A 144179-nucleotide genomic window follows, 5' to 3' on the forward strand; every position below is an offset into this window, starting at 1 on the left:
TCTGACTCAAGCAAGTTAGCTTTTACACCTCAGTTTCTCAGAAAACTGCATGATAATTCTCACTTTTTGTTTTATTCTTTCAACATGCCAGTAGACAGTAAACTGAGCCTCACTAACAACAAGAGAACTTTGCATGAGGTAGAGTGAATATTTTTTGCAGGTGGCAAATTTAGAATGGGTGTACAAAACCTGAGATTAGTGAGGATCTCCAGAAAGACATTTTCATCCTTCCCCAATGAAATGTGTGGTAACATAGCAAAAACAGTCACTTGCATAACTTGCTGTTGCCATCCTTCTTAACACTTTTGAGAATGATCTCTGAATCATATCATAGATTTGTTTTATACTGCTTCTGCTTAAAAGGTTACTTTGTTTTCTAATTAATTAAATTCATAAGTATTTAATCTAGATACCTGCTTTTCTAAGTTAAAAATGACTAGAAGTCAGTACTGTAAAACCCAATTAATTAGAACTTTTACAGAGAATACAACAAACCATTCCCAGCATATGACTTCATTTGTAGATCAAAATGTTCATAAGGATAATTTAAGAAGACATCCCACAATCCAGTTCAAAGGTGAGCATATACCACATGTAGCTAGTTCCACAGAATTAAAAATCAGCAGTCCAAACTCTTTTTGTGCAAAATGCATAAGGATCTTATATTTCCTTATACATATTTAAAGGATTAGATGCCCTTTCAGAGCTGTCTTCCACACAAATGTTATTAGACATTGTAAAATCTAAAACAGTCCTCTCCCCTCCCAAAATAGGGGCTGTTTATGTAAATTTCCATTGATTTAACTTGAATGTGCATTTAAAGTAGAATGAAATGTGCTTTAAGTTGTGGTGGTTATCTTAATTTATTAACAAAAATATGCCTCTCAAATGTCAGGTCTAGGTGGAACACACTAAAGAAAAAAAAGCAAAAGAAAGTTGCTCAAACTGAAGTGCATAGAAGTCAGTATTCATTATCAGAGTCAGGGGTAGTCTGGTGTACAGACCTCAGTAACAGTGTGGCACCAAAAAGCATGGAGATGTTCTTTTTAGGACTTGTATTCAACAGAGTCTGACTTTCACAAGTAAATTTAAGGATTAATTGGAGAAAAAAAATGCCAAAATATATAGGTATTTTAACTGTCGGACTACAAAAGCCATTTACATTTTTTGTACAACTGAAGTTACGTAAACCGTGACAATGATTTAAGAAAAGGGACGTGCAGCAGAAAGCAGTAATTAACATCCAAGTAGAATAGTTAAGTGTTATGTATATACCAGCTTATTGACACTGGTGGGACCTCAGCTACATTATGTTGTACATATACTGCTGCTGTACTTCAAATTCAGAAGAGGAATCGAGGAATTCAGAGCAGTAAACTAGTAAAATGGGAAGAGCAAAGCCTGAAAAGAATGCTTAGAAGCCTGATAACTTTTCCCATGCTGCCAATCCTAAAAAAAAATCACAGAATGGTTGAGGTTGGAAGGAACCATTTGGAAGTCGTATAGTCCACACACCTACCCCCCCCCCCAGCAGGGTCACCTGGAGCCGGTTGCCCAGGACCATCTCCAGATAGCTTTCAAATAGCTTCAAGGAGGGAGACTCCACAACCTCTCTGGGCAACCTGTTCCTGTGCTCAGTCATCCTCACAGTAAAAAAAGGGTTTCTTGATGTTGAGATGGAAACGCCTGCGTTTCACTTTGTGCTCATTGGCTCTTGACTTGTCACTAATGAGAAGAGCCTGGCTCCCTCTTCTTCATTCCCTCCCATCAGGTATTGATGAGAACCCCCACAAGCCTTCTCTTCTCCAGGCTAAACAGTCTCAGCTCTGTCAGTGTGACTGGTACCTCTTGCTCCTGACCCCTGGTAATATGGTTAGCATAAATAATGCCATTTTATAAGGTAAATGGCAATTCTCTGTGACCGAGCTGGTCACGTATCAGTCCCCTTTCCCCTCTTCATCAGGCCTTGAAGATCCTGCACATCAGGCAGACTTCTCCCTTTCCCTCTTGGCCTCCAGGTTTCTGGGCGCCAGGCAGACTTCTTCCCTCCTTACCATCCTTGAAGGTCCCATGCACCTGGCCAAACAGGTTGTGATGACCCTGACACAGAACAGGGAAGCGCAGCAGCACACCGAGCACTGTCTATAAAATCAAGCAGTTACAAGTTGTGGGACTTGGACCAGAACTGCTGCTGGATGGCAAAACCCATGATGCCTCCACCATTGTCTGCTTCTTCTGAGAATTGAGTGACTCGTATTCTTTTGCATATTTCGAGTCTAGATTATGATTGTTATATTGATATGGCAAGTCATATATTAAAGATTTGACCCAAACTGCAGAGGGTCCAGGTGATTAAAAACCATAAGCTAAACTGTGATATAAAATTCTGTGCTACGCTACTTATAAAATTGTGCTACACTGATTCTGCTTACTGAAAAACCTGTGCTACTCTGATCATAGGATCCTATGCTGATCTATTCTGCTAAAAAATAAAGTTTTAATTGTAACTACAACTTAGTGTTGTCATCATTCTGCCAAGGATCCCCAAAAGAACCTGTCTGTCCCCCTGGAGCTGGGTGACACTCAGCCTTTCCTCATAGGAGAGCCTTTAATCATCTTCGTGACCCTTTGCTGGACTCTCTCCTGTATGACCATGTCTCTCTTGTACTGGGGTGCCTAGAACTGGACATGGTACTTCAGATGCAGCCTCATCAGTGTTGAATAAAGGGGAAGGATCACCTCCCTTGACTTTCTGGCAACACTCCTAATGCATCCCAGGATACCATTAACCACCTTTGCTTCAAGGGCACGTAGCTGGCTCATGTTCAGGTTGGTGTCCACCAGGACACCACACACACGGTCCTTTTCTGCAAAGCTGCTTTCCATCTGGTCAGCCTCCATCATGTACTGATGCATAGGGTCATTCCTCCACAGGTGCGGGACTTTGCACTTCTTGTTGAACTTCATGAGGTTCCTGTCAGCCCATTTCTCCAGGCTGTTGAGGTCACTCTGGATGGCAGCACAACCCTCTGGTGTATCAAACACTCCTCCCAGTTTTGCATTGTCTGCAACTAGCTGAGGGTGCACTCCTTCCCACTGTCCAGGGGTGTTGGCAACTTGGTGACAAAAATATATTTTGGGGTATCCATATAAGATTTTCCCCTCTATAATCAGGGAAGAGGGAGGAATAAGGAAAATCTCATCATTTCAATATTCAAAGTCAGGCTTGGTAATTTACCTTTAATGACATAAAATAATTAAGTGTTCATGCATTAGTATAAAGAACTTACGTGTTTTAAGGAAATTCACAGCATTGTGGTATTATTCTCTTCACTGCTCATAACCTCTAGGTTTGGATAAATTCTACTTATCTTTTTTTTTTTAATTTAGTGAATAAAATAAAATTCAAATTTTAGTTAAGCACATTAATTCAAAGCAGACAAATGTATCAGCTAAACACTGACAAACACTTCTACTGTTCCCTGCTGCTGAACTACTGCTAACAGTGTGAGCTATAGTGTGTTCTGGAAATAAGAGGCTCCCTCAGACTTGCATAAACCCCTGAGGAGGAATTTTTCTGCTTTTGGTGAAATACAATTTAAGCATTATGCTTTACCTCAAATTACATCTTATTGACATTCATACTTACTTGGGAAATAAAAAAAGAAAAAAAGACTTGACTTAGCAAGCAAACTTATTTCATAGGGGAAAGTATTATACTAGCATACATGGCTCAACTTTAAAATACTAAGTCCTTTTTAATTAAAATACTGAAGAAATTGCTTCACAATCTGAAGTCACATCAGTACATTTTGCTCATGAGAATAAAATTTACAGTCATGAGTTGCACATAAAGGATTTATTTTAAATGTTTTAAGGATAGAGTTACATCATAATTATAAAAAATACTTACAGAATTAAGTAACAGATTTAAAGTGTTCATACTTCTAAATGCAGAGAAATAAAATAAAAATGAAACTGAGCTCTAAAGATGAAGTCATTACCTAATTTTAAAATGTGAACACGAAGACCTTTGAACTATACACATACCAAGAACCATCCAAATTGCACTAATGATGTAAAATACAAAAAGCACGGCATTTTCAAGGAACCAGAAACTGCTTTTACCATAATTCTTTTTCCCTGAAGCAACTGTAATCTATTCTATCTGAAGATAAAGCCTCCATTTTTAAATAATTCATTTAAAGAAGGCTTATACCTATTGCAATAAATAGGATTTTCCCCAAAGTATTTCAGTCTTTATGTAGTCCAGCTTAGTTTAGGGTTTCGTACTCAAAAGAAAAAAATGTAGTGTTTTACTTATCAATTGTGATTTTATTTATTCTTGAACAGAATACATGGTCCCTTCAAATGCTGTATGACACATACAACTGGAAAATTACCTTCTGTTGGCACTATGTTCGCCTCACCAGTGCATTTAATCCTACTAACAACCATTCAAACAGCACAATAAGCAAATTCACGAAAAACTGAACACAAAATAAAAACAGAACAAAACCCAAACCTAAACATTATAACATGCAACTTTAGTTTGTTACATTGAATGTTCTAACCTTCTAAGCATGCAAAAAAGGATGGTCTGCATTTAAGGGTTTTTTTTTCCTTTTAAAATGTTTTACATGGCAGCCTGACATCATGCACACACACAATATACAACAATACTACAGCAAGTAAATGAGAGAGGCCAATAACTTTTATACAAAGATCCATGGCTTGTGCCATCACAAGACCTATGATAAATTTGGAAAGTAATGTTGAAGCCCTAGAACAAGGGACCAACATGTAGTTACTAGGGTAATTCAAGCACTGCATGCAGATCTGAAACATGAGCCTAAAATAAAGTCCAAAGCGGATGGCAGGGAGTGGAATTAGTCTCAAGTCTCAAAAAGGTGGTTTAAGATATTAAAAAAAACCAACCACAAAACCAAAGCCCCCAAACCCTAAAAAAAAAGATGAAAAGAAAAAACCCATGCAACAGACAACAGGAACATCTAAAAACAACCATAAAATTTGACAGTGTATAGATTATATTCTAATTAGCAAAATATGTGGTGTATTATAGTGACTTGCATAAAACCCACAAATGCAAGCCTAATGCTAAAAATGTTTCAGTAGACCTAAACCTCAAATATTTCAAAACAAACCTTGAATTCCTTAGATGTAAAGCCCAAAATTCATTGTACTAAGTTATTCATGTATTTTGTGTGTAATCAATACACTCATTCTTGTGCCACAAATATCAACTTGGGCTCATGGAGCCAGGCTCAGCTTTGAGATTTACATGCAGGACTCTTAAGAGTCAATAGAAAGCACATGACAGACCTGCAGGATGAAAGCACTGTGTTGCAAATCTGCTCACTATGTTCAAAACACAATGAAAGTTTACTGACTCAGGTACTTAGTGCTAAAAGACTGGATTGAGAAGCTGTGAACTGAAAGACAATAGCCTGCCTTTGGTTGCCCATGACGAAATAGATAACAATGCAATATAGTAGCAAGGGGCAAAGAATTAAGATATCACATTTATACAGTATTACCATTTAACAGCATAATGAGGCACAAGCCTTAAGGCTAAAATATGAAATCAGGACAAAAAAATGGACAGAAAGGGACTTAAACCACTGAGTCTTTGATATCAAGAATACCCACAATAGAGGTCAGACCTAATTAACAGTACCTCTCCTGCATCCTTCCACTAACAGCATAAGGTTGGATATCTATGTATTCCTTCTTTCTATCAATAGTGTTGACTGTATTCACATTTTTCACTTACTGTATTTCTGTGAAACAGTGCTTTGAAGCCTGTAGAGCTCTGCTTTAACATGACAATTTTGTTGCTGTGCTGATGCTTGTTACAATTCTGATGCTTTTAAAAGTTGCTACACTTAAACAACACCAAATACCCTAACCTTGATTTACAACTATCTTGCAAGATTAAAACTGTGAAAGGATTCTGCTGTTGTGGGCTGCTATTTACATCCACAATCTAATGCAGATGACTGAACCACTGAGACTGTCTATAGCTCCCATTAGATAGTACACCACTGGCATGCAGAACTCTAGTGTTCATAGAATGAAATTCATGTTAACAGCATACCTCAAAGCAAGTACACCACAAAAGGCAACAACAGGTTTAAACTGTAGATTTGTTTGGACACTCCTTATGTGGAAAAGCCAGAAAAAGAATACATTGAAAAGATGCCTTCTTGAACCAAAATGGTTAAAAACAATAGCAAAATCCAAAACAAAACAAAACCAAGCAAAGGAATACAGCAGACTGAGCAGAAGGCAACAAATGCTTCGCCTTCTCTAAAGGAGGTCTTCAGTGTAAAAGGACCCCCCAGCCCCATAAGATTGTATTTACCGTATAAAACATTAACTACTATTAGGTTCCTAAGTCCACACACAAACATCCAGGTTGCTAAGTTCTGATATTAAATGAGAGACTACCAATTGCCAATGTGTAGTCTAAAGTCTTTTTAAGTAGCATATATATTGTTAAACTTGTGGCACCAAGCACTTGGGTTCTGCTAAGAAATGTGTATAACAAAACAAAGTACAACATTTAGGATTAAAGGCAGCTTTCTTGTGTGCATTTTACTGGTTCCTACAACTTGTAAACACAGGCCCTTAACCTGCATTTTCTAATTAACTGGTTATACAGATTAAATATATTTTTATAGTTTAAAGCCTTTTCACTGAAAGGTGTGTAAGTCAAACACTTGATATCCTACTGCCCTGTGACTAGTAAAAATGCACAAGTATTTCCATGTACTGCAAGATCTTAAAAAGCTTAATTTTAAATAAAGTGTAGAAACACAGTAGACTTATGTTACTTGGGTTAGGCACTCCTTACTGCTGCACAAACTGTTTAAACTTTTCAGAAGTCACCTCTGTCCCAACTCACAAAACAAGGACTGCCAGTAGCCAAGAAATTAGATTTAATGTTACAAAAGAAGGCATATCGAAAATAGCAAACTACACTTGCATGTGGCAGTTGAACAGGTGAGTGCAAGGTTGAAGAAAAAGTTAAAATCTATGAAAAAATCTAGATTACAATACTAGATTAACTTCACACAGCTTGAATTTGCAGCTGTTCTTTGCTTTTAGCTCCCTCCCACCCACCCAAATATCAACTTCCTTCATGAAAAGGAGTTCTCTTACGCAAAATGTGTCATGTTCACATAAATTTGTATTATTCAGAACAAAACAGTTTTGCTGGCAGAGATTGTGGGTTCGCAGGGACATTTAAGCTTTCATTTAACTGAAAAACAGTCAAGTCTTTGTGTCTACAAATTTTACATTTAATAGTTCCACAAATTTGGCAGAAGTTCATGATGACGTCTAGGATGTCTTCACCAAATCGTAGACATAAATATGGAAATCATCATCAAACTTGATAAAATAGACAGATGGTTTGGCTTCAACTTGATGAATGACCATGCCAGTCCGTTTTGAGCCGTCTTCTTTGGCATATTCCACTTGTTTGCCTACCAGGCTGTCTACAACTTCACCTGGTTCCCGTTCTGCAGGAGGTGAATCATCTGCAATATGAAAATACAATGTTCTTTTGTAGACATTTATAGATTTTTTCCAATATACAAAACTGCAGAGCCTTCTTTAAAAGTTAAGAAACAATCACAAGTTTAAAATGCAGAGTATGTCTAAAACAAGTTGAATTGTTCAGACAAGCACCTATTACCATGCTTCTAGAAAGTACAGTCACAGAATTATTTTTTTTAATGTAATACCATCTTCAATTTTATGAAATAAAAAATAGCACTTCAATTGGTTAGAAAAGTAAATCTTTTGACATGAAGGTTTACACATCAATTACAGAACATGTTTGTAGATAATTGAATTTAAGCCCCCAGCAGTACAAGGCACTGAGTCTCTTTAACAGACAGGCAGGTGTGCTAGAACTCCCTCTCCCCACATGCTTTACCCAAAATGACAATGCAAACATGACATTGCAACAAAACACCATCTTCCAAGCTAAGCATAACCTCCTTAATCAATAATGCTGTTAAAAGGGGATTTTGATTTCACACTAGAAAGGATACTGTTGAGAAGTCTAACTATATCATTTGCTTTTCTAGCAAAATCTACCCAGAAGTATCCTTAAGGACACAATTCACATTGTCTGTAAAAGATCCAGATTCAGGGAAGGTAGCTCATAGTTCGGGGTGTCTTAAAAACAGAGGTAAGTAGTAGACAGTCTCAGGAAAAAAGAGCACATTAAAAACTTAATTCTTAAATATGGAAAGCAGAAGCCTTTTAGCTTATTTTTCTAAAATGGAAGAAAGCAAAGCGGAATTTAAAAAGGAATTGCAAAGTATTTGAAGGTGCCAAATCTGAAAGAGCTTGCTTTATTTGTTTCTTTAGGAATAGGAAGGTCACTTTTTCCATTAACATTTGTGGCTCACTCTCTTCAAGCCACAGATATGTTGCTTTTTGTTAGGCTGGAAAAAATCTAAAAACATAGGATTACTACAGAGGTTATGCAAATAAGTGCTACTTGTTTACTCAGCCTTCAGATTATTTGTTATCAGTGCTAGATCTGAAGGATGACAGTCTCAGAAACTCAATGAATGCATTTTAAATAATATTTATGTAGTGCATTGCATAGCCAAACATTAGTTATCTAATTAATAATTTACTTTAAAGCCAAAATTGCCTCTGTCAGAGAAGTGCTTTTGAGGTGCAGGAGAAATGAGAGTACAATATTCTTGACAAACTTTTTTCTTCTTTTTTTTGTACTAGCTATCCAAATCTCTTGAACAATATTGATTCTGTGAAAATCCTTCTGTATTTATAGGAAAAAAAACCAATAGCTTTCACTTCAAGAAAGGAAGAAAAAATATCCCTCCTAACCTATTGAAAATTTTTTCCTGTTTATGTATTTAAACGTGTGAGAGAAAATGAGTTGTCAAAAGATTAGTGCTTCTTTCTGCCAAGAAACTATTCAAAAGCTTTCCAAACTGAAGATGCCTACCCAAACTAAATTAATCTGACTAATTTAGTTAGCCCCAAAACATTATTCTCGTAAGAACTGCTTCAGAAATACAACTCCTTGAGATGGCTCTTGATTTGTGACACTTCTATAAGAAAATAACAATGGAAGGCTTCTAGTAGGTTGTCAGTTTCTGTTAAAAAAACCTAAGTGTAATCTCTTACACAATAGTATGTATATCTTTATCAGAATTAGGAATTATTACAGAAAAGTATTTTCCAGTATTTATTGCATATTTCATCACTGATTCAAGTAAAATATTTCAGAAGTTGTTTAATACAGATGCATTTTCTGTTGTGCTGTAACCTTTGTTAGTTTTGATACTTAAAAAGATCCTTGTTTGTCAACTCTTTTCCATACATAAACCATAAGCCAAACAATAATACAGAGAGATGACACTTTCCAGAAGAAAAAAGTAACTGGTCTACTTACTGGAATCAGGCATAATGCGAAGGTCACCTTCTTTATAGTCATCTAAGAGTTGGTACATGTACAAGACAGGATCTTTCTCGTAGGTAATATAAAACCACGTATTCATGATAGGAGCTCGAGCCAAGACCATCCCCCTCCATTCATCTTTTGAGCCATCCTCTGTCTCAAACATATGTTCCACAGCTTTGCCAATCATTGTGTCTGCCAGGTGGGCATCACTAATTCGAGATGAAGCTGAAATGGCAGCAGTTCATAAGTACGTCCATTGAAAAGTACAGAAATAAGTCTTTGTAAAAAATAATCTTTATCCAGATTTATGAATAAATTTGTGTGAAAGTTAGTCAATTCACATACAAAACAAATACTGTCCATTCCAGAGAGTCAAAGACCAAAGAACTGCAGAACTTGAAGAATTATTTTAACATGTTAACACTCTTATCAACATTTTTCATCATTGTACACCCCCCCCAATTGATCAAACTATCATAATGCAAAGTAAAGGGAGACCAATATAGGCCATAGCAAAGAACAGTGTCTGTATTTTAAATATTTGTATTGTGGGGGGAGGGGAGGAATAGAAGTTAAATCACAGAACATCTGTATGAAGTTATTAACGAAGGTGTTTGGTTTGGTTCCCCCTAACCGAACCGAATTCTAGAGACTGCTACTGATCTCTCTGCAGTCAGGAAAAACAAGAACTTATTCCATTCAGAAATAAGTAATTACTAGGGTAAACTTTGAACTTTACAGTTTGGAAAAACCTGCAGTTTAACAATTCAGTGCTAATTATGAAAACCAATAAAGCCTTGTTACTAGTCAAGTTATTTCACTTCGAAAATGCTTTTTTTCCTCCATTTGTATTAATACCTAGGGAAAGCACATGAAAAAAACCCCAACCAAACACATAATTACTGTCAAACACACACAAGACAACATAGCCAGGACATTTCTCAGCTGGCTCGGAGTTTAAAATTTAATAGAAATATCAATGTTACATGTACATAAACTTGTTAGGGATAAGACTAAACAAGAAAAAAACCAGAATTTACTGCATGCCATTTAAAGACAAAAGACAGCACTATGCTCTCTGGTATCATCAAATCTTTATGAAATCAAGAAAAATTAAACACAGCATTTTGATTATCTACCATGTGATGAAAAGTAATTTAATAAAATTTAAATGTTCTGTCAACATATGTGCATATAGGAAAAAACCTCTTACCAACTCTGTCTGGAAGGACTTCAAGTGCTGAAACTCTTTCATCTTTGTGCAGTTCTAGTCCATACACACAATCAAATCCATCATACTTTATAAGATAGAGAGAGGGATTTACAGGAACTTGATCAAGAACTGTGCCCTTCCACTGTGTTACAGGTCCACTCCCTTCTTTCCAGCCATGCTGTATTCTGCAGCCTACAATGTTTCTTCGCGGCTGAGAAATAGGTTTGCTTGGTCCAACATTGTTTCTATGCTTTCTGTACACAGATACAAACATAACATTAAACAAGTACATACTCAAAATTCTACTCCGGACAAGAGTTGTATGCTTTAAGAAGGCAATATATTATTATATATTAATAAAGATACATTAAACTCTAACACATACAGCTTAGTGCACCTTATTCAAAATAGGGTATAAAGCATATTACATTGTACTGGAAAAAGAAAAAAAAAACACACTGAAAAGTAGTGGAACACTTTCAACATTTTGTATAAGGTTGCATTCATAATAGTAGTTTCTAAAACTAGTTTGCTTAAGCCAAAAGCTTAAGAACTATTTTAGCTATTGCTACACTGAACATCAAAAATAAAACTTGCTTGTTAAAACCCTAAATCAGGTCTCAAAGAGCAATGTAACCTAACAGTATTATACTTTTGCTACTTTGTTGCTCTCTACAGAACAGTAAACATAATTCCCTTACCCCAGGAGGAAGAAGTCAATGGAAACATTAGTGGTGGCTGATTAAAATTCTTCAAAGCATTTATTTTCCCTAACCTGTGTTGTCACCTGAAGGAAATTTTGCTTCCCTCTGCACTTACAGGTATCTTTGACTTCAAGTGTTTTTAAAGACACATGGTAGCGACAATATTCTTCTAACATTCCTTTTTAGTACAACACAAGAAAAATGATATGCAAAGATCACAGATCACAGTAATAGAAGGGATACTCTTTAAACCAGATAATAAATTAAATATACTTTTTACCCTTCCTCAGTTTTTTAATCCAACTTGCATGTAAAGATTCCTTCTGGTGAATATCAGTTGCTCTGATAAACAGTCATGTAAGCTATTTGACAGTTTCAACCCACTAAACAGTGTTACACAAGTTTTATTCTACTCAATTAAAAAACCAAAACAGTAACTGACAGTTGTAAATACAAGTGAAGAAACATATGAACATTATGACAATACATTGGTGATAAATGTATATTATCTTTAGTGTGTTACGATATGCATATTAATTCCTAAAATTATATTTAGAGGATTGCCTGATTAAAATTCTCACGAATGTTAGCTAATTCCAAAATAAATTTCTGGATTAGTTACCAGTTATAGTACACTTCATTTAAATGGCAATAAAATATACACATCACTAGCATGCTTAAAAGCAACATCTAAAATTAGAAAAATCAGTTGCAGAAAACAACATCCATCCTTAGATTAGTGTCAGTGACCAAAGAGAAATGTCTCCAGGAACAATGAAAGCTCACAGAGCAACCCATTTATGACAGAGATCCAAAGACACAAATAGCAATCATATCAGTAAAGTCTCATAATTAGTCTTAAAGAATAATAAAAACAGTATATACAATTAGTAATGCTGAAGATGCAATCGTAACTCTATTAAAAACAAGATGTACAATTCCTTCATCAGCTTATCCCACATCAAGACTTTTATTGTCCATGAAAATCTTAGCAGTTCCACAGTATCTTTTGTCAAATTTAACTTTGTTGCTGATTTAACCTTATCAAGGAGGTCAGTCTGCATTCATAATCTGTGTTGTCAAAGTTAGGAGTATTATAGAAATGCTAACCTCTTCCAGTTAAGAGGCACTCCCCTGCAAAGTTGGTTCTAATTTTGCACAGAAACTTGAACACATGTTCAAAGACTAGTTCTTGCTCAAGTCTACCTTTTTTTAAAAATTATAGTAGTCTCAGTAATATTTTATTATGAAGAAATGAGATGAAAGATTTGGTTCTTGGGCACAATGAAAATGAGTTTGTTTTGCATTTAGTTTTAATTAATCTTAATTCCATTTTAAGGCATCCTCACAGAATAAAACCAACTGGTAATGAAGCTAAAAAGTTAAAGTTCAAAAAGGTAAAATAATACTGTTCACATTTAAACCCCACAGCCAATTTTACTTTCTGCCTATAAAGCATAATCATAACATTTAAATTTGCACAATTAAGTGAAAAATCTTTGGTTGTTTTAAAAAACATGATGAAAAAAGACTACATAATTAAGTTCAAATTGATAACTACCTTTTAAAATGCCTTGAAGAGAGCAAAAAACATTATAAATGCAGTTACAAATCAAGGAGCAGCTAGCTACACTTGCAGTTCAAGTTTTTCTTTGTCTAAAGGATATACTACTGGACAGACACTCATTCTCATCTGTAGTGCTTCATATAGCAAGAAGTTATTTTCAAACAAATAAACTGACAAAGAAAAACTATTTTTGCTTGCATCTGAACATGTAATAAGAAAGCAAACAGGTTTCTAACTGACTACAAATAATAAAACTGTAGAATGGTCAGCCTTTAAAGATCATCTAGTTCCAACCCTTCTACCATGGGCAGGGACACCTCCCACTAGATCAGGTTGCTCAAAACCCCATCCAACCTGACCTTGAACACTGCCCAATGATGGAGCATCCACAACTTCTCTGGGCAACCTGTTCCAGTGTCTCACCATGCTCACTGTAAAAAATTTCTTCCTTATATGCAATCTAAATCTACATTCTTTCATTTTAAAACCATTGCCCCTTGTCCTGTCACTACAAGCCCTTGGAAAAAGTCTCTCTGTCTTTCATATAAGTCCCCTTTATATATTGAAAAGCTGCAATAAGGTCTCCCTGCAGCCTTCTCTTCTCCAGGCTGAACCCCAACTTTCAGCCTTTCTTCATAGCAGAGGTGTTCCATCCCTCTGATCATCCTTGTGGCCCTCCTCTGGACCTGCTTTACAAGGTCGGTGTCTTTCTTGTACTGGGGGCCCCAGAGCTGGATGCAGTACTGCAGGTGGGGTCTCATCAGAGCAGAGTAGAGGGGAAGAATCACCTCCCTCAACCTGCTGGCCACGGTTCTTTTGATGCAGCCCAGGATACAAAAGGCTTCCTGGGCTGCAAGCACACATTGCCGACTCGTCCAATTTTTCATCCTTCTCTGCAGGGCTGCACTCAACCCTGTCCAGATGCCTCTGTAGAGCGTTCTTACTCTCAAGCAGATCAACACTCCCACCCAATTTGGTGTCGTCTGCAAACTTACTGAGGGTGCACTCAATCCCCTCGTCCAGATCATTGATAAAGATATTAAACAGAACTGGCCCCAATACTGAGCACTGGGGAACACCACTGGTGACTGGCTGACAACTTGATTTACCTCCAGTCACCACAACTCTTTGGGCCCGGCCATATTGCCGTTTTTTTACCCAGTGAAGAGTACACCTGTGCAAGCCATGAGCAGCCAATTTCTCAAGGACAACGCTGTGGGAAATGGTGTCAAAGGCTTTACTAAAATCTGTTGTATACGTGCTGCGTGATGGCACTCAAGATGATCTGCTCCATGACCTTCCCAGGCACTGAGATCAGACTGACAGGCCTGTAGTTCCCCGGATCCTCCTTCCAGCCCCTCTTGTAAATGGGCGTCACATTTGCTAACTTCCAGTGAACTGGGACATCCCTGGTTAGCCAGGACTGCTGATAAATGGTTGAAAGTGGCTTGGTGAGCACTTCCACCACCTCTCTCAGTACCTTTAGGGTGGATCCCATCTGGCCCCATAGACTTGCGTGTGTCTAAGCGGTGTAGCAGGTCGCTAACCATCTCCCCTTGGATTATGGGGGCTTCATTCTGCTCCCCATCCCTGTCTTCCAGTTCAGGGGGATGGGTAAAGGCAGCAGTAAGAACTTCATTAGAGTTGGTATTATAAAATAGTATTTTAATGAACTTGCTTAGTATTATAAGTTTCAGGGGCTCAATGACCACACTCCTAACTTCTGAAGAATATCGTCTCACAAGACTAATTTTCAGAACTCACATACTACATTAGAAAATTGTAATGAACACACCAGTAGAGAGAGCATGAAAGCATAGGATTCTTACCCTCCCCCCAAGTCACAAAGCACTTATTTGTGTTTCAAAAATTTTATTGTAGGTAAAGTACAAAACCCATATTATTTCCTCAGAAATATAGAATAGTTTTTAGCTTAGTCTGTAGCATCCTTATGCTTACATAGATGGTTACTGTGGGAGATACAAGGCATGGAAGTTAAGTGTGTTTTTGTCAGCATTACAGCACCCATCTGTCAACAGACTTGAACAAAAAAGCCAAGGATTTTTCCACCTTCTATGGAAAAAGAAAGCTGGGGAGGGGCTGTTTGCAAGGGCATGTAGCGATAGGACGAGGGGCAATGGGTTTAAACTAGAGCAGGGCAGGTTTAGATTAGACATTAGGAAGAAGTTCTTTACGGTGAGAGTGGTGAGGCACTGGAACAGGCTGCCCAGAGAGGGGGTGGAGGCCCCATCCCTGGAGACATTCAAGGCCAGGCTTGATGAGGCTCTGAGCAACCTGCTCTAGTTGAAGATGTCCCTGCTCACTGCAGGGGGGTTGGACTAGATGACCTTTAAAGGTCCCTTCCAACCCAACACATTCTATGATCCTATGAAAAAAACCCTGCAAACAGGAAACCCAAGCGCAGAGTTATTACATTTGACACTGAGATCCTGGACAACTGCTCTAAATTACGGGAACACCACACTATATCCAATTCAAGGACCAAGAGTTTGGAGATATTTCACTAGCGTCTACACCTTTAAAACCTTTGTATTACTGGGAGAGAGATCAGTTTTGAAGTTAAATTCTAAGCACCCTACAATGAAGGGCAGAATGTTTGTCTCAAACATTTACAGAAGTATACATCACATTCTTAAGATAAATCACAGAATCACAGAATCTTCATGGTTGGAAAGGACCTTTGAGATCATCGAGTCCAACCAAACAACCTACAATCTCTACCCTTCAGAGCATGCCCTGAAGTGCCACATCTAGACGTTTCTTAAATACCTCCAGGGATGGTGACTCAACCACCTCCCTGGGCAGGCTGTTCCAGCGCCTGACCACTCTTTCAGTAAAGTAATTCTTCCTAACATCTAATCTAAACCTCCCCTGCTGCAGCTTCAGACCATTTCCTCTGGTCCTGTCATTATTCACCTAGGAGAAGAGGCCACCACCCACCTCTCTCCACCCTCCTTTCAGGTAGTTGTAGAGGGCAATGAGGTCTCCCCTCAGCCTCCTCTTCTCCAAGCTAAACATGCCCAGCTCCCTCAGCCTCTCCTCATATGACCTGGTCTCCAGACCCCTCACCAGCCTGGTAGCTCTCCTCTGGACGTGCTCCAGCACCTCAATGTCCCTCCTGTACAGAGGGGCCCAGAACTGAACACAGTACTCGAGGTGAGGCCTCACCAGTGCCGAGTACAGAGGCACCATCACTTCCCTGCTCCTGCTGGCCACGCTATTCCTGATACAAGCCAGAATGCTGTTGGCCGCCTTGGCCCCCTGGGCACACTGCTGGCTCATGTTAAGCTGGCCGTCCACCAGCACCCCCAGGTCCTTTTCTCCCGGGCAGCTTTCCAGCCACTCTGCCCCAAGCCTGTAGTGTTGCTTGGGATTGTTGTGACCGAAATGCAGGACCCGGCACTTGGCCTTATTAAACCTCACACAGTTGGCCTTGGCCCATCGATCCAGCGTGTCCAGGTCCCTCTGTAGAGCCTTCCTACCCTCAAGCAGATCGACACTCCCGCCTAGTTTGGTGTCATCTGCAAACTTACTGAGGGTGCACTCAGTCCCCTCATCCAGATCATTGATAAAGATATTAGAGAAAACCGGCCCCAAAACTGAGCCCTGAGGGACACCACTGGTGACCGGCCACCAAGAGGATTTCACCCCATTAATCCCAACTCTCTGGGCACGGCCATCCAGCCAGTTTTTAACCCAGCGAAGAGGACACTTGTCTATGCCATGATTCGCCAGCTTCTCCAGGAGAATGCTGTGGGGGACGGTGTCAAAGGCCTTACCAAAGTCCAGATAGACAACGTCCACAGCCTCCCCCGCATCCAGAAGGCGGGTCACGTGGTCATAGAAAGAGATCAGGTTGGTTAAGCAGGACCTCCCCTTCCTAAACCCATGCTGGCTGGGTTTCTTATCCACCTTAAGATAAATAAAATCCACATATGAAAACAAGCATAAAATCTGAGATTTCAGAAATGTTTTCCAGCTCAAGAACACAAGTGCCACATCACTGAAATTGACTATTAAATTTAGCTGTCAAGAAATTAAGCACTGAAGGAGGTAAATTTTTCCCAGATATCAAGAAGTACTTTTTTTGAAAGTTTAGGTATCTAGAATTGAACCTCTACTTCTTAGGAGCATACCAAGAAAGAAATTTTTCATGCAATTCTAAATCCTACTGCAATCAAAGGACCAGCACTGGGTCCAGTCTTGTTCAACATGTTCATCAATGACCTGGATGAGGGGACAGAGTGTGCCCTCAGCAAGTTTGCTGATGACACAAAGCTGGGAGGAGCGGCTGACACACCAGAAGGCTGTGCCGCTGTACAGCGAGACCTGGACAGGCTGGAGAGTTGGGCAAAGAGGAACCTAATGAAATTCAGCAAGGGCAAGTGTAGGGTGCTGCACCTGGGGAGGAATAACCCCATGCACCAGGACAGGTTGGAGGTTGACCTGCTGGAGAGCAGCTCTGCAGAAAGGGACCTGGGAGTCCTGGTGGACAACAGGATGACCATGAGCCAGCAATGTGCCCTCGTGGCCAAGAAGGCCAATGGCATCCTGGGGTGCATTAAAACGAGCGTGGCTAGCAGGTCAAGGGAGGTCACCCTCCCCCTCTACTCTGCCCTGGTGAGGCCGCATCTGGAGTACCGTGTCCAGTTCTGGGCTCCCCGGTTCAAGAAGGACAGGGAACTACTGGAGAGAGTCCAGCGGAGGGCTACAAAGATGATCAAGGGACTGGAGCACCTCTCTTATGAGGAAAGGCTGAGACACCTGGGTCAGTTTAGCCTGGAGAAGAGAAGACTGAGGGGGGATCTTATCAATGCTTATAAATATCTAAAGGGCAGGTGTCAAGAGGATGGAGTCAAACTCTTCTCAGTGGTGCCTGGTGACAAGACGAGAGGCAACGGACGCAAGTCAGAACACAGGAAATTCCATCTCAACATGAGGAGGAACTTCTTTACTTTGAGGGTGGCAGAGCACTGGAACAGGCCACCCAGAGGGGTCGTGCAGTCTCCTTCTCTGGAGATATTCAAAACCCGCCTGGATGTGTTCCTGTCCAGCCTGCTCTAGGTGAACCTGCTCTGGCAGGGGGGTTGGACTAGATGATCTCCAGAGGTCCCTTCAAACCCCTACAATTCCGTGATTCTGAGTTCCAGCCAGAGCTCCCTGTTCAGCCAGGCCAGTCTTCTTCCCCACTGGATCGTCTTTCGGCACATAGGGATGGCCTGCTCCTGCGCCTTAAAGATTTCCTTCTTGAAGAACGTCCAGCCTTCCTGGACTCCTTTCCCCTTCAGGACTACCTCCCAAGGGACTCTGTCAACCAGGCCTCTAAACAGGCCAAATTCTGACCTCAGGAAGTCCAAGGTAGCAGTTCTGCTAACCACCCTCCTTACTTCTCCAAGAATTGAAAACTACCATTTCATGATCGCTGTGCCCAAGTGTTATAGTTTGAGGAACCCACAGCCATTTATTGTCGTTTAGACAATTATTCTACCACCCAATGACCCCTCCCCACCCGGAAAGGGGAATCGGGGAAAACACAAGGAAACCCAAGGGTTGAAATATAAACAGATTTAATAGGATAAGACTAAATAATTAACATTAATAACACTGAAGAACCAATATTGATCCCGATACCAATATAAAATATACAAAGATTATACTCAGCCAATTATATCAGTAGGAAGCTGTGCACTCCCAGCAGTGGACAGCAAATGCCGGACACTGCGAGCGCTACAGCTTCGGGAGGAAGGGAAGGCCTCGGGGGTCCGGCACTGGGGCAAGTAGTTCTCAGGATTGCAGCCATCGAGGAAGAGAGAGAACTTCTCATCAGACTTTCTAATTTATATCGAATGTGACGTTCATGGTATGAAATAAGCCTGTTGGCCAGCTTGGGTCAAGTGCCCGGGTGGATCTCCATCCCCTACCTCCACTAAGATGGCAAACCGAAGGACCTTGCTAGCACACCGTCCCTCACACATTGGCGTGCTGCCCCCGGGCATATCTCTAGCGAGCCTGGTTTTATCCCTTTCCCCCTTCAAATCTAGTTTAAAGCTCTTTCAATGAGCCCTGCTAACTCCTGCGCAAGGATCCTTTTCCACCTTTGAGGCAGGTGCACCCCATCTGTCACCAGCAGGCCTGGTGTTGAGTAGACCGACCCATGATCAAAAAAACCCAAAATTCTGTCGGTGACACCAGGCTCAGAGCCAGGTATTGATCTGCTGGGCCTGCCTGTTTCTTCCCTCATCATCCCCTGCAACTGGGAGGACAGAGGAGAACACTTGTGCTCCTGATCCCTTAATCAGTTGTCCCAAGGCCCTGAAGACTCTCTTGATTGCCCTTGGACTTCTTATTGCAACTTCATTGCTGCCTACCTGAAAAAGCATGCTAGGGTAGAAAGTTTTCTCATCACATCTTTAACCCGGGCCCCAGGGAGGCAATAGACTTCCCTAAGAAGTGGATCCCATCTGCGTATCGGGCCTTATGTTCCCCTCAGGAGAGAGTCACCTATGACAATAACTCGTCTTATTTTCTTTATGGAAGTGGTTTTGACACAGTAGAGGCCAACTTAACCTTGGCGACACCAACCTAGATGAACCATTGTCCTCGTCATTGTTTGATTCAACTTGCAGAGCCTCATACTTATTATGCAAGGGCACCTGGGAAAGCGGGGTAGTCACGGAGGAGACACGCCTGCTGCACCGGGCAGGAACTTGTTGCCATTGCCCCCTATTCCTTAAGTCACCATGTTCTGCTGGGTAGAGAGAGGATAGGGAATCCTCCGTATCATGTGTCCTGTCTGCATGACAGGTCTGTCCCAGGGAAGGTAGGGTGCGGTTCCAGTAGTCTATCTCTCTCTCGGACTCCTTGTTACTCCCCAACCTACTCACCTCCTCCCCAGAGCTCTGTCACTAAGCAGAGGAGTTCCACTACCTGGGCACATCTCCCACAGGTGCACTCACTACTGACATCTGATACTGACATACGAGTAGGGCACGCCCTGCAGCCTGACACCTGGGTAGCAGTGTGTTCCCATCGGAGCTCTGTCTGGGAAGCTGCATGAGTCATGGAGGGTGCAGAGTTTAGAGAGGACGTAGCCTTCTGCTGAGTGGATACCATTGCTCCCTGGTTGAGCTGGCAGAGCTACAGCACCCTTCATGCATACCCTTCCGCGCAAACTGCCACGCCACGCCACGCCACGCCACGCCACGCCACGCCACGCCACGCCACACCACACCACACCACACCACACCACACCACACCCTTCCTGCTGTGTCACACCTTGTTTGCTTGCCCTGGTCACTAGCGCTCCCTAGAGGCTTCTTTTATACGTGTGGGGGAGCTTGGCTGCCATTGCTCCTGGGCCCGCCCAGGTCTCATCAGCTGCTGTCGTGAGCTGCAGGTTTCTGGTGGGTCTCTCCACTCCCACTGAGGTTTCCCCAGTTTAGAAACCCCCCTGTGCACTGCGCTAGAGCTCTCTGCTGCGGATCGTGCCGGTACCGGAGCTGCTCAACCTTGGTGACTGAGTATTTATCTTGAAGGCATTAAGCTGATAAGTAAAATCTTGTTACATGAAAGTTTTATTAGCAGAATCAGAACATGGAAAGTTCAAAGAAATTTAGAAAATAGTATAAATGAAGCAGAGTCAGTACAATTTCTATATTTCATGGTGCCATGTAGAAAAGTTATTAAACATAGGGCCTAAATTAGAACTTTGATCTTACTACAATCACTAATAGGGGATCATATGATCAGAGAATTGTTTTAAAGTATTTTTCCTCAATATTCAGACAATGCGGCACGTTACTGAAGACAGAAGTTTTAAAGTACTTTCTGTACTCCTTTAAAAGCCATTATAGTGGTGGACACACACACAGGTGATGACACCTGCAGGGGTGGCCTCTATGAGGAGAAGTCAGGGGTTGTCCTGTGCCAGACACAGCTGGTTCCAGCTGGCTCGGCAATGGCCCCACTGAAGGCCAAAGTTGAGCCAATCAGGCACCTTAAACGCATTTGAGAAAGGGTAAAAAAACATTGGACAGGCAGAAAAGGAGGGGAAAAAAAAGTAAAAAAAAAAAAAAAAAAGAAGTGTGAGAAACAGCAGAGGGAACACCAAGTTCAGAACAGGAGGTATTCCATGGTGCTAGAGCAGATATCCACACTGTAGTCTGTGTAGGACCCATGCTGGAGTAGTTAGATATTTCCTGAAGGAACTGTGGCCCATGGAGAACCCACAGAGAACCCATCCCAGAGCAGAGTTTTCCTGACAGGACTGTCTCCCCGGGAAGAGCCCATGCTGGAGCAGATTTTCCTGACAGGAACTGTGGCTTGTAGAGAACCCATGCCTGAGGGAACTGGCGGATGAAGTTGCTAAGCCGCTTTCCATTGTATTTGAAAAGTCCTGGCAGTCTGGTGAAGTTCCCACTGACTGGAAAAGGGGAAACAGAAACCCCATTTTCAAAAAGGGAAAAAAAGGAAGACCCAGGGAACTACAGGCCAGTCAGTCTCACCTCTGTGCCTGGCAAGATCATGGAGCAGATCCTCCTGGAATCTCTGCTAAGGCACGTGGAAAATAAGCAAGTGATTGGTGACAGCCAACATGGCTTCACTAAGGGCAAATCATGCCTGACAAATTTGGTGGCCTTCTATGATGTTGCCACAGCATTGGTAGGCAATGGGAGAGCAACCGACGTCATCTACCTGGACTTATGCAAAGCATTTGACACTGTCCCGCATGACATCCTGGTCTCTAAATTGGAGAAGCATGGATTTGATGGATGGACCACTTGGTAGATAAGGAACTGGCTAGATGGCCGCACTCAAAGAGTTGCAGTCAATGGCTCAATGTCCAAGTGGAAACCAGTGACGAGTGGCATTCCTCAGGGGTCAGTACTGGGACTGGTGCTGTTTAACATCTTTGTTGGAGGCATGGACAGTGGGATTGAGTGCACCCTCAGGAAGTTTGCTGACGACACCAAGCTGTGTGGTACAGTCCACACGCTGGAGGGAAGGGATGCCATCCAGAGGGACCTGGACAGGCTTGAGAGGTGGGCCCGTGCAAACCTCATGAAGTTCAACCAGGCCAAGTGCAAGGTCCTGCCCCTGGGTCATGGCAATCCCAGGCACCAATACAGGTTGGGCAGAGAATGGCTTGAGAGCAACCCTGAGGAGAAGGACTTGGGGGTGCTGGTGGACGAGAAGCTCAGCATGAGCCATCAATGTGCGCTTGCAGCCCAGAAAGCCAACCACATCCTGGGCTGCATCAAAAGAACCGTGGCCAGCAGGTCGAGGGAGGTGATTCTACCCCTCTGCTCTGCTCTGGTGAGATCCCACCTGGGGGGGGGGGGGGGGGGGGGGGGGGCAATGGTTTTAAATGAGCATCCAGCTCTGGAGTCCTCAGCACAAGGACACAGACCTGTTGGAACAGGTCCAGAGGAGGGCCACGAAGATGATCAGAGGGCTGGAGCACCTCTGCTATGAGGACAGGCTGAGAGAGCTGGGGTTGTTCAGCCTGGAGAAGAGAAGGCTCCGAGGAGACCTTATAGCAGCCTTCCAGTACCTAAAGGGAGCCTACAGGAAGGATGGGGAGGGACTCTTTATGAGGGAGTGCAGCAATTGGACAAGGGGTAACGGTTTCAAACTGAAAGAGAGGAGATTTAGATTAGATATTAGGAAGAAATTCTTTACTGTGAGGGTGGTGAGGCACTGGAACAGGTTGCCCGGGGAAGCTCTGGATGCCCCATCCCTGGAAGTGTTCAAGGCCAGGCTGGATGGGGCTTTGAGCAGCCTGGTCTAGTGGGAGGTGTCCCTGCCCATGGCTGGGGGGTTGGAACTAGACGATCTTTAAGGTCCCTTCTAACCTGAACCATTCCATGATTCTATCAAAGGTCTTGTTTTAATGTTTGTCTTCCTGTTTCTTACCACCTGAATCTATTTTATTTGTCAATAAATTAATTTTCCCCAAGTCAAGCCTGTTTTGCCTGTGACAGTAACTGGTAAGCAATCTTCTTGTCTTCATCATGACCCATGAGCTTTCTCATCCTATTTTCTCCCCCTGCCCCACTGAGGAGGGTGAGTGAGCAGGTGGGTGGGAGTTTGGCCCATAGCCAAGTATAACCTACCACAACAAATTAGTTTAAAGTGTCATCAGAAATTCACAAGGGATAAGCACAGTGGTAGTTAAACTGCAGCTACAACCTCCACCTCAAAGTCCTTGAACTGCCAACTATGAGAAACCTGGAGAGCATAAGGAACATTTTATACTTATACTGCTTTGTGCACTCTTTCCTTATGCACCAAGGGTGGAAAGAATGAGAGCCAAGAGACTACTGACTAATCTGAGACAAATAGGGTCATCTTCATATTCACAGAGATCATCATGAGCCATTGACACTGACAGAGCACACAGAAGAACTGCCCTGTTGCAGCTGACCTATAACCATGGGACCCCCTTCCAAAAGGGTCAATGGTTAACTATCATTTTAGTTAAGAAGAGTTCAGAAGACTAATCCACACAGCTCATTTTATCACTTCCTCAGTTACTGGACCACGCCCTGTTCCATCCTGTTGGCTCTTTCCTCTCCCATGAACTTCTGAACCTAGTTTAGAATCTCCCCTATCGCCTTCAAGTGCCAGTAGACTTATTCCTCTTTTTTCTTTAAATGAGGAATGTAAAAGTCATCATAACTAAATCAATGACAAAGTATGCATTACTAATTCATGGTCTGCTGTAACAGCTCATAGTAGTATCAGCATACATTTTTAAATAGTGGTTCATATCCCACTTGTTTACTATAAACATGTCTACAGCACTACTTACTGTTCATTTCAAAAACGTAAGCAATGAATATCAAATAAAACCAACTCTACTAGTCTCTGTCATTCTCAGAGAAGTCAGTGAGCAGTAGACAAAGTCATCTTGGTTTGGTACAAAATAAAACCTTTACCAAACAATTCTTAAACAGTTAATCTAGGCTAAATTAACATAAAACTCAGTTGGGCGCTTAAGTTAAATGCCTCAAAATCATGTGACTTAGGATCATGTCTTAATATGCCCCATAAAAGCCTTTATGCTAAAAAATATACAACCTATTTAGGTATTTAAATAAGTGTATATCAACAGAACAATAAAGACAAATCTAGCCACCCTCAAGTACAAAAGGTGACCCACCTCTGATAGTCTTCCCATCATACACTCCTTTCTCTGAGCGGTTGAAAAAGAACAAGAGAAATTAAATTTTAACTCTACCTGTCTCTAGACAAATAAATGTTTATCTTTGCCTTGTAAGGAGACAGACAAGAATGTATAGTGAAGAGTTGGTGGAAGGAATTAAGAGTAGTTTTACATCAGGTGTTGTGTCTGGGAAACAGTTAATATTAATTCAAATGTTAATCACAGAAGATAGTTCTGCCAGACAAATTGCTTTGGATTGATGCATGTTGTATATCACCACTATAGGACTTCATACTCAAAAAATATAACTAGTGGCATTTTAATAAATTTCACCTTTCCCCAACTTATTTTAGAGTTGACCCACCAGAGATGCAGCCAGATGCAACATCTAGCTGGTAGACACTAAGGTCAATCACATCTAAGCTATTACCTCTATCTTCTCACATTTACTCATAGCAGCATTTAGCTGCTACTATTTCAAATGTAGTACAGAGAATAATACATGCCATGAATATATAGGATAAGCAAGTATCCTTCACACAAATAGCAGCCGCCTTATAGAAGTACTTCAGTATGTTCTTTATTTTTTTAAAAAAGGTGAAAAATCCTTTTCAAAAACTAAAGCTGTAATGAATCCTAGAGTACATGTGCCCAATTTCTGGCTTGCAACCTCTTGTCTCTATAGAGTAAATTACAGAATTGTATTGACAGGATAATTTCTCTCAGAGTAACATTCAAAATGATGTTTAGAACTCTACCAATGGTGCATTCTTTCCCACTGTCCTCCCAAAAGAATTACAGTCTAACTCTACACACATACACTGTCTGAATACTACTCCACATGATTTTCAAGAGCAAAATGACTGGAACAATACAGATACATTTCTAGAACAGTACTTCCAGTTATTGAGAACTATACTTAGGGAAGATATTAGCAACTTACTTGTGAGAAGTTCTTTTCTTCATCATGCTCGCAGAGACTCCTGCATGACCTACAATATAAATGATGGAATTATTGAACAATAAAGTGTATTTCTACACAATGTCAAAAAGGTATCTTAAAGAAAAGTTCACTTTTTCAAGTAAAAAAATTTAAACGCTTCATGCTGTGATTGATCAATGAGCTCCTACAATGGAAGGAGCCTCTGAGGAGACAGGCAAGGACTACATACTCACGAAGCTAAATGAAGAAGTAGGGAGTGACTGATGACAACTGTTACAAAAAGCTGAACTTATCTCAACACAAAGGAGATGAGAAGTAGTCTTTCTTCTAGATAAATGGCTACAACAGTTGAGGGAATCAAATGGCTGTGTAACTGCCCTTGAGTTGATAATAACAACAACAACAATAATAATAATAATCAAATACATATTTTTCTGAGTTAGCAAGGCCAGAATGGGTAAGTGTATACGTGGCTCAGCCAAACTGAGTATAAAAACTCAGTATAGAGCTATAAAAAAACAAAGACTCAGTATAGCATATACAGTATAAAAACTGTACAACTAACAGAAAGAACTTTGAAGAGAGTAACAGAATTGAGCTGGTTTCAACCCACATATTCCTTCCTAACAACTGTGGATGCCCAGCATCATGATGGAGACCAGTAATGAGAATCACATTTGCATTGTGATTCAACTGTATATTGCAACTGCTATACTCTGTACTTGTACTGAAATTAAGTAAACTGCTGTATCATTCTGCTAAATCAAAGTCCCATGTAATGTCAAATAACTTCAAAAAACTAAAGTTGGTATTAAACATTAAACCCTCTATATATGGAATACCTAAAAGAACCCAGTCAGAGTGTGTTGGAAATATGTATGTTATCAATAAAAAACCCCCTCATGTATCTGCAGAAACATGCTCAGAATTTCATCTATGAATGCTTAAATTCACACCTACAGAGAAATACTTAATTGAGGTTTCTCTACAGATCCAAACAAATTCTTTAACTTTAACATTACGTGCATGTTCCAAGCATAGCTTTGGCATATGTATTTTGAAAATTAATTTTCATAATAGCAGTAGTGTCACACAGGAGTTACGTACTTAAAGTGTAATTAACCTTAAAAGTTTTCATAAATATTTTAATCTTTGGATTTTCAAATGGAGAAATAAAGAGGACATATATCAAGTGACAGAAATGGCAGAATTAAAATAAGACTACATACATCTTGTTTCCAACACTCAGCTTGTACTGAATCCATGGAAAGATGCCTCTCCAGTTTTAACAGCTGTAATTTTAAGTTTTCAAAAATGAGGCCCTCCATGTGAATAGCTACAGTAAAGATCCTATTTGCATTTTTTGACTATTAAAAGACCAAGTAAATAGAACTTCTCTTTGAACATGTTTATAAGAGCTATCAGCTAGAAATGAAAATAAAAGATATCACAAAAAGTCTGAATAGAAACCCAAAAGACTTTGGTACTTGACTGCAACCACTAAACAAGCATTCTCATCATATCATTAGTCACCCCTTAGTTATACGAGGAAAAAAGTTTAAAAACATACTTCTTAAAAAAAAAGAAATCCGTTCTCACAAAGTAAAAGAACATGAACACAGATTTCATGTTTTCCATTACTGGTTGATGAGACAAATTAAGATTTAATTAAATCAGCTCAAGTAGTTAAAATGCTACAGAAAAGTAGTTAAAATGCTACATAAAAAACACCTACATATTCAGCAGGATGGTTCAGCACAAAACTTGTTCCCTGTCCTCTGCTCAGAGACTCCAAATCTTATTATACAGTGCAACGCATTTAGCCTTCCAAAACAAAAGGAACTCTACAGGTACACAGAAAGAAGATCAATTACAGAAGCTGCAAAAACCACAAAGGAGAAGCTATGCACGCTACTCAGAATGAGTGTTTGCCCTGTTCAGTAACTTAGGCACCTCTTATTTTTGATAGGACGCAAGCTCTACAACCAGATGACTTTTCTCTCAAATTCACTTATATCCAAAATTTCTCGGCTATCCATACACAATCTCTATGCATGAAATGACATGTACCAGACTAACAAATATTTACAACACTGAACTAAGAGTTTGAGAGGAGACTACCCTTTTTTGCTGTCAGGTGAAAATGAGCTTGACAGTTCCTGACTGATTTCAAGAACTTGCTTGTTCATGTACCTAGCTCTAAAAAGCCAACTAAACAAGCTGAGTACTGCTCATATTCTTGGATTGGTAGCTTAAGGTAGCGCCCAGTTTAATACAAAGTTATGGCACTTAGATCAATAATGTGAATATAGCCTACTTACAAGAAGATATGATAATGAGGTACATGAAGAAGGACATGGACCTGTTGGAGTAGGTCCAGAGGAGGGCCACAAAAATGATCAGAGGGCTGGAACACCTCTCCTATGAGGACAGGCTGAGAGAGTTGGGGTTGTACAGCCTGGAGAAGAGGAGGCTCTGGGGAGACTTTACTGTGGCCTTTCAATATATAAAGGGGGCTTACATGAAAGATGGAGAGAGACTTTTTACCAGGGCCTGTAGTGATAGGACAAGGGGTAACGGTTTTAAATTGAAAGAGGGTAGATTTAGGCTGGATATAAGGAAGAAATTCTTTACAATGAGGGTGGTGAGACACTGGAACACGTTGCCCAGAGAAGTTGTGGATGTCCCATCACTGGAATTGTTCAAGGTCAAGTTGGAAAGGGCTTTGAGCAACCTGATCTATTGAAAGACGTCCCTGCCCATGGTAAGGGGGGTGGAACTAGATGATCTTTAAAAGTCCCTTCCAACCCCAACCATTCTATGATTTTGACAAAATCATCCTAGTACTGACTACAAGCCTATTGGCCATAATACACATTTGCATTTTGTATTGTCTGAATACATTAATGTCTCAAGGAAATGCAAACTCCTTTAAAACACATCTCAGCTTAAACTGTGTATCACTTCACATCCTCTGAAATTGTAACAGGAGTTCACTGAAGAGTGCGTATTTCTCTCCCCTATAGCAGCTATAAATAGGGAGATGTAACAACATGGAATCCTTATGTTTACAGAGCAAGGCCAAACCCAAAATTACCCAATGAATCTGCCTGCCTGAATTTATCTTTATTCAGGCAAATGACCTCAGCAATATAGCTTTTCCAATGTAAATGAAAAAACAAAAGAACTGTACAAAATACTTGTATGGTCCAAGTTCAATAGCATCCAGATGTTTGGAACTGTATCTAAATCTCAAAGGTGGGGGGAGGAGTTTCTAAGATGTCAACTGTATTACTTTATTTCTCACTCTGGAAAGCATTTTCATTACCACTAAAGCAGTACACCAATAAGCCTTGCAAACATTAGTGAGAATTTTGAAATCAAGACAAGTACAATGACAAAGCATCAGAAACAAAGTCTACCTTCTTAAAATACATCATTAGTGCTTACACAGTTCAAGCACATGGAACAAAGCTTGATTTAGCACTTGCATTAGTGGAGCAGGTAAAGATGCAATACACCAAATCTCCCCACCTGATCCCCTTTCAGTCACAGGAAAACTAATAACGCAAGTACGATTTAAGACAGGTCAGACAGAAGCTTTATTAACTATGATCATACTGAGAGAACATTTGGGCAGCATTTCCCCCTCTGCTCCCATGTTCTCTGACAAGCGGAGACTTCGCTTATATACTGTTTCAAAGAAAGGAAAGAGGTGAGGAAAATCATTCTAATATTAACAAAGCCAAGTGTGCATGTTGCATTTAGGGAGACCAATTATTGCCGTGACTATAGGCCTGGCATTGAATGCACAAACAGCCTGTCTGCTGTAGGTCTGGCTGCATTCAAAAGAAGCAGTCAGGTGCACGGTTTATTTTCATGCAACATATACAGATTCTTTAAGATTGCTGGTGATAAATGCACTAAACTGCAGAATAGCTATATAGCTTTAAAGATATGATTGCAATCACAAGCTTGATTTCCCAGGTAAGCACTCGGCATGGCCAAGGTCACAAATCTTACCAAAAGGCAACCCTTTTTTGGGGGGTGGGGCAAGGAAGACAAACCCGTCGATCTGCCCCTGCAATTTCGCATTGAATTCTCATCCCTCAATTAGGTACGAAATCGGGGTAATATTTAAACCCCTATTGTACAAAGTGAGTGGGTGGGACTGCGGTCAAGCCATTGTTCCTTGTGGTTGTACCGTGTTGCACAAAACATTTCCTGTGAGCAGTTGGCAGTTGCACAAAACATTTCCTTTGAAAGGTCGGGACCACGTAGTGTCCACCCCACTTCTCGTTCCTCCCCGGTGCCATGGGCAGCACAAGCCACCGGATCTTCACCCAGTTTCTGTGTCTGTTCTGGGCACCAGGTGTTTATCAGCAATATTGAGCTTTGCTACTGTTTTGTGCTTCCAACAGTAAATTCTTTGGAAGAATGGACTCCAGACAATCATTTATATGTTAATAAGGCCAAGTACCCATGCCTGGGAGGAATGAACTCCTTAAGTAGCTTGTCAACTGCTACACTATGGAGAGATGGCTCTTAGTGGAGCCTCTAGGAGTGGCACATCCAGTATTATCTTAGCTCAGAAGTGGGGGTTGGAAACAATCAGAGACTGCCAACTTTTAGACAAAAGGTATTTTCCTTTAGTTAGGATAAACTTCTTAGCTAGACCTCTCAAATCTTAAATAAACAGTTTTCCACCACACTAAGATTGTCATTGCCACGGAGACCAGCTTCAGGGCAGGTAAGACTGCGCTGGGGAAGGGATCTGTAGCGAAAAAGACCGACGAGAAGCTCTTTTTGGGGTTTTTTTTGAAGCCGGGACAAGGCCTCTGCTTGTCCTGGGGGCTGTCAGCTGGGGGGCAGTGCTGCTGAGCGAGCCTGGGCAGAGCCACCACCACCCCTGGTTTATCCCACCTCCAGGGGATAAAAGGTGTCAGGGAGGGCAGGGAGGGTCAGGAAGGGCAGGGACTAGTCCCTGCCCACAGTGCACAGAGGGAGCAACCAGAGCTGGTGTGTGTACCGGCCGGGCCCAGTGCCTCTACTGGCATACATGGTAAGGTCAGTTGCTCCTGGGGACTCAGCTATGGTTGCTACCAGATTGAAGGCTATGTTTAGGAAAGCTGTGGGCACCCAGACTGAGGCCCCATGCGAACATATGGGCGTGCAGGCCTCTGGGTGCAGAGAGTGCCGGAGCCTGGCGCTGGCAATGGAGGGTAGTGGAGACAACACCTGTATAAGATGTGAACAGGTGAATGATCTGCTTAACCTGGTGGCCCAGCTGAAGGATGAAGTGGAGAGGCTGAGGAGCATCAGGGAGCATCAGGGAGTGTGAAAGAGAGATTGACTGGTGGGCCCACTCCCTGAGAGTAGGGGAACAGGTTGAGGCCCCGTGTAAATCGGAGGACCCTCTCCCCTCTTCTCACCAAGCAATAGGAGAGGATCTCAGAGAAGAGGGGGAATGGAAACAGGTCCCTGCTCGAGGAAGCAGGCGAGTCCCCTCCCAACCTCTCCCAGCTTCCCAGTTACCCCTGCAGAACAGGTATGGAGTCCTGCAGGAGGAACTGGCCGATGGAGAGGAGGATGGCACACCAAGACTAGAGAAGACAGAAAGTACACGTCACAGCGGACCCAACTTCACTACTAGCTCCAAAAGGAAAAGGAGAAAGGTCATAGTTGTGGGTGACTCTCTGCTGAGGGGGGCAGAGGGACCAATATGCCGCCCTGACCCGCTACACAGGGAAGTCTGTTGCCTCCCTGGGGCATGGGTCAGGGATGTGACGAACAAACTCCCAGACCTAGTAAACCTCACTGATTACTACCCCCTATTAGTATTTCAGGTGGGTAGTGATGAAATGGGTAGGAGGAGGCCGAAATCAATTAAAAGAGATTTTAGAGCCTTAGGGCAGCAGCTCAAGGGGTCAGGAACACAAGTTGTCTTCTCTTCTATCCCACCAGTGGCAATTGTGAATAAAGAAATTATAGGAAGAGGCAACAGATCAACTTGTGGCTCTGGGACTGGTGTTACAGGCAGGGCTTTGGGTTTTTCGAACATAGGTGGCTATATGAGACACCTGGCATGCCATTGTCAGGTGGGACACAGCTGTCCCAGAGGGGGAAAAGAATTTTGGGGCAGGAGTTAGCAGGGCTCATTGACTGGTCTTTAAACTAGATATGAGGGGGGAAGGGGAGATAACTGGGCCTGTCAAGATTAAACCTGAGGAAAGCATGCCACGGTTTGAAGGAGACCACATTAGTGAGGACTCCCACTCTGACATTTCATTAGAGAAAGGTGATAGACGTTTAGAAATTACTGCTAGAGAACATTGGGAAAACCCTTTCCTAGAAGGGGAAAAGGGTACTAGGCTAAGAGTTAACAAAGCTCATGGACAGAGCTTTAAGCCGAAAGTTAAGGGGGAAGGGGATGAAACCAGGCCCGCTGGTAATGAACCTGAGTGTCAAGGGCCAAAGATGGGGGTGAAATCAGTAGCCCAGGTCAAGTGCATCTACGCTAATGCATGTAGCATGGGCAACAAACAGGATGAGCTAGAAGCCATTGTGCGGCAGGACAACTACGACATAGTTGCCATCACGGAAACGTGGTGGGATGATGGTCATGACTGGAATGCTGCAATGAGTGGCTATAAGCTCTTCAGAAGGAATAGGCAAGGAAGGAGGGGGGGGGTGTGGCTCTGTACATTAGGGAGCTGTTTGACTCTATAGAGATAGACTCCAGTGATGAAGAAGTTGAGTGTTTATGGGTAAGGGTGAAAGGGAAGGCTAACAGAGGTGATTTTGTGCTGGGAGTCTGCTATAGACCGCCCAACCAGGATGAGCAGGTTGATGAGGTATTCTATAAGCGGCTGGCTGCAGTCTCGCAAACGCCAGCCCTTGTTCTAGTTGGGGACGTCAACTTACCAGACATCTGCTGGAAATATAACACAGCAGAGAGCAGGCAGGCTAGGAGGTTCCTCGAGCGTATGGAGGATAACTTCCTGACACAAATGGTAGGGGAGCCTACCAGGGGAGGTGCCTTGCTAGACCTACTGTTCACAAACAAAGAAGGGCTAGTGGGGGACGTGGAGGTCGGAGGCCGTCTTGGGCTTAGTGACCATGAAATGGTTAAGTTTTCCATCCATAGTGAGGTAAGGAAGGGGGTTAACAAAACCTCCATCTTGGACTTCCGGTGGGCAGACTTTAGCCTGTTCAGAAACCTGGTGGGGAGAGTCCCGTGGGAGGTAGTCCTGAGAGACAAAGGAGCCCAGGAAGGCTGGACGCTCTTCAAGAGGGAAATCCTAAAGGCCCAGGAGCAGGCTGTCCCCATGAGGCGCACAATTAAAGGGCGGGGAAAATGGCCGGCCTGGATGAACAAAGAGCTCTTGATGGGACTTAAGGAAAAAAGGAAGGTTTACCACCTTTGGAAGAGGGGACAGGCAACTCAGGAGGAGTACAGAGATCGTGTTAGGTCATACAGAGAAAAAATCAGGAAGGCAAAAGCCCAGCTGGAACTCAACCTGGCAATTAACATAAGGGACAACAAAAAAAGTTTCTATAAATACATCAACAAAAAGAGAGTGACAGAGAATGTCCATCCCTTACTGGATGCGGGGGGAAACCTTGCAACCAAGGACGAGGAGAAGGCTGAGATACTTAATGCCTTCTTTGCCTCTGTCTTTAATAGTCAGACCAGCTACCCCCAGGGTGTTCAGCTTCTTGGGCTGGAAGATAAGAATGGAGAACAGGACAACTCCCCTGTAATCCAGGGGGAAGTAGTTAATGATTTGCTTATGCACCTGGACACGCATAAGTCTATGGGGCCGGACGGGATTCACCCAAAAGTTCTCAGGGAGCTGGCAGGAGAGCTCACCAAGCCTCTCTCCATTATCTATCAACAATCCTGGTCAACAGGAGAGGTGCCGGATGACTGGAGGGTGGCTAATGTGACGCCCATCTACAAGAAGGGTCGGAAGGAGGATCCCGGAAACTACAGGCCTGTCAGCCTGACCTCGGTACCGGGAAAGATCATGGAGAGGATCATCCTGAGTGAGCTCTCAAGGCAAGTGCAGGGCAGCCAAGGGATCAGGGCCAGCCAGCATGGGTTTAGGAAAGGGAGGTCCTGCCTGACCAACTTGATCTCTTTCTATGACCATGTAACCCACTTTCTCGATGAGGGGAAGGCTGTGGATGTTGTCTACCTGGACTTTGGTAAGGCCTTCGACACCGTCCCCCACGGCATTCTCCTGGAGAAACTGGAGAATCATGGCATAGACAAGTGTACCCTCCGCTGGATAAAAAACTGGCTGGATGGCCGTGCCCAGCGAGTTGTGATTAATGGAGCAAAATCTGGTTGGCGGCCGGTCATCAGTGGTGTCCCTCAGGGCTCAGTTTTGGGGCCAGTCTTGTTCAATATCTTTATTGATGATCTAGACAAGGGGATTCAATGCACCCTCAGTAAGTTTGCGGATGACACCAAACTAGGTGGGAGTGTTGATCTGCTTGAGGGTCGGAAGGCTCTACAGAGGGATCTAGACAGGTTGGATCAATGGGCCAAGGCCAATGGGATGAGGTTTAATAAGGCCAAGTGCCGGGTCCTGCATTTTGGTCACAACAACCCCAAGCAACGCTATAGGCTTGGGGAAGAGTGGCTGGAAAGCTGCCCGGCAGAAAAGGACCTGGGAGTGTTAGTGGACAGCCAGCTTAACATGAGCCAGCAGTGTGCCCAGGGGGCCAAGAAGGCCAATAGCATTCTGGCTTGTATCAGGAATAGCGTGGCCAGCAGGAGCAGGGAAGTGATGGTGCCTCTGTACTCGGCACTGGTGAGGCCTCACCTCGAGTACTGTGTTCAGTTTTGGGCCCCTCACTACGGGAAAGACATTGAAGTGCTGGAGCGTGTCCAGAGGAGAGCCACCAAGCTGGTGAGGGGTCTGGAGACCAGGTCATATGAGGAGAGGCTGAGGGAGCTGGGCATGTTTAGTTTGGAGAAGAGGAGGCTGAGGGGAGACCTCATTGCCCTCTACAACTACCTGAAAGGAAACTGTAGAGAGGCAGGGGTTGGCCTCTTCTCCCAAGGGAATAACGACAGGACCAGAGGAAATGGTATGAAGCTGCGGCAAGGGAGATTTAGATTAGATATTGGGAAGAATTACTTTACTGAAAGAGTGGTCAGGCACTGGAACAGCCTGCCCAGGGAGGTGGTGGAGTCACCATCCCTGGAGGTATTTAAGAAACGTGTAGACATGGCTCTTCAGGGCATGCTCTAGTGCCCAAGATTATTGGTTTGTGGTGGGGTGTTGTGTGTGGGGTTGTGGGTGTGGAGTTTAGTTGGTGGGTGCTTTTTTTTTTTTTATGTGGTTGGACTCGATGATCTCAGAGGTCCCTTCCAACCACTAAGATTCTGTGTGTAAGATGATGTCTGGGTAAAATAGCAGTAGCATACCAGAGCTGTTTCAAACTGCTTTTCCTCACATTCATTATAAAAAGCATCTAAAATAAAGCAATGCTTTTAAATCCTAACCAAGACAATTACAGTTATTAAAAATATCAAGCAAATGCAGGTTTTATACCTCAGCAAACCTTTTCCGCAGGGCTACTCAATATCTTCATCAATGATATAGACAGTGGGATCAAGTGCCCCCTCAGCAAGTTTGCCAATGACACCAAGCTGAGTGGTGTGGTTGACAGGCCAGAGGGACGAGGTATCATCCAGAGGGACCTGGATGAGCTAGAGAGGTGGGCCCGAGCAAACCTCATGAAGTTCAACAAGGACAAGTGCAAGGTCCTGCACTTGGGTCAGTGTAAGAAAGGGAGGTATTGCTTTTGCAGAGGAGAAAAGCCGTTTCCATCAGAGGTGACACAATAAGGGAATGACTAAGACAAAGAGGCTCCAGCAAACGCTCGTAGAACATCTCTTATCACACAGACAGAAGGACAAACTGATTCCTACTGGATTAGTGTCTAGAAGGGGAGTCAAACATTTAACCAGGGCTAATGCCATTGAGCAGTCTTTTACCAAAAAGGAAAGAAATAAACTAGTCAGATAATCCCTTTAGGTGTAGCATAAAGAGAAGTAAACAGAGGCAGGGCATGCGGGAAGAATTTTAGGTGCCTCGGACAGACTGTGAACCCTGGAGTACCTAACCAATGGGAAACAGGGGAGGGAAAAATTCAGCCGGGATTAGGAAATAAAAAGGTGTGTTTCAAGAACTGGAAGTGTGCCTACTTGCTAGGTCACCCGCTCTTGCAAGAACGTAAATAAAAATGTGCTTCACAGAGGATTCTGCCTGAGCCTATTTCATTCGGACCGGAACTTGTTTCTCACAATTTGGGGGCTCGTCCGGGAGTAGAAGTCATCTTCTTGGGAGTCCCTGTCACCGAAGGACGGGAAGACACGTCCCATTGATTTCAACGGTCTCGTGGATCGTCGGCAGGGATTCCGGGAGGAATCGACTAAGGTCTCGAGACCCAGTTGGACGGCAGACTCTGTGAACCACAGGGGGAAAAGGGATAGGTGCAGTAGGCACAGAGAGTACGACCAGGCAACTCCGTGCACGGACCAAGGTAAGAAAAATCGGACTGTTAAAGTATTGCCTTGGTGGTCGGGACATTCTAAGAGACTTGTGTGTGAGTGACTGAGACGTACTGCGGTACGAAGCGAGTGTGGAGTCCGGATCCGTGGTTCTGTAGTCCCGCGAGGGGCGCAGCCAGAGAAGGACAAAGCGAAAGGAAGGGGTGTAAGAAAAGTCTCTGTTCAGAATGGGAAATAAGGATTCTGGGCCTAGGGATGAAAAAGGGGATAATAAGAAAGACCCCGGGAACGTTCCCCAGACAGTCCTCTAGGGGAGAATGTTGAGGTTTTGGAATGATTCTTCTTGTACAAGGGATAAAGATAAAAAGAAAATGATTTGTTTTGTTCGGACCGCATCCCGGCGGGGCTGGGGGGGCCGTGGACATCCTGGGAAGGGTCTCAGGGGTGTCCTAGGGGTCCTGTGTCTGTCTTAGAGGATCCCAGAGGTGTCCCAGGGGGGACATGTTTGCATTTGCATTTGAATTTGTTTGGACCAAAGAACCCATAAGACCTCCTAGTGTATTTTGGCCCAAATTTGGATCTGATGAAGACTGGGTCTGTCAGACTTTAAACATGTATGTGAATAATAAGGAATGATAAGGAAGTAGAAGAAGGTGAATATGTTTTTTGCTGGGTCAAGATGAATAGATTCAGGATTCGGGGACGCCCAAATCCATTTTATATGTTCCCAGCCCAGACTGTCGGTGATGTTTCAATCGACAAAGAAATTGAATCCCCGAAGTGGGACCCCTTAGACTGTTACCTGGGGGCGAGAAAGAGGGGTGAATAACAGGGGATGAGGATTGCCCCAGCCACTCCTACCAGCAGCTCGAGGTTCACTGGTAGGGTGTTATCATTGTGGGATTTACAGAATCCCCTAATTTGTTTGGCAAGAGTTAGAACAAGTGCTTGAACAAGTCAACCCTCCATTGGGAATAGCCCTGCTTCAGTATGTGGATGATTATTGGTATCTGGGGAGGAAGAAGGCAGGGTCAAAGAAGCCACGAATGAGTTACTGAACTTTTTGGGACAGCAAGGTTTGAGGGTCTCAAAAAAAAAAAAAAAAAAATATTGCAATACGTGGGAACAGAAGTGAAGTACTTGGGACATCTAATCAGTAAAGGGAGTCAAAAAATAAATCCTATAAATCCTGAGAGGATCAAAGGAATAGTAGACGTACCTCTGCCAAAGACCAAGAGGGAACTGAGAAAATTTTGGGGGCTGACTGGGGACTGTAGACTGTGGATAGAGGGGTATGCTCAAAAGACTAAAGGACTATATTCCAAACTGTTAGCTGAAGAACCAAATGTATTGGTTTAGACAGAAGAAGAGGAGGATTTAGTGGAAGATTTAAAACAGAGCCTAATCAGAGCTCCAGTTTTAGCCTTATGTTCTTTGGAAAAATCTTTTCAACTATTTGTAACTGTAGACAAAGGGGCTGCATTAGGAACTCAAGAGTGGTGGGGGATAAGTGGCAGCCAGCAGCCTATTTAAACTCTTAGATCTGGTCTCCCGAGGGTGGCCAGGGGAATGATAGAAGTTAGCATCCCTCACCAAGTAAAAACCATTTTAGCCCAAACCATGGGAAAATGGCTAACCAGTTCAAGAATACTGAAGTATGAAGGAATTTTAATTGAAAAGGATGATTTGATTTTAACTACCAGCCCTTGCCTTAACCCAGTGAGCTTTTTGTGGAGGGAAAAAAAAAAAAAAATAGAGGCAAAGGATGAAGAACTTACACACGAATGCTTAGATGTAAATTGAGTACCAGACTAAGATACAACCTGACTTAAGGGAAGAAGCCCTATCTGGGGGTCTTCATTTGTTCATAGACGGTTCTTCAAGAGTGATAGAAGGAAAGAGGTGTAATGGCTATGCGGTGGTGCATGGAGTGAGTCAACTGTGGAATTTGGATAATGAGGTGAAGTCTCTGTGCTCAAAGAGCAATTAAGACTCGCTTTGCTATCTCTTGTGCAGCCCAGGGGAGTGAAGGCCTGTCCGGCTATCACAGGATACATAAATGACAGGGTAGTCCTTTGCCTCGTTACCTGTGAAATGCATATTAAAGTTGACACCCCTGTATATGCTAAGGAAGATTTTAGAGATCATGCTAAACATATATGACTATAGCACTCGTCTCTCCACCCAAATCATACTACACATCACCTAGGGGAGGGAAACCTCGTAATTTTGGGGATAAAAGGATGGAGAAAATGACTGTTAAATTGGGAGAGAAGAAACTTGATACCTGACGGACGAGTCCATGGGCTGTGTTCTCTTCCTCCACCCCAGGCAGGGACGCCTTTCTGGGTAAGCGCTGCGCCTTTCACCCTCTGGGGAATGTTGCCCCGGGTTGTTGTACTATCATTATTTTTGCTAGCAATATTAACCTTAAGTAATTAGTGCTATTGTAGTCAGTGAATTTATCAACGGCAATCTCGAATCTGTTCTGTCGCTCTCAATAAAATAACTAATTTCGATTATTTGTGAATCTGATTCAGTGAAAGTCCTCTGGTGGGACTCTGACAGACAAGTATCAAAACTACAGTCCTTTTAACGTGACACCAACAAGTAAAAGCATCTGAAAAATTACCTAGTGCATGGTCCGCTCAAATATGTGAGATGTATACCTTAAACCAGGCACTTAAATTAACTGGAGAAAGGGGAAGGAACAATATATACAGACTCTCACTATGCCCTTGGGGTAGTGCATACCTTTGGTAAAATTTGGGAAGAACGAGGACTAATAAATAGCAAAGGGAAAGAACTTTTACACTAAGAACGTACAAAGCAGGTGTTAGCTAATATATTAATACCAAGTGAAATAGCAGCTTTACATGTTAAAGGTCACCAGAGAGGCAATTCAATTACCGCAAGGGGAAACAGATTAGTGGACAAGGTGGCAAAAGAGGCAGCCTTGGGGCAGGAGAAGCAATGACAGAAGCAGGGGCAGTGGAGAAATGTGGTAAATGGATTCTGCCTGATGGAAGGGAAATGGTCAACAAACAATGAGAGAAACAGTAACAGTGTTACAACAGGGAAGCCATTGGGGAACACATGCAACATGCAAATAGTTTCGTGGATAGTTTGGGAATTTCATATCCCCTAGCATCCCCCATCATCAGGAAAAGTTGAGGATGAACCAGACCATTAAGAGACCATTGTCGAAACTGATTTTAGAAACCAAATTACCATGGACTAAATGTTTACCAATAGCATTGTTGAGGATCCAGACTTCTAGAAAAGATACAGGTCTCTTGCCCTATGAGATGCTTTTTGAACTACCTTATATGGGTAACAGAGAAGACGCACACTTTTGAAACTAAAGATGTGTTTCTTAAGAACTATATACTGGGGTTGTCGTCTTCTTTCTCTCTCCTCAGAAATAAAGGACTTCTTGCCCAAACTCCACCCATTGGAATTTGCAGTCCATGCCTTCCGACCAGGAGATTGGGTCTTGATCAAATCCTGGAAGGAAACCAAGCTCCAACCAGAATGGGAAGGCCCGTTCCAAGTGTTACTGACCACTGAGACTGCAGTGAGGACGGCCGACAGGGGTTGGACTCAATACACTCAGCTAAAAGGACCCGTTGAACCCCCGCCAACAGATCCGGTAGAACAGTGGACTGTACCTTCTACTGACAGCCCGCTGCAAGTAACCCTAAAGAGACAATAAGCCATGGGTTGGGGCGGGATGATCCAGTCGGGAGATATAAATCTGTGTACGGCATGAATTTTAAGAAGCATTTTGCGATGATACTGGTCATAGGGGTGGTGTTGTACGCCTAGATCACATACGAAGTGCACACCCAGATTACCCGGTTAGGCTTATCATAAATATCACCAAAGGAAATACCCCACAGACCGTACGCTTTGATGCCTGTCAAGTACTGAAGTGTGGGAATCTAGAGGCCCAAAGATGGTTGAGTGGTGAAAACAAGTACCTGTGCCCAGAAATTTGGAGGGTCGCAGAGGGATATCACGAGGCTACACCTTGTGACCGATGGAGTGAAGTGTGGTGGACCACCCAAATTGGAGGGTGGGCCATTGATAAGTGGTTCAAGTCTTATTATTACCCTCTCAAAAAGAAAATACATTTTTACAAAGGATCACCTTCCCCAGAGTGTGGCCTTTTAGAATGTAATCCTCTGTTGATAACTATAACCCAGGGGGATGATACGGCTAACCTAATGTATGGAATAGGAGCAGATGTGTCTGGAAGAGATCCAAGGGGAAGATTTAGAATAGACACACTGGAAAATAGCAGTTAAGCAGAAGGGACAACTATAACTACTAAAACTCCCAGTAATACAACAGTGGGAACCACTGAATGATCCAGCTTTGGTAACAGTTACTGAGATTAAAGATCTTAGACAAACATTTGGGACTGAGAAAGGGTACGGTGAGACAAATGCTTGGGTAGAATGGGTAAAATATACTGTTAGTAGTTTGAACCAAAGCAATTGCTCTGCTTGTGCTTCAGGAAGGCCCCCAGCACAGATCGTCCCTTTTCCCTTAGGGTGGACGAAAGATTCCGTAGGGATGTGGTGTATGATAGCATTATACCAAGAAAGGACCGCCTGGGGAAATGAGACTTGTCATTCACTTTCCTTACTGTTTCCTGCCTTGGAATCTAGAGATGTTAAAGTGCCACCAGTATTTTCCATATGGAACCATGCCCTAGAAATGCAAAAGACAATAAGATTATGAAAAAGGGAAAGGGGGAAGTTGTAAGAAAGGGAGGTATTGCTTTTGCAGAGGAGAAAAGCCATTTCCATCAGAGGTGACATGATAAGGGAATGACTAAGACAAAGAGGCTCCAGCAAAGGCTTGTAGAACATCTCTTATCACACAGACAAAAGGACAAACTGATTCCTACTGGATTAGTGTCTAGAAGGGGAGTCAAACATTTAACCAGGGCTAATGCCATTGAGCAGTCTTTTACCAAAAAGGAAAGAAATAAACTAGTCAGATAATCCCTTTAGGTGTAGCATAAAGAGAAGTAAACAGAGGCAGGGCATGCGGGAAGAATTTTAGGTGCCTCGGACAGACTGTGAACCCTGGAGTACCTAACCAATGGGAAACAGGGGAGGGAAAAATTCGGCCGGGATTAAGGAATAAAAAGGTGTGTTTCAAGAACTGGAAGTGTGCCTACTTGCTAGGTCACCCGCTCTTGCAAGAACGTAAATAAAAACGTGCTTCACAGAGGATTCTGCCTGAGCCTATTTCATTCGGACTGGAACTTGTTTCTCACAGTCAGGACAATCCTCGCTATCAGTACAGGCTGGGGGATGACGAGAGCAGCCCTGCAGAAAAGGACTTGGGGGTACTGGTGGATGAGAAGCTGGACATGAGCCAACAATGTGTGCTTGCAGCCCAGAAGGCCAATCGCATCCTGGGCTGCATCAAAAGAACCGTGGCCAGCAGATCGAGAGAGGTGATTCTGCCCCTCTACTCTGCTCTCGTGAGACCCCACCTGCAGTACTGTGTCCAGCTCTGGAACCCTCAGCACAAGAAGGACATGGACCTGTTGGAGCAGGTCCAGAGGAGGGCCTCAAAGATGATCCGAGGCCCAGAGCACCTCTCCTATGAAGACAGGCTGAGAGGGTTGGGGTTGTTCAGCCTGGAGAAGAGAAGGCTCTGGGGAGACCTTATAGCGGCCTTCCAGTACCTGAAGGGGGCCTGTAAGAAAGCTGGGGAGGGACTGTTTGCAAGGGCATGTCGGGATAGGATGAGGGGCAATGGGTTTAAACTAGAGCAGGGTAGGTTTAGATTAGACATTAGGAAGAAGTTCTTTACAATGAGGGTGGGGAGACACTGGCCCAGGTTGCCCAGAGAGGGGGTGGAGGCCCCATCCCTGGAGACATTCAAGGCCAGGCTTGATGAGGCTCTGAGCAACCTGCTCTAGTTGAAGATGTCCCTGCTCACTGCAGGGGGGTTGGACTAGATGACCTTTAAAGGTCCCTTCCAACCCAACACATTCTATGATTCTAAGTGTTTTGGGGTCAAGCACAGTTTGGTCTCAAGCAATAATGTGACTTCAAAGATGTTAAAAGTAATTAAATAACAATAACGGAGAGTTATCAGATTCTATATAGCATGAATGTCATTGAATGGATTTAAGTTCATACCCTTTACCCCCTTCTGACTATGGAATGACAAGTGCTACTGTTCTAACTAGCACATTCCATGAAATTCCATGTTTTAGAAATAATTCAAAATAAACTCTGTACAACTAAGTTGGCATGAATATAAAACCAGAAGTTAATACTGAACAACAGCAACAAAACACCCAGACACACAAAATGATTGGATTTGTTTTATGCTTCTTCGTAATAAGCAGCAAAGAGTCAAACTTTGATAGATCTGAGGAAGGAGAAAATATTTATGGCTCAATCTCTTATGACTACAAAATTAAATATTTTCCATAATAAAAAGTCAACACAAACTCCTAATACCCAGTCAAGAACAAAAGAATTAAGCATTTAATTGTCAGTTGGCCTGTATTTTTTGAGCCTGAATTAATTCTGCCTAATGTATCTTTAAAATACTATTAAATTCAATAGCAAAACTAAGAGCCATGTTTCTGAATGCTTCTACCTTACTCTCACAGAGAAAAAGGGTAAGACAACACAGAAATAAAATAAACATTCTTTGAGGGTGTGGACTCTAAGGGGGAGTATGCACATTTCAACTGGGGGAGGTAGGAGGAGAGAATAGGAAGAAGGATGGGAGAAAGCTACTAGCAATGTTTTTGTCATATCAGATGGTACTCTCTATTCAGTCCATCAAAATTAGATGGACTCTTCAAAACACACCACAGCTTCTTATTTCTCAGAATATCCCCTGTCTTTATGACAGACAGCAAAAGCTGGACATTTTAAAATTGTATTTCAGAATCTGCTGTAGAAACACCATATAATCACATAAGAATTATTCTTAATCAGATCTTGGCTCTTTCAGAATTAGAGACCTAAAAATTCCACAGACATGTTTATTCACACCTAATATTGCCCAATGTCAACTTTAAGAGTTTGGGAAACCAGACTAGGAGAAGAGTGGTAAAATGAATTCCCAACTCTGCCAAAAGATTTCACTGCATTTTTAAGCAAGTCGAATCTGGGAGTGGGATCTCTTCTTAATTCACAAGGACAGTACTGGGAACAGCTATGAAGGACTGTGAAGGACCATATCTTACAATTCTACAGCATAAAACAAGTGATCACTAGACTCAAAACCATGAAATATTAATGTAAACATAACAAAATTATATTAGATTATGTTAATGAAAAAATTTGGATTCACTTATATTGGGGAGAACCATAAACTAATTAGAAGCACAGTGTCCTGCTTTAAGATAGAACAAAACCAACTTTCTTTTCAGTACTTTTACTTTTCAGTTAAGTCTCTTCTAACTGACTGTACTCTCTGAAATTAACAGTATGTTTTTCAGACAGTGTCTGCTTCTAGCAGTGATAATGGCTGATGTTTATAGTTAATATTAAGGAATGGTAGGCAGAGAGGCTCTTGCTTATACTTATTCCCATAACAACCAAGGTCAGCTAACTTTCTTATGTGCCAAGTTGGAGGGCCGGAAGTGGAAGAGCGTAAAAGGCTTGCACCTGTGGGGAGAAGCAGACAGGATAGGTGGCCCAAATCCGACCAACAGGGTATTCTATCCCATGTGCATCATGCTCAGTATAAAGCTGAGGGATCAAGAAGTCAAGTCTCTCTTTTCTTCAAAGGCCAGTGTCTGAGGAGGACTCTGACCGTTCTTCTGCCTTTGATCCCGATCCATGTCGAGGGAGGTGATTCTCCCCCTCTACTCCACTCTGGTGAGACCCCATCTGGAGTACTGTGTCCAGCTATGGAGCCCTCAGCACAAGAAGGACATGGACCTGTTGGAATGGGTCCAGAGGAGGGCCACGAAGATGATCAGAGGGCTGGAGCCCCTCTGATATGAGGACAGGCTGAGAGAGCTGGGGTTGTTCAGCCTGGAGAAGAGAAGGCTCCGAGGAGACCTTATAGCAACCTTCCAGTACCTGAATGGGGCCTACAGGAGGGATGGGGAGGGACTCTTTATGAGGGAGTGTAGCAATTGGACAAGGGGTAACGGTTTCAAACTGAAAGAGGGGAGATTTAGATTAGATATTAGGAAGAAATTCTTTACTGTGAGGGTGGTGAGGCAGTGGAACGGGCTGCCCAGAGAAGCTCTGGATGCCCCATCCCTGGAAGTGTTCAAGGCCAGGCTGGACGGGGCTTTGAGCAGCCTGGTCTAGTGGGAGGTGTCCCTGCCCATGGCTGGGGGGTTGGGACTAGATGATCTTTAAGGTCCCTTCTAACCTGAACCATTCTATGATTCTACGAGTTCAGTTCTTGAATCCAGTTCCCATCTGCCACTGAGTCCAGTCCCAGTGCTTGATGGTGATGTGATCGTCATCCTGGGAGCTCGATATTGGTTTTGTATATATTTGTATATATTTCATTATTTTCTTATTAATATTATTATATTTTCTTTTTACTGTTAATAATTCATTAAAGCTGTTTTAGTTTCTTTTTTCAACCCATAAGTCTCTCTCCCTTATGCTCTCTCCCTTCCCTTTCCCTTCTGGGAAGGGAGAGGGGTTAATAGAGAGCATGTGTCGTTCCTTTAGTAGACAGCCCAGCCTAAACCTTGACCCAACATGGGGCCTAACCAGAGCTTTGACAGATTGCCTGAACAGTTCAAATTCCAGCTTGCTCAGTTGAGAGAGTATCAGATTTTTTCCTTTGAGAGTCTTGACGGGGCTGGAAATTAAAACAGACAGCTCACATCATGTCATTCTTGAGGGAAACATTATATCGTACCTTTACAGAGTTTTGTTTAAAGTTAGTTGACGCAATGCTGCTTAATCTGCCCTATGTATTGTGTTATTGTTCATTTGTTCTTTGTGTTTATTTGTGGTGGTTTGGTTCTGAGTGCTGGGCAAAACATGCCATTTTGCTATGGTGTTTAACATTGATTTATGCAGCAACTTTACCTGCACACCTCGGGCGCCACATAGTGCATTTTGTCACTAATTACACTTTCGATTTTACCTTGGGAAAGTATACTTCGCCCTTTTACGCCAAGCTGACTCCACTAGAGTCTCAGGATTTCAGAAATGATTCTTAATATCAAATCATGATTTTATTATCGATTCTCCTGACTGTGTTGCAGGGGTGGTTTTATATTAAATATTGGTGCAGGAGTAGGTGTTATACAACATGCACTGCCGCTACTCCAACTCTGACAACAAGCACTGCCACAACTCCAACTCCATCCATACCGGTAAGTTGCCCCTGTGTCCGGGAAGAAAAAAAGGTCAGTTTGTGACCCTTATATCAAAGACCAGCTCATGTCGGATCGCACGTGAAAGTGTTCTTCTGATGAAGATCAGGGAGAGGGTCCTTCTAAAGCAGATTAGGGAAAGGGTCCTTCTCAGGCAGTGTCAACTCAGGAGGAGGAATCAGAATCAGAGATAACCATTCAATCCTTATCTATGAAGGACTTGCAAAATATAAAATATGAGAAAGGACTTTAGCTGTCAAGAAGGTGAGACGTATCACCTGGTTGCTCCAATGCTGGGATAATGGGGCTGATACCATAGACTTAGACAGTATAGAAGCCAGGTAGTTGGGAAACCTAGCCAGAGACAGAGGCATTGATGAAGCGCTTGGGAGAAAGATAAACACCCTCTGTCTCTGGAGGTGACTGCTATCAGCTGTAAAGGGCAGGTATCCCTTTAAGGATGATATCAAATGCCATCCAAGCAAATGGACCAGCATGGGAAAAGGTATTAAGTACCTGAGGGAACTGGCTGTACAAGAGGTGATTTATGGTGACTGGCGAGTGAATGTAGACCCTGATGAAATGCCATGCAAACGATCTTTGCTAAGGAAGTTTGTGCAGAGTGCACCACTGATGTATTTCCACACATTGTCAACAATGGTCTGGGGAGGATCTGATGCCAATACATGATCTGTAAATGAAGTGGCTAACAGGATATGACAGTATGAAGACAGTCTCTCTCGTCCCCGCTGCATTGAGGCCATAGAAAAAATGACTGAGAAAGCCAATAAATTACTTGAAAAACTGTGTGAAAAACTGTCCAGGATGGAGAAAAAAAATCCCATTCTTCCCCTGCATGGACTCGCACTGCAGCCATTAGGAAAAGACGCCCTTCGACGAGACTAGCTCAAGAGAAACAGAACATGCCACGAGGTGCCTTATGGTTTTACCTGTGTGATTGTGACATGAGAAAATGGGATGGAAGACCTACCGCACGAGGATGGTTGCTCCGGTCTCCGGTGAGCGGTTCTTCGGTCAGAGTACGAACCCATTTGTTGATAGCTACAAAAGTCACGTGAACCCATCTGTTAATCGTGGGTACTATGCTCAATATTAGAGGGGCTCTGCCTCCAGCCAGGAGGAGGATAGGGATAACTGAGTTTATTGGACTGTGTGGATTCCATGGCCTGGCACATTAGAGCCACAGAAGTATAAAGCCCTGGTGGACACTGGTGCACAGTGTAGCCTATTGCCATCGAATCATAAAGGGACAGAATCTGTTACCATTTCTGGTGTGACAGGCAGATCTCAAGAATTGACTGTATTGGAGGCCAAAGTGAGCCTGAATGGGAATAAATGGGAGAAGCACCCCATTGTGACTGGCCCAGATGCTCCATGCACCCTTGGCATAGACTACTTCAAGAGAGGGTATTTCAAAGACCCAAAAGGGTATGGGTGGGCTTTTGGTATAGCAGCTGTAGAGACTGAGGACATTACACAGCTGTCTGCCTTACCTGGCCTTTCAGATGACCCTTCTGTGATGGGACTGCTGAGGGTTAAAGAACAGCAGGTGCCAATTGCTACTACAATGATGCATCAAGGACAATACTGCACCAACCGAGACCCCCTGGTTCCCATCCAGAACCTGATTCATTGGCTAGAGAGACAAGGAGTGATCAGCAAGACTCTCTCACCCTTTAACAGCCCTATATGGCCAGTGTGAAAGTCTGATGGAGGCTGTAGATTAACAGTAGACTCTGGTGGCCTGAATGAAGTCACACCACCACTGAGTGCTGCTGTGCCAGACATGCTAGAACTGCAGCATGAACTGGAGTCCAAGGCAGCCCAGTGGTATGCTACCATTGACATGGCTAATGCCTTTTTCTCTATTCCTTTGGCAGCAGAGTGCAGGCCACAGTTTGCTTTCACCTGGAGAGGCATCCAGTACACCTGGAATTGACTGCCCCAGGGGTGGAAACACAGCCCCACCATTTGCCATGGGCTGATCCAGGCTGCCCTGGAGAAGGGTGGAGCTCCAGAACACCTGCAGTACATTGATGACATCATTGCATGGGATAACACAGCAGAAGAAGTTTCAAGAAAGGTTAAGTGTCAAACCAGGACAGTAAGAAAATAATAAAGATTTATTAAAGATTTATTTATAAAGAAAGGCAGTTTTGCACGAGATATCCAGTTCTTGGGAATTAAGTGGTAAGATGGGCATCGCCAGATCCCAATGGATGTGATGAACAAAATAACATCTATGTCCCCACCAACTAACAAAAAGGAAACACAAGCCTTCTTAGGCATTGTGGGTTTCTGGAGAATGCATATTCCAGGTGATAGTCACATTGTGAAACCTCTCTATGAAGGGACTTGAAAGAAAAATAATTTTATGTGGGGTGCTGAGCAATGACGGGCCTTTGTGCAAATTAAACAAGAGATTGTGCATGCAGTAGCCCTTGGACCAGTCTGAACAGGATGGGACATTAAAAATGTGCTCTACACCGCAGCCGGGGACAATGGCCCTACCTGGAGCCTCTGGCAGAAAGCACCAGGGGAGACTCGAGGTCGACCCCTAGGATTCTGGAGTCGAGGCTATAAAGGCTCTGAGGCCAACTATACCCCAACTGAGAAAGAAATCTTTAGACATTGCTGAATGAGAAAAGTGGCCAATACTCTATCTCTGACTCATGGATGGTGGCCAATGCTCTGTGGGGATGGTTAAAGCAGTGGAAGCAGAGCAACTGGCAGCACAGGCGTAAAACCATCTGGGCTGCTGAATTGTGGCAAGACATTGCTGACCAGCTAGGAAAACTAGTTGTGAAAGTACGCCATGTAGATGCCCACATACCCATGAGTCAAGCCACTGAGGAACATCAAAACAATCAGCAAGTGGACCAGGCTGCTAAGATCTTCCAGACAGATTTGGACTGGGAACATAAAGGTGAACTGTTTTTAGCTCGGTGGGCCCATGACACGTCAGGTCATCAAGGAAGAGATGCAACATATAAATGGGCTCCAAGGGGTGGATCTAACCATGGGCGCTGCTGTGCAGGTTATCCACGATTGTGAAACATGCACCTAAATCAAGCAAGCTAAATGGTTAAAACCTTTGTGGTATGGAGGATGACGGCTGAAATATAAGTATGGGGAGGCCTGGCAAATTGACTATATCACACTCCCACAAACCTGCCAGGGTAAGCGCTACGTGCTTACAATGGTGGAAAGAAGCACCGGATGGTTGGAAACCTAGGCCGTACCCCATGCCACTGCCCGGAATACCATCCTGGGCCTTGAAAGGCAAGTCTTGTGGCGACATGGTACTCCAGAAGGAATTGAGTCAGACAAGGGGACTCGTTTCAAAAACAGTCTTATAAGTAATTGGGCCAAAGAACATGGCATTGAGTGGGTATATCATATCCCCTATCGTGCACCAGCTTCTGGGAAAATTGAGCAATACAATGGATTATTAAAAACTACCCTGAAAGCAATGGGTGGTGGATCTTTTAAAAATTGGGACAAGCATTTAGCACAAGCTACCTGGTTAGTTAACACCATTGGATCCATCAATCGAGCTGGTCCTGCTCCATCAGACCTTTTACATATTTCAGATACATATAGAAGGGGACAAAGTCCCTGTGGTGCACAAAAGGAATATATTAGGGAAAACTGTTTTTTTCCTACTTCAGGCAAAGGCAAACCCATTTGTGGGATTGCTTTTGCTCAAGGACCTGGATGTACTTGGTGGGTGATGCTGAAGAATGGAGAAGCTCAATGTGCACATCAAGGAATTTTAACCTTGTGTGAGAATACTCAGTTTTGAGCTGTATGATGTTAATCGCTACATAATGAAAACCCCAATACATACACACACACAAAAAGATTATAGAGTTGGTTATGCAGTCTCCTAATAACCAACCTAATAGGCTACCTGATACACTCTTTCCTAATATGTATCTATAATTAGGAAACATACAGCAGATAAGTCCATCCCATATAAGTTTTTTTCCAAAAAGTAATAAAGGCCAACTACCCACAGCCCATGAAATATGATCAGCAGAAGAAGCAACAACAGCAAGGTCAGAATATATATATATTCAAGAATATATATCCAGATATTGAAAGCTGACAACACCCAAGGCTAGACAATGACTAACTATGTCAAGAGTTGAGACTGACCAAACGTATACGACTTGGAGACATGTATCAAAAAGACAGTGATACTACATTAATCAGATATGAGGATAAATTAAGGACTCCTCAGTTAAGATTAAACAAACTTCATACAGAAAAAAGTCCTAAATATTAACTGTTGTGTAGGGATATTAAAAAGCAAAAATGTCATCTAAAGAAATCTGAGTATCAATAATAATGATTTTGCATGGTGCAAAATGAAGATGCTAATTATAGTATAAAATATAATAAAATAACAATGGAAAGTGTGAACATCTAAAATAAGCCTTTTCTTTTTTTAAGAGGAGAAATAGTGAAAATTTCTACTCAACACGTAAAGTAAAAATACCTATTTTCATTCACAAAAATCACCCTCTACATAAAGTTCACACTGTGATACCTCAAATCTGCTGTAATGCTATCGTTCATTGCATATCACAATTAGATTAATGTTTAGAAGTCAACCATACTGATATTAAGTACCAGGTCAAAGCCTACTTTCTTTTCTATTACAAATGAAATTCTCCTTCCACAAATACTCTGGTGGTATCAAGAAGATACCATATCAGTTTGCTGAATGAAAAGTCATTGAAGCAAATGTCTAAAACTCTGCACTGGGTTTCTTCTTTAAAACCATCTATTAAAAATGCTTTCAGGAACTATCTTTGAAATCGCTAGGTGTTTCAAATGAGTGATAGCAAACTAACATTAATGCAAGCTAGTCACAAGTAAAAATGCTTTTGAAGTCTGGTTTTGAAACCAAAAGGTTTCAAAGAGAATCTTCCAATATCAGTTGCTTCACTTCTGAATTAATTGGGTATTTAAAAGCACCACAATGGACTATCACTTGAGTATTTTAAAAATTAATTGAGCTTTCCCAATTTTATGTTAAACTGATTTGATTTCATGAGGTTGTTTGGAAAGCACCAATAGACGATGGTCAGGGTTAGATGATGTGCTGCACCATTTGTTTACAAAGTTTTTCGCTGTGCAGGTCACTAGCGAGTTTTGCAGTTGTCCTGGTTTGAGTGGCATCATTTCCCCCTGCCAAAGAACATGAAGTAATTCCAGAAGAGAGAAAACAACTACCAAGAAAGTTACATTACTCAGCTAAATTCAACTAAAAATCAAATAATTAAACAGAGGAATGAATGAACAGCATTCATCCACAAAATGCTGGACTGTAGAATTTTTAACTTGCAATTGATAATTTCTAGTCCCTGTCTTGCACACTAATCCAAACAATGCACAGCTAAACCAGTCTGGCTTAGTTTATACAAGACCAAATACCAGCATACAAACAATTCTTGACTGGTAACTTGATTTTTTGTTGTGTCATTGCTGATAATCCTTACTACAGAGTCGACAATATTTACTGACATTCATTAGTCTATTGAGCTGCAAAACTTCAAATTAGCCTAACCAGTCATAAAAGGCTAAGTGGTTACTCATATTTTGAGTTTCTTCAAATAAATAATTCTTTAAAATACTTTGACTAGTTATTTCAATTTACAAAACACACAATGTAGCAATAATCTCTGTGTACATTTAGAAAAACCTTTCTGAAGTGTTTTTGAGATGCTCTTTCACAATTACTATCTGATCAATTTCTATAAAATCATTAAAAATTTTACAGCAAGTTATAAATATATGGTGAATGCCAGCCAAAACCAGTACAACTTCTTATATGTAAGTTTGTACAGTTTAATTAAATTTATGTATATCCTTTCAATTCCAGTTTCTATAATGAAAGCAATAATTCTTACCTTAAAAAAAAAGACAAAAAAAACCCCACAACCACAAACAGTAACACCTTCATAAAGCCATGAGTACATAAGAAAATCTATAAAATAATGACATTTTTTTACCCACTAAAAAACAACAAACAAAACCCCCAAATTCAGTAACACCTCACCTGCATCAGCTCTGGACCGCTGACCTGGCGATTTTCCAAATGGGGTCTTCATTCATCTGTGTTTAAGTGAGCAGCAAAGCTGCTAGACTAGGGTGAAAATCCGGTTCTTCCACACTCCCAATATATCTTCTTACTCTTGTAATATAACAGCTACTTATTAATCCACCATCCAATCACCAATATGTTCTTCCTCAAATATAGGAGAAGCACTTTCAATTATAACACTCTGAAAAACAAACCAGAAAGTATAGTCTGATTTGAGACCTGGTTAAAATAAAAACTGAAGTGAACAAAATATTTTTTCTTTCATGCTCAGTGAGAAGTCTCTTCATCTTCTGTTATTCTGGACACATTCAGTAAACAGAGGGCAGGTAGGCAAGAAGACAGACAAATATTAAGGCTCATACTTTTCCTCATATTCTCAATGCAAGTTCTGTATCAGATCAAAGTCATCCACAGACAGATACACATAGAAAAACTTCATAAAAAGACCTCAACTTTGCTTAGTATAGGGAAGAATGACTACTACTTTAAAAACCCTGCCTGAAAGCAGAAGAAACTGCACTACCTTCACCAAAGGTAAAGCACAAACCAACTACTTCCATTTGTTAGAAAACAAACCAAAATGCTTCACACCCATATATCAGAACTCCTTTTCTACAGATACATTAAAAAAACTGTAGAAAAATTCTTAACACTGAAAAGGCAAAAAACCCACATCCTATTGCAACACTCAAACTACCAATTTGTTAAGCTATTAGTTTATAGAAGATCTGCAAAAGTCATTGGTGATTCGCTACACCTAAATTCAGATTCCTGAAACATTTAGTAATCGCATTCCTCTAGACTGAGGAGATATGGGAGGACAATGCTTTAAAGTCTTTTCCAAGATTTAAGTTACAGACACCTAGGGTTATCACCTAAAATTTTGAAGAATTACAGATCAACTATTTCACACTAATGTTTCTGGACAGCAAACATTTCTCCTAATTAATCCATTCATTTCAATGCTGCACATGGCTAAACCAACAGGTTAGGTCAACTCATCCTTTTAGCCTGGTTTCCTTAAGAAATGTGATTGCTGTAATCATGTTCTCTGGAATCTGTCAATCATTGGTGGCCTTCTCCCTTTCACTTTTTTTCTTCCCAACAGCAGCTTTGGAACCTACTGTTAATTTTGACAAAAAGTTAAAAAACAGAGGAATGCCCCTAACTAGTGACCCAGCTGTGGGAAAAGGCGTACCTTACGTTCGTGACTTACTGAACAACTGAATATACAAGGATATGCCTTGAGGTACAGTACAAGTGCTATGCTTAAACGTGGATTTATATCTACTAACACTGCCAATTCTTCCATGAATCACATCCACTAACTCCTAGGAATATTAGATCAATGCAGAGGAATATTCCTAGGAATAAAGAGCAATAGAGACACAAACAAAATTAACTACTAGTTCCCGGCGTTTCTAGTTTAAGCCAGTATTTGGCAATTTGTAGTTTTTTGAAAGATCTGTGCTATATTTGGAAGAACTAACTTTTTACACATTCAGTCAGGAAGCAATAAGAATTTGTGAAATTAAACTTAAATATCCATTTAAAGGAACATAATTTTTTCCATATTTCATCTCTTCCTGAAATCTACCCATTATATACACAGTAATGCTGAACAGTACCAGAGGAACAATATTCAAGGTTTAAAACACATTTGAAGAAAAAATAGGAAGCAATTAGCTTGCCTAACTATTTTACTAGAACAAACAACATTTTTTATGCCAAAGACATCAAAAATATTTCACTATAGTTTAAAATACACTTCCATATTCAGTCTCACAAGGACTGTGCACACATGCAAGAGAAATTAACTTTTTTTTCTCCAGATGAGATGAGAGATTATGGTTTAGAGAGAATCAACTGTAATCCAGCATTATACTTTTATACTAAACAAACAACAAAAAAAACCCAACCACACACACACGGAAAACATCAGCACTTAATTAAAATACCCTTTTCTGGTAAGCTGTTGACTTGTCATCCAGGAAGTTGCAAATATTTCATAACATCTCTATATATTTTATATGTGGGTGTTTTTTCAGATTTCCAATCCATAGCTCCCAGAGTCCAATGCTCTCTGACCAGGCTCTTTTATATATTCCATGCATGGTGGGCGTGATGTTTAATATCAAATTTACTTTTTTGAAGACAGTTGATGTTACATGGGATTTCTGATTTAGCAGAGTGATCCAGCAATATACCCAAATCACAGTACAAGTTTAAGTTTCACTTAGCAAAATATAGCAATTGCAATACACAGTTCAATCACAATACCAATGTGATCCCCATTACTGGTCTCAATAATGTGCTCAACGACACAATGCTGGGCATCCCCAATCACCGAGAAGGAATACATGAGTTGAGACAGCTCAAGCCTGTTGCTCCCTTCAAAATTCTTTTGTTAGTTGTCTACTTTTTATACTATATGTTGGACTGAGCCACCTACTCACTCCTCCCATGTTGCTCTGGCTAACTGTGGTGGATTGACCCTGTCTGGACACCAGGTGCCCACCAAAGCCATTCTATCACTCCTCTCCTCAGCTGGACAGGGGAGAGAAAACATAACGAAAGGCTCGTGGGTCGAGATAAGGACAGGGAGAGATCACACTCACCAATTACTATCACAGGCAAACCAGACTTGACTTGGGGAAATTAGTTTAAGTTATTACCAATCAAATCAGAGAAGGGTAATGAGAAATAGAACCAAATCTTAAAACACCTTCCCCCCACCCCTCCCTTCTTCCTGGGTTTAACTGTACTCCCGATTTTCTCTACCTCCTCTCCCCCAGAGTGGCAGAGGGGGGATGGGGAATGGGGGTTGGGGTCAGTTCATCACACGTTGTCTCTGACACTCCTTCCTCCTCAGGGGAAGGACCCTTCACACTCTTCCCCTGCTCCAGCATGGGGTCCCTCCCACAGGAGACAGTTCTCCACAAACTTCCCCAACATGAGTCCTTCCCACAGGCTGCAATTCTTCATGAACTGCTCCAGCATAGGTCCCTTCCATGGGGTGCAGTCCTTCAGGAACAGACTGCTCCAGTGTGGGTCCCACCACAGGGTCCGAGTCCTGCCAGCAAACCTGCTCCAGCATGGGCTTCTCCCTCCAGGTCCTGCCAGGAGCCTGCTCCAGCTCACAGCCTCCTTTGGGCCCATCCACCTGCTCCAACATGGGGTCCTCCACAGGGTGCAGGTGGATATCTGCTCCACCGTTAACCTCCATGGGTTGCAGGGGGACAGCCTGCCTCACCATGGTCTTCACCAGACTGCAGGGGAATCTCTGCTCTGGCACCTGGAGCACCTCCTCCCCCTCCTTCTTCACTGACCTTGGTGTCTGCAGGGTTGTTTCTCACATATTCTCACTCCTCTGTCCAGCTGCAATTGCTGTTGCACAGGGGTTTTTTTCCCCCCTTATTAAATATGTTTTCCCAGAGTCTCTACCACCGTCACTGACTGGCTCAGCCTTGGCCAGCAGCGAGTCCATCTTGGAGCCAGCTGGCATTGGCTCTATCCAACACTGCTTCTAGCAGCTTCTCACAGAAGCCACCCCTGTAGCCCCCCACGCCACCAAAACCTTGCCACGCAAACCCAATACACTAACTCAGGGAGACATTCACACTCTTTTAATGATATCTGGGAGAAACATTTATACTACCAGTTGATCCACTCAACTGTTATAGCTGTTTATCTAAAAGTCAGCTTTGTAATGTGCTTCTGACATACTAAGTAACAATAAGCCATACTGTTAAGGAAGAATGGAAATTCCTTGTTAGAAGGATGTATGTAAGATGACTTATTTTGAGGGTAATTCTGTTGACAGCACTAGAGTTTAGTATTTGAGCAATTTATAATGAGAAACTGCTAAATCACTTCAAAATATTTCAGTATGACTTCTGAATGTCTGCCTTTTTAATAACAGTTTAGTGAACCAATCCTAAACCACTACTTTGTTCTTTCATATAGCAAATAAAACACAGGTAGCTTTTTTTGATCCTGTCACACCACGACAGATCCAAACTGACACATCCAGAACACACTATAATAGCCTTTACAGACTACCAGTATATTTGAGAAATGCATCACAGCCTACCAGTTAGGAACTGATTGCCCCCACACCTCACTGCACAGGTCACCAACAGCTCAGTTGCAGGTTTCATTTAAAGAACATTCTTCTGATTAGTCATCAGCTACAACTACTCACCATTCCAAGTGTTTTGCTTACAAAAAAAAATAATATATTCAGTGTGTTTTCTTTCTTAGGTCAGAACACACTTATGAAAAATAATGTGCAAGTTCGGTGAATACTTTGTATGATACTGTTCTAATTATTTTGGAGTGTTTCACACAAGAAAGGTTAAATGATGGATTAAAACCAGCAAGGCCTACAAATTGTCAGTCATCATACTAGTTTTAGTGATAATAGTACAATCATGCTATCAGGGTAAGGAGGAAGACACAATATCGAGACAAGAAAATAGAACTATATTTGTTTTTTTCAGCATAAAGGCAAAAGAAGGAAAAAAACAGCATGTATGCTCAGAGCACAGATTATGCTCTGCTCTCATGAGACCCCACCTGGAGTACTGTGTCCAGCTCTGGAACCCTCAGCACAAGAAGGACATGGACCTGTTGGAATGGGTCCAGAGGAGGGCCACGAAGATGATCAGAGGGCTGGAGCACCTCTGCTATGAGGACAGGCTGAGAGGGTTGGGGTTGTTCAGCCTGGAGAAGAGAAGGCTCCGAGGAGACCTTATAGCAGCCTTCCAGTACCTGAATGGGGCCTACAGGAGGGATGGGGAGGGACTCTTTATGAGGGAGTGTAGCAATTGGACAAGGGGTAACAGTTTCAAACTGAAAGAGGGGAGATTTAGATTAGATATTAGGAAGAAATTCTTTACTGTGAGGGTGGTGAGGCAGTGGAACGGGCTGCCCAGAGAAGCTCTGGATACCCCATCCCTGGAAGTGTTCAAGGCCAGGCTGGATGGGGCTTTGAGCAGCCTGGTCTAGTGGGAGGTGTCCCTGCCCATGGCTGGGGGGTTGGGACTAGATGATCTTTAAGGTCCCTTCCAACCTGAACCATTCTAGGATTCTATGAAATATGTCAATTGAAGGGATTTCTTGGTACGTAATATTTTGATTTCCATAACTCAGTTCAGAATTGCCGATATACATTTCAGCTGAAGTAGTATAATGGTTTTGTCACTAACAAGTTGGATGAGGCAGGTCTGTTATTTAGATTCCCTAATTCTCATCATATGAATAGAATGGGTGACCCTATGCAAGTCTTTTGTACATCCCCCTCCCCCAATCAATGTTAATTAATTAATATCTCCTAAATAACAGGGGGGAGTGTATGAAAATTCAGCCACTCAAATGCCAAATCTGCATGAAAGTATCCTACAGACTCATCTGGCATATCAATTACTAAGAACTTTTTTCCCTAACACTAGGATTTAGTAGGAGTAGTAACATCTGACATCTGGGAAGAGAGATTATAGTAAACTAGCTCTGCGAACACAAAAATTATTTACAACTGACAACCACAAAGAGCAGCATATTTCAGTGATGGATTTATCAGTTGACAGACCCCAAATCAAGCACGACTTTCCCTCCCCTCTGATATCCTCTACAGCTTTTCCTCTATCCATAGATTTATTGTTATTTGCCTAGAAGTATACAGAAACAAGCAGTACTAGTATACAAACTCTGTGTGTGTATATATATATTTATATATAAAAATAAAATTGCAAATTACATTTACTCTGTGTGGGAAAGTAACGGAAGATGGGCGAGGAGGATTGTAAACACGCTCAAGGGACTCACACCTGGGGTATGGGAAACACATATATCACACTAATTGTTGTTCAGTCTTATGTGCTTGCAAGTAGAACATCTGCACTTAGATGACAGAAGTCTGTGATGGACTCAGGGACACCTTATCTAGCCGCTTGAGAATCCTGGCCTGTTGTTGAAGAAGATCAAAGCACAGTGGGAAAACTAGGCCTGCTTGAACCCTTGAAATACCAGCAAGAACAGGGAGTCTGAGCTCTCACTCTCTCGCTGACAATGACTCTCTCACTCCGCGGTGCCTGCGTCCCCTGCTTGCACGCCTCTGCCCAGGTATTGCTTCGGAGATTCCGTGAGTCGTGAGGTATTGAGATTAAACTTGTTCTTTGTCTTTCATCCATGGTTTTGTGGTTGTTCTTGCGTTCTGCCTGCATTGGCTCACACATTTGGCGTAGTCAGCAGTTCCGGGAACACCCATGCCATGGCTGATAGAAAAGTTGGGAACTGGGGAGCCCACTATGGTGACTCCCCCTATTTCGGGATGGCCCAGCACTTAGCACTGGAACCCCATGGCCACTTTCCTGTCTAAATTGGCTCCGACGGAGGCATGGCCTGAAATAGATGACAGGGTGGAGATTACCCCCCAGACAATTGAAATGGCTATGCCTGGGTTGCCATGGAAAGTGGCATTGGATTCTTCTCGCAAAATAGCAGGGAGATTGGGATGTCTGTTAACTACTGGACTTAGAGCTCTTGACCTTGAAGCTGTTGCATTACATAGTAAAGTGAGAGAGTTGGAAAAGGAATACAGGAGTTTACAAGATGAAAAGGTGATCACACAAGAAGTAATTACTGTTCAAGAAGAGCAGTGCCATGAGCTGCAAGATAATATAGAACGGTTGGTAGCGCATATCGTTAATAAACAAAGGGAAAATATGGGAAAAGTAAGCTTTCGATTTCCCAAGTTCGTGCTCTCACCACAAAACAGTCATGGGATCCCGAGGAATGGGATGAAAATATTTGGAGTGAACCCTCTGGCTCTGAGACTGAGTTTGAATTTGATGCGGACTTAAAAAGCAGGGAGGTGGTGGAAGCATGACCCCTCATTCAAGTGAGGGGGGAGCAGGAACGAGCAGACAGGGAAGTGCAGATCACGCGTACTGACACTCCGAAAGAGTTAAGGGAATTTTTAGAGAGTTATCAGCAAAAGAGTGGGGAAGGCATACTGGCGTGGATTCTGCCAGCTTGGGATAGTGGAGCTGCAGCTATTCATTTATCAGTAGGTGAAAAAGATTTATTAAGCCCTATCCCCATTCATGATCAGATACCAGGATATGCTCAGCTGCAAAATGTCAGAGGTCCTGACAGGCAAGACATTATATTATTGCACCTGTGTTGTATCAGGGGCTGCGTGCAGCAGTTTTAACAGCATATTCAGAACTTGTTGAATTAGTTTTGTCCCTCGGAAACTGGTGTGCAACCGAGAAAGGTATTAATTTGGTGCAGTAGATGGGGATGGCTCATGTGTTGGTTACAGGATGCAATCCGGACACTGTAGCGGTGACGTATCGTATACGATATACCGTATATGAGAAGTATCAAAATGCAGTTTTTGAGAGGAGCGCCTGCCTCACTAAATCCCTTGATTATACCAGCAGTGACAAATGCTATGGGTACTGTAGGTGCCCTAGGAAATACCTTGAGGGAAACTCAGTCTGTGATTTCAGGACCCTCTGTGTGCGTGGTGAATAAAGGAAAGCCGACAAAACAGAAAGGAGGTACAGCACGGGTGACCAGAAAACAAAAGCGGAATGATTTTGTACAAGCTGTTATCCCACGATTGGAAATAGGTGGGATCACAACATCAGAAATGTTTCCCCGGTGGCAAAAGTTAGCATTTATGCAAAAAAGCCGACCGCCCCCAGCCCCACCACCAACTCCGCGCCCACCCCCTGCCCTGCCTGACACCTCAATGCAAGACATGACCCGGGAACAAAAGCAATATACTTTACAAGTATTGCCTCAGGGATACAAACACAGTCCCTCCATTTGCCACCTAATGATAGCAGCTGATGTTGCACTATGGTCGGGTACTGTTACTGTTTACCATTATACTGATGATCTCTTGATTATGGCAGAGTCACAACAAGAAAGTGAAGCAGCTGCTGAATTGCTGAAAGTGCATTTGCAGGACCGAGGGTGGGCAATTAATCCAAAGAAAATACAGGGCCCTAGTGCTACTGTACGATTTTGGGGAAGAGTTTGGCATGGACGGATTAGAGAAATATCAAATCAGGTACAGCAAACAGTCCAGCGATTTCTTTTACCAATCACCGTAAAACAGTTACAGATCTTTTTGGGACTTTTTGGGTACTGGAGGACTTTTATCCCACATTTAGCGATATTAACGTGCCTTCTGCAGAAATTAACTAGGAAGAAAGCTGTCTGGCAGGGGACCAAGCAGCAACAAGAAGCCTTTGGTGACTGCAAAAATGCTTTGACTGAGCATGCACAATTATACACTCCTAAGCAAGGATATCCTTTTGAATGAGAAGTAACAATTCCAGATGATACAGTCTCAGGATTGTGGCAGATGACTGGGATGAAAAATCAGAAAGAACCTGTAGGATTTTGGTCCAAGGCATTACAAGGTTCCCCTATATATCATAAGCCAACTTCTCTTACTTTACATCCTTTGTTAATATCAGATTCTCGAGTTCTTGTATTTCGGGTGACCTCGACAAATACCTGTGCCATATCTAGAGGAGATAGCACTGGAACGGTGTTACTGGTGTCGCAAACCCAACATCAAATTGAAGTTCAATCTGAAAAAGCAGAAGCCATAGCTCTCCAATCTGTTTGGGCAGTTACCCCACATCAGGTTATCAAATATGGAGTAATAATAGCTGGAGCTGGAGCAATGCTTCTTTATCACTGGAAGGAGATGTCACTGCTGTTTTCCTCCCCTATCACAGGTTGGCTCATTGTGCTTTGTAGTCTAGTACTACAAGCACACACCCTGGATACATCTCCACAAAAATCAACAGGTAAATACTTCGATTCTGTTAGCCTCTACTGTAACCAACTCATCTGCCTTTCATATTAAGGGAAGATTAACAGCTGCAGATCTTTAGATAACTTGTTTTCAGTGGTGCATCAACCCCAGCAGCTGTATTATAGAAGTATACTATGCTAAGTGATTTTCATATAAATGTCTTTCATGCTATCTTTTCTGAGTAGGTAACGGCTGTATGCCAATGAATATTACAATATCAACTGATGGTGGACTATTTCCTCCCTCAACACCAGAAATGCGGCTTTAACTTTGAAGGAATGTGTTGCTTCAACATAAATGATGAAACAGCCAGCGTGGAACACGACATTCAGCATTCACTGGGACTTAACACACCAAACGAAACAACCTACTGGTGGTGCCTGGCTGGCTGAGCGGTTTAATTTCCTGACAAGAGGAATGGGACACCTGATTCAAAGCACTATTGTAGAGTTATGTTTATTCCTTTTTCTATATATATGTTTATTGCATGCCTCTGTAAATTACTCTGTGTTACACCCCATGAGCCTAAATGAACTGCTCCATGACCTTCCCAGGCACTGAGATCAGACTGACAGGCCTGTAGTTCCCCGGATCCTCCTTCCAGCCCCTCTTGTAAATGGGCGTCACATTTGCTAACTTCCAGTGAACTGGGACATCCCTGGTTAGCCAGGACTGCTGATAAATGGTTGAAAGTGGCTTGGTGAGCACTTCCACCACCTCTCTCAGTACCTTTAGGGTGGATCCCATCTGGCCCCATAGACTTGCGTGTGTCTAAGCGGTGTAGCAGGTCGCTAACCATCTCCCCTTGGATTATGGGGGCTTCATTCTGCTCCCCATCCCTGTCTTCCAGTTCAGGGGTGTAATAAATAGAATCATGTTTGTTAATCAAATCAGGCTTTCTTAAAGGCTGGTGAAAACTTACACTGTTTCGACTCTTCACATACTTGAATCGTAGGCATCCAGCGTGTTATCTGGTGCACTTTGATACCTCAAGGCCTAAATCACAGGCATCTGGTGTGTTTTAACACTTCAAAGGGAAGAGCTAAGTTGTGAGATAAGCTGAAAAGAGTCTCCCCAAGGACACTGATAAAGATGAGGAGCCTTCAGCCCCACCACCATCAGGAGGCGGGACAAGACCGACCCCCTAGCAACACGTTGCTCAGACACGGAATATACCAGGATTGACACATATACGGGAACCAGAAGAGTATATAATCAACTACTTTCGGGAAGTGGGTGTGCGCCGTTGGCGGAGCAAAGACTCCCCGGCCGCCCAGCGCTGTTTTGCTTGCTGCCGCTTGCTTAATAAACTAATTTGATTAATTGGACTGGTTCCTGTCAATTATTGGGCCACAATCTATAACAGGGGGTTGGGTAAAGGCAGCAGTAAGAACTTCATTAGAGTTGGTATTATAAAATAGTATTTTAATGAACTTGCTTAGTATTATAAGTTTCAGGGGCTCAATGACCACACTCCTAACTTCTGAAGAATATCGTCTCACAAGACTAATTTTCAGAACTCACATACTACATTAGAAAATTGTAATGAACACACCAGTAGAGAGAGCATGAAAGCATAGGATTCTTACCCTCCCCCCAAGTCACAAAGCACTTATTTGTGTTTCAAAAATTTTATTGTAGGTAAAGTACAAAACCCATATTATTTCCTCAGAAATATAGAATAGTTTTTAGCTTAGTCTGTAGCATCCTTATGCTTACATAGATGGTTACTGTGGGAGATACAAGGCATGGAAGTTAAGTGTGTTTTTGTCAGCATTACAGCACCCATCTGTCAACAGACTTGAACAAAAAAGCCAAGGATTTTTCCACCTTCTATGGAAAAAGAAAGCTGGGGAGGGGCTGTTTGCAAGGGCATGTAGCGATAGGACGAGGGGCAATGGGTTTAAACTAGAGCAGGGCAGGTTTAGATTAGACATTAGGAAGAAGTTCTTTACGGTGAGAGTGGTGAGGCACTGGAACAGGCTGCCCAGAGAGGGGGTGGAGGCCCCATCCCTGGAGACATTCAAGGCCAGGCTTGATGAGGCTCTGAGCAACCTGCTCTAGTTGAAGATGTCCCTGCTCACTGCAGGGGGGTTGGACTAGATGACCTTTAAAGGTCCCTTCCAACCCAACACATTCTATGATCCTATGAAAAAAACCCTGCAAACAGGAAACCCAAGCGCAGAGTTATTACATTTGACACTGAGATCCTGGACAACTGCTCTAAATTACGGGAACACCACACTATATCCAATTCAAGGACCAAGAGTTTGGAGATATTTCACTAGCGTCTACACCTTTAAAACCTTTGTATTACTGGGAGAGAGATCAGTTTTGAAGTTAAATTCTAAGCACCCTACAATGAAGGGCAGAATGTTTGTCTCAAACATTTACAGAAGTATACATCACATTCTTAAGATAAATCACAGAATCACAGAATCTTCATGGTTGGAAAGGACCTTTGAGATCATCGAGTCCAACCAAACAACCTACAATCTCTACCCTTCAGAGCATGCCCTGAAGTGCCACATCTAGACGTTTCTTAAATACCTCCAGGGATGGTGACTCAACCACCTCCCTGGGCAGGCTGTTCCAGCGCCTGACCACTCTTTCAGTAAAGTAATTCTTCCTAACATCTAATCTAAACCTCCCCTGCTGCAGCTTCAGACCATTTCCTCTGGTCCTGTCATTATTCACCTAGGAGAAGAGGCCACCACCCACCTCTCTCCACCCTCCTTTCAGGTAGTTGTAGAGGGCAATGAGGTCTCCCCTCAGCCTCCTCTTCTCCAAGCTAAACATGCCCAGCTCCCTCAGCCTCTCCTCATATGACCTGGTCTCCAGACCCCTCACCAGCCTGGTAGCTCTCCTCTGGACGTGCTCCAGCACCTCAATGTCCCTCCTGTACAGAGGGGCCCAGAACTGAACACAGTACTCGAGGTGAGGCCTCACCAGTGCCGAGTACAGAGGCACCATCACTTCCCTGCTCCTGCTGGCCACGCTATTCCTGATACAAGCCAGAATGCTGTTGGCCGCCTTGGCCCCCTGGGCACACTGCTGGCTCATGTTAAGCTGGCCGTCCACCAGCACCCCCAGGTCCTTTTCTCCCAGGCAGCTTTCCAGCCACTCTGCCCCAAGCCTGTAGTGTTGCTTGGGATTGTTGTGACCGAAATGCAGGACCCGGCACTTGGCCTTATTAAACCTCACACAGTTGGCCTTGGCCCATCGATCCAGCCTGTCCAGGTCCCTCTGTAGAGCCTTCCTACCCTCAAGCAGATCAACACTCCCACCTAGTTTGGTGTCATCTGCAAACTTACTGAGGGTGCACTCAGTCCCCTCATCCAGATCATTGATAAAGATATTAGAGAAAACCGGCCCCAAAACTGAGCCCTGAGGGACACCACTGGTGACCGGCCACCAAGAGGATTTCACCCCATTAATCCCAACTCTCTGGGCACGGCCATCCAGCCAGTTTTTAACCCAGCGAAGAGGACACTTGTCTATGCCATGATTCGCCAGCTTCTCCAGGAGAATGCTGTGGGGGACGGTGTCAAAGGCCTTACCAAAGTCCAGATAGACAACGTCCACAGCCTCCCCCGCATCCAGAAGGCGGGTCACGTGGTCATAGAAAGAGATCAGGTTGGTTAAGCAGGACCTCCCCTTCCTAAACCCATGCTGGCTGGGTTTCTTATCCACCTTAAGATAAATAAAATCCACATATGAAAACAAGCATAAAATCTGAGATTTCAGAAATGTTTTCCAGCTCAAGAACACAAGTGCCACATCACTGAAATTGACTATTAAATTTAGCTGTCAAGAAATTAAGCACTGAAGGAGGTAAATTTTTCCCAGATATCAAGAAGTACTTTTTTTGAAAGTTTAGGTATCTAGAATTGAACCTCTACTTCTTAGGAGCATACCAAGAAAGAAATTTTTCATGCAATTCTAAATCCTACTGCAATCAAAGGACCAGCACTGGGTCCAGTCTTGTTCAACATGTTCATCAATGACCTGGATGAGGGGACAGAGTGTGCCCTCAGCAAGTTTGCTGATGACACAAAGCTGGGAGGAGCGGCTGACACACCAGAAGGCTGTGCCGCTGTACAGCGAGACCTGGACAGGCTGGAGAGTTGGGCAAAGAGGAACCTAATGAAATTCAGCAAGGGCAAGTGTAGGGTGCTGCACCTGGGGAGGAATAACCCCATGCACCAGGACAGGTTGGAGGTTGACCTGCTGGAGAGCAGCTCTGCAGAAAGGGACCTGGGAGTCCTGGTGGACAACAGGATGACCATGAGCCAGCAATGTGCCCTCGTGGCCAAGAAGGCCAATGGCATCCTGGGGTGCATTAAAACGAGCGTGGCTAGCAGGTCAAGGGAGGTCACCCTCCCCCTCTACTCTGCCCTGGTGAGGCCGCATCTGGAGTACCGTGTCCAGTTCTGGGCTCCCCGGTTCAAGAAGGACAGGGAACTACTGGAGAGAGTCCAGCGGAGGGCTACAAAGATGATCAAGGGACTGGAGCACCTCTCTTATGAGGAAAGGCTGAGACACCTGGGTCAGTTTAGCCTGGAGAAGAGAAGACTGAGGGGGGATCTTATCAATGCTTATAAATATCTAAAGGGCAGGTGTCAAGAGGATGGAGTCAAACTCTTCTCAGTGGTGCCTGGTGACAAGACGAGAGGCAACGGACGCAAGTCAGAACACAGGAAATTCCATCTCAACATGAGGAGGAACTTCTTTACTTTGAGGGTGGCAGAGCACTGGAACAGGCCACCCAGAGGGGTCGTGCAGTCTCCTTCTCTGGAGATATTCAAAACCCGCCTGGATGTGTTCCTGTCCAGCCTGCTCTAGGTGAACCTGCTCTGGCAGGGGGGTTGGACTAGATGATCTCCAGAGGTCCCTTCAAACCCCTACAATTCCGTGATTCTGAGTTCCAGCCAGAGCTCCCTGTTCAGCCAGGCCAGTCTTCTTCCCCACTGGATCGTCTTTCGGCACATAGGGATGGCCTGCTCCTGCGCCTTAAAGATTTCCTTCTTGAAGAACGTCCAGCCTTCCTGGACTCCTTTCCCCTTCAGGACTACCTCCCAAGGGACTCTGTCAACCAGGCCTCTAAACAGGCCAAATTCTGACCTCAGGAAGTCCAAGGTAGCAGTTCTGCTAACCACCCTCCTTACTTCTCCAAGAATTGAAAACTACCATTTCATGATCGCTGTGCCCAAGTGTTATAGTTTGAGGAACCCACAGCCATTTATTGTCGTTTAGACAATTATTCTACCACCCAATGACCCCTCCCCACCCGGAAAGGGGAATCGGGGAAAACACAAGGAAACCCAAGGGTTGAAATATAAACAGATTTAATAGGATAAGACTAAATAATTAACATTAATAACACTGAAGAACCAATATTGATCCCGATACCAATATAAAATATACAAAGATTATACTCAGCCAATTATATCAGTAGGAAGCTGTGCACTCCCAGCAGTGGACAGCAAATGCCGGACACTGCGAGCGCTACAGCTTCGGGAGGAAGGGAAGGCCTCGGGGGTCCGGCACTGGGGCAAGTAGTTCTCAGGATTGCAGCCATCGAGGAAGAGAGAGAACTTCTCATCAGACTTTCTAATTTATATCGAATGTGACGTTCATGGTATGAAATAAGCCTGTTGGCCAGCTTGGGTCAAGTGCCCGGGTGGATCTCCATCCCCTACCTCCACTAAGATGGCAAACCGAAGGACCTTGCTAGCACACCGTCCCTCACACATTGGCGTGCTGCCCCCGGGCATATCTCTAGCGAGCCTGGTTTTATCCCTTTCCCCCTTCAAATCTAGTTTAAAGCTCTTTCAATGAGCCCTGCTAACTCCTGCGCAAGGATCCTTTTCCACCTTTGAGGCAGGTGCACCCCATCTGTCACCAGCAGGCCTGGTGTTGAGTAGACCGACCCATGATCAAAAAAACCCAAAATTCTGTCGGTGACACCAGGCTCAGAGCCAGGTATTGATCTGCTGGGCCTGCCTGTTTCTTCCCTCATCATCCCCTGCAACTGGGAGGACAGAGGAGAACACTTGTGCTCCTGATCCCTTAATCAGTTGTCCCAAGGCCCTGAAGACTCTCTTGATTGCCCTTGGACTTCTTATTGCAACTTCATTGCTGCCTACCTGAAAAAGCATGCTAGGGTAGAAAGTTTTCTCATCACATCTTTAACCCGGGCCCCAGGGAGGCAATAGACTTCCCTAAGAAGTGGATCCCATCTGCGTATCGGGCCTTATGTTCCCCTCAGGAGAGAGTCACCTATGACAATAACTCGTCTTATTTTCTTTATGGAAGTGGTTTTGACACAGTAGAGGCCAACTTAACCTTGGCGACACCAACCTAGATGAACCATTGTCCTCGTCATTGTTTGATTCAACTTGCAGAGCCTCATACTTATTATGCAAGGGCACCTGGGAAAGCGGGGTAGTCACGGAGGAGACACGCCTGCTGCACCGGGCAGGAACTTGTTGCCATTGCCCCCTATTCCTTAAGTCACCATGTTCTGCTGGGTAGAGAGAGGATAGGGAATCCTCCGTATCATGTGTCCTGTCTGCATGACAGGTCTGTCCCAGGGAAGGTAGGGTGCGGTTCCAGTAGTCTATCTCTCTCTCGGACTCCTTGTTACTCCCCAACCTACTCACCTCCTCCCCAGAGCTCTGTCACTAAGCAGAGGAGTTCCACTACCTGGGCACATCTCCCACAGGTGCACTCACTACTGACATCTGATACTGACATACGAGTAGGGCACGCCCTGCAGCCTGACACCTGGGTAGCAGTGTGTTCCCATCGGAGCTCTGTCTGGGAAGCTGCATGAGTCATGGAGGGTGCAGAGTTTAGAGAGGACGTAGCCTTCTGCTGAGTGGATACCATTGCTCCCTGGTTGAGCTGGCAGAGCTACAGCACCCTTCATGCATACCCTTCCGCGCAAACTGCCATGCCATGCCATGCCATGCCATGCCACTCCACGCCCTTCCTGCTGTGTCACACCTTGTTTGCTTGCCCTGGTCACTAGCGCTCCCTAGAGGCTTCTTTTATACGTGTGGGGGAGCTTGGCTGCCATTGCTCCTGGGCCCGCCCAGGTCTCATCAGCTGCTGTCGTGAGCTGCAGGTTTCCGGTGGGTCTCTCCACTCCCACTGAGGTACCCATGGTTCAGGAAACCACCCTGTTTCTTCGGCTAGAGTGCTCCGCTGCAGATTATGCCAGTACCAGAGCTCCTAACTTTGGTTACTAAGTGCTAGTTTCGGTTACACAGCATGTGATTTAAATATCTTGCTGTTGCTCCTGGCCCCACCCAGGACTTGTGAGGTGCTGTCGTGCAAGCTGCAGGTTTCTGGTGGGTCTCTGCTCCCTTGAGGTTCCCCCATTTCAGGAAACCCCCCTGGTACACTTCTAGATCACTCCACTGTGGATCATACTGGCACCGGAGCTGCTTGCCTTGGCAACTGAGATAAACACAGGCATTTTTAAAATCTGAGTTTTTAAATGTTTGGATTTTATACAAAACAGCAACAAAAATATATTGGCAGATTTTGCAGGGAACTGTAGACAACTAGCCATATGCAATTGCCATCCACCTGTTCTGATAAAATTTCCTGTAACATACCTCATCGTATTTAAAAAAACACTTTTGTTATAATAGGTAACATGTTTTCCTTCCCAAAATCCAGAAAAGCTTTTGTTACCAATCTGCAGGAAACAAAAATACAGTAAAAGTTAATAATAGTGATGGGGTAATGATAAACTTTCAGAAAGTCATTTTGATACACAACACCTGAAAAATCTCTACATATTGAAGTGTCTGTAAGCATACCTCAACACGGCCAAAAAAATATATTTAACACAATGAATTTCAATAGTAAGAACTCATCTCTTTTACCCTCATAAGCTTTTGATAGCAGCAGTTGATTGGAGGGACACCTCTCACCCTCAAACAGGCAGCAGCAAAATATGGTTCATTAACACTAAGGATCAAAACAATCCAAGATGTGGGACAATTCACTATCAATTTTCAAAATCTGTTTCCTAAAGAATGATACAAGATTGGCTAGTAGTTACCTGAAGCTAACGTAAACTCAACAGAACGCAAGAACTCCCTACAAATAATTTTAGACAAATTTGCAACATTCCAAACCACTAGTGACTGATCTCACTATTTAAACTGTTCAAAGGAGATTCTGTCGTGGATGAAAATATTTGACACGGTTATGATTTAACAGCTATTCAACATTTATTAATGATGTAAGGCAGATTGAGAGGCTGAATTTAGCAGCACTTAATCATTAACTGGTTTAGGGGTTTACAAAGTGATTAAACAAAATAATTGAACAGCGACTTAATTACAGAGTCGAAGATGGCAAAATTCACACTAACTTACTAGAAGGTATCCCAAATCAATACATATACGTATGAGTAGAGGTACAAATCACAAATTAATGCTTTTTTATATATGTATATCTCTAAGCAAAGCATATAAGTGCGTGCATGCACACACACAGGTCTCTGATCGGGAATTTCTTGATAGCAGGTAATGCTAGTGATCCGAAAGGTGCCACTTTTAGGTCCTACACGTTAACGGATGGACAGAAGAGAGTCCGCATCCATAAAGCTAATGTGTATCTCACAACATATGGGTGGAGAGGTGGATGAGAGAGAGAGAGAGAGAGAGAGAGAGAGAGAGAGAGAGAGAGAGAGAGACACTAGTCTATAGTTAAAATTTCCCTTTCTCAGATTTAGGGTAAATATTCACGATGCATTGGCGTTCCTCAACAGGTGATAGTTGAGGCTTGAGAAGGGTCTTCTCCTGCCCTGGCCTCGAGGTGTCAGCCTGAGAGGTATCTCAACTCAGGGGAGTTACTGGCCACAGCCCGCTGCGATCCAGAAGAGCTCAAAGGGTCCTTACTAGAATCGCTACTTATAGGATCTGAGACAACTGACTTTTGTCAGGTGCTTTTCCACTCCGGCCCAGCTCAGACGATAGTTACGCAACTCCAGAGCTTGCTAGATCTTGGGGTCCTAGTATCCCCCCCTCTGTGGCCACAATCCATATGGTGTCAAGAGTGATCGATTATAGTTATTATCTCCAAGTGGTAGGAGCCACAGGGACTAGGCACACTATTGTGTTCTTGGTCTGTTGCTTTCTACCTTTTCTTTCTTCCATGTTAGACCATTATGTTACGTTCTGGTCCATTGTGTTGTTCTGTGGCCCAGGTTGGGAGGGAGATCATGCCAAGTACCAAGTGGCCTGAACCGGGGGGTGGGAGGTGTTGCACCATCACAGATTCCCAAACCATCAAGAGAAAGAATCATTCCTTCCACACAGTGGAAAACCGTGGAAACCTTCAGAAATATTATGCTTCGATAAAATTTGTGAACATTTAAACTTCCATAAAATATTCTAGAAGAGCTCCATAACAACCGTTCGAGTTGCAGCCTTATTTATGTATTAGAGAGATAAGTCACTAAAGTTAAGACAACACAAAAAAACTTTTATACTTTTGTATTGGATACAACCAACAAATTAAAACGCTTCTCTGAACTTTAGGGACTTGCACAGCCACACTTGGATATACCCATATACAATAAAGCTGAGGGACCTTCACAATAGCACTGGAAATGTAGATGTACAAAAAAAACCCCAAACTAATTCCTTTCCCTCCCCCCAAGCAAATAAGCTAACCAGAGATCAGCTAATTTTTCCATTTGTGGAACTGCAAAAATATGCAAGACAAAGGACAGGAAGGGGATGGTTAACTTCGCTTTCATCAGAAGAAAGGTATGCTTTTATGATGTTTTATCTATTTTTCATCCTTTGCTTTTCATATAAAATGCAGGAAGAATTTATCAGGAATGTAACCATTGATGGATATAACATTCCGACCAGTATTGTTGGGTAGGAATTAGATTGTCTCTATCTAGAGCTTTTCAAAGTTCTTGATCTTCCCTTGGTGAATAGATAGAGGTGTCTGCAAAAAGGACGATCATCTTAGCTGGTCCAGTTCAATAGTTCACAAATTATGGCTTCTCCCATTGTGCTGGGCTTTGAATAAACTGGAAATGCTTTTGGAACATCTGATCAGTCTTCTTCATTCTATTTAATTGTATGCTGCTCTGTATGTCCCTGCAATCCTTCAGAGAAAGAAAAAAAGACCAGGAAAGTCTGATAACCCACTACTGAAGGAACTATACCAGTTGTTACGGACTTTATAAACTAAATCTGAAGACATGCGGGCTAATTATAAGATAAATGACAGTGATGACACTACATGTTCACTAAACCAGACAAGCTATCAATATTGTCAACTGATGGTTACAATTAGCTATAGGCATAGGATTCTGCCAAAAGGAAAAAACCACTGGATATCAACACAGAGGTAAAAATTAAAAGCACCGATACAAAACTGAAGTGATGAAAACAGTACAGAAAAATGAAAATTTTGAGGTAATAGGGATGGGAGTGGGAAATTACACATGTATACCATATTCAGAAAGTGATGAGGGAGAGAAAGAAAAAAGCTCATTTTAATTATTGGTTTCAAATTTAGTCACATGCTAAAAAAAATTAGCTTTCTGAAATTCCCTCCAGGTTTCGGGGGGGGAAAAGCGCTACGTGCTTGCAATTTTAAAAAATAAATAACCCCAAAACCAGAAGAAAGTTAGGTTCTCCAAGATAATGTATTCAAAAAAACATTGCAGTTTTGGTCTGGTTTGGAGGGCTCATCAACAGTAAAGCCAGCTATTAAACATTACTCTAAAAGTAAAATAATTTAAATTTAAAAAAAATTTAAATGCAATTTTTTTTTATTTGATCTGCCTCACACATTAGCAACATTACAACTAGATTCATTAATATATGGCTAATGGACTGAATGACATTTTGCCATATACTTCCCCTGTGAAGAATTTCTTGTTTTCCTTATTAGTCAAAAAAACACATACTAAAATTGAAAACAAGAATACAAAAAGTTGAATATGAAGTTTGGTATTAAAAACACATACTTTGCCCGTTCCACTGAAAAGGAATCAGGCTATAGGAATGTCGTGGTTTGGCCTGGGCTGGCCACTAAAATTAATGACAGATGCTCTCTTTTACCTCTCTCCCTTCAGAGGAGAGGAGAGAGAATGAGAGAGAGATGGAGACTTATGAGCTGAAAAGAAACTAAACTACTTTAATGAAATATTAATAATAAAAAGAAAAGAATATCAAAAAGAAAACAATGAAATATATCCAATATATACAAAACCATGTGGAACTCCCAGGATGACGAACACATCACCAGCAAGCACTGGGGAAGTCCCAGACTGGACTCAGTGATGGATGGGAACTGAACTCAGGAACTGCATTCAGGAACACACAGATTGGGATCAAAGGCAGATGAACAGAATCCTCCTTGAACGCTGGCCATTGAAGAAAGAGAGCTGACCCCTTTGATCCCTCAGCTTTTATACTGAGCATGAGGCAGATGGGATGGAATACCCTGTTGGTCAGTTTGGGGTCACCTGTCCTGTCCACTCCTCCCCACAGGTGGGACCCCTCTACGCTCTTCCGCTTCCGACTCTCTAACGGGGCAAATAACAAAGTGAGCTGACCTTGGTTGTTATAGCAATAAGTCTAAGCAAGAGCCTCTCTGCATACCATTCCTTGGTGTTAACTATAAACATCACGTCTTATCACTCTGGAAGCAGACACTGTATGAAAAATATGCTGTTAATTTCAGAGAATTCAGTTAGTTAGAAAAGGCTTAGCTGAAAAGCAAAATTACCAAACAGAAAATTCATTCTGTTTTACCTCAAACCAGGACAAGGAAGAATAGGAGAATTGGCTAGTGCCAACCGAGCTTGCAGCAACTTAATTAAAAAAGTTAAATGTACTTTTATCAACATATAATTTAAATAAAAACAATTTCTATCCATTTCCCATTCAACAGTTGGGAAGAACCAGTCGAACTTTTATCTATACACAAACCTTTAACAGCCATTCATTGTAGAATTACTTACATCTTTGGTACTAGGACACTATAGACATGCACAGAGCATTTTTAAATAATTCTTTCAGAGCTCTACTCCTTCATGCAGCATGAATGCATATTTATTCTGAAATGGCTTATCTATACCAACAGAACAACGATTATTGTGGTGGGTTGACCCTGGCTGGACACCAGGTTGCCCACCAAAGCCACTCTATCAGTCCCCTCCTCAGCTGGACAGGGGAGAAAAAATATAATGAAATGCTTGTGGGTCGAGATAAGAACAGGGAGATCACTCACCAATTACCGTCATGGGCAAAACAGACTTGACTTCGGGAAAGTTAATGTAATTTATTACCAATCAAATCAGAGAAGGGTAATGAAAAATAAAAACTAAATCTTAAAACACCTTCCCCCCACCCCTCCCTTCTTCCCAGGCTTAACTTTATTCCCGAGTTCTCTACCTCCTCCCCCCCGAGTGGCACAGGGGGACGAGGAATGGGAGTTGGGGTCAGTTCATCACACATCATTGTCTCTGACACTCCTTCCTCCTCAGGGAGAGGACTCTTCACACTCTTCCCCTGCTCCAGCATGGGGTCCCTCCCACAGGAAACACTTCTCCATGAACGTCCCCAACATGAGTCCTTCCCACAGGCTGCAATTCTTCATGAACTGCTCCAGCGTGAGTCCCCTTTCCATGGGGTGCAGTCCTTCAAGAATGGACTGCTCCAGCGTGGGTCCCCACAGGGTCACAAGTCTGGCCAGCAAATCTGCTCCAGTGTGGGCTCCTCTCTCTCCACTAGTCCTGCCACGAGCTTGCTCCAGCACAGGCTTCCCATGGAGTCACAGCCTCCTTCAGGCCCATCCACCTATTCCTGCATGGGGTCCTCCATGGGCTGCAGGTGGATATCTGCTCCACTGTTAACCTCCATGGGCTGCAGGGGGACAGCCTACCTCACCATGGTCTTCACCATGGGCTACAGGGGAATCTCTGCTCCGGCACCTAGAGCACCTCCTCCCCCTCCTTAACTGACCTTGGTGTCTGCAGGGTTGTTTCTCTCACATAATCTCACTCCTCTCTTTGGCTACAATTGCTAGTGTGCAGTAATTTTTTTCCCTTCTTAAAAATGTTATCACAGAGCCACTACCACCATCACGGATTAGCTTGGCCTTGGACAGTGGCAGGTCCCTCTTGGAGCCGGCTGGCACTGGATCTATCAGACACAGGGGAAGCTTCTAGCAGCTTCTCACAGAAGCCACCCCTGTAGCCCCCCCGCTACCAAAACCTTGCCACGCAAACCCAATACAATTAGGAATGCAGGAATTCAACAGTTCAATTTCAGTATTCTACCCTCTATGGAAGCACAGAAAACAGGAATGACAGTTTAGCCAACTAGTTTTAAAAGAAGTTGCAAAGTTTATCACTTATTTGGAAATATTAAGATGTGGCTTCATTTCTATTCATCCCATCACTACAATTCCTCTTGACACAATATGACAGGAAAAATCTTAGAAAATAATGCTTTCATCAACAACTTAAAGAAGAGATCTACTATTTATTCAAACTCAAGAAATCTTTAACCATATGCCTTCACCCAAATATAAATCTTAACTCCAAAAGAGAAAGGTCCTCTTAACTGACCCTTAATTGTTCACTCTACTTCAGGTTACCTTGCATTTAACATCAGAGAAAGAACATGCACAGACACCAAGGTAACAAGCTGTCACAGGTTAGCATAATTGCCTTAATTTGCACATTTTTGCATCACAGCAAATATAAAGTAGCTTAGCTTCTCATTAATAACAGGTAATCATCCTCTTCTTCCCCTGAACCCAACAACACGCGCACAAAGACAACCACTACCCAGGATATGATAGCAGCAGCTTATTACTATACAAACTATGTGTTTGCTACCATTCTGTGGTAATATATTGGGTCTGGCTGGGATGGAGTTAACTTTCCCCATAGCAGCCCTCATAGTGCTGTGCTTTTCGTTTGTAGCTAAAGGTGTTGATAACACACCAATGTTTTGGCTACTGCTGAGCAGTGCTCTGTCAAGGCTGTCTCTCCAAGCTCCTACCCCCACAAAGGCCAGTAGGCTGGGGGTGGGCAAGAGGTTGGGAGAGGAGATAGCCAGAACAGATAACCCAAACTTATGGGGATTCCATACCATATGACACCATGCTCAGCAATAAAAGCTAAGAGAAAGGAGGAGGGGGAGGCATTTCTTATTAAGGCATTTGTCTTCCAAAGAAACCCATGTGTACTGAGGCCCTACTTCCCAGGAAGTGGCTGGACATCAGCTGCCAATAGGAAGTAGAAAATAAATCTTTTTGCTTGCTTCTGCACACAGACATTGCTTTTCTTCATTAAACTGCCTTTATCTTGACCCATGAGCTTTTCCATTGTATTTTCTCCTCCCCCGTCCTGCTGATAAGGGGCAGTAATAGAGTGGCTTGGTGGGCAACCCACCTCAGTCCTTTGTGGCATCAAAAATGGGGCACAAAGAAACAGCAGTTTTGAATCAAGCATGCTATACCTATAGTCATTATTAAGTAGCAAGCTTCTGTGCAATTCACAGAGTTTGCTGGATGCACTGCTTATCTCTCTGTTTTGCTGAGCTTGGGAACACGTTAATGGCTATGTACCTGGCCCTGACATTGATGCCTTACTGTGCGGGGGGAGCTATCCTGTGGAGAGGATGAAGGAATGCACCTGTCTTCCCATCCAGGATTGATGTGCGTGGTTTTATTATGCAGGCTCCCAAGGTCCTTGTTCACCATTACGTGAGCTGTTTAATACTACTAATTAACACTGTCAGCTTACTGTCAGGTTTGTGGAATCTGGTGTCACCCTGGCATAAGAGGAAAACACTTTTGGGTGAGGAGACACTGAAATGTGCCCTGAGGCAGCCAGTCCCTGAGTGGCAGGGTGCATGGAAAGATTTGGGCAGGTGCCTAGGGTGGTTATCACCTCCTATAGCCTGGGACTTTACACCTGAACAGGCAAGTAATCCTGGTAAATTGCAATGCCACCTGATAGAAGGGTGCCTTGCCTACCCCAATGAAAACCAGTAGCTTCTAGCACTGTACTAGGGCTTGGCCTGGGCCTATCAAGCCACAAATCAGTATGTCAAGGGACTGTGGTTAAGACGGGGACCCAAACTACCTCTGAGAATGCCATGATTGAGAACGGGATCCAAACTACATCCAAGAACACAATAGTTAAGACAGGGACCCAAACCGCATCTGAGGTTGAGATAGGGACCCAAATGTCAACAACTACAGTAATTGCCCCAGTAGTGAAAAAGAAACAGCGGACAAGGAGGTCAATGGGTCCATATCATTGATTAGTAAGGGAACAAAGAAACGAGAGGAAAAAGTGAGAGGAATCACACAAGAGGAGGAAACTACCCAGTCCCTGACCTTGAAAAAACTTCCGAGATGTGCAGAAAGATTACAGCTGCCAGCCAGGTGAGCGGATTGCTTCCTGGCTGCTCCGATGCTGGGACAGCAGGGCCAACAGTCAGCAATTAGAAGGTAAGGAAGCCCAAAAGCTGGGATCCCTTGCTAGGGACTGGGGAATTGGCAGAGGAATTGGAAAAGAGGCAGCAATTTGCAGTCTCAGGAGATGGCTCCTCTCCAGAGCAAGGACAAGATAGCCATTCAAGGAAGATCTTGTGAACTGCCAAGGAAAGTGGACTACCACGGACAAAGGCATCCAGTACCTGAGAGACTTAGCAGTGCTGGAAGTCATCTATGATGACACAAACAACAAAGATATCTCCAAAGAGCTGGATGACATCCTGTGTATGCAGGCCGTGTGGAGGAAGGTGGTCCAAAATGGAACAGTATCATTCTAACAGCTTAGCAACAATGTATTGCCCAGATTCAGATACACCAACTGTAGAGAGAGCAGCTTCCTGGCTTTGAAGAAAATCTCTCTCCCTCCTTGTTCCCACAGGCCAACGCCTCGGCTGTCAGGGACGCACCACGAAGCCAGTCCCCTCTCACCCCATTTAGATGGAAAGGGAGCCCCAAGTGCATGCCACGTGGCACCCTAAGGTTCTGTACTGGTTTTGGCTAGGACAGGGTTAAATTTCTTCATAGTAGCTGGTATGGGGCTATGCTTTGTATTTGTGCTGAAAACAACATTAATAACACACTGATGTTTTAGTTATTGCAGAGAAGTGCTTACACAGCATCAAGGCCTTTTCTGTTTCTCACACTGCCCCCGCCCCCCCAGCCGTAAGTAGGCTGGGCATGCACAAGAAGTTGGGAGGCAACATAGCCAGGACAGCTGACCCCAACTGACCAAAGGGATAGTCCATACCATATGGCGTCATGCTCAGTAATAGAACTGGAGGGTGGAGGTTGTCTGGGGCTGCCGTTGCTCAGGGACTAGCTGGGCGTCACTCAGTGGTGAACAACTAGGTTGGTTTTTTTCTATCACTTGTTTTTCTTGTGTTTCTGTTTTGGGGTTTTCCCTCCTCTTCATTGTTTTATTTTTCCTTTTTTTTTTTTTTTTTTTTTTTTTTAAATTATTAAACTATCTTTATCTCAACCACCAAGTTTTCTCACTTTTACCCTTCCAATTCTCTCCCCCATCCTCCTGGGACAGGGGAGCAAGAGAGCAGTTGTGTGGTACTCAGCTGCCTACCAGGGTTAAACCATGACACGTGCTTCCTGCATGACCAGGAGGAAGACACGTGGGATGGTTAGCCCACCTTTAAGCTGCAAGGCCATGTACGTAAACTGAGGAGGAAGACAGCTGCTAAGAAGGGGCCATCCAAGAAGGCTGTCAGTTTAGTTGCTATTGAAACACAAGAGGGCAATCAACGATCTCCCAGACACTGAAGAAGGACTGAGATCACTTTCCTTGATTCTGATGAGGGGACTTGGTCTGGCACTGCAAGGGTCAGACAGTGAATACTCTGACCAGGAACGAGAACAGAGAGTCCCTGTCTTCAGCCAGGAGGAGAAAAGGGATGACTACATGGGTATACTGGTCTGTGTAGATTCAATGGTCTGGAACATAAGACCAAGAGAAGTACAAGGCTTTGGTAGACATCACTGCACAGGCGACAAGTGGCAAAAGCACCCTATTCTGATGGGCCTGGAGGCTCTGTGTATATACATAGCATAGACTACCTCAGGATAGGGTACTTCAAGGACCCAAAAGGGTACCGATGGGCTTTTGGTGTAGCCACCATGAACACACAGGAAGTTAAACAGCTGTCTATCTTGCCTGGTCTCTCAAAGAACCCTTCTGTTGTAGGGTTGTTACAGGTTGAAGAACAGCAGGTGCTGACTCCTACCATGACAGCACGCTGGCAACAATACCGCACCAACCAAGACTCCCTAGGTCCCATCCATAAGCTGATTCATCAATTGGAGAAGCAAGGAGTGATCAACTAGACTCACTCACCCTTTAATAGCCTCATATAGCCAGTGCAAAAGTCTGACAGAGATAGACTATCGTGGCCTGAGTTAAATCATGCCACCACTTAGTGCTGCTGTACCAGACATGCTAGAGCTCCAATATGAACTGGAGTCAATTCCCTCAATTCCTTTGGCAGCAGAATGCAGGCCAAAGTTTACTTTCACATGGAGGGGCATCAAACACACCTGGAATTGACTGCCCCAGGGGTGGAAACACACAGTCTTACCATTTGTCACAGACTGCACTGGAACAGGGTGATGCCCCTGAACATCTAGAATACACCAATGACATCAGTGTGTGAGGCAACAAAGCAGAAGTGTTTTCAGAAGGGAAAGAAAGTAATTCAGATTCTTCTGAAATCTGGTTTTGCTATAAAAAAAAAAAAGCCAGGTCAAAGGACCTGCACAGGAGATCTTGGGAATAAAATGGCAGGATGGACGTCATCACATCCCTATGGATGTGATCAATAAGATAGCAAATATCATAGAATCATAGAACGTGTTGGGTTGGAAGGGACCTTTAAAGGTCATCTAGTCCAACCCCCCTGCAGTGAGCAGGGACATCTTCAACTAGAGCAGGTTGCTCAGAGCCTCATCAAGCCTGGCCTTGAATGTCTCCAGGGATGGGGCCTCCACCCCCTCTCTGGGCAACCTGGGCCAGTGCCTCCCCACCCTCATTGTAAAGAACTTCTTCCTAATGTCTAATCTAAACCTACCCTGCTCTAGTTTAAAACCATTGCCCCTCATCCTATCCCGACATGCCCTTGCAAATAGCACCTCCCCAGCTTTCTTACAGGCCCCCTTCAGATACTGGAAGGCTGCAATAAGGTCTCCCCAGAGCCTTCTCTTCTCCAGGCTGAACAACCCCAACCCTCTCAGCCTGTCCTCATAGCAGAGGTGCTCTGGGCCTCGGATCATCTTTGAGGCCCTCCTCTGGACCTGCTCCAACAGGTCCATGTCCTTCTTGTGCTGAGGGTTCCAGAGCTGGACACAGTACTGCAGGTGGGGTCTCACGAGAGCAGAGTAGAGGGGGAGAATCACCTCTCTGTCTCTGCTGGCCATGGTTCTTTTGATGTATGTCCCCACCAGCTAACGAGAAGGAAACACAAGCTTTCCTAGGCCTTGTGGGATTCTGGAGAATGCATATTCCAGGTTATACTCATCTTGTGAGACACCCTCTATTGAATAACCCGAAAGAACTATTTTGAGTGGGACTGTCGTGGTTTAACCCCAGCCGGCAACTAAGCACCACACAGCTGCTCGCTCGCTCACTCTCCCCCAGTGAAACAGGGGAGCGAATCAGAAGGGTAAAAGTGAGAAAACTCATGGATTGAGATAAAAATAATTTAATAATTGAAATAAAATAAAAGAATAATAATAATAATCTGTAATGAAAAGGAAAATAACAAAGAGAGAAACAAAACCCAAGAAAGACAAGTGATGCAAATGAAAACAATTGCTCTCCACCAACTGATCAATGCCATCCCCATCAAGCTCCCCTCTAGTTTTATTGCTGAGCATGACATCGTATGGTATGGAACATCCCTTTGGTCAGTTGGGGTCAGCTGTCCCAACTGCGTCCCCTCCTCCCAACTTCTTGTGCACCTCCAGCCTACTCACTGGTGGGGTGGCATGAGGAGCAGAAAAGGCCTTGACTCTGAGTAAGCACTGCTCAGCAATAACTAAAACGTTCCTGTATTATTAACACTGTTTCCAGCACAATTCCAAAACACAGCCCCATACCAGCTACTATGAAGAAAATTAACTCTATTCCAGAGAAAACCATCACATTCTCCACCCCTTATTCCATACCATGCTCAGGTCCAACACTATCCAATACATCCTCATTAACTACCATCCCCTTCGCAGAATCACACAGAATCATAGGGTTGGAAGGGACCTCTGGAGATCATCTCGTCCAACCCCCCTGCCAGAACAGGGTCACCTAGAGCAGGTTGCACAGGAATGCATCCAGGTGGATTTTGAATATCTCCAGAGTTGGAGACTCCACCACCTCTCTGGGCAGCCTGTTCCAGTGCTCTGCCACCCTCAAAGTAAAGAAGTTCCTCCTCATGTTCAGATGGAACTTCCTATGCTCAAGTTTGTGCCCATTACCTCTTGTCCTGTCCCCGGGCACCACTGAAAAGAGCTTGGCCCCATCCTCCTGACACCCACCCTTTAAGTATTGATAAATCCCATCCTTTGATATATACACAGATATCATTCCCTTAGTCTATGGGACACTCCCCTGTAAAATGTCCACAAAATGTCCACTGAGTTCATTTAGTCCATGACTTTGGGCTCCATCTGTTATGGTGGTCATTTAGGACAGGAGAGGTAGTATGTTATGTGGATGTCCTGGTTTGGGATGGAGCAGAGCCAACTTTCTGTTCAGTGAGAGAATCTCTTGCTTTTACTTGTTGCTGTGGCAACCAGGGTCAGCTGACTTGGTTGTTTACCCTGTGGGGAGTAGTGGACAGGTCAGGTGACCCAAACTGACCCATAGGGTATTCCATCCCATCTGCCATGCTCAGTATAAAAGCTGAGGGATCAAAGGGTTGGTGATTCTTCTTCAATGGCTATCTCTTTCTCTGATGATGATCCTGTCTGTTCATCTGGTTTTGATACCCATCAGTGTGTTCCGGAATCCAGTTCCCATTTGTCACTGAGTCCAGTCTGGAACTTCCTCAGTGCCTGCCAGTGACATCTCCCTGGGAGCTTGATGTTGTTTTGTATATATTTATATATTGTATCTATTTCACTATTTCCTTTTTATTTTATTATTAATATTTCATTAAAGTAGCTTAGTTTTTTCCTAAACTCATAAATCTCTCTGTCTCTCTTTTTCCTCTCCTTGGAGCGAGAGGTGGGGGAGAGCATCTGTTGTCATTGGCCAACCTGGCTTAAACTGCAACAGTGGAGCTCAGAAGCTAGTTTGAAGAAAATTAACTGTATCCTAGCCAAAACCAGCACAGGGGCCCTGAGCAACAACAAGCCTTTGAACAGATAAAACAGGAGATAGTTCATGCGGTAGCCCTTGGGCCTGTCTGAACAGGACCAGCTGTGCAAAATGTGCTCTACACTGCAGCCAGGGAGCATGGTCTCACCTGTATCCTCTGGCAGAAAACACCAGGAGAAACCTAAGGTTGACCTCTAGGATTTTGGAGCCAGGGGTATCAAGGATCAGAAGCCCACTACACCCCGACTGAAAGAGAGATACTAGCAGCATATGAGGGGGTTTGAGCTGCTTCAGAAGTTGTTGGTAAAGAAGCATAACTCCTCTTGGCACTCCGAGTGCCCATGCTACACTGCATTTTCAATGGAAACATCTCTACATATCACACAACCAGCGCTATGTGGAGTAAGTGGGTAGCGTTGATCACACAACAAACTCGAATGGGGAAACCCAACTGCCCATGGACTGGCCAGAAGGCAGAGATTTTTGGAGCACTGCCTAAGGAGGTAGCTCGTGCCCGAGAGGCACCACAGTACAATGAGTTATCAGAAGATGAAAGGCATTATGCTTTGTTTACTGATGGATCCTGTTGTGTTGTAGGAAACTACTGGAAGCTGCTGTGTGGAGTCCCATGTGACAAGTCGTTGAAGCCACTGAAGAAGGTGATGAGTCGAAACCATTTGCAGAAGTGCAAGCCATCCAGCTGGCCCTAGAGATTGCTGAATGAGAAAAGCAGCCAGTACTCTATCTCTGTACTGACTCATGGATGGTGGCTAATGCCCTATGTGGATGGCTACAGCAGTGGAAGAAAACCAACTGGTAGCAGCATAGAGATAAACCCATCTGGGCTGTTGCATTGTGTGACTGCTCACTCAACTCCTATTTAGATTTTGTCTGTCACAGCTCACGTTAAGGCCTGATGTATGCTGGGAGCAGCAACATTATGTCAAAGTGAGAGCACCACATAGACAGGACAGGAGGACAGAAAGAGCTAAAAGGCCATTATCCCCTGCAGATTGCTGTCTCCTACAACCATCATCATTGCATATTGATTGTCTGGCAGTTTCATTAGAATCTGCTAGCACATGGAAATAGTATAGACCAAACTTCAAGCTGGAATGTATAAAAACATCATCTTACCCAAAAAGCTTTTGAAGCAGATCCAACAGCAGCTGGAGTGCTGAGGCTTTCATGCTTCCTGGTGTGATACAGGGGATGCCCACACAGAGATGGAGGAGGAGAAGGATGAGCACTCTCACCGTCAGCTAGGTAACTCTTTTGCTCATAGATGCACAGGTTAAGAGTTATGGGTTGTAAGTTATGAAACCTCATGAGTTATATGGTAAATAAGTGAATTCACGTGATAGACTAGTCTGGGCAAAGAGGACTGAGCCCTTGTTCATCATGTTTGTTTGTTATATTTCTTATATGATCACATAAAATAAAGTTTAATTTACAGAGTATGTTGTCCTGTAAATTTGAGATACAAAGGGACTGTGACACACTGTGGCAAGACATGGCTGCCCAGGTATAGAATCATAGAATTGTCTAGGTTGAAAGGGACCTTTCAGATCATTAAGTCCAACCATCAACCTAACACTGACAAATTCTACCTACTGACAGGTAGAATAATCGCTGTGAAGGTACAGCATGTAGATGCTCACATTCCCAAGAACCATGCCACTGAAGAACATTGAAACAATGAACAGGTAGACAAGGCTGTCAAAACTGAAGTAGCTCAGGTGGACCTGGACTGGGAGTGTAAGGGTGAGCTATTTGTAGCTCAATAGGCCCATGAAACATTGGGGCATCTAGGGAGAGATGCAACACACAGATGGGATAGGGGTGGACCTGACCATGGAGATCATCACGCAGGTCACCCATGAATGTGAAACACATGCCACAATCAAGTGAGTCACACAAATAAAGTCTCCCTGGAATAAAGGACAGTGGATGGGTTTTCGATATGGTGAGGCCTGTCAAATTGACTACATTAGCGCATTCATGGCAGTGGTCCAAGGCAAGCACTACATACTCACCAGGGTGGAAACAAATACCAGGTGGCTAGAAACATACCCTGTAAACCATGCCACTGACCAAAACACCATCTTAGGCCTTGAAAAGCAAGTTCTGTGGCAATGTGGTACCCCAGAAAACTGTTGGGCAATGAGACTCATTTCCGAAATAACCTCAAACTCCTGGGCCAAGAAACACAGTTTGAGTGGGTGTATCACATCCCCTATCAACAAGCCTCCAGAAAGACTGAGAGATATAATGGACTGTTAAAGACTATACTGAGTGTTGGTCACAGGGATATAAATTAAGTAGAAGCCAGGGAAGAAGGGAAGTGGCTGGGGAAGGCCGTGTGGATTGCTCCTCCCTTGGGAAAAAGCAAGCCCATTCATGGGATTGTCTTCACTCAAGGACCTGGGTGTACTTGGTGGGTAACGTGGATGGGGAGATCCAGCGCATACCTCAAGGAGATTTAACTTTGGGGGAAAATATTCTGTGATGAGAGTTGTATGTTGTAGGAAGTAGTTTAGCAGGGACTACCCAAACCGACAAAGAGTGAGCTTCACAAGGAACTGGGCGAGTGCAGCAATGACTCAGCCCAAGTCGGTTGGACTAGATGATCTCCAGAGGTCCCTTCCAACCCCTACCATTCCATGATTCTGTGATGTTTGCACCCAACAATTGAACATGATGCTTCTCCTGTCTTAAGGGCCCCATCTGTCAAGGTGGTCACAAGTCATAGCCTGTTCACATGAACATTTGGGGGAGTGGCGGAAGCCCATGGAATAGGAAAATAATATCTATCCATTAAAGGACAGGAGACAGTAGTTAATGAGAATCTACAAATCCTTATGTTGAGTATAAAGATGGCTTAAGTATATACTATAAATTGGAAATATCTGTAAGAGGGGATTTCAAGAATGAAAAATAGATACAAGGGTATAGTAAGAAGATGTGTAAATGTATCAAATTATATAGGACCTAAGCATGACTGAAATGGTATGGAATAAACAGGTGGAGATTGTGTTGCATCTGGCTTGGATGGAGTTACTTTCCCCATAGCAACCCTCATAGTGCTATGCTTTGTATTTGCAGCTCACCAATGTTTTGGCTACTGCTGACCAGTGCTTTACACAGCAACAAAGCTGTCTCTCCAATCCCCCTCACCCATCCAAAAGGTCAGGACAGCCAACCCAAACTGACCAAAGGGATATTCCATACCATATGACATCCTGCTCAGCAACAAAAGCTAAAAGAAAGCAGGGGGAGGCATGTAACATCCTTTATTAAGGCATTTGTCTCTGAAGCAACCAGTACATATACTGGGGCCCTACTTAAAATATTTCCAACCAAAAGGGAAATATAATGATCATCTAGTCCAACTGCCTGACCATTTCAGGGCTGACCAAAACTTCAAGCATAGTATTAAGGGCATTATCGAAATGCCTCTTTAACACTGACAAACACAGGGCATCAACCACCTCTCTAAGAAGCCTGTTCCAGTATTTGACAACCCTCTCGGTAAATAAATGTTTTCTAATGTCCAGCCTAAACCTCCCCGACGCAACTTCGAACCATTCCCACGCTTCCTGTCACTGGATACCAGGGAGAAGAGATCAGCACCTCCCTCTCCACTTGCCCTCCTCAGGAAGCTGCAGAGAGCAATGAGGTTGCCCCTCAGCCTCCTTCTCTCCAAACCAGACAACCCCAGAGTCCTTAGCCACTCCTCATAGGACATGCCTTTCAGCCCTTTCAACAGCTTTGTTGCCCTCCTCTGGATGCATTCAAGGACTTTCACATCCTTCTTAAATTGTGGGGTCCAGAACTGCACACAAGACTCAAGGTGAGGCCGCACCATTGCTAAATACGACAGGATAATCACCTCCTTTAACCGGCTGGTTATACTGTGTTTGATGCACCCCAGGATGCAGTTTGCCCTCTTGGCTGCCAGGACACACTGCTGACTCCTATTGAGCCTGCTGTCAACCATCACTTCCAGATCTCTTTCTGCAGGGCTGCTCTCCAGCCACTTCTCTCAATTTATTCTTGTGCCTGGCATTACTCCTTCCCAGGTGCAGAATCCAGCATTTTGTCTTATTAAATTTCATGCCATTAACGATTGCCCAATGCTCCAATCTGTCTAGATCCCTCTGCAAGGCCTCTTGTCCCTCAAGAGAGTCAACAGCACCTCCCAGTTTGGTATCATCAGCAAACTTGCTAATGGTGCATTCAACTCCTGCATCCAGATCATTGATAAAAATATTGAACAGAACTGGCCCTAGAATTGAGCCCTGAGGAACACCACTGGTGACTGGCCACCAGCCAGATGTAGCCCCATTCACTGCAACCCTTTGAGCCCTGCCATTCAGACAGTTCTTCACCCAGTGCACCATGAACCTGCTCATCCCACAGTTGAGCAACTTGTCCAGAAGGATGCTTGAGGGACAGTATCAAAAGCTTACTAAGATCTAGAAAACTTACATCCACCACCTTCTCTTCTTCTACAAGGCAAGTGACCTTAGAGAAGGATAACAAATTAATTAGACAGGACTTCCCAGGAAGTTGCTGGACATTGTCTGCTGATGGGAAACAGAAAATAAATGTCTTTGCTTGTTTGCTTCTGTGCGTAGCCTTTGCTTTTCTTCATTAAATTGCCTTTATCTCACCCCATGAGTTTTTCATCGTATTTTCTCCCCATCCTATTGACAAGGGGGAAGTGACAAAATGGCTTAGTGGGTACCTGGCAGCCAGTCAAGGTCAACCCACCATAGGTAGACACAAATGAACTTCAAGTAGCAGAATGCAAGTATTTTGTCCTTATTCATTCTCTTACAAATGAAGTTGACCCAAATAATTTATTGTAGTTGTGAGCAAGTTTACACAGGTTGATTTGATGAATAGTGATGAAGACAGATCTCTGGAAAATAGAGGGGGAAACATCTATTTTAATATTTTCTGTTCTCTACCTAAGAGTCTCCTCATACATGATATTAAGGTCATTAGCTTCTGTGTGAAGACTGAATTTAATTGCTGTTATCTAAGTCTGAGAAACATAATTCCAAAACCAAAAGACTCATCCAATTGTTCTGAAAGAAAATGCCCAGTGCAAACGTACACATCACTACTGTTAAAAAGGTACTGGAATAGTAAGTTACTACCACTTAGCTAGAAGTCCTATTTTAATTAATCATTGTACATCAAACTCGATGTTTTGAGTGCCAAATAGCATGACAGCCAGTTCTCAACTATCCAGGTTAGCAGACACCAACATACACATACTTGCCAACTCTGAGGCAATATTAAGTTTGATATTACATTTTAAAGAGAGGGGAAAAAATAGATCTGCCATTTGACAGGCCACTTTCAAGCTTTTTGGGTCACCAGTGGCCTTTGGACCATAAGTAACAAGTTTACCTAGGACATGCATTTTCAGACCTTAAGAGTCTAATACACTGAGAAGATGTCACTGCAACACTAAACTGAAAATAAGTTTGGCTAAGGAAAATATTTTAATTACACTTAAGAATTTGTGAGGGCATTTATTTTTGTAATAGTAAATGTCTTGTTGACATACTTGAAACAAAATTTCTTCTAATGCAGCAGGCTTCTACAACTTAATTCACGAAGGGCCACAATAAAGAACATTTTTTGTTTCCTGCATTCAGAGGTGGCACAGTCCATGCTTTAGGAACCCCTGATTCTTAGGGTCTACACCCAATTACTGCAGCTGTTTTATAACTTACTTGCAACATATTGCAACATAATCACTATTTGTCTTTAAAAGTAAGCAGTGGCAGGCCACCAAGTTGGAGGAGAGGGCCAGAAATCTGTCAGAAGATACAAAAAATGGTGTATTATACATTAATAAAGATTTGTGCTACAGCAGCCAATTTTGAAAGTAGATAAAATCCATAAGCATTCAAAATTCTTATAATGACAACATATTATTCATTGGTCTGAAAATGAATCTAAATAGACAATAAGGATAACGAAAAATAAAAAGCTATTTGACACTTAAAAAAAATAAAAAGCCACAAAACATTTAACGGAGGGACCAGTTTAGAAAAAAGAGTTACACAACATTAGCTCTGTATCCAACCAAAAAGATGACAAGCTGTTCTATAAATCCATTTATTCATTGATTTGACACACACATGCCTAAACTTCTCCCATAATCAATACCACAGTAATTATGTCAGACAGTATTGAGCTTATTACAGGCATTAACTTGGGTCTCTATCCTACCCAAATGCTGACTGCAGAAAACTTATTCTCATTCTTAAATCAGCTAACTGGGGGGGGAATGAGAATGAAGTTGTTGGGTAAATTAGGACGGAAGAAACCTCCTCTGGTCACAAGGAAATGGATAAATAATTTCATTAGAAATTACTAGCAGTGAAAGAATAAACATTAGCATTTTGCAGTGATGCACAAGACCAATACAAAGATCATAAGCCCCTACCCAAACTACAGAGAAGTTATCAGTTCTCCCTGGAGATTAGGGAATTAAAATCAGTGGCAAGTTTCACTGTCTTTGCACAATTAAGAAATCAGTCATTTTAGCTTAGATGAAAGCAGCTCTCATGTAAACACATTCAAGTAACTGTTTACATCGGGAAAGTAAATCACTCAAGTCAAAGTATTTGCTGTTAGATGCAAGTCTTGCCATGGGTACTACCAAATACCGTGATTTTTATTTTTTTTTAATTTCCAGACCAATAGCAGAATATTCACTCACTGCCTACAATGTTAATACAAATCTCAGCCTTAAGAGATTATCAATTTTAAATAGTGAATAGCTGCATTAGCTGTCAAAGTTGTAAAATGTAGTAACAGCAAGGCCCTGAGAAAATTCAGCATTATATTAGGAGCTCTAACTAGAGCTAACTACTCTCTATATATATTTATAAATTTGAAGGGTCAGTGAAAAATAGTTCTCTTAAGTGAAGTGTTGCTTATAGAAGAGTAGTAGAGTTGTAGAAAAGAAATCAGAGCCCTGTAATACCGATAATTTAAATATTGTAGTCAACACTGATGTCCCGGTTTGAGGTAAAACAGAACCAACTTTCTGTTCAGTAATTTTAGTTCTTAGCTAGGCCTCTTCTAACTCTCTGAAATTAACAGCATATTGTGCAGAAAACTGTTCATTCTCAGAGAGATAAGACCAACGTTTACAATTAGTGCCAAGGAATGGTACACAGAGAGGCTCTTGCTTAGACTTATTGCTATAACAACCAAGGTCAGCTAATTTCATTAGTTGCCCTGTTGGAGGGTCAGAAATGGAAAAGCATAGAGGGGTCCCACCTGCAGGGAGGAGTGGACAGGACAGGTGACCCAAAACTGACCAACAGGGCTATTCCATCCCACCTGCCCCATGCTCAGTATAAAAGCTGAGGGATCAAAGGGTCAGCCCTCTTTTTCTTCAATGGCTGATGTCCGAGGAGGACCCTGTCTGTTCATCTGCCTTTGATCCCGATCCATGTGTTCCTGAATCCAGCTCTAGAATCCAGTTCCCACCCGTTGCTGAGTCCAGTCTGGGACTTCCCCAGTGCCTGCCAGTGACATCATCCTGGGAGCTTGATACGGTCTTGTATATACTGTATCTATTTCATTATTTCCCTTTTTATTTTATTATTAATATTTCATTAAAGTAGTTTAGTTCCTTCTAAACTCATAAATCTCTTTATCTCTCCTCCTCCTTTCTGTGTACGAGAGGTTGCAGGGGAGCATCTGTCGCCAGTCATTGGCCAATTTGGCCAAAACCATGACAGATTTATTGGCACCCAACGTGGGGCACGAACAGAGCTCTGATAGATTGCCTGAATAGTTTGAATTCCAGCTTGCTCAGGGAGAACAGACAGTTCACATCATGTCATTCTGACATGAAATCTTGTATCCTGTCCTTAGAGAGCTTTGTATGAAGTTAATTGATGCAGTGGTGTTTAACTGGTCAAATATATTGCATGGTCTATTTCTTCTTTGTGTTTGGATGCGGTGGTCTAAGCGTGCTATGTTGGTGTGGATTTGCCTTCAGATGTATAAAATAATTGCTTGGATAACAGTTCTACTTGCATATCTTGGGCATCTCACGATGGAGTCTTTTACTAATTACACTTTTGGTTTTACCTGGGGAAAGTTTACTTTGCCCTTTAATGATTATGCCAAAGTGACAGTAACAGAATCAGGGGATGAAAAACCTTATGAAAAACCTTCGGGCTGTTTAGAGAGTGAATGTTATTTTCATTCGTACGTGATTCTTCTGTCAGTTTTCCTGAATGTGTTGCAGGGGTGGTTTATTGTTAAATATCAGTGCAGGAGTGCGTATTATGTGACCTGTGATATTGCTACTCAAATCCCATGGCCAAAGTCAAAGATAGCAGAAATTCAGACAACCCCCCCACTGAAAGCCACAGCAGAAACTCAAACAACTCAGATTACTGCCCAAGCCACAACACAGACACAAACAATGCCACCGGCCCCGACACCCGCCTGAGCGGCATCGGTGCCCCCCCACAGGCCCCGACATCAGCCAGGCCCACATCGGCTGCCCCCCCAACCGGCTCCGGCGAAAGCTACGCCTCCACCCGTACAGGCGAAAGCCACGGCCCCGGCCCGGCCCGGCCCATGCCGGCCCCGGTCACTCCACAACCTGCGGTCAAAGTTACCCCGTCGCCTGCTCCCCCCACGCCTGTATCGCCAGCCCCTCCCCCGGCTGCTCCAGCCCCGACAAGGAGCACGGTCACTGCTCCGGCTGCTCTGACAACGAGCGCTGCTGCTACCCAAACTCCAGCAGAACCGGCACAAGTTGCCCCGGTGACCAGGAAGCAGAAAAAGTCAGCTCGTTCCCCTGCCTCTGACAACAGAGACCAGCCCAAGCCAGACAGCATGGGAGAGGGTTCCTCTGAGGAAGATCCAGGAAAGGGTCCTTCTCAGCCAGCATTAACACAGGATGAGGACTCAGATGCAGAGATAATCATCAAATCCTTCTCTATGAAGGATTTGTGAAATATAAGACTTTAGCTGTCATGAAGGGGAGACACTTGTCTCCTGGTTGCTCTGATGCTGGGACAATGGAGCTAATACCATAGATTTAGATGGCAGAGAAGCTAAGCAGTTGGGAAACCTGGCCAAAGATGGAGGGATTGATAAAGCGATTGGGAGAAAGGCAGACATCCTCTGTCTCTGGAGGTGACTGCTATCAGCTGTGAAGGGCAGGTATCCCTTTAAGGATGATATCGAATGCTGTCCAAGCAAATGGACCAGTATGGAAAAAGGTATTAAGTACCTGAGGGAACTGTCTGTTCAAGAGGTGATTTATAGCAACTGGCAAGTGATTATAGACCCTCATGAAATGCCATGCAAGCAATCTTTGTTGAGAAAGTTTGTGCAGAGTGCACCATCAAATTATTCCCATGCTTTGTCAACAATGGTCTGGGGAGGATCTGATACTGATACACCAACTGTAAATGAGGTGGCTAACAAGGTACAACAGTATGAAGAGTCTCTCTCCTCCCCTTACTGTGGAGAAAATTGTTGAGCAAACCAAGGCAATGGCTGATCAAACTAAGACCATTGCTGAGACAGTGGAGAAAATTACTAAGGCAATAGCTGAGCAAAATGAGAAAAATGATAAACTTTTTCATGAACTGCTTGAAAAACTGTCTGAGAAGGGGAAAGAATCCCACTCCTCCCCTGAACAGACCCATGTTGCAGTCATTAAGAAAATATGCCCTCCTATGAGACCAACTCAAGGGAAACAGGATCCACTCCGAGATTTCCTGTGGCTTTGCCTCTGCAACTATGGAGAGGACACAAGTAAGTGGGATAAAAAAACTACTCTATCCCTGCAGGCTCGAGTGCTTGAGTTGCAAGGCAAAGCAGATGGAAGAATTTCTGCATGAGGGTGGCTGCTCCAGTCCATGGTAAGCGATGCTCCAGTCCATGGTAAGCGATGCTCCAGTCCATGGTAAGCGATGCTCCAGTCCATGGTAAGCGATGCTCCAGTCCTTGCAGGAACTCATCTGCTAATTGTAGATGTTGTCCTCAACATTACGGGGGCCCTTCCTCCAGCCAGGAGGAGGATAGGGATAACTGAGTTTATTGGACTGTGTGGATTCCATGGCCTGGCACATTAGAGCCACAGAAGTATAAAGCCCTGGTGGACACTGGTGCACAGTGTACCCTATTGCCATCGAATCATAAAGGGACAGAATCTGTTACCATTTCTGGTGTGACAGGCAGGTCTCAAGAATTGACTGTATTGGAGGCCAAAGTGAGCCTGAATGGGAATAAATGGGAGAAGCACCCCATTGTGACTGGCCCAGATGCTCCATGCACCCTTGGCATAGACTACCTCAAGAGAGGGTATTTCAAAGACCCAAAAGGGTATGGGTGGGCTTTTGGTATAGCAGCTGTAGAGACTGAGGACATTACACAGCTGTCTGCCTTACCTGGCCTTTCAGATGACCCTTCTGTGATGGGACTGCTGAGGGTTAAAGAACAGCAGGTGCCAATTGCTACTACAATGATGCATCAAGGACAATACTGCACCAACCGAGACCCCCTGGTTCCCATCCAGAACCTGATTCATTGGCTAGAGAGACAAGGAGTGATCAGCAAGACTCCCTCACCCTTTAACAGCCCTATATGGCCAGTGTGAAAGTCTGATGGAGGCTGTAGATTAACAGTAGACTCTGGTGGCCTGAATGAAGTCACACCACCACTGAGTGCTGCTGTGCCAGACATGCTAGAACTGCAGCATGAACTGGAGTCCAAGGCAGCCCAGTGGTATGCTACCATTGACATGGCTAATGCCTTTTTCTCTATTCCTTTGGCAGCAGAGTGCAGGCCACAGTTTGCTTTCACCTGGAGAGGCATCCAGTACACCTGGAATTGACTGCCCCAGGGGTGGAAACACAGCCCCACTCTTTGCCATGGGCTGATCCAGACTGCCCTGGAGAAGGGTGGAGCTCCAGAACACCTGCAGTACATTGATGACATCATTGTGTGGGGTAATACACCAGAAGTTGTTTTCAAGAAAGGTAAGAAAATAATCAAGGTTCTTCTGAAAACAGGTTTTGCTGTAAAGAAAGGTAATGTCAACAGACCTGCATGAGACATCCAGTTCTTGGGAATTAAGTGGTAAGATGGGCATCGCCAGATCCCAATGGATGTGATGAACAAAATAACATCTATGTCCCCACCTACTAACAAAAAGGAAACACAAGCCTTCTTAGGTGGTGTGGGTTTCTGGAGAATGCATATTCCAGGTTACAGTCACATTGTGAAACCTCTCTATGAAGGGACTTGAAAGAAAAATAATTTTATGTGGGGTCCTGAGCAATGACGGGCCTTTGTGCAAATTAAACAAGAGATTTTTCATGCAGTAGCCCTTGGACCAGTCCAAACAGGATGGGACATTAAAAGTGTGCTCTACACTGCAGCCAGGGACAATGGCCTGTGGCGGTGTGCTCTCCCCTTTTCCCCCTTTCCTCCTCCCCCAGCTCCTGCTCAAGCCATGGCCATCAGTGGGAGTTGTTATGAGTTGCACTTGAACTGTGGGAGATGGCTGGCAACATAACCAAAACACTGTCTGGAGTGGGAACCTAGGTATCTTGTTCCCATGGGAATATGGCTATAGGTCAATTATCTTACTCCATAAATAGCGGACAGCCCAAGAGCCCCTTTGAGCTCTCCTGCACGGCAGTGGGCTGCACAACAGGATCTCCCCTTGAGCGGGGACACTCACTTAAGGTTCTGCTCCTCGAGGCTGAGAGATCCCTTGCCGCAGCAGATTCTCGGTAAGTGACTAAGAGCATGCTAAACTTTGAAATCTTAGCTAAGTGATATAAAGGACTGATTGCACATATATAATCCTTTAGACATAAACCATTGACCAAGTCTGGGACTAGGATTGGATCCAGCTGCCCCTAGGCTCCTCTCTGAGAAGGAGTTTAGAAAGCCAGGGGGTCCTTTCTGAACCTCATGACTCAATGGGAGGGTCTCCCTGACAGTTTGTCTGACCCTGGCCTCTGTGCAGTAAATAATCAAGTGTACCCTGGCATTGAATCTCGTAAAACACTGTCGCATTCACTACTAACTTTGTTAAATCACTGTTTTATATCAATAAACATTTCACTGCTTGTCTCTTACAAGTGAAGCTAATCACTCTGCCCGCAACACCTGGTGTAGTCGGCAGGAATGTCAGGAGTTATCACTGATTATTTACAGAGGCATGGAGTGAACCCGAGCCCCAAATTCTCAGAGGAATGGGCTCGTGATAATTGGTACAATTGGGAAGTCGTTGAAGAGCACTTAAAAGCAATTAGGGGCCGTACAAAGGATGGAAGAGGATAAGGGAGTCATCTGCAAGACGTTAGGCACTTGTTTAGAAGCCGCGTACCAAGACAGGGAGAATAGAAATAGGAAAGAGCAGGACCTAGAGAAGGGAATAGAGAGCAGGAAGGCAACTGAGTTACTGCTATCTTTTATAAATGAACAGCTGCAAAAACAATTGCAGGAAGAAAAGGAGAATCATAGAATCTTCATGGTTGGAAAGGACCTTTGAGATCATCGAGTCCAACCATACACACACCCAAAAAACCCCAACAAAACAACCCACAAACCACCACAAACAAACAAACAACCTACAATCTCTGCCACTAGAGCATGCCCTGAAGTGCCAAATCTAGATGTTTCTTAAACACCTCTAGGGATGGTGACTCAACCCCCTCCCTGGGCAGGCTGTTCCAGTGCCTGACCACTCTTTCAGTAAAGTAATTCTTCCTAATATCTAATCTAAACCTCCCCTGCCGCAACCTTCAGAAAAGGCGGAAATTGGGAGAAAAGGTCGAAATGATGCTTATACAGGCTCCCCACCCCCCTGACATTATGCAGATTAGGAAACTGATAGTATCCCCTGAAGATTGGGACGGAAACATTTGGGGTGATCCCGATGACAGCGAGTCAGAAGATGATGTTCCTTTGTTCCCCACAAATCCTCCCAAATATGAAGCCAGACCCATTGTTAAAACAGAAGTAACTGCGGGACCTCGGGGTGGTAATCCACAGCATACTACACAAACCAGTCCCTGGGATCCGTTGCAATTGACAAATTTGCAAGAGAGATATAGCAGAAACCCCGGTGAAACTGAATACTTGGCAAGTATGCTTAAGTGTCAGCGACCGAATCATGTTAAGCCAGGATGAAGCCAGTGGCTACTGGGGTCCAGGAGTTTTCTTAAATTTAGGACCTGACCCGGCAGATACCCCCCATTCTATCACCAGCCGAGTAGCTTATTGGGTGGGAGGAATCGACACCATGGAACGGGGCGAGCCCTCTATAATCCCCATCAAATCTTTAAGTGAGTTATCCACAGCCGTCACAAAAGCCGCTTGCATGCAAGCCATGGATGAACGAGGACGCCACGATGTCCCACTATCTGCTGCAGTAGATTTTGCAATGTTAAAACCACTGGTCAGAGGAGCCCCAGCAGTTCTTAAACCTCACCTAGTTGCAAAACGGGATGAGATTAGAAGAGATACCGAATTTAATACACAGGGCAATCGTCCTCCCAGGCAAATCCCTACATGGGCAGAATCAATGCGCAGCATTGTTATCTACTGCCGTGAAACGGGCTGGGACAACAGTGCAGCAGTTGAAAAACAAAGCCAGAAATCCCAGGGTGGAGATCACAAAGTAAGACCCGTGAAACAGGGAACAGGAATTAAATCAAAGGGAAATAAAAACTTGCAAACAGAGTCTCAAGAACGGAGGAATGAATTGTGGAGGAAAGCATTAGCACTAGGCATTCCCAGAGCCACGATTCAAGGTCGGCCTACTGGCATTATCTTGAGTTTGATTGAAGCATTCCTGAAACAAGATAGCGGTGTAAACAGAGACTGTATTTCAACTTCTTTAAAGGAGGATAATCCCTTTCTCCCTCTTAAGGGGGAATTGCAGGACACCAAGTCAAAAAACGAGTGATGTCCGGAAGGCAATTGGGCCTGCCTGTCCGGAAAGTGGAGGCTCATCAGTGGATAAGTGATGATGGCCCATACATATTAATTCCAGTTGGTCCTCGAAGACAATTAGTAAAGTTTTTAATAGATACGGGGGCACAAATTTCAATATTAACACAACAAGATGCCGAGAAGCTGGGCGTGCGATCTGGACGGCAAAGAGTTAGAATTACAGGTGTGAATGGGGGAACTGATGTATGTCAAACTGCTAAGGTTAGTTTATGGCTCCCGGGCGAGAAGCGCACATCGTCTACTTGCTTTGCAATTGAAGTTCATCATGAAAATACTTTAGGTTTTGATATTTTAAATGGCGGAACCTGGTGTCTGCTGGACGGCAGCGTGTGGTCTTTCGGCTCAAGCACTGACCTTAACCCGTGCGGAAACCAGGAAGCCGCAGTGCAGGTGCTCCGCTCAGCCCCTGCACTCCCCGAGTCAAAGATTACAAATGTACCGCAGTACCCGATCACTGCTGAGGCACGAAAGGGCATTTCTGAAGTCATAGCTGATTTAGAGAAAAGACAAATTATCTCCAGAACCCACTCCCCGTATAACTCACTCATCTGGCCGGTTCGGAAACCTGATGGAAGGTGGCATTTAACAATCAATTACCGCGTCTAAATGCTAATACAGCCCCAGCCCCGCTAACGGCTGCTGTACCAAACATTGCAACTTCAACAGCTACTCTGCAAGCAGCTGCCCACCCATGGATGGCGGCATTAGATGTAAAGGATATGTTCTTTATGGTTCCCTTGAAGGAGGAGGATAAAGAGAAGTTTGCTTTCACTTGGGAGGGAATACAATATACCTTTAACAGACTCCCACAGGGGTATAAACATTCACCCACAATTGCTCATGCCGCGCTTGCCGAACTTTTACAGACAGTCTCACTCCCCCAAGGCGTAAAACTGTCCCAATATATAGATGATATTCTGATCGGAGGAACTTCTCCTGAGACAGTGGGGGAAGCAGCAGCAGCGTGTCAAGCACTAAATAAAGCAGAAATTGAGGTACCACCTGGAAAATGTCAGGGACCAAGTAAAGAAGTAAAATTTTTAGGCAATAAAAATAGCCTAAATAATAGGCTATAAAATAGCCTGGATAGCAGGCAGTGCTGTGATTCCTCCAGATACCTTAAGAAAAATTGAAGAGCTGCAAATGCCCCAATCAAGGAAGGAATTACAACAATTAATGGGAACTTTAGGATACTGGAGGAAGCATGTGCCTGGATTTTCTATAATTTCCTGTCCATTATACTCACTTTTACGGAAAGGCAAATCCTGGGAGTGGAGATCAGAACATAATGAGGCAGTAAAAACTTTAATCGAAGAATTAAAAACATACCAGAGTCACTGGGACTGGTACACCCCCGCGACCCTATCAGAGCAGAACGGGGTTTCGAAGAACATGCTACTTATTGTAATCTGTTCCAAACTGGCCCCGATGGACCAAAAAGACCTCTATTGTTTAGCTCAACTGCATTTAAAGAGACAGAACAACGGTACTCTGAATGGGAAAAGGGACTTTTGTCTTTAGTCCACGCACTTAAACAAGTTGAGAAAATACATCAGGGACAACCTGTGCAAACTAGAGGACCCTTTAATTTACTAGAAGCAATCCTTAAGGGGACTGCTCCCCCAGAAGGAGTCACACAGAAACCCACTATCAGAAAATGGTATGCCTACCTAACAGGAGTAGCAGAAAATATGCAATTAACTGAGGGACACACCAAGGTTTCCAAATTGCAGATGCCTGTAAACACAGACCCTTTAGCGTTACAACAACCTTTTAAACCTTCACCCATTCTGGATGCACCACCCCTTACTGAGAATACTCCAACGGAAAACATTTGGTTTACAGATGCTTCTGCGAAAAGAGTAAATGGTAAATGGCAACATAAAGCTGTTGCATTAGATATTACCTCTGGCAAACAAGTAGTAGAGGAAGGTGAAGGTAGTGCACAAGTAGGGGAAATAAGAGCAGTTGTTTTGGCGGCACAGAATGGAGCAAAAATTATATATGTAGACTCTTATGCTGTATGGGCCGGTGCCACACAGTGGCTCTGTCAATAGGAAACCTTAAACTGGGAAGTAAATGGATCCCCAGTTTGGAGAAAGACAGACTGACAACTATTGCTGGATATAGCCAGGAAAACACCTTTTAGGATTGGATGGGTTAAAGCGCATGCTAAGGATAATCAACCTGCTACAAAGTGGAATCAAAAGGTAGATGAGCTAACCAAAATTAGGAAAATCACCTTAGATTCAGAGTGGTATCGATTGGGAGAGTGGTTACATCAAAACTTAGGCCACACAGGTAAATCAGCACTTTACTTTGCTGCACAGAGCAAAGGCTGGCCTATAAGCAGGAAAACTTGTGAAACTATTCTTACAGAATGTCCCCAGTGTAGACTGAGATTGCAGGCAGATCATCCTGCTAAAGCACCACCTCTACATATCAATGAAGGGAAAACACTATAGTCTACGTGGCAAATTGATTATACTGGACCATTCAAATCCTCTGCAGGATATTGATATATCCTCACAGGAGTGGAGGTCATCTCCGGCTTGCTTATGGCCACTAAATGTCAGAGAGCTGATGGAAAAAATACAATCCTAGGACTATCGTTATTGTTCTCAAATCTACCTACTCCTGATGTTATCCAAAGTGATAATGTCTCACATTTTTCATGTAAAGAAGTGCAAAATTGGGCAAAGCAAGAGGGAATTAAATGGGTATTCCACACACCGTACTACCCTCAATCAAATGGGATGGTAGAAAGAGCTAATGGCTTATTGAAAAAGAATCTCAAACCACACGAGGCTCAATGGGATAGGAGACTTCCCAAAGTAGTCCATCAATTAAATAATCGCTATGGGCCCACTGGAAGCCCTGTAAGACGAGCATTCTTTGTAAAAACTGAGCTCAGTGTCCCATCCAATGAGGAAAAAGAATATTCGACAACATTACAGCCAGGACAGCCTGTGATTGTCTGTGACCAGCCATAGGTATTGTGCCTGTTCAGACTCTCCCCACCGAAACAAGTCTTTGTTTTCTCTTACAGCAGCCTGCAGGATGGCAAACGGAAGTGCTGTGTTTGTGTTAATATTCCAAACCTCAGCAATGCTGCTTCTAACCTGTGGTCGAAGAACTCTAGAGTGGCCATGGTCTCAAGCTCGTGTTAAGCATACCGGGAGTATGGGAATACACTCTAGGAAGGGAGACTTAAATCTTTCCACTGTGGTCACGCATGGAAGCAAAGTATACTTAGAAAAGGAACGGAGCTGGGATACAGATGGAACTAATGGAGTTCTCTGACTTCAGGGAACAGCAGGGAAAAGAATTCAAATAGGGTGCCGGATGATCAATGGGTCTACCCATGAGAAAGCATCTCAGATTTCAGTGTACAGCACTGTATCAAACCAAATAATCAATGGTACTAAACAGTGCGCCTCTGAAAAATTGGACTGTTGGTACAATTTTACCTTAGTACAACCTGTTTTTTGTAGTCTGACTCTGGGCTTGCCATAGTGTGGGACTATCATTTAAATTCAAAATTGACATTACTGAGCCTCATATGACAACTTCCACACCGATTGTAAATGATGAGAAAACTCTATCCCCACAAATTTCTGAAATTGGACCATATGTGATCAAAAATACAGGCCAACAATGAGTGTTATTTAATCCATCATGGTCTCTTAAACGAGTAGAACTACTGATCTACTGATGCAAATTAACATCTCTACCATCGAACCAGCCTGTTCATCATTCCTGAGTACATCCTATGCAGGATGGTTAGCATGATTACATGGGTGAACATTCACCTCTCCAAGACAAACAAGGAGAGATGCAACTGGTATCATAGGGACAGGACTGGGAGTCTTAAATAGTATAGATGCTGAAGTACTTGCAAATAAACTAAGCACAACAAGTGATTTAAACAAATTGGAACACCCATTGTGATCTTCCCTATTAGCACTGGGAACTAACCAATGGCTCTTATCTGATGTATTGCCTCAGTGGGAAAGAATTAATAAGAGGGATCACCAGTTGATTGTGGATGCACCTGGTGTAGCCCAAACCAATGTTTCTCTAGCTCTTAGTTGTATCCAAGCTCAGCTGTGGATGCAATCTACAGTAGCAGCAATTGTACAAGAAGGTGAAGAAGGTACCTTACCCACTGAAATTCGAAAAGTAATCTGGAATAATGCAACTGAATTTGAAAGGGAATTTCAATCCTAGTGGTATTTAGTCAATTTCACTTACAACCCCATCTACAGCTTTTGTCCTAACAACACCCAATGCTTCGGTATACACCATATACCCAATCATTGCACTAGGATTAAATCACAATGGAACTATACTCTATCCATTAGAACATAGAGTGTGGGCCCAATGGAATGGGAACAAATGGCAGACCGTTGATGTTAATGCCTGCTTTGTACGAGAACAACAAGGATTTATTTGTGAGAGTAACACCATCAAAGCCCAAGAGGTTTGTCTTGACATTGAACAGAATGTTTGTCATTTTGAAATACATCTCGATGAAAATCCTGAAACTGTACTTATATATGTTGGGAAAGGATGTGTTTGTATGAGAACCCTTTGTAATACTATATTCGTAGATAATGTCACTGTAGATACAAGTAATCACTCAAATGTTTGTGTTTGTAATTTTGCTAAAATTATGGGATGTGACTTCAATTATTCAGCTCCTGTAATGTCTTACCAATTGCTACAATCTAATTATACATTGATTTGAGATTTGTTGTCTACCCCTATCGGAATGAATCTTACATTGGTGTCCTGGTTTGAGGTAAAACAGAACCAATTTTCTGATTTGTAATTTTACTTTTTAGCTGGGCCTCTTCTAACTGACTAAAGTCTGAAATTAACAGCATGTTGTTCAGACACTGTTCACTCTCAGAGTGACAAGACCTGATTATACCAAGGAATGGTATGCGCAAAGGCTCTTGCTTAGACTTATTGCTATAACAACCAAGGTCAGCTCACTTCACTGTTTGCCCCGTTAGAGGGTCAGAAGTGGAGAAGCATAGAGGGGTCCCACCTGCAGGGAGGAGCAGACAGGACAGGTGACCCAAAACTGACCAACAGGGTATTCCATCCCATCTGCATCACGCTCAGTATAAAAGCTGAGGGATCAAAGGGGCAAGGCAGCTCCGGCTCGCTTTTTTTCTTCAATGGCCAACGTCTGAGGAGGACCCTGTCTGTTTGTCTGCTTTTGATCCCGATCTGAGCATCCCTGACTCTAGTTCCAGAATTCAGCTCCTGTCCGTCGCTGACTCCAGTCTAGGACTTTCCCTGTGTCTGCTGGTGACACGATCGCCATCCTGGGAGCTGGATACGGTTTTGTATATATTGTATACTTTTTTTCCTTTAATTTTTGTTATTCTATTATTGTTTACTATTTTCTTATTTATTATTATTTTCATTAAAGTAGTTTGGTTCTTTTTCTAAACTTGTAAATCTCCTTATCTCTTCCTCTCCTCTCTTTGGAGAGAGGGGGGGGAGGGCCATCTGTCATTCTGATTAGCCAATCCGGCCAAAACCACAACAATTGGTGAAGAAACTACTACAACATGATGACCTGTGTCAGCTGCTAGAACAAATCCAGAAGTATGATACAGAAGAGATACACCATGTCTTTGAAAGAGTAAAGAAGGATGGAGAACACCATTGGTGGGAAATTCTTCTTGGCTGGTCACCAAGAGCAACGGGACTGTTTAATTATATGCTTCACCCAGTTGTGATCTTGCTAGTTCTAATTTTAATGTGTTTGTTGCTTATAGTTATGTTGTATATAAAAGTTTGATACTTGACCAAACAAATAACCCAACTTCAACCACCCAAAACATACAAATTAACAAATAAAAAATTGTGGCAGATCTACGAGCAGAGGCCTGCGTATGGCCAAGGACACAGTGAGCAGAGCACACAGAAACAGGAACGCAGATGTTGATACGGATGGAACGAAGAGGAACTGGTTCAGTATAAACATGGAACAAGAAAACAGCTTCGCGTGCTTATCTTGGTGGGAACTGAACAAGGCGACTGGGTTAGTGATCTGAAATATGTGTTTACGTGCCTAGCAGATGCATGGAAAGTTTTAGAGCTCGGGTATAAAAGCCAAGGCTTGAGAAGCAATAAACGATTTTGTGCTTATCACAGCCGGAGTCCGTGCCCTCATACACCACAACAAATAGCTGTGCTTTACTGTCTACTTACTGTGAATCTGTAAGCGCATTAGCTAGTATGCTATTAGCATACTATTTATGGCACAGAGGCAAGAGGTGACCATACCACCACTCTGTGAAGGTAAGATGAATTGACTATAGTCACAGGGTGGAGTGTGGCGGTGTGCTCTCCCCATTTCCCCCTTCCTCGCCCGGCTCCTGCTCAAGCCATGGCCATCAGCGGGAGTTGTTATGAGTTGCACTTGAACTTTGGGGGATGGCTGGCAACATAGTCAAAACACTGTCTGGATTGGGGACCTAGGTATCTTGTTCCCATGGGAATATGACTATAGGTCAATTATCTTACTCCATAAATAGCGGACAGCCCAAGAGCCCCTTTGAGCTCTCCTGCACGGCAGTGGGCTGCACAACAGGATCTCCCCTTGAGTGGGGACACTCACTTAAGGTTCTGCTCCTCGAGGCTGAGAGATCCCTTGCCACAACAGATCCTCGGTAAATGACTAAGAGCATGCTAAACTTTGAAATCTGAGCTAAGTGATATAAAGGATTGATTGCACATATATAATCCTTTAGACATAAACCATTGACCAAGTCTGGGACTAGGATTGGATCCAGTCGCACCTAGACTCCTCTCTAAGGAGGAGTTTAGAAAGCCAGGGGGTCCTTTCTGAACCTCATGACTCAATGGGAGGGTCTCCCTGACAGCTTGTCTGACCCTGGTCTCTGTGCAGTAAATAATCAAGTGTACCCTGGCATTGAATCTCGTAAAACACTGTCGCATTCACTACTAACTTTGTTAAATCACTGTTTTATATCAATAAATATTTTACTCCTTCTCTCTTACAAGTGAAATTAATCACTCCGCCCGAGACATGGCCCTACCTGGAGCCTCTGGCAGAAAGCACCTGGGGAGACTCAAGGTCGACCCCTAGGATTCTGGAATCGAGGATAAAAAGGCTCTGAGGCCAACTATACCCCAACTGAGAAAGAAATCTTGGCAGCATATGAAGGAGTCAGAGCTGCTTCAAAAGTAGTTGGTACTGAAGCACAGCTCCTCCTGGCACCCCAATTAGCAGTGCTGGGCTGGTTGTTCAAGGGTAAAGTTCCTTCTACTCATCATGCCACTGATGCTAGCTGGAGTAAGTGGGTTGCCTTAATCACACAGCGAGCTCGAATAGGAAACCCAAATTGTCCAGGAATCATAGAAGTGATCACAAACTGGCCTGAAGGCAAAGACTTCACAATGCCACCAGAGGAGGTGGTGACATTTGCTGAGGAAGCCCCACCACATAATGAACTCTCAGATCATGAGAAACAGTGTGCCTTGTTCACTGATGGATGTTGTCATATTGTAGGAAAGCATCGAAGGTGGAAAGCTGCTGTGTGGAGTCCTACATGATGAGTTGCAGAAGCAACTGAAGGATAAGGTGAATTGAGTCAATTGGCAGAGGAGAAAGCCATCCATCTGGCCCTAGGCATTGCTGAACGAGAAAAGTGGCCAGTACTCTATCTCTATACTGACTCATGGATGGTGGCCAATGCTCTGTGGGGATGGTTAAAGCAGTGGAAGCAGAGCAACTGGCAGCGCAGGCGTAAAACCATCTGGGCTGCTGAATTGTGGCAAGACATTGCTGACCAGCTAGGAAAACTAGTTGTGAAAGTACGCCATGTAGATGCCCACATACCCATGAGTCAAGCCACTGAGGAACATCAAAACAATCAGCAAGTGGACCAGGCTGCTAAGATCTTCCAGACAGATTTGGACTGGGAACATAAAGGTGAACTGTTTTTAGCTCGGTGGGCCCATGACACCTCAGGTCATCAAGGAAGAGATGCAACATATAAATGGGCTCCAAGGGGTGGATCTAACCATGGGCGCTGCTGTGCAGGTTATCCACGATTGTGAAACATGCACCTAAATCAAGCAAGCTAAATGGTTAAAACCTCTCTGGTATGGAGGATGATGGTTGAAATCTAAGTATAGGGAGGCCTGGCAAATTGACTATATCACACTCCCTCAAACACGTCAGGGTAAGCGCTACGTGCTTACAATGGTGGAAAGAAGCACCGGATGGTTGGAAACCTAGGCCGTACCCCATGCCACTGCCCGGAATACCATCCTGGGCCTTGAAAGGCAAGTCTTGTGGCGACATGGTACTCCAGAAGGAATTGAGTCAGACAAGGGGACTCGTTTCAAAAACAGTCTTATAAGTAATTGGGCCAAAGAACATGGCATTGAGTGGGTATAGCAGATCCCCTATCCTGCACCAGCTTCTGGGAAAATTGAGCAATACAATGGACTGTTAAAAACTACCCTGAAAGCAATGGGTGGTGGATCCTTTAAAAATTGGGACAAGCATTTAGCACAAGCTACCTGGTTAGTTAACACCAGGGGATCCATCAATCGAGCTGGCCCTGCTCAATCAGGCCTTTTACATACAGTAGAAGGGGATAAAGTCCCTGTGGTGCATGGAAGGAATATGCTGGGGAAAGCTGTTTGGGTTTTTCCTGCCTCAGGCAAAGGCAAACCCATTCGTGGGACTGTTTTTGCTCAAGGACCTGGATGTACTTGGTGGGTGATGCTGGAGAATGGAGAAGTTCAATGTGTGCCTCAAGGAAATTTGACCCTGGGTGAGAAGACTTAATTCTGAGCTGTATGATGTTAATTGTTATATGATACTAACAGTGTTCTAGAAGTGTTTTAAGGATGCCACAGTGGTGATGAAACCTGAGCTAGCTTCATCAAGTGGCATCCAGCAAAACTCTTCAAGATGGACATGCTACCTGTGGGCATGGACCACAATGAATTTCATTCATCCCTCAGAATTTCATTCATCTTTCCTCCCCTGAGATTCTGCTACGAGAGATGAAATCTTACAGTTATGAACTAAACGGACTTCGTGAACTTTTGCAGATAGAATCATAACTGAGTAACCTGCATATATCTATTTTTATATATATGGTGTATGGATAGATTTGATAGATCAAAGTATTAGTGATCTGAGCATGACGCAAATGGTATGGAATAAGGGGTGGAATGTCCTGGTTTGAGGTTAAACTGAACCAATTTTCTGTTCAGTAATTTTAGTTCTTAGCTAGGCCTCTTCTAACTCTCTGAAATTAACAGCATATTGTGCAGAAAACTGTTCATTCTCAGAGAGATAAGACCAACGTTTACAATTAGTGCCAAGGAATGGTATGCAGAGAAGCTGTTTATGTAAAGGTCTTTCAGATTTTTGATGGAAAACAATTAACATCCTGCAAAAGTTTTTAAAAAAAGAAAAGGGGGAGGAATACAGTTACATGGATATTTACATATCCATGAAAATAAATGAGAAGCAGAAGATCTTAAAGAAGTATTGAAGAGGACAAATAACCATTTCAAGTTATTTGTTGAAAAATTATTTACTGGACTATGAAAAAATGTACTTTCAGAGAACACCTGCATGAGTTTGTGAGTATATGAAAAATTTTTGCTCAAAAATTAGTAAAACTTGCTTAAGCCAAGGAACTTCTTTTAACTGAGCTGTCAAAACCAATCTGTAGCTCAAGAATTAACACTGTATTCAATGCTCACTCCCCCTTGCTAGAGTGTTTTTTCAGAACACAAGACACATAGCATCTTGGGAAAACAACAGTCCCCTTGTGAACTGGATCAGTACTTGACAGCATTTACCAACACCTTGAAGTAATTTACAGATGTGAGAACTCAGCAGAGAAAGAAGGTGATTTTATTATGTTACTGTACTTCAAAATATTACATAACTGGAAGGACTGCCTGTGAATAGGCTTTGCCTGTGAGGAATTGCCTCTACAGACAAGCAAAAAGCGTGACTCGAACATTTCATTCCTCTTGTCCTGTATTAGCAAAGAGGTGAAAAATTATAGAATCATATAATGTGCTGGGTTGGAAGGGACCTTTAAAGGTCATCTAGTCCAACCCCCCTGCAGTAAGCAGGGACATCTTCAAGTAGATCAGGTTGCTCAGAGCCCTGTCCAACCTGGCTTTGAATGTCTCCAGGGATGGGGCCTCCACCACCTCTCTGGGCAACCTGTTCCAGTGCCTCCCCACCCTCACCATAAAGAACTTCTTCCTAATGTCTAATCTAAACCTACCCTGCTCTAGTTTAAACCCATTGCCCCTCGTCCTATCCCTACATGCCCTTGCAAACAGCCCCTCCCCAGCTTTCCTGTAGGCCCCCTTCAGGTACTGGAAGGCCGCTTGTGTTTCCTTGCTTTCCCTGATTCCCCTTTCCGGGTGGGGAGTGGTCATCGGGTGATAGAATAATTGTCCAAATGACAATAAATTGTTATGAGTTTTTTCAAACCATAACAGGTGTAGATAGGTGAAACTTTTTTACAGAAATCAGCATAATGGCAGCTTAGGATACTTTAGAACAAGCCAGTGAACATCACTGGAAAAGTCAAGCTTACTTCTTCATTTTACAAGTGACTGACAACATCTGGGCAAGGCAATATCAACTTAACAAGCAGCACCAGTGATAGACATCAGTTTGCTAGGTAATGTTATACTTTACAACCCACTCAGCATAATAATCTTAAAACAGAATAGTTACCCATGTTCCCTATATTCATTACTTGTTCTGACCTAATAGTAATCTAGGGAAAACAAAAAACCCACCAAGCAATACAGTGGATAGAATTAAAAAGCCTTCAAGGTACACGTTCAAAGGGAATTGTCATCTTAATAGGCTACACCCAAAGTTACATAGGGAACTTGGGATTCAGGACTACCTCTGAACCACTAGGAAGACTCCGAAAACAGAAGGATGAGAAATCATCTAGTGACCTTAAACACAGCAACACATTTTATTGGAGCACTTTCATCCTAAAGCACTTCCAAACTTGCAGATACAAGCAGTCTTAAGCTTAAGCAGTCAGACAGGCTCCCCAGAACTCTAACACTAAATCAAACAAATCAAAAACTCCAAAAAGGAACATTAAGACTAACCAGGTTACCACACACCACTGACCACTCCCAGGAAATGGAACTGCAGGGATTGAATCCAAGGCACTTCAATTAAAGTAGCTGGCACTGTTAGTACAAGGGGACTATTAGCTACAATGTGGTCAAAGAATAGGATCTGCATATAGCTATGCTAGAAGTGTCAGTGAAAATAAAGAGATTATTTCAAAGATAGCAAGTGGACTCAGCAATTGGTCACAATGATAAAAACGTTCTCGCTATAAACGGCTACCGTAAGTCATCCATATAAAAACAACTGGAATATTATTGGGAAACAAAGAGATGAAGTTCTCTGTTCAAACTACCACCTGTAATTGAAGGTCTAAAGTTCAGCAGCTCATCTGCATGCTAAGCATTGTTGAAATCCATAAAGTTACTCTTAAAATTAAGATCTACTCTCACCACTAATTAGAGGTGCAAACCTTGAACAGCACATAAGAGCATTCAACAATAACATTAAAAAAAACCAAACCAAACACACACACTAAAAGCTAACCTTAGCAAAAAAGACTCTAAAAGCCTACCTGTAAATGTTTACAGTATACTGTCAGTAACTCTTATTTTACAGATAGATCTCCAAGAAAATCCCATCAGAAAAGATCATTTAACAACACATCTCAACCACCTTGCAATAATTGCAGATACTAGAATGCAATTAGGTAATATTTAAATCTAATATAGTTACCACAGTTGATGACAACAATTTGTAATAGTTACACAACCTGATGAAATACATATACAATAAAGTTTCCAAGCAAGTCAAACAAGACTTGCATAACGTGGATTTACAGCAGTTTTACAATGTACGTTACACAAAGGAAATATTAAAAGGTAGTCTCCAATTGTAGAAACATTCTCAACCTCTCTGATAGCCAAATCAATTCACCTCCCAAATTCTGCATGCCATCACCAAATTCACAGTTTAGATTAAGACAGAAAGTTAAGTCCAACCACTGCCACATGGTAAAAACATTAAAAAATACTGTATATTATTCAATTAAATAATTTCACCATTACGTGAAAATTACTTTAGTGATCCCAGGATCGTTTTTGACTGTTCATAGATAAAACACGAATTAGTTAACTAATTTGTTAATAATAGTTAAAAGTAACTGAGCGCTGCACAAATCTACTGACATATCAAGTTACAGACTTTCACTCAGGCTTTTTCCATCTATAAGTATTACAGTTGGCTTGGGAGCCATGACACAAATACACATTCCAAAACGCAATTTGGATGACTCCACTCAAGTTATACATTGCGGTAAACTCAATACTATAATTTATTTTCTCCTCCAGTTAATCAACACTTGTTAATGGTGATGGAAAAAGTGGAAGAAGAAACAAACATAGACTAAAGAAATTATTAATATATGATACTTAATTCTAGCATTAAAATGCAGTAGCTACTTCTGTCTCAATAAAAACTATGATTATGCTATGCCAGTGTTTCTCCACTAGAAGCTTCCAAAGCAAAGTAGCCAAAGAAAAGAGTTAGGACATTACTTTAGGGCACTGCTCTGATAGGAGTAATGGCTATCAATGTGTACATGCTTTGAATAAAGACTGTGTTTTCAAATATAATCTTTGAAAAATGAAACATTTACTATGAGTTACAGTAACACATGTATTTAGAAAGCAACAGAAAGTATCACATCCTTTGCACCTTGAGCATTCATCCTTAAATTAAAACCTAGATATGCTGTTCCCTAGCAATCACCACAAGGGCAAATTAGTCTGTGACAGAAAATTAGCAACACAAAGAGGCCCGGCAAGTGTTAATTCCAGTTTTATATCCCGTGAGCTATTTAAGATACTAACAAGGAGATACAGAGAAAGCCCAAAACACCAAAAAACCTATACTATGATTTTTCGCTACACAACGCCTATTCTAACATAACTAGTTCAGGTCTTTTTAATAAGACTGTGCCAAGTTGATACCTTATACTGAACTACATCCTAAAATGAAAGAAATAGCACTAGATCATTTCGTAAGCATAATACAGTATTTCATCTCTGCCAGCACTTCGGTGCACCAACGCCCTCCCCCAGAGATATGCGCATTCTAATCAATCCTCTCTCAGCATGGCTCAGCCAGTTCTCCCCCTCCCTCCAGGCCTTGCTAGGCTCACAAACCCCCTCTGATTTTAGGTTTCATTTTGTTGTAAACAGCAAAACGAAAGGAGAAAGCCTCCAAGCGAGGATCCTTACCCTTGAAATCCCACCATGCGCGCAATAAGGAGGGTGATTTTTTTTTTTTTAATGGGAGATGAAGGGGAAGAAACAAAAGCTTAAATAGAGGAGAGGCTAAGCGGCGGAGACAGTGGGAGAAAGAGGAGAGCCTGGCGAAGGAGCAGGGCGAGCGTCAGCCATGTTGTGTGTGTTGGTCCAGTATTTACAAACCTGCATCTGCAGCAGCGTTTTGAGTCTAAGAAAGAGGGGAAAGAAGGGAGGGGGAAAGAAAGGAGAGGAGGGAGGAGAGAGAAGGAATCGAGGGAGGAGGGGAAAGCGGCGGCAGCGGCAGAAGACAAAGGAACTCAACAGAGCGCGCGCATACACACACTCTGAGTGTCCCAGACAGCGGCAGTGGCGTGCGCAACCCCAGCGCTGCTAGCCCAGCACGTGAGCAACTCCCCCAGCTCCAGCCTTTGGCTACTGCGGTGCGGCCGAGCCCCACCACCCCCCTCACATCCCCTTCACCCCATTTTCTCGTGGGGGGAGCGGACGGATGACAGGGTAAAGACATGCCTCCCCCAACGTGCGCTATCGACAGAAAGGCTTATCTGTCGGGAGCCCCTCGGCGGACCCCAGCCCACAGTACAATAGCTCTACAGAGAGGAAGGGGGGATGTGCAGCTGCGACCCCTCCCCTCCAGCAAGGGACGAGGGGTGTGTGTGTAGATACCGAGAGGGGGCGTGCCAAAGGAAAGCAGCAGTCCCCTGGAGCCCGGAAGAGTGGGGGTTGCCGAGGCGCTACGTGGGAAGATAGAAACAGCAACACGGGCCCGAGAGCCCCCACTCTCGCCCGCCTCTCGCGGCTTCCAGGTGGGGCGCTGAGGCGGGCAGTGAAGAAGAAAGGGTAACAGATGCGTAACACCACAAGTACATAAATAACGTCAACCTCGGGGAAGGGAAGGGAAGGAAAGCTAAAAGCAGCGGCTCCAAGCTCATCTCACAGCGACTCCCTCCGGCTCTGCCCAGTACTAGGCTAAACCAGGCCAAGGGCGGCGCGATAGGCTGCGCTTTCCTCCCCCTCCCCCCCTTCACTACTCACGTACCTCCTAGGGGGATGGGCGCCTGGGAGTGCCAGGAGGACGGCCTAGGAGCGTTAGCGCTGCAGCAGTCTTCCTGTCTCACTAGGCCACTCAGATTCTCTGCGGCAGCAGTAAGGACAGCTACTCCCCTTGTCTCGTTTGTCCCACTCCGCCGTCACTACTGCCGTCTCCTGTTCGACTCTGCCACATATGGATCCTCCTCTCCGTACACGAGCTCCACCGCCTCCTCACCTTCCTGCCAAATAGTGAGCTACCCGCATCGAGACGCTCAAAACACAGGGCCGGACACCGCCCTCCGTCTACGCGCAGGCGCATTGCAAATTCCGAACTGCGACAGGAGCGCAGGAAGCAATCCTCCACCCAGTCCACCACTATTCGCTAGCGCGCAGATGCTCCCGTAGCTGCCGTCTCCCTCCACTCTGTCGGCGGTCGTAGTGGAGGGTGGTATGGGGTCGTCCGCAGAGGGTTGTCCGTTGTCTCTTCTCCAAATGCAGGCCACTAGGCCTTGGGGTGGTGAACGTCTGCCTTTCCCTGCCCGTCCACCGCAGTGGGTCCAGTGCTGCCTCGCAAGACAGCGATGTCCCCTTGCCATCATAGGAAAGAAGTGTGTAAGCCATCATAAGAAAGAAAATTCAGCTATGGATATCCTGTGTTACAAATTCGGCCCCTACCGACTGAGGAGAGAGGCTGGGATGCAAAGTATAGAATTGCAAAGGTAAATATTTATTCATGTGCATGAGATGTCTCAGCCAAATGGTGCACCCAAGGGATTTTTCTTTAGGGGTTTTATACCTTACACTACAAGGGTATGATATGAATCATCCAATTACCTACTAATGCATATTCCTAATTATCCAGACATAAATGTGGTATGTCATAGCAACATACATTACAAAAATATATTTTGTAGGTCTTGCAGCATCATTATCTGTCAGCATCCTTGTGGTTTATCTCTTAATCCAGATGTTTCCATCATCAGCTTCTGCAAAGTTATTAGGCATCAGCAATTCACATTTCTCTTGGATATGGATCCTTCAGTTAAGGAAAGCTCTGTTCTCGCAAAAATTATCTTACTTGAGCGCTTTTCCTTAGTAGGGGTCTTGGGTCTCCAGATAATGACGTAGCAATTATATACTAATAATGTTCTTAGCTCCTAATGACTGTGTGGTTTCAATACTTTATATCGCACCTACTAGAAATGAAAATAAAGATTTAGACAAAATGATAAAAATAAGATGTTCCAACCCCCCTGCCATGGGCAGGGACACCTCCCACTAGACCAGGCTGCTCAAAGCCCCATCCAGCCTGGCCTTGAACACTTCCAGGGATGGGGCATCCACAACTTCCCTGGGCAACCTGTTCCAGTGCCTCACCACCCTCACAGTAAAGAATTTCTTCCTGATATCCAATCTAAATCTCCCCTCTTTCAGTTTGAAACCGTTACCCCTTGTCCAATTGCTACACTCCCTCATAAAGAGTCCCTCCCCATCCCTCCTGTAGGCCCCATTTAGGTACTGGAAGGTGGCTATAAGGTCTCCTCGGAGCCTTCTCTTCTCCAGGCTGAACAACCCCAACTCTCTCAGCCTGTCCTCATAGCAGAGGTGCTCCAGCCCTCGGATCATCTTCGTGGCCCTCCGCTGGACCCATTCCAACAGGTCCATGTCCTTCTTGTGCTGAGGGTTCCAGAGCCGGACACAGTACTCCAGATGGGGTCTCACCAGAGCAGAGTAGACGGGCAGAATCACCTCCCTCGACCTGCTGGCCACACTTATTCTGATGCAGTCCAGGATTCAGTTGGCTTTCTGGGCTGTGAGCACACGTTGCTGGCTCGTGTTGAGCTTCTCATCCACCAGCATCCTCAAGTCCTTCTCCTCAGGGCGGCTCTCAAGCCATTCTCTGCCCAACCTGTATTTGTGCCTGGGATTGCTGTGACCCAGGTGCAGGACCTTGCACTTGGCCTGGTTGAACTTCATGAGGTTTGCACGGGCCCACCTCTCAAGCCTGTCCAGGTCCCTCTGGATGGCATCTCTTCCCTCCAGCGTCTCGATCGCACCACACAGCTTGGTGTCGTCGGCAAACTTCCTGAGGGTGCACTCAATCCCACTGTCCATGCCTCCAACAAAGATGTTAAACAGCACCAGTCCCAGTACTGACCCCTGAGGAATGCCACTCGTCACTGGTTTCCACTTGGACATTGAGCCGTTGACTGCAACTCTTTGAGTGTGGCCATCCAGCCAGTTCCTTATCCACCCAGTGGTCTATCCGTCAAATCCATGCTTCTCCAATTTAGAGACCAGGATGTCATGCGGGACAGTGTCAAATGCTTTGCATAAGTTCAGGTAGATGACGTTGGTTGCTCTCCCCTTATCTACCAATGCTGTAACCCCGTTATAGAAAACCACCAGATTTGTCAGGCATGACTTGCCCTTGGTGAAGCCATGTTGGCTGTCACCAATCACCTGCTTATTTTCCATGTGCCTTAGCAGAGATTCCAGGAGGATCTGCTCCATGATCTTGCCAGGCACAGAGGTGAGACTGACTGGCCTGTAGTTCCCTGGGTCTTCCTTTTTTCCCTTTTTGAAAATGGGGGTTATGTTTCCCCTTTTCCAATCAGCGGGAAATTCACCAGACTGCCACAACTTCTCAAATACAATGGAAAGAGGCTTAGCAACTTCATTTGCCAGTTCTCTCAGGACCCATCGATGGATTTCATCAAGTCCCATGGACTTGTATACCTTCAGGTTCCTCAGATGGTCTCGAACCTCATGTTCTCCTATAGTAGGCGGTTCTTCATTCTCATAGCCCCTGCCTTTGCCTTTTGCAACTTGGGCAGAGTGGTTAGAGCCCTTGCCTCGGTGAAGATCGAAGCAAAGAATTAATTCAGTACCTCAGCCTTCTCTGTATTCCGGGTGACCAGGTCTCCTGTTTCCTTCCGGAGAGGGCCCACATCTTCCTTAGTCTTGCCTTTATCCCTGACATACTTCTAGAAGTTTTTCTTGTTGTCTTTGATGCCCCTAGCCAGATTTAATTCTGTCTGGGCTTTAGCTTGCCTAATCTGGTTCCTGGTCACTCAGACAGTTTCTCTGTATTCCTCCCAGTCTACCCATCCTTGCTTCCACCCTCTGTAGGCCTCCTTTTTGCTTTTGAGCTTGTCCAGGAGATCCTTGTTCATCCACGCAGGCCTCCTGGCATTTTTGCCTGACTTGTTCTTTCTTGGGGTGCACCGCTCCTGAGCTTGGAGGAGGTGATCCTTGAATACTAACCAGCTTCCTTGTGCCCCTCTCCCCTCCAGGGCTTTTTCCCATGTTACCCTGCCAAGCAGGTCCCTCAAGAGGCCAAAGTCTGTTCTCCTGAAGTCCAGGGTAGTGAGCTTGCTATGCATCCTCCTCGCTGCCTGAAGGATCTTGAATTCAACCATTTCATGATCACTGCAGCCGAGGCTAGCCTTGAGCTTGACATTCCCCACCAACCCCTCCTTGTTGGTAAGGACAGGTCCAGCATGGCTCCTCTCCTCGTTGGTTCCTCTACCGTTTGGAGAAGAAAGTTGTCATTGACACATTCCAAGAACTTCCTGGATTTCTTGTGCCCTGCTGTGTTGTCCCTCTAACAGATATCAGGGTGAAGTCCCCCGTGAGGACCAGGGCCTGTGAACACAATGCTGCTCCTATCTGTCTACAGAGGGCCTCATCTGTTCCATCATCATCCTGGTCAGGTGGCGTGTAGCAGACCCCCACTGTAACATCACCTGCCCCTGCATGTCCTTTAATCTTGACCCATAAGCTCTCCATTGGGTCTTCATCCATCCCCAGGTGGAGCTCCATGGACTCCAGCTGTTCATTGACATAGAAGGCAACACCCCCTCCTCATCTCCCCAGCCTGTCCTTCCTAAAGAGCGTCTGTCCTTCCATTCCAACACTCCAGTCATAGGAGCCATTCCACCACGTCTCTGATGCCAGTAAGATCATAGCCTCGGAGACTATGTGCATTTGTGTAAAGGCACTTCAGCTGTGCACCCAATGAAGCTGACTCACTTGCTGGAGCAGCTCTTCAGGTGGTCTTCCTTTGAGGTGTTTTATCTGTGACTCCCCAGTTCCTATTGCCTCAGGAGCCTCTGGTTTGTCTCCATAAGACTTCTGGTGTGCTGCAGCCATACCCAGCACATCTTGGAGCAACAGGTTGAGGGCCCTCGCTAGTGACCCATCCCTCAGACCTTGGTGTGTCATCCCTTGGCTTGTCACAAGCAAGCCTGATAATATCCCCCTCCCCCATCAAGCCTAGTTTAAAGCTCAATTAGCCCCACTAGTTCATGAGCTAAGACCCTCTTTCCCCTTTCAGAAAAATTAACCCCATCCGACACCAAGAAGTCTGGTGCCTTGTAGGCCATCCCATTGTCAAAAAATCCAAAATTGTGATGGTGACACCAGCCACAGAGTCACGTGTTGACAGACTGTGCACGTCTGTTTCTTTCAGAGTCCCTGCCTGTAACTGGGAGAACAGAAGAAAAGATAACCTGCACCCCAGACTCCCTTATTAACCTTCCCAAGGCCCTGAAGTCTCTCTTGATTGTTCTTGGGCTATGTGTTGCCACCTCGTCACCACCCACAGGAAAGAGCAACAGCGGGTAGTAGTCTGAGGGCTGAACCAGGCTGGGAAGTTTCCTAGTGATGTCCCTGATCCAGGCCCCAGGGAGGCAGCAGACTTCCCTAAGAAGAGGGTCTGCCTGGCATATTGGGCCCTCTGTTCCCCTCAGAAGGGAGTCACCTACTACTACAACCCACCTCTTCTATATGGGGTAGGACCTTCCGATCCTAGCAACTCTTCTGGTGTAGCCAAACCATCTTCCATATCATCCATGGGCTGGCCTACCTCCTTGAGAGCCTCATACCTATTGTGCACAAATAACATACCTATTGTGTTAGCGGAGGTGGGGGTTCTCTTGCCACCCCTAGCACAGACTAGCCTCCATTCACAGTTCTCCTTTTGGCCACTGTCTTCAGTCTGGCAGGGGAGCGTACTGGATCTCCTTTAGTTTGGTATTTTTTTGGTGGCTGTTCTGGTTTCTCTCTCAGGGAGGCCAGACCCTGATTCCAACAATCTCTTTCTTTCTCACATTCCCTGATACTCCATAGCCTTTCTACTTCCTCTTTTAGCTCTAAAACTAATTACACTTTCAATTTTACCTTGGGAAAGTTTACCTTACCCTTTTATGACAAATTGATACCACCAGAGCTAGGGGATGGATGCTTTTTGGATTTCGTAAATGATTGTTACTTTCTTAAAAATCATGATTTTATTATTGATTCTCCTGCATGTGTTGCAGGAGTGGTTTCTTATTAAATATTGGTGCAGGAGTGGATGTGAACATGCACTGCTGCTACTCCCACACGCCACTCTGCCACCTGTACTGGCACAAGCCACTTCACCACCTGTACCAGCATGAGCTACTCCATCCTTGACAACAAGCATTCCCACTACTCCAGCTGCTCTGACAGTGAGCAGCACTGCTACTCCAACCCCAATTGTCCAGGAATCAAAATCCCTCAGAATTAAAGTAGCCAGATCTTTGCTTGATCTGAATTTGAAGGAGGAATGATATCTTGTTTCTGAGCTTGATCGTCAATTAATATCTTTAAATGCTGGGATCAATCAGCCACTTTTGAATTAATTTAACCTTAAAGGAGCAGTTATCCTTTTGAGATAACTATCTGGCTACCTGGCTTATTTGTTTTTTCCAAGCAAGCTACTATAAAGCTATCACAGGAATTATTTAAAGTTAACAGACTTTAATGTATTTGCTCCCTGTCCTGGTTTGAGGTAAAACAGAACCAGTTTTCTGATTTGTAATTTTACTTTTTAGCTGGGCCTCTTCTAACTGACTAAAGTCTGAAATTAACACCATGTTGTTCAGACACTGTTCACTCTCAGAGTGACAAGACCTGATTATACCAAGGAATGGTATGCACAGAGGCTCTTGCTTAGACTTATTGCTATAACAACCAAGGTCAGCTAACTTTGTTATTTGCCCCGTTGGAGGGTCGGAAACGGAAAAGCTTAGAGGGGTCCCACCTGCAGGGAGGAGTGGACAGGACAGGTGACCCAAAACTGACCAACAGGGTATTCCATCCCATCTGCCCCATGCTCAGTATAAAAGATGAAGGATCAAAGGGGGCTCTGGCTCACTTTTTCTTCAATGGCTGATGTCCGAGGAGGACCCTGTCTGTTCATCTGCCTTTGATCCCGATCCATGTGTTCCTGACTCCAGCTTTGGAATCCAGTTTCCACCCGTTGCTGAGTCCAGTCTGGGACTTCCCCAGTGCCTGTTGGTGACATCATCCTGGGAGCTTAATACAGTTTTGTATATACTGTATCTATTTCATTATTTCCCTTTTTATTTTATTATTAATATTTCATTAAAGGGGTTTAGTTTCTTCTAAACTCATAAATCTCTTTATCTCTCCTCCTCCTCTCCATGTGCAAGAGGTAGGGGGAGAGCATCTGTCACCAGCCATTGGCCAATTTGGCCAAAACCATGACAAAGTGAATTCTTGCATACTACAGGAAAGGTGAATTAAGTCCCACTTTTAAGAGAAATGCTCCAGGTACTACTAAATTAAAACTCAGATGTATCAGATATTACTTCCTTCTGCCAGCAATGACTTATGAACAATATATTTAACTTCTAGGAACAGGCTTGTAACAAATCAGCTTTATTTATAATTGGAAAATATGTAAAAAAAAAAAGGATTGAAAAACATATTTAAAAGAATTAAGTCAGTACTTCAATTTGAGCAAAATCTGAAAATTAACTGAGATTTAAGAGGTTGGATGAGTTCAACCTTCAGTTTATTGGGCTAGATGAATTAAACTCAGTAAAAAGGTTTTCAAAAAGCAACAACTAATACTAGAGATCTGGTAAAAATATATATTGCTGTAAAAATGTATAACATATAGGTCAAGATTTTAATCCTCAAGATTTGGTCTGTATGTGAAAGTTTTAGTGCCTCCCCCTCCCAAATTTCAGTATCAATCCATGATTAGATTTTTTCTTTATATCCACAAAAGTTGTCACTTGTACCACTGTAGTTACATTACTTTTGTAAATAAATGATCCCTACTACGTCTCAAAGAATGAGAAACCACTGAAGACAGTCTAATAAATGTGCCTGGAGAGAAAAGTCACTGATATTAGTCAGACATCCCTTTAAAATAGATATGACTTACTGTCATGTAAGATGAGACCATTCTTCAACAGACTGTCTTTGATCACAGCAAGACAATACCAAATGAATCGTACTGCTATTGCAAAATTTAAACCCTTCTCCTCCCACTCCTCGTTTGTATCTTCATTTCTCCTTTACACACATGCAGTACTCCTCAAGCTTTTGGTAGACAAAGTATAGCCTTTTTTGCCCTAGATAACTTCCATGTAGGTAGAGAAAATCATAGAATTGCCTAGGTTGGAAGGGACCTTTCAGATCATCTAGTACAACCATCAACCTAACACTGACAAAACCATCACTAAACCATATCTCTAAGCACTATGTCTACCCATCTTTTAAATACCTCCAGGGATGGTGCCTCAACCACTTCCCTGGGCAGCCTGTTCCAGTGCTTGATAACCCTTTCAGTGTAAAAATTTTTCCTAATATCCAGTCTAAACCTCCCCTGGTGCAACTTGAGGCCATTTCCTCTTGTCCTATTGCCTGTTCCTTGGGAGAAGAGACTGACCCCCATCTCTCTACAACCTCCTTTCAGGTAGTTGTAGAGGGCAATAAGGTCTCCCCTCAGCCTCCTTTACTCCAGGCTAAACAACCCCAGCTCCCTCAGCCGCTCCTCATAAGACTTGGTCTCCAGACCCCTCACCAGCTTTGTTGCTCTTCTCTGGATCCTCTCCAGCACCTCAATGTCTTTCTTATAGTGAGGGGCCTAAAACTGGACACAGTACTCGAGGTGGGGCCTCAAAATATCTATGATAGTCAAAGTACAAAATATACCTATTTCCTCTTTATTTTCTTTATATGGACTTTAAAACATAAAAGGCTTGATGAGCAACTTAATTTGCAAATACTGTTAAGGAATGTTAGGAGCATGGCCACTTCCTCCAGCCCAGGACTCCCTCCTGTCCAGCTGCTTCAGCCCAGCATCCTGGGTACCTGGAGTCTCTGCCACTTATCTGTTCACAGGTTCAACCAGTAGCAATGCTGAGCACGTATCCTAGAGACGCACACAGAGGACACTGACACAGCTGGTTACACAGACTGCCACAGACAAGGCAGTATCTAACATACAATAGACAGCCAAGTCCCCTTCTGTAGGAATGTGTCTGAGAGAAAATGGTCACGTGAGCCAGCCTCCCTACTATGAGAGATTAGATTAAGGGCAAAACAGGTGGTAGAAGATGGAATTAGTACATGGGAAAAACGGGGACTGAGAAGGTAGAAAACATGTTGTGCTAATGACTAAGCAATTTACTATGTGAATTCTTGTAACCAACCTGATCTGTGAATGAACTGCATGGACAGTGCGTGAACAGAGACTGTAAGCCAATCATATAGCTGCCGCTAGCGCGTGCTCTTATTGCCTGTCTATATATACTCTGTGAAAACTTGAATAAGGGGAGAACGATCATACTCATATTGAGATTCCATCGTTACTCCGGGTCCGTCTCCCACTCCGACATCCTCCGACATCTGGTAGCAGAGGATGGTTCAGCGCGACTGAGTTCTCCGAGACTGCGGTAAGCAGCTAGAGGAGGGGAGTGGGAAACTTCGGCTGGGAGACGTGCTGCTTGGGCGCATCAGCGGGAGCAGACAACGGCGTGAGGTCGCTCCTCACCTCCCAGGCGCAGCTATGGAAACAGAAGCTGCGGCCACGCTACTCGCTGGGATCCTCTCTAAGAGAGGGATTGAAACACCAGCGAAACTGTTGCTCAAACTGATTAAGCCGGGGCAGGAGATGGGACAACAAGTAACAAAAGAAGAAGGGGCTATATTAAGACTTCTCCTGCATATCCTCTCTAAGAGAGGGGTGAAATACGATGAGCGTATGCTCCGAAGGTTGTTAACCTGGTGCAGAGAGAACGGATTCGCACCAGAGCCCCAGACAGCTTTTAAACCAGAAATATGGGAGGCTGTTGGGAATAAACTGTGGGAAGTGATAAGTAAAGAAGACAAAGAGGCATCACCGTTAGCGATGACATGGTGGTTGGTGTTATCGACCTTACAAGATATGAACGCGGAGCGAGCCACAGCAGCCGGGGCTTTTGCAGCATTACAACCCACGGGAGGGGGATTGAACAGGCCAGGTCCGAAGGTCTGGGACTATCCCCTGCTGATCCCCTCTGCTCCACCTGAGGCCGATGGAGGAGGCAGAATGTCAGCAGAGAAGGACAGAGCCGGAGCTGTTTGCTCCTGCCATTGCCCGCCTCACCCCCTCCCCTCCCCAGTCGTCCCCCTGAGATAAAAGTGCTGGTTTTGTATGTCTGCTGTGTAAGTGTGTGTGGGCGCCGGCTTATACCTGCTGATCAGCATGTGTGCTACTGTTTGCTTTTTGTTGTGTGCAGTGTCGTTAGGTGACTCCACTTGAGCAGGTGTTCTGCCCGGTGTGGTACTGTTCTCGTATGCATCTAGGGCTGACACTCCGTCAAGTGAAGAAGTTTGTATATACACAGTGTTTAGACGTAAGGCGAGCGCGCCCCAAGTAGATACACCAGGATGGGCTGTAGAACCGATGGAAGTCCTGAAATATTGGGGGAGTTTTCATGAGCCGACACGTTTACACTCTCGGGAACGGCTTGCCCGTGCAGGGCGTATCGCTGGTTGTTTGTTGTTTGTCTATAAGATCATGGTTGGTTGGGAAAAGGAGTTGAGACAAAATCTATAGGATGCTCTGTATGAAAATGAGAAACTTAAGGAAAAATGAGAAACTGAGCTCTTGTTGCAAAGGCAGACTTTTATGTCAGTTGTAAGTGATGAAAAAAAAAAAGAAAAAAAAAGAAAAAAGAAAAAAGAAAAAAAAGAAAAAAAAATGAAAAAAAGAAAAGGAAAAAAAAAAAAACCAAACAGGAACAATTAGATGTGAAATGTGCCACGTTAGCACAAAAGTATGCCATAAGCATTACGAGAAAGCATCAGAAAAAGAGAAATAGGACACCTGATTCAAAGCAGTACCAGAGAGATATGTTTTTTGGGTTTTTCCTATATGTGTATATGTTATTGCATGCCTTAGTAGATTGCTCTGTGTTATACCCTGCGAGACTAAAATGAGCCCCAGCAGAAGCGGTCTCTTGAGCAAGGGGGTGGAATATGGGAAAGCAACGGAAGATCGGCGAGGAGGATTGTAAATACACTCAAGGGACTCGCACCTGGGTGCTGGAAAACACATATATCACACCAATTGTTATTCATTCTCGGGTGCTTGCAAGAAAAACATTTGGATGACATAAGCCTGTAATGGACTCACAGACACCTTATCTAGCTGCTTGAGAATCTTGGCCTGTTGTGGAAGAAGATCAAAGCACAGTACCAGCAAGAACAGGGAGTCCGCATGCTCTCTAGCTAACAAGGACTCTTTTGCTGCCAAGGATTCGTGATAACAAGGACTCTCTTGCTGCCAAGGATAAGTTTAACAATGCTACTAGTACCGCTATTTCTGAGTTATTGCTAGATGTAGATAGTATTCGATATGCGATGTTGCAAAACAGAACTGCTACTGGTTTTTTGCTTTCAGCTCACAGACATGGTTGTCAAGATTTTAAAGGACTGTATTGTATGAATCTAAGTGACCACTCCAAATCCATCGATGCCCAGCTGCAGGAACTGCACCGACCGAACCAGCAACTTGTGGAGACCACTGGGTGAAATCTCTTTGCTGGATGGACTTGGGGATGGGGTTGGTTGAAGCAAATTATACTCATCGCCTGTGTTGAAGGAATTTGTCTGTTATGTTTAGTATGCTGTTTGCCGTGTTTAATAAGCATTATATGATCAGCTGTAAATGCCGCTTTGCATCGTACCCTTGTACGAGTTGTAGAATATGTTGCTCTAAAAACTATGTGTGTATCCATGAGAACCCGACCTTCACAGAAGAAGATAACAAGAAGGGATTACAACAATGTAGTCACGTATCAGACAGCTGCTGTTAGCGAAGCTGGATCATGAGTTTGGTGAGACTCGCTGCATACGCTGGCCACGTGTGCAGTGACTCTAGCCTGTACTTTTCTACTCGATCCAGCGCAGGAGAGTCTGGTGGGACTCGCTGCGTGCACTGGCCATGCATGCAGCGACTCTAGCCTGTACTTCTCCAGTCAATCCAGTGCAGAATATAAGGAGGCTGTCTCAGGTCAGAGAGGGGGAGAGAGACATGAGCACACTTTGAAGGTACAGGGGATGCCCTGAAGCACTGTGTCTGTGTCCCCCCCCCCCATAAGTTTTATGTTCATTAACCCCAACACCTCAGAAGGCATCACAGCATGTTGCAAGATAAGATATAGTCTACTACTGCTGCAAGACGCATTGAACACCTTCCTACAAGAATTTCAACTTTATGCCCTGATAGGACAGTGGGATGATGCACTGGCAAAGAGCCTGACTGCATTAGAGTGGGTATTTTTGCCACATACCTTTTCAAAACCAGTAACTATGATGATCGAAATGTTACCACGATTGTTTTTCCAGGGTCGCTCGTGCTGTCAGCAACCGCAATGTATTTGAAATATTACAAAAGGATTTCTCGTGGGTAAATCCAAAGAAATTGGCTTTCTGGGCTAAATTTAGGAATCTGGGTATTTATTGCCTCAGCAGGGTTCTTTTTGATTCTGTTTTTAATTGTGTTTAGTATATGACCTGCTAAGAGCGTCACAACAAGGATAACATGTCCAAATTAAAAGCGGTCAAAAATGGTTTCAATGATTGGTCAAACTCATGGGGTATAACGGGATGGTTATCAGACTTACTAAAGCAAGGCCTCATGCTACTGTTGGTTATATTATTATTGATTATGGTAGCCTCGTGTGTTCTCCGCAAAGTGACTGACATGATAGAAAATGCCATGCATAAGGTCTGGCTGGCTCAAGAAGAAAAAGGGGGGATTGTAGGAATGTGTCTGAGAGAAAATGGTCACGTGAGCCAGCCTCCCTACTGTGAGAGATTAGATTAAGGGCAAAACAGGTGGTAGAAGATGGAATTAGTACATGGGAAAAACGGGGACTGAGAAGGTAGAAAACATGTTGTGCTAATGACTAAGCAATTTACTATGTGAATTCTTGTAACCAACCTGATCTGTGAATGAACTGCATGGACAGCGCGTGAACAGAGACTGTAAGCCAATCATATAGCTGCCGCTAGCGCGTGCTCTTATTGCCTGTCTATATATACTCTGTGAAAACTTGAATAAGGGGAGAACGATCATACTCATATTGAGATTCCATCGTTACTCCGGGTCCGTCTCCCACTCCGACATCCTCCGACACCCTTCCTCCTCTTTGGCTGGTAGAGATAGAAAGTCACTAGTGAAAGCGCACATACATTCAAGGATCCCTTGAGTACCAGCATGGACCTTCTGTCCACCTGGTACCACTGCCCAGATCCCAGGCCCTCTTACCCACTTCATGGGTGCCCTACTCACCGGCTAGTCCAGCTTGATAGCAAACATGCATGCGCTCACAAGCTCATACTACAGGCATTACACATTCACAAGTCCCCTGGGCATACCAGCATTGACCCTTGCCTGCCTGATACCCCAGCCCAGACCCAAGGCCCCCCCTGCTACTTGCTGTCAAGTACAGCTTGAAGTTTGCTAGTGAATACACATGCACACCCACACACCAGGTTTGGGGAAGATAGAGACACTCAACTCCCCCCCCCAGCAGCCAGCACCGATCACACAAGCTGTAACCTGCAGTCCTGCTCCAGCCACCGGTATTGAGCCTCTCACTCTCCTCACTCATGCTTGTTCACCCCAGTAGCTGGTTTTCAGGACAGACACTGGACACCAGATTTCACTCGCACACACAGCTCTCACCGGTAGCTGGCACTGACCCCTGTCACTTGCTCCAGTAGCTGACACCACAGGCCAGGGGTGCTTATACTCACAGTTTGATTCCAGTAGCTATCACCAAATTCGCTCTCACTGGTCACCCCAGTAGCTGGCACTTCAGCCTTAAAGTCTGTAGGACCCCCCCTAGATCTGGAAAGCTATGGCCCATCCAACTAATGATGCTAAAATCCCCACTTGCTCCAGTAGGAGGCACCACAGGTTGCAGGGCACCTACAGCCCCAGTCTGACTCCAGTAGCTGGCACCAAATTGCACTCACACACACAGAGATCTCACCAGTAGCTGGCACTTAGTCCTTGCAGCACACATACACACAGGATAGAGAATGAGATTATGCAAAGTGATAATGAAGAAAACATTTAATAGGAAAATATAAGAAGATAGGACAAACTCTGGTGATCAGGCACAGAGCTCAGCCAGACAAGCATACTGACCAACACCATTTTACAAGCAACTGTTTTATACCTTTCTGTCTACTCCCCCCTTCATAGAATATCCTGAGTTGGAAGGGACCCTCAAGGATCAACATACAGGTACATTGGTGATGCAGTGAAATGCCGAAGTTAAGACTCAATAGCCTTGGTGACTACTAAGCAGGTATTCTTTATTGCAGCACCGGGCGCACAGGGGATTGATTGATCCACCTAATGTGCGCGACAACTGATTTAGAGGTACAGTTTATATACATACTATGTATGCATATTCACTAGTTTTCCAAGAAATGATTACGAATTCATTACCTCATTATTACAGGTTACTGCCCACTCCCGCATGCACACTAGAGTCTCTCAGTGGTCTTCAGAGATATCTGGTGGTCATTTACTTCCTCCACTCCTCTTCATCGTTGTGACTTCTGGGTCAACTGCAGGCCTCTACTCTACTCCTTTATTCTTGCTGGTGCATCAAAAGTGTTAGCTTTGACTAGTCTCTGCATTCCTCAGTAACCCTGGGCCCCTTGTTTTGAGAGATAAGCTTCTACTACAAGGTTATATTGTCCTAAAGCATTCTTTCTTTAAAAATAGGAGATAAGTTCTGTCGTTTAGTACAACTGTTGCATCTGCTCTTTGTACAGCCTTAAGGCGCCTAGTCTCCTAAATTAAGCTCCTACTCTAGTTTACAGTTCTAATATATTAAGCCCCTACTTCAATTAGCTTACAGCTTTAATATATCAAACCCTACTTCATTGGCCAGAAAAGAAAGATTAAAGAAAACGTACACATCCCCCCAATAAATAAGACAGGAGAACTGGTGTCACAGTTTGGGCCAGGTTGGCCAACGACAAGACAACAGATGCTCTCCCCCACCTCTTTCTCCAAGGAGAGGAAGAAGAAAGATAAAGAGACTTATGAGTTTAGAAAAAACTACTTCAATGAAATATTAATAATAAAAGAAAAGATATTATGAAATAGATACAACATAGACAAAACTATAACAAGCTCCCAGGGAAGTGTCACTGGCAGGCATTGGGTAACTCCCAGACTTCATGCAGTGACAGATGAGAACTAGATTCCAGATCTGTTTTCAGGAACACACAGATCAGGACCACAGGCAGGTATCTTCCCCAACCACCCAACAAAGAAAAAAGAAAACCATTGGAGAACCAGTCTAGCCCTTTAGCTCCCTCAGCTTTTATCCTGAGCATGGCAGATGGGCTGGAATACCCTATTGGTCAGTTTGGGTCACCTGACCTGTCCACTCCTCCCCACAGGTGCAACCCCTCCACAGGGTAAACAACCAAGTCAGCTGACCCTGGTTGCCACAGCAACAAGTAAGAGCAAGAGCCTCTCTCACTGAGCAGAAAGTTGGCTCTGCTCCATCCCAAATTAGGACATTCCACCCCTTATTCCGTGCTACTTGCACCACGCTCAGATCTCTAATACTTCTCATCTGTCAAATATATACATATATATGTACACAGATCAGTCATTTGTGATTTATCTTTATACGCAAATGTTCGTTGAGTCCATTTAGTTCATCATTGCAGAATGGCATCTATTATAGCAGACTCAGGATTGAGGGTTAAATTTCCTTGAGGTATACATTGAATTTCTCCATTCTCCAGCATCACCCACCAAGTACATCCGGGTCCTTGAGCAAAAACAGTCCCACGAATGAATTCGCCTTTGCCTGAGGCAGGAAAAACCCAAACAGCTTTCCCCAGCATATTCCTTCCATGCACCACAGGGACTTTATCCCCTTCTACTGTATGTAAAAGGCCTGATTGAGCAGGACCAGCTCGATTGATGGATCCCCTGGTGTTAACTAACCAGGTAGCTTGTGCTAAATGCTTGTCCCAATTTTTAAAGGATCCACCACCCATTGCTTTCAGGGTAGTTTTTAACAGTCCATTGTATTGCTCAATTTTCCCAGAAGCTGGTGCAGGATAGGGGATATGATATACCCACTCAATGCCATGCTCTTTGGCCCAATTATTTATAGGTCTGTTTTCAAAATGAGTCCCATTGTCTGACTCAATTCCTTCTGGAGTACCATGTCGCCACAAGACTTGCTTTTCAAGACCCAGGATGGTATTCTGGGCAGTGGCATGGAGCACAGGGATGGTTTCCAACCATCCGGTGCTTCTTTCCACCACTGTAAGCGTGTAATGCTTACCCTGGTGGGTGTGAGGGAGTGATATACAGTCAATTTGTCAAGCCTCCCCATACTTAGATTTCAGCCATCATCCTCCATACCACAAAGGTTTTAACCATTTAGCTTGCTTGATTTAGGTGCATGTTTCACAGTCGTGGATAAACTGTGCAATAGCATCCATGGTTACAATTCCTGGATGATTTGGGTTTCCTATTCGAGCTCGCTGTATGATTAAGGCAACCCACTTACTCCAGCTAGCATCAGTGGCATGATGAGTAGAAGGAACTTTACCCTTGAACATCCAGACAAGTGCTGGTAATCGGGGTGCCAGGAGGAGCTGTGCTTCAGTACCAATTACCTCTGAAGCAGCTCTAACTCCTTCATATGCTGCCAAGATTTCTTTCTCAGTTGGGGTATAGTTGGCCTCAGAGCCTTTATAGCCTCGACTCCAGAATCCTAGGGGTCAATCTCGAGTCTCCCCTGGTGCTTTCTGCCAGAGGCTCCAGGTAGGGCCGTTCTCCCCGGCTGCGGTGTAGAGCACATTTTTAACGTCCCATCCTGTTCAGACTGGTCCAAGGGCTACTGCATGCACAATCTCTTCTTTAATATGCACAAAGGCCTGTTGTTGCTCAGGACCCCACGTAAACTCATTTTTCTTTCAAGTCCCTTCATAGAGAGGTTTCACAATGTGACTGTAACCTGGAATATGCATTCTCCAGAAACCCACACCACCTAAGAAGGCTTGTGTTTCCTTTTTGTTAGTAGGTGGGGACATAGATGTTATTTTATTAAATCACATCCATTGGGATCTGGCGATGCCCATCTTACCACTTAATTCCCAAGAACTGGATGTCTCATGCAGGTCTGTTGACATTACCTTTCTTTACAGCAAAACCTGTTTTCAGAAGAACCTTGATTATTTTCTTACCTTTCTTGAAAACAACTTCTGGTGTATTACCCCACACAATGATGTCATCAATGTACTGCAGGTGTTCTGGAGCTCCACCCTTCTCCAGGGCAGTCTGGATCAGCCCATGGCAAAGAGTGGGGCTGTGTTTCCACCCCTGGGGCAGTCGATTCCAGGTGTACTGGATGCCTCTCCAGGTGAAAGCAAACTGTGGCCTGCACTCTGCTGCTAAAGGAATAGAGAAAAAGGCATTAGCCATGTCAATGGTAGCATACCACTGGGCTGCCTTGGACTCCAGTTCATGCTGCAGTTCTAGCATGTCTGGCACAGCAGCACTCAGTGGTGGTGTGACTTCATTCAGGTCACCATAGTCTACTGTTAATCTCCAGTCTCCATCAGACTTTCACACTGGCCATATAGGGCTGTTAAAGGGTGAGGGAGTCTTGCTGATCACTCCTTGTCTCTCTAGCCAATGAATCAGGTTCTGGATGGGAACCAGGGGGTCTCGGTTGGTGCAGTATTGTCCTTGATGCATCATTGTAGTAGCAATTGGCACCTGCTGTTCTTTAACCCTCAGCAGTCCCATCACAGAAGGGTCATCTGAAAGGCCAGGTAAGGCAGACAGCTGTGTAATGTCCTCAGTCTCTACAGCTGCTATACCAAAAGCCCACCCATACCCTTTTGGGTCTTTGAAATACCCTCTCTTGAGGTAGTCTATGCCAAGGATGCATGGAGCATCTGGGCCAGTCACAATGGGGTGCTTCTCCCATTTATTCCCATTCAGGCTCACTTTGGCCTCCAATACAGTCAATTCTTGAGACCTGCCTGTCACACCAGAAATGGTAACGGATTCTGTCCCTTTATGATTCGATGGCAATAGGGTACACTGTGCACCAGTGTCCACCAGGGCTTTATACTTCTGTGGCTCTAATGTGCCAGGCCATGGAATCCACACAGTCCAATAAACTCGTCTGTCCCTATCCTCCTCCTGGCTGGAGGCAGGGGCCCTCTAATGTTGAGGACAACATCTACAATTAGCAGATGAGTTCCTGCAAGGACTGGAGCATCGCTTACCATGGACTGGAGCAGCCACCCTCCTGCAGAAATTCTTCCTTCCATCTGCTTTGCCTTGCAACTCAAGCACACATCCTTGTCCCTCTTGTCCATAGTTACAGAGGCAAAGCCACGGGAAGTCTCGGAGCAGGTCCTGTTTCTCTTCAATCGGTCTTGTAGGAGTGCCTTTTTTCCTCAATGACTGCGATGTGGGTCCATTCAGAGGAAGAGTGGGATTCTTTCTCCATCCTGGGCAGTTTTCCAAACAGTTTATCATTTTTCTTAGCCATTTCCTCATTTTGCTCGGCTATTGTCTTGATCATTTTTTCTATTTCCTCAGTTATTTTCTTGGTTTTCTCAACCAGTTTTTCCATGGCTGCCACAGTAAGGGGATGAGAGAAACTGTCTTCATACTGTCGTACCTTGTTAGCCACTTCATTTTCAGTTCTTGTATCAGTATCAGATTCTCCCCAGACCATTGTTGACGATGTGTGGGAATAATTTGATAGTGCACTCTGCACAAACTTCATCAGCAAGATCATTTGCATGGCATTTCATCAGGGTCTACATTCACTTGCCAGTCACCATAAATTACCTCTCGCACAGCCATTTCCCTCAGGTACTTAATGCCTTTTTCCATGCTGGTCCATCTACTCGGACAGCATTCAATATCATCCTTAAAGGGATATCTGCCCTTTACAGCTGATAGCAGTCACCTCCAGAGACTGAGAGCGTTTATCTTTATCAATCACTTTATCAATCCCTCCATTTTTGGACAGGTTTCCCAGCTGCCTAGCTTCTCTGCCTTCTAAACCTATGGTATCATCCCCATCGTCCCAGCATCGGAGCAACCAGGAGATAAGTGTCTCACCTTCTTGACGACTGTGGGAAAGCAATGGAAGATGGGCGAGGAGGATTGTAAATACGCTCAAGTGACTCGCACCTGGGGTATGGGAAACATATATCACACTAACTGTTGTTCAGTCTTATGTGCTTGCAAGTAAAACACTTGCACTTAGATGACAGAAGTCTGTGATGGACTCAGGGACATCTTATCTAGCTGCTTGAGAATCCTGGCCTGTTGTTGAAGAAGATCAAAGTACAGTGGGAAAACTAGGCCTGCTTGAACCCTTGAAATACCAGCAAGAATGGGAGTCCACGTGCACTCTTGCTAACAAGGACTCTCTCTCACTGTGCAGTGCTCGTGTCCCCTGCTTGCGTGCCTCTGCCCGGGTGTTGCTTTGGGGATTCCCCAGTCCGTGAGGTATTGAGATTAAACTTGTTCTTTGTCTTTCATCCGTGGTTTTGTGGTTGTTCCTGCATCCGGCCTGCATCAGCTCACACAATGACTGAAGTCCTTCCTCATGTTTCACAAATCCTTCATAGAGAAGGATTTAATGATTATCTCTGCATCTGAATCCTCCTCCTGCATTGACGCTGCCCGAGAAGTACCCTCTCCTGGATCTGCTTTAGAAGGACTCTCTCCCATGCTACCTGGCTTGTTCTGGTCTTTGTCATAAGGGGCAGGGGAACAAGCTGATCTCCTTTTCTGATTCCTGGTCACCGAAGCAAATTGGACCAGTTCTCGGAAGCAGGGAAGGTCATGGAGCAGATCATCTTGAGTGCCATTACAAGCCATATAAGGGACAAGCAGGGAATCAGGGCTAGTCAGCATGGGTTTAGGAAAGGCAGGTCCTGCCTGACGAACCTGATCTCCTTCTATGACAAGATGACCCGATTATTGGATGAGGGAAAGGCTGTGGACATTGTCTACCTAGACTTTTGAAAAGCATTTGACACTGTCCCCCATAGAATTCTCATGGAAAAACTGGCGGCTCACGGCCTGGATGAGCATACGATCTGCTGGATCAAGCACTGGCTGGATGGGCGGTCCCAAAGAGTGGTGGTCAATGGAGTTAAATCCAGCTGGCGGCCGGTCACAAGTGGTGTCCCTCAGGGCTCAGTGTTGGGACCATTTCTGTTTAACATCTTTATTGATGACCTCGATAAGGACATGGAGTGTATCATCAGCAAGTTTGCAGATGACACGAAGCTAAGCGGGAGTGTTGATCTGCATGAGGATAGGGAGGCTCTACAGAGAGACTTGGATAGATTGGATCAATGGGCCAATGCTAATGGGATGAGCTTCAACAAGGCCAAGTGCTGGGTCCTGCGCTTGGGCCACAACAACCCCATGCATCGCTACAGGCTTGGGGCAGTGTGGCTGGAGAGCTGCCTGGCAGAAAAGGACCTGGGGGTTCTAATTGACAAGCGGCTGAACATGAGCCAGCGGTGCGCCCAGGTGGCCAAGAGGGCCAATGGCATCCTGGCTTGTATTAGAAATAGTGTGACCAGCAGGAGGAGGGAGGTGATTGTCCCCCTGTACTCAGCACTGGTGAGGCCACACCTTGAGTATTGTGTCCAGTTCTGGGCACCTCAATACGAGAGAGATATCGAGGTGCTGGAGCGAGTGCAGAGGAGGGCAACGAAGGTGGTGAAGGGCCTGCAGAATAAATCTTATGAGGAGCGATTGAAGGAGCTGGGACTGTTTAGTTTGAGGAAGAGGAGGCTGAGGGGAGACCTCATCACTCTCTACAACTACTTGAAAGACCATTGTAGAGAGGTTGGTGCTGGTCTCTTCTCACAGGTAATTAGCGATAGAACAAGAGGGAATGGCTTCAAGCTGCAGCAGGGTAGGTTTAGGCTGGACATTAGGAAAAAATTCTTCACAGAAAGAGTGGTCAGACACTGGAATAGGCTGCCCAGGGAGGTGGTGGAGTCACCATCCCTGGATGTGTTTAAGACTCATTTAGATGTGGTGTTAGGGGATATGGTGTAAGGGAGACCTTTGTAGAGTGGAGATGATGGTTGGACTCGATGATCCCAAGGGTCTTTTCCGACCTAAATGATTCTATGATGGAATTTGAGTAGCAACAGTACTTGTTGAAGCAGCTCAAGTAGTGACAGTGCTCGTTCTTGAGGCTGGAGCGGCTGGTGCTGATGTAGCCAGTGCCAGTGGGGCCAGTACCAATGAGGGCATGGCTTCCCCCAGTATGGGCAGGAGTGGAGGAATAGCCAGTGCCGGTGGGGGGTTGCTTGGGGAGTGGTTTGTGCCAGTGCCATCTGTGAATTAGCCCATAGGATTTGAGTAGCAGCAGCACATGTCACGCAATACCCACTCCTGCACCAATGTTTAACACAAAGCGATCCCTGCAACACACTCAGGAGAACCAGCAACAAAATCACAATCTTCTGAAAGTGACATCCATTTTCTATGCAGCCCAAAAGGTTTCTGTCCCCTAGCTCTTGGCATAAGCATTAAAGGGTGAAATAAACCTTTCCCAGGTGAAACCAAAAGTGTAATCAGTAATAGAATCCATCACGTCAGGCCCCATATTGGGTGCCAATAAGTCTGTCGCAATTTGGGCCAGGTTGGCCAATGACAAGACAACAAATGCTCTCCCCCACCTCTCGCTCCAAGGAGAGGAAGAAGACAGAGAGAGATTTATGAGTTCAGAAAAAACTAAACTACTTTAATGAAATATTAAAAAAAAAAAAGGAAATAATGAAATAGATACCATATATATATACACAACTGTATCAAGTTCCCAGGAACTCAGCAACGGATGGGAACTGGATTCCAGAACCCACAGATTGGGATCAAAGACAGATGAACAGACAGGGTCCTCCTTGGATGTCAGTCATTGAGCAAAGAGCATCATTCAAGAAAGAGTCATCAAAGAAGCCAAGCCATTGAAGAAGAGAGTTGACCTTTTGATCCCTCAGCTTTTATACTGAGCATGGCAGATGGGCTGGAATACCCGATTGGTCAGTTTTGGGTCACCTGTCCACTGCTCCCCACAGGAGGACCTGACCCCAGTTGCCACAGCAACAAGTAAGAGCAAGAGCTTCTCTCACTGAACAGAAAGTTGACTCTGCTCCACCCCAAACCAGGACAACTGGTAACAAATGACATGGAGAAGGCTGAGGTACTCAACAATTTTTTTGCCCCAGTTTTCAATGGTAATCTCTATTCCCACATTTCTCGAGTCCCTGAACCTCAGGACAGGGACTGGGGGAATGAATCATAGAATTGCTAAGTTCCTCCCATCATAGAAGATCCCGTTCGAGACTACTTGAGGAACCTGAACATACACAAGTCTGTGGGACCCGACAAGATGTATCCCAGGGTCCTGATGAAATTGGCTGATGTAGTTGCCAAGCCACTCTCAACCTTACTCAAAAGTCGTGGCAGTCAGGTTAAGTCCCCAGTGACTGGAAAAAGGGAAACATCACGCCCATTTTTAAAAAGAGTAAAAAAGGAGAACCCTGGGAACTACCAACCAGTCAGCCTCACCTCTGTACCCGGTAAGATCATGGAACAGATAGGTCCTTCTGGAAGATGTGTAGAAGCATATGGAAGATAGAGAGGTGATTAGAGAGCCAACATGGCTTCACAAAAGGCAAATCTTGCCTGACTAATCTGCTGGCCTTCTACAATGGAGTGACTGCATCAGTGGACAAGGGAAGAGCAAATGATGTCATCTACCCGGACTTCTGTAAGGCCTTTCATGTAGTTCCCCACGACATTCTTACCTCTTAATTGGAGAGAGATGGGTTTGATGGATGGACTATTAGATGGATAAGGAATTGGCTAATGGCTGCATTCAAAGAGTTACAGCTCAATGTCCAAGTGGAAACCAGTAATGAGTGGTGTCCCTCAAGGGTCTGTACTGGGACCAATGCTATTTAATATCTTCATTAACAACATAGTGGGATTGAGTGCACCCTCAGCAAGCTTGCAGATGACACCAAGCTGAGTGGTACAGTTGATTCGCTAGAGGGAAGCGATGCCATCCAGAGGGACCTTGACAGACTCGAGGAATGGGCACATGTGAGCCTCATGAAGTTTGACAAGGCCAAGTACAAGGTCCTGCACCTGGGTTTGGGCAATCCCCAGTATCAGTACAGACTGGGGGATGAATGGATTGAGAGCAGCCATGCAGAGACCAACATACTGGTGGATGAAAAATTGGACGAGTTGGCAATGTGTGCTTGCAGCCCAGAAAGCCATTCATATCCTGGGCTGCATCAAAAGAAGCATGGCCAGCAGGTCAAGGGAGGTGATTCTCCCCCTCTGCTCTAGTGAGACCTCACCTGTATTACTGCATCCAGCTCTGGAGCCCTCAGCACAGGAAAGACATGGACCTGTTAGAGCGTGTCCAGAGGAGGACCATGAAAATGATCAGGGGGCTGGAACAACTCTCCTGTGAAGACAGGCTCAGAGAGCTGGGCTTATTTAGCTTGGAGAAAAGAAGGCTCTGGGGAGTCCTTATTGTGGCTTTTCAGTATATAAAGGGGACTTATAAGAAAGACAGAGAGCCTGTAGTGATAGGAAGGGGGGCAATGGTTTTAAATTGAAAGAGGGTAGGTTTAGATTGGACGTAAGGAAGAAATTTTTTTTTTTTTATGATGAGCATGATGAGGCAGTGGAACAGGTTGCCCAGGGAAGTTGTGGATGCCCCATCCCTGGAAGTGTTCAAGGCCAGGCTGGATGGGGCTTTGAGCAGCCTGGTCTAGTGGGAGGTGTACCTGCCCATGGCAGGGGAGGTTGGAACTAGATCAATAGGTCAGTGTGCGCTGGATTCCACACACTCCTCTTCACCCTGTTGAATGTGGCAAGATGAACTGGGCAAGGCTGTCAATGCGGTCCCATCTGGGTCACCAGAAACTGATGTCCCAAATTTGGGTTCTTTACCTGGTGTGGTAAATTCTTTGCCATATAGTATAATTACATTATAAATATTTAATAATATACAGTATTATTAAATATTATAATATATTGTTATATATTCATAATATAAATATGACATTTTTAGAAGCAATAAAGATGTAGGGAGTCCTACTTGGACACAAACTAAATACATGACAATTCTCATCACTATTTTCCATTATAAAAGTAACACTGAAAAAATGCTATACTTGAAAAAAACCCCATCCCTCTGCATTTATCATTGCCTTAATAAAACTATAAATAACATTAATTTTGATTGAACTTTTGTACTCACTAAGATTAAAGCTATAGATTCCTGGAAGACAATCTTCACCATCATGCATTGAAGATCCTCTGAATAAATATAACTTTCCTTTTATTACACTTTGATGTAGAGCAAAGATTGAATGATTGGTTTATAAAACAGTTCCTGAATTAATAAACAGAAATTCTACAAAATCCAGCATATTTTTAGATTTATCCTTTATAGCAAATCATATATGTAAAGCATTTCTTGAATTCAGGCATAATAAAGTTCATCTGCAATCTGATGAAAATCTTTACCCTAACATTGCTTGCATCTAAACCTTCCATTTTATTCTTCAATATATTAAAAAGGGCTCAAATAATTGCACAGACTACAAAAGTATTACAGAAAAAGCTGTCCTTTGATTCTGAGAATTAAAAAACATACTCTCAGCTTGTTTTTGAATAACTGAAAAAAAATTATTGAATTGCCCTTATGACATATCTTTAAACAGTGTAAACACCCTATCCTGCCTCATGACAGCTGTCAATTCACAAATATTCATCAAGCTTTGCACATTCCTACTTGTCCATGACAGTGTTTGCATAAGGGGGACAAAGAATTTGGAAGATTGGCAAGGAGACAGGAGTGTGTTGACCAATTCACCCCATTGCTTAGCACCTACTGAACTTTAACTGAACTTTGGAACATCCTTGAAGTAAGATTCTTCAGTGAACCATGGCAAGATATGTAGCAAGCTCGTGTTGATCAGGCCTGGACACCTGCTAAGGCAGATACATATTGCTATGAAAACTCCCTTCCCTAACTATTATATCAATTAGTCTTTATAGTATGAAAGCGTATTAACTTTGTTAGTAAATATTAGTTTACATTACGCACTGCAATGTAATGAGGTAGTGGAATTTTACTGGAGACTTTGGTATTGTTTGTGCTTAAGTAAAACAAAACTAAAGGACACCAGCTCATCACAAGAACCAGAAGGACAGTCTGGCCCTGGAAACAAGGGCTTTGATTCTCAAAATCTTAGATCTGTCCATGAACGATAAAGGATACCCCTGGACAACCTAGATAATGCTAGCATCCTAGCCCTTCTAACACATCTTTGAAACCCTCCCAGCATCGCCTAGCATCATAGATAAGTAACTATAGTGAGACTGATTCCAGGGACACCTGGATCAATAGACAAGCAGCAAGAATGCTGCAGAAATATAGTTGCTTTGCAAAGTTTTACTATGATCAGTAATCGGTAGCATGGGTATTAGTGATTAGTCAAATCACACTGTACCTGAATGCTTGAAAAGTGCAAGAACCCTGTGTAAAATGACATTGGGGGTGCCCCAATTTGGCTGGGATGTTGTCCCAAATCTGGGTTCTTTACCCGGTGTGCAAGCCAATAACACACAGAGCAGAGGTATTTCTAAGTTTATTCCATTAATGTGCAGAAATGGGGTACTCGTCCCAAGAAGGCAGCACACCTTAGTTTCAAAAATTTCCCTTTTTATACACTGATTATTACATATTCTAACAATTAATACATGTTCACTGTTATCCTTTTTAATGACTGGTCAAGATTTCTTTACTTCCTATGTAAATTAGCATGCTGACTCTGTCTTCTTCTGTTGTTCTCTTTTGAGCAGGTGGTCAACGAGTCGATGGTTGCGATCTCCCCCTGCTGGAATTACCTTTTTCCTACTTCTCCTCTAATCTTGGCAGTTCCAGGTGGTTTTCTCAGTTTGCTGACCAGGCCTACAGTTCATCACTCTCTTGACAGGAATATCCTGCTTATTAACAAAGCTACATTGTCTAGTAACAAGTTCCTTAATCTAATCTTAGATAAATCATGTCTAGGTACTACTTCTCTATAAATAATGAAAAAAGGTTGGGGCCATATAGAGGACTTTTAGCAACAGGTTCCCTTGGTTGCTTCTATTACACGTTACATTTCATTTTTCTAGTTAATATCAATTTTACTACAACAGGGACACCTCATGTGCATGAATAAATATTTACCCTTGTAATTCTACGCTTTGTGTCCTAGCCTCTCTCCTCAGTGGGCACAGGCCAGTTGCAAATTTTTGTAACAATATCTTATTGACTACAGCCAGCCACATAGGTATATCATGTATAATTAATAGTGGGCATGTGCAACTGACCCCCCCTCCAAAAAAAAATAAAAAAATAAAAAATCCTTTGTGACTGACCCCTCGCTGAATTCTCAATTATGGACAGATGCTCTGCTGTGCCTGGTAATCCCCCATTGCTTCCCTACAAGGTCCCAGGGCTTCCCCTTGCCAGAGGGATCCTGAGTATAATCAATAAATGCAATTGTATACTTACACTTAGCCTACATCTGTGTCTTCTTGAAAGGGGACCTATGAACCCAGTTCCTGTTTAGCCTAACAGCTTGTAAGGAAATACATTTTGTTGTCAAGTTTCTAAAAAAGCACTAGAAAAATTAGAAAACATTTCTTAGTCAAGTAAAGCAGAAGGTAGTGCCTCTTAAACCCAAAAATGGAAATACATTAATGTTTCAAGGAAACACTCACCGAGACAAACAGCTCCGGTGCTGGCACATCCACAGCAGAGATGGGCAATCACGGCGAAAAGGGGCTTTTCCCGAGCTTTTCCGAGACCGGAACTTGCCAGAGCAGCAGCAGGGAGCCAACAGCTCGTGCAAGGGGCACGACAGCTCATGAGACAGGGACAGAGCCTGCTATAGCAGCGGCCAGCCCCACCCCCTTAAAAGGCGTCCCTAGGGAGCACGAGTGACTAGGAGGTGGCACAGCAAGCTCAGGAGGGGAGTTCAGCCATGGTCTCTATCCAAAAGACGCAGCTTCCTGCATCTTCTGCACTTGCCAGAGCAGACGTGGCCATACAAACTGAGTTTCCATGGAAGCACGCAGCCACCCAGGTCTCTGACTGCAGGGAGTGCCTTAACCTCTCAGGGCTAGTGTATGGTAGAAGAGGTGACAGCTGTGTGAGGTGTGACCAGGTGGATGATCTACTCAGCCTGGTAGCAGAGCTAAAAGAGGAAGTAGAAAGGCTGAGGAGCATCAGGGAGAGTGAGAAAGAAATAGACTGGTGGAATCAGGCTCTGACCTCCCTGAGGGAAAAAAAAAGAAGAGCCACCAAAAAAACCCTGAGCTGAAGGAGATCTGGTACCCTCCCCCTGCCAGACTGAAGGCAGTGGCCAAAAGGAGAACTGTGAATGGAGGCTAGTCTGTAGTAGGTATGGCAAGTGAACCCCGTCCTTGCCCACCTCCCCTAACCAGGTGCCTCTGTACAATAGGTATGAGGCTCTCAAGGAGGTAGGTCAGCCCATGGATGATATGGAAGATGGTTTGGCTACACCAGAAGAGTTGCCAGGACCAGAAAGGCCTACTCTGTGTTTAAAAACCACCTCCACAAGGAAGAAGAGGTGGGTTGTAGTAGTAGGTGACTCCCTTCTGAGGGGAACAGAGGGCCCAATATGCCAGGCAGACCCTCTTCTTAGGGAAGTCTGCTGCCTCCCTGGGGCCTGGATCAGGGACATCACTAGGAAACTTCCCAGCCTGGTTCAGCCCTCAGACTACTACCCGCTGTTGCTCTTTCCTGTGGGTGGTGACGAGGTGGCAACACATAGCCCAAGAACAATCAAGAGAGACTTCAGGGCCTTGGGAAGGTTAATAAGGGAGTCTGGGGTGCAGGTTATCTTTTCTTCTGTTCTCCCAGTTACAGGCAGGGACTCTGAAAGAAACAGACGTGCACAGTCTGTCAACACGTGACTGGTGGCTGGTGTCACCATCACAATTTTGGATTTTTTGACAATGGGATGGCCTACAAGGCACCAGACTTCTTGGTGTCGGATGGGGTTAATTTTTCTGAAAGGGGAAAGAGGGTCTTAGCTCATGAACTAGTGGGGCTAATTGAGCTTTAAACTAGGCTTGATGGGGGAGGGGGATATTATCAGGCTTGCTTGTGACAAGCCAAGGGATGACACACCAAGGTCTGAGGGATGGGTCACTAGCGAGGGCCCTCAACCTGTTGCTCCAAGATGTGCTGGGTATGGCTGCAGCACACCAGAAGTCTTATGGAGACAAACCAGAGGCTCCTGAGGCAATAGGAACTGGGGAGTCACAGATAAAACACCTCAAAGGAAGACCACCTGAAGAGCTGCTCCAGCAAGTGAGTCAGCTTCATTGGGTGCACAGCTGAAGTGCCTTTACACAAATGCACATAGTCTCCGAGGCTATGATCTTACTGGCATCAGAGACGTGGTGGAATGGCTCCTATGACTGGAGTGTTGGAATGGAAGGACAGACGCTCTTTAGGAAGGACAGGCTGGGGAGATGAGGAGGGGGTGTTGCCTTCTATGTCAATGAACAGCTGGAGTCCATGGAGCTCCACCTGGGGATGGATGAAGACCCAATGGAGAGCTTATGGGTCAAGATTAAAGGACATGCAGGGGCAGGTGATGTTACAGTGGGGGTCTGCTACACGCCACCTGACCAGGATGATGATGGAACAGATGAGGCCCTCTGTAGACAGATAGGAGCAGCATTGTGTTCACAGGCCCTGGTCCTCACGGGGGACTTCACCCTGATATCTGTTAGAGGGACAACACAGCAGGGCACAAGAAATCCAGGAAGTTCTTGGAATGTGTCAATGACAACTTTCTTCTCCAAACGGTAGAGGAACCAACGAGGAGAGGAGCCATGCTGGACCTGTCCTTACCAACAAGGAGGGGTTGGTGGGGAATGTCAAGCTCAAGGCTAGCCTCGGCTGCAGTGATCATGAAATGGTTGAATTCAAGATCCTTCAGGCAGCGAGGAGGATGCATAGCAAGCTCACTACCCTGGACTTCAGGAGAACAGACTTTGGCCTCTTGAGGGACCTGCTTGGCAGGGTAACATGGGAAAAAGCCCTGGAGGGGAGAGGGGCACAAGGAAGCTGGTTAGTATTCAAGGATCACCTCCTCCAAGCTCAGGAGCGGTGCACCCCAAGAAAGAACAAGTCAGGCAAAAATGCCAGGAGGCCTGCGTGGATGAACAAGGATCTCCTGGACAAGCTCAAAAGCAAAAAGGAGGCCTACAGAGGGTGGAAGCAAGGATGGGTAGACTGGGAGGAATACAGAGAAACTGTCTGAGTGACCAGGAACCAGATTAGGCAAGCTAAAGCCCAGACAGAATTAAATCTGGCTAGGGGCATCAAAGACAACAAGAAAAACTTCTAGAAGTATGTCAGGGATAAAGGCAAGACTAAGGAAGATGTGGGCCCTCTCCGGAAGGAAACAGGAGACCTGGTCACCCGGAATACAGAGAAGGCTGAGGTACTGAATGAATTCTTTGCTTCGATCTTCACCGAGGCAAGGGCTCTAACCACTCTGCCCAAGTTGCAAAAGGCAAAGGCAGGGGCTATGAGAATGAAGAACCGCCTACTATAGGAGAACATGAGGTTCGAGACCATCTGAGGAACCTGAAGGTATACAAGTCCATGGGACTTGATGAAATCCATCGATGGGTCCTGAGAGAACTGGCAAATGAAGTTGCTAAGCCTCTTTCCATTGTATTTGAGAAGTTGTGGCAGTCTGGTGAATTTCCCGCTGATTGGAAAAGGGGAAACATAACCCCCATTTTCAAAAAGGGAAAAAAGGAAGACCCAGGGAACTACAGGCCAGTCAGTCTCACCTCTGTGCCTGGCAAGATCATGGAGCAGATCCTCCTGGAATCTCTGCTAAGGCACATGGAAAATAAGCAGGTGATTGGTGACAGCCAACATGGCTTCACCAAGGGCAAGTCATGCCTGACAAATCTGGTGGTTTTCTATAACGGGGTTACAGCATTGGTAGATAAGGGGAGAGCAACCAACGTCATCTACCTGAACTTATGCAAAGCATTTGACACTGTCCCGCATGACATCCTGGTCTCTAAATTGGAGAAGCATGGATTTGACGGATGGACCACTGGGTGGATAAGGAACTGGCTGGATGGCCACACTCAAAGAGTTGCAGTCAACGGCTCAATGTCCAAGTGGAAACCAGTGACGAGTGGCATTCCTCAGGGGTCAGTACTGGGACTGGTGCTGTTTAACATCTTTGTTGGAGGCATGGACAGTGGGATTGAGTGCACCCTCAGGAAGTTTGCCGACGACACCAAGCTGTGTGGTGCGATCGAGACGCTGGAGGGAAGAGATGCCATCCAGAGGGACCTGGACAGGCTTGAGAGGTGGGCCCGTGCAAACCTCATGAAGTTCAACCAGGCCAAGTGCAAGGTCCTGCACCTGGGTCACAGCAATCCCAGGCACAAATACAGGTTGGGCAGAGAATGGCTTGAGAGCCGCCCTGAGGAGAAGGACTTGAGGATGCTGGTGGATGAGAAGCTCAACACGAGCCAGCAACGTGTGCTCACAGCCCAGAAAGCCAACTGAATCCTGGACTGCATCAGAATAAGTGTGGCCAGCAGGTCGAGGGAGGTGATTCTGCCCCTCTACTCTGCTCTGGTGAGACCCCATCTGGAGTCCTATGTCCAGCTCTGGAACCCTCAGCACAAGAAGGACATGGACCTGTTGGAATGGGTCCAGCGGAGGGCCACGAAGATGATCCGAGGGCTGGAGCACCTCTGCTATGAGGACAGGCTGAGAGAGTTGGGGTTGTTCAGCCTGGAGAAGAGAAGGCTCCGAGGAGACCTTATAGCCACCTTCCAGTACCTAAATGGGGCCTACAGGAGGGATGGGGAGGGACTCTTTATGAGGGAGTGTAGCAATTGGACAAGGGGTAACGGTTTCAAACTGAAAGAGGGGAGATTTAGATTGGGTATCAGGAAGAAATTCTTTACTGTGAGGGTGGTGAGGCACTGGAACAGGTTGCCCAGGGAAGTTGTGGATGCCCCATCCCTGGAAGTGTTCAAGGCCAGGCTGGATGGGGCTTTGAGCAGCCTGGTCTAGTGGGAGGTGTCCCTGCCCATGGCTGGGGGGTTGGGACTAGATGATCTTTAAGGTCCCTTCCAACCCGAACCATTATGTGATAACATAGGCCTGTGATGGACTTAGAGGCATCTTATTGAACATGCCTGAGATTCCTGCTCTGCTGTCGGGTAAGATCAATGCACAGTGTAAAACTATGCCTGCTTGAATCCCTGAAATACAGGTGAGAACATCAGGTTCAGACACACTCTCTCACTATCTCTCTCGCTAACAAGGACTCTCTCACTATCAAGGACTCTCTCGCTCCACGGTGCCTGCGTCCCCCACTTGCGTGTGTCTGTCCGGGTACTGCTTCAGAGATTCCCCAGTCCACGAGGTATCGAGATTAAATTTGTTCTTTGCCTTTCATCCGTGGTTTTGTGGCTGTTCCTGCGTCCTGCCTGTGTCAGCTCACAGAAGGATCCACCCAAGGGTACTGAGGGAGCTGGCAGAAGTGCTCAGCAAGCAACTTTCCATCATTTACCAGCAGTCCTGGCTAACCAGGGAGGTCCCAGTTGACTGGAGGTTAGCAACTATGATGCCCATCCACAAGAAGGGCCGGAAGGAGGATCCAGGGAACTACAGGCCTGTCAGTCTGGCCTCAGTGCTGGGGAAGGTTATGGAACAGATCATCCTGAGTGCCAGCACGCGGCACGTACAGGATGACCAAGTGATCAGGCCCAGTCAGCATGGGTTCATGAAAGGCAGGTCCTGCTTGACTAACCTGATCTTCTATGACAAAGGGACCCGCTTGGTGGATGAGGGAAAGGCTGTGGATGTTGTTTACCTGGACTTTAGTAAAGCCTTTGACATGGTTTCCCACAGCATTCTCCTGGAGAAACTGGCTGATCATGGCTTCCACGGGTGTACTCTTCGCTGGATAAAAAACTGGCTAGATGGTTGGGCCCAGAGAGTGGTGGTGGAGTTAAATCCAGTTGTCGGCCGGTCACAAGTGGTGTTCCCCAGGGCTCAGTATTGGGGCCAGTTCTCTTTAATATCTTTATCAATGATCTGGATGAGGGGATTGAATGCACCCTCAGTAAGTTTGCAGATGACACCAAGGTGAGGGGGAGTGTTGAATCTGCTTGAGGGTAGAAAGGCTCTGCAGAGGGATCTGGACGGGCTGGACCGATGGGCTGAGGCCAATTGTATGAGATTCAACAGGGCTAAGTGCTGGGTCCTGCACTTGGGTCACAACAACCCCATGCAATGCTACAGGCTTGGGGAAGAGTGGCTGGAAAGCTGCCCAGCAGAAAAGGACCTGGATGTATTGGTCAACAGCCGTCTGTGTGCCCAGGTGGCCAAGGCGGCCAATGGTATCCTGGCTTATTTCAGAAATTGTGTGGCCAGCAGGACTAGGAAAGTGATTGTCCCCCTGTACTCAGCACTGGTGAGGCCGCAACTCAAATACTGTATTCACTAAGTCCAGTCTGGAACTTCCCCAGTGGCTGCCAGTCATATCTCTGTGGGAGCTTGATACAGTTTTGTGTATATTTGTATATATTGTATCTATTTCATTATTTCCTTTTTTAAAATTATTAATATTTCATTAAAGTAGTTTAGTTTTTTCTGAACTCATAACTCTATCTCTCTTCTTCCTCTCCTTGGAGCAAGAGGTGGGGGACAGCATCTGTCATCATTGGCCAACCCGTCCCAAACCACGACAATCTGTCAGTGTTAGGCTTACGGTTGGGCTCGATGATCTTAAGAGTCTTTTCCAACCTAAATGATTCTGTGATTACTCCCTACATTCTTTCCCAAGCTTTCTTCCATGATGGGGGTTTGATGCTTGGTCGCCAGTCCAAAATTGTTCCTGCATGGCATCTGTCAAGGAAAGGCAATTGTTTCAAAACCTTATAGGACTTCAGTGTTTCATAGAAAGCTTAACCCTAAAATCCTTCTGCACGCAAACCAGACTCAGTAGGCTCCTGCTTACATAATGAAGGCTAAACTCAGCAAACTCATAGTAGATCTGATATTCCTGCCTCTCTTTAGAGAAAAAAAACAGACCATAAGCCCAACTAATTAATAAATAGCCTGACTTTGTATATTATTAAAAAATCCTACAGTATGTCATAAAAGGCAAATTCCCCTTCAAGTGGAAATTAAACTAATTTATCTAGGCAAGTTTAAATATTTTAAATGTTTAGCTCATCTTGGAAAACATTGTAGGCAACTACCACTGGAGTATTTTCTTGGCTAAAGTAAATGTTATCAGTTCGATCAGATTGCTATGAGTGTGTTTCCCTAGCATTTAAAAGTTTGATTTCATGTAGCAGTCATCCTAGAAATGACGATGACAAATGAGTGTTTAGGTAAACAGAAGTACTTCTTCTCTCTCTCTCATCCCAGAAAGTATAACAAGAGTTGTCCTGGAAAAATACTGATAGAAATATGATGATAAAAGTTGTTTTCTGCTTAATGTGAAGCATTAGACTCCTTGAAAAATAGAGTTCACTTAGGTTCTTTGAGGGTGGAAAAGCAAACAACTTTGGTGCTCCAGGAAAATGTCTTTGAGCTTATTTTTAAATGAGAGGTTTTCTAATATCAAATAAATCACATTATGTAATGTGAATGGGGATGATTTGCACTATGGACTTGCAGAATCAAGGGAGTTTACTTAATTTCCAACCGTCTTTATTGGGTTTACGTGGCAAAGTTTTGGTAGCAGGGAGGCTACAGGGGTGGTTTCTGCGAGAAGCTACTAGAAGCTTCCCCCATTTCCAATAGAGCTAATGCCAGCCAGCTCCAAGATGGACCTGCTGCTGGCCAAGGCTGAGCCAATCAGCGATGGTGACAGTGCCTCTGTGATAACATATTTAAGAAGGGGGAAAAAAAAAAACCTGCAGCAGAGCAGCAGCCAGAAGAGAGCAGTGAGAATATGTGAGAGAAACAACTCTGCAGGCACCAAGGTCAGTGAAGAAGGAGGGGGAGGAGGTGCTCCAGGAGCCAGAGCAAAGATTCCACTGCAGCCCATGGTGAAGACCATGGTGAGGCAGGCTGTCCCCCTGCAGCCCATGGAGGTTAACGGTGGAGCAGATATCCACGTGCAGCCTGTGGAGGACTCCACGGTGGAGCAGGTGGATGCGCTCTAAGGAGGCTGTGACCCTGTGGGAAGCCCAAGCTGGAGCAGGCTCCTGGCAGGACCTGTGGACCCATGGAAAGAGAAGCCCACACTGGAGCAGGTTTGCTGGCAGGACTTGTGACCCTGTGGGAAGGACCCACACTGGAGAAGTTCGTGGAGGACTTTCTCCTGTGAGAAGGACCCCATGCTGGAGTAGGGGAAGAGTGTGAGGAGGAAGGCGCAGCAGAGACAACCCGTGATGAACTGACTGCAACCCCCAGTCCCTGTCCCCCTGCACTGCTCGGGGGGAGGAGGTAGAGAAAATCAGGAGTGAACTTGAGCCCAGGAAGAAGGGAGAGGTGGGGGGAAGGTGTTTTAAGATTTGGTTTTATTTCTCATTACCCTACTCTGATTTGATTGGTAATAAATTAAATTAATTTCCTGAAGTTGTGATTTTGGCATATTGCTGGATCACTCTGCTAAATCAGAAATCCCGTGTAACATCAACTATCTCCAAATAAGTGCATTTGATATTGAACATCACATCCTCCATGCATGGAATGTCTAAAAGAGCCTGGTCAGAGAGTATTGGACTTTGACATTAATTGGCATCACGGACAGGATATCCCTGAGGGCGAATGCTATCTATTGTACTTATAACATTTCTGCAATACCAGGCTTTCCAATTTAAGATTTTAGTCATGAATAAGAGCCTAATAGAGGCAACTCATGCTGATTGGGAAGGGTAGTGACATGACTTGTTGTTCATGGACCTGTTGGAACGGGTCCAGCGGAGGGCCGCGAAGATGATGAGAGGGCTGGAGCCCCTCTCCTATGAGGACAGGCTGAGACAGCTGGGGTTGTTCAGCCTGGAGAAGAGAAGACTCCGGGGAGACCTTATAGCAGCCTTCCAATACCTAAAGGGGGCTGTCGTGGTTTAGCCTCAGATGGCAACAAAGAACCACGTGCCGCTCGCACATGCCTTCCTAATACAGGAAGGATCGTAAGAAAAGGCAAGACTCTTGGGTTGGGACAAAGGCAGTTTAACAGAACAGCAAAGGGAACAGGCAAACAACAACAACAACACGGATAGGGGAATATACAAACGCGATTACGGAACCGCCGCTCGCCGACCGGCCAGACCCGGGACGCCCCAGCCCGCTTTTAAGCAGCAACTTCCTGCCCCCTCCCCCGGTAGCTCAGGGTGGGCGTGGCTCACATGGCATGGAATACCAGGAAAAATTAACCCTATCCCCACCGGAACCAGGACATTATCCACCCCTTATTCCATACCACCTATGCCATGCTCAGCAGGTTCCAATGAATTGCCACCACTTTCCCCTGTTATATATATATATATATATACACACATATAATGCCCTTAGTTTATGGGTCATCCCTCCAAAGTGTCCGTTGAGTTCTTCTAATCCACGGCTTTGGGCTCCATCTGTTAGAACAGTCTCTCAGGGCAGGTGAGATGCTGGGTGGTGCTGGTCTGTTGCATGCTGTATTTTTTCGGAGCTTGTGACTGGTGCACCTGGTGTGGCTCATGCACGCAGTCCGTGGGCTGAAGATGTAGATCTTGAGGAAACTGCTGGGCGCCAGCTGCTGAGATCAGTTCTTATCCCATCATCCCTGTGCCTTACTTGTAGTACAACTGATAGCAATTATAGCAATGAGGA

General features: G+C 44.2%; 1 protein-coding gene and 1 pseudogene across 2 annotated transcripts; one reads left to right on the forward strand and one right to left on the reverse strand.

The window, feature by feature from the left end:
* Positions 1 to 6947: 6947 nt before the first annotated feature.
* On the reverse strand, positions 6948 to 109150 carry LOC141735535 (spindlin-Z). 2 transcript variants are annotated; one of them, XM_074568493.1, is made up of 6 exons: positions 108851 to 109150; positions 51062 to 51287; positions 25091 to 25139; positions 10689 to 10942; positions 9467 to 9700; positions 6948 to 7565 (listed from the first exon to the last, which is right to left on the reverse strand). In XM_074568493.1, exons 2-6 carry the CDS (start codon positions 51111 to 51113, stop codon positions 7366 to 7368), a joined length of 789 nt encoding a protein of 262 aa, XP_074424594.1. In that variant the 5' UTR covers positions 51114 to 51287; positions 108851 to 109150; the 3' UTR covers positions 6948 to 7365. The 2 variants fall into 2 exon arrangements, with proteins under 2 accessions (XP_074424594.1, XP_074424595.1); XM_074568494.1 differs by lacking the exon at positions 108851 to 109150 and adding an exon at positions 107785 to 108147 and having other exon boundaries at positions 7197 to 7565.
* LOC141735618 (uncharacterized) lies at positions 97946 to 109229 on the forward strand (annotated as a pseudogene).
* The last annotated feature ends 34950 nt before the right edge of the window (positions 109230 to 144179 follow it).

The sequence above is a fragment of the Larus michahellis genome, chromosome W (genome assembly GCF_964199755.1).
Source record: "Larus michahellis chromosome W, bLarMic1.1, whole genome shotgun sequence".
NCBI lineage: Eukaryota > Metazoa > Chordata > Aves > Charadriiformes > Laridae > Larus > Larus michahellis.

Excerpts from the sequence above, each read along its gene's own strand:
- LOC141735535 (XM_074568493.1), bottom strand. The coding sequence starts at position 51,113 with ATGAAGACCCCATTTGGAAAATCGCCAGGTCAGCGGTCCAGAGCTGAT. Across the intron at positions 25,140-51,061 it reads GCGGTCCAGAGCTGATGCAG|GTCATGCAGGAGTCTCTGCG; the intron begins GTGAGGTGTTAC and ends TTTATATTGTAG. Across the intron at positions 10,943-25,090 it reads AAGAAAAGAACTTCTCACAA|AAAGCATAGAAACAATGTTG; the intron begins GTAAGTTGCTAA and ends ATCTGTGTACAG.